General features: G+C 39.3%; 4 protein-coding genes and 1 long non-coding RNA gene across 15 annotated transcripts; 2 read left to right on the top strand and 3 right to left on the bottom strand.

Annotated features, from left to right (window-relative positions):
- Nucleotides 1–7,218: 7,218 nt before the first annotated feature.
- Nucleotides 7,219–7,980, top strand: LOC135792335 (uncharacterized). Its single transcript, XM_065302956.1, has 2 exons — nucleotides 7,219–7,330; nucleotides 7,388–7,980. The coding sequence occupies exon 2, from the start codon at nucleotides 7,388–7,390 to the stop codon at nucleotides 7,820–7,822; it is 435 nt and encodes a 144-aa protein (XP_065159028.1). The 5' UTR covers nucleotides 7,219–7,330; the 3' UTR covers nucleotides 7,823–7,980.
- A 13,347-nt stretch (nucleotides 7,981–21,327) lies between these two features.
- LOC135792368 (uncharacterized) lies at nucleotides 21,328–22,104 on the top strand. Its single transcript, XR_010548285.1, has 2 exons — nucleotides 21,328–21,617; nucleotides 21,734–22,104. It is a non-coding gene; the product is annotated as an uncharacterized lncRNA (long non-coding RNA).
- Nucleotides 22,105–46,041: 23,937 nt separating this feature from the next.
- On the bottom strand, nucleotides 46,042–69,465 carry LOC135792732 (UDP-glycosyltransferase UGT5-like). Of its 10 annotated transcripts, none has more exons than XM_065303430.1 (4): nucleotides 68,640–69,465; nucleotides 48,615–48,837; nucleotides 46,655–46,871; nucleotides 46,042–46,549 (listed from the first exon to the last, which is right to left on the bottom strand). In XM_065303430.1, exons 1-4 carry the CDS (start codon nucleotides 69,450–69,452, stop codon nucleotides 46,249–46,251), a joined length of 1,554 nt encoding a protein of 517 aa, XP_065159502.1. In that variant the 5' UTR covers nucleotides 69,453–69,465; the 3' UTR covers nucleotides 46,042–46,248. The 10 variants fall into 10 exon arrangements, with proteins under 10 accessions (XP_065159502.1, XP_065159501.1, XP_065159497.1 ...); XM_065303429.1 differs by lacking the exon at nucleotides 68,640–69,465 and adding an exon at nucleotides 67,370–68,206; XM_065303425.1 differs by lacking the exon at nucleotides 68,640–69,465 and adding an exon at nucleotides 66,423–67,274.
- Nucleotides 65,026–66,392, bottom strand: LOC135792734 (sideroflexin-3-like). Its single transcript, XM_065303431.1, has one exon. The coding sequence runs from the start codon at nucleotides 66,179–66,181 to the stop codon at nucleotides 65,123–65,125; it is 1,059 nt and encodes a 352-aa protein (XP_065159503.1). The 5' UTR covers nucleotides 66,182–66,392; the 3' UTR covers nucleotides 65,026–65,122.
- A 3,305-nt stretch (nucleotides 69,466–72,770) lies between the features above and the next one.
- Nucleotides 72,771–133,642, bottom strand: Tmtc2 (Transmembrane O-mannosyltransferase targeting cadherins 2). Of its 2 annotated transcripts, XM_065302989.1 has the most exons (11): nucleotides 133,310–133,642; nucleotides 131,260–131,646; nucleotides 127,640–128,477; nucleotides 122,904–123,780; nucleotides 121,420–121,534; nucleotides 104,480–104,565; nucleotides 91,056–91,300; nucleotides 87,047–87,187; nucleotides 82,692–82,776; nucleotides 76,289–76,467; nucleotides 72,771–74,309 (listed from the first exon to the last, which is right to left on the bottom strand). In XM_065302989.1, exons 2-11 carry the CDS (start codon nucleotides 131,343–131,345, stop codon nucleotides 74,157–74,159), a joined length of 2,805 nt encoding a protein of 934 aa, XP_065159061.1. In that variant the 5' UTR covers nucleotides 131,346–131,646; nucleotides 133,310–133,642; the 3' UTR covers nucleotides 72,771–74,156. The 2 variants fall into 2 exon arrangements, with proteins under 2 accessions (XP_065159061.1, XP_065159060.1); XM_065302988.1 differs by lacking the exon at nucleotides 133,310–133,642 and having other exon boundaries at nucleotides 131,260–132,432.
- Nucleotides 133,643–144,179: the final 10,537 nt, after the last annotated feature.

The following is a 144,179-nucleotide window of genomic DNA, read 5'->3' as shown; positions in this document are numbered from 1 at the left end:
AGAAAATATGAGGAACATCAAGGAACATTTAGATGAAGGCACAAGTAAAACTCTTAGATGTTAGAAATTGCGAAAAGGTGAGGCGTTGGGCGTTATTGTTTGCCATCTTGTTTGTTGTTTTCAACCCGCACAGAGGAGAGCAAAGAGAAATGTTGTTTAAACAAGTAGTGATAGTATAATAAAATAAAGTAAAACCTTCAAACAATCTGGTTTAATTTAATTTAGTTTCAAAAGAATTGTACAATTTTTTTTAAAATCAAGTTTTTTAGAAACAAAGCATCCTCAGTTTTGCTAACACAAAGTTATGACGCATTCAGGGTAATAAATAATCGCTGAAATTTGTGCGCTGCTTTGATTCACCCCTATTTCTGTTTCTCTGCGCGCTGTGCAGCGTTAAATTCAGGTGGGACTTTATTAGAGTACAAAAATTGAGCTGACAACACAGTCCTACTATGAAATATGCTTTTTTTTGTTTCAGAATTGAAAGAAATGTGAAGGGGTTAGCTCGGGGTACAAAGTAAAAAAAGTACCGTCTCATAATATTATACAGGTTAATAAAAAATGTTATGATGAAAATATTTTTTACTTTATTTACAAAATTAAACATTTTATTGTTTATGTAATAAAATATTGGTAGAATTTATTCAGTTAAATCTATAGAATAATATTAATAATAACTAAAACAGCATTTTCTTGTAGTTGTCATATTGTGGAAACCGGAGGCGCAGAAGCAGATTTGTTTTCATTTGTACGCCGCCGCCGAATGAAGAAAAAACACATCGGGAGCGACAAACGCCTAGAGACCGTGGCGGCGACGCGAGCGGAAAGTGAACGCTGTTGCCGTGTGTACGTAGCGAAATTGAAAATAATAGCTCAGGGCGACGAAACGGCATCGCAGAGGGCGGCGATGGTGGAGCACTACCGCCACCAGCGTCGAGAATCGAGTTAAAACAAACGTTGCGCTTGTGTGCCGCAACGAAAATAACTAACCTCATCGTAACAGTATCAATATTTTCGCTTTCAGCCGCTGTTCAGAGTTCTGCGTGTGACTCCCATGGAACTGGTAACAACTCCATTGGCTTCTTCAAAGTCTTTTGCGTTCGATTTTATTCAAACACAAAAAATAACATTAAAACCGAAAAAAACTGCTTCAGCTAAACTTTAATTTATTTATGTTCCTGATCCTTATTTTCAAGGGAAACAACCCCCCATGCGGACTGATATATTTTTTAATTAAAAGTAAATTAAAGAACGCGGAATGCAGAACATGGAACGCAACGCAATTAAGCAGCCGAAATTCAGATTATAATTTTCACTTGAAACATCCCACCTCGAATTACTCTCCTCAGACCCAAGCTTCTTCCCGTCCTTTCTCACACCCTTGCCTGTTCTAGTAATTTGTATAATTCTCGCCTGCGCTGACCTTTCGTTTTCGCATTTTTTGTTGCCCCGCGTGCTATTTTCGCATTTTTGCTCAACGTTATACATTATATTGTAGTAATGCTGTCATTGGATTTTTATTTATGATCGGCTTTCGGTTTGGACCTGCCTTTGCTTGGCTTTTGGGAATCCTACTTTTTATATAATATCGTTACATTTTTCGCCTCGCATCTCGACGCGCTTCTTTCCACTTTTTGCGCTGGTCTTTAACGTCTCGACTCGGCGGGCGAAAAACACGCTCGATTTTGTTATGATCACCGTGGAGTGAGGGGAGGAATGCTTGGATACGGATCAGGGAGTCAGTTTTTCCGCTTCCACTTCGTTTTTTTGCGCGTGTGCTGGTGATGTTTAAGCCGAAATCAATTTTCCTCCCTGTTTAGACACTTTCATATTCATTTTTAGTGCTTTTTGATGTCCGCCTCCACGCGTCTCAGGGATATATGATTTGTGGTGCGGAACGGGAAACGATCTTCGTCAAACATCAATACTGGGTGTTACAATAAATATTTGTTATAAATTTTGTTATTTAATGAGGATTTTTTGATGAATCATTATTGTAACGCAATTAATATCCGAGTAATTAATCAAAACAAACAAATTCTTTATTATTATATAATTTTTGATGGAAAGGACGTTCGATAAAGTCGTTTTTATTCTTTTATTTTTAGTTCTTCATGAAAAAGTACAAGAAATCGAGACACATGGAAGATTGAGCAGCTTTATCATAATTTTTGACGCGTAATAAAAAATCGCAACCAAAAAATTTAACAAAAACTGCGCATAGGTACATACAATACTTTAAGATTTATGTGGAAAAGTAGTTGGTGAGATGCAATCAAAAGATATGTTTTTGATATCATGGAGCTTTGTGATATCTTGAGGCTCACGCTGAGCAAATATTAAGGTAGAACAAATATTAATATCGCCGCTCTCGGCGGGGCATCTCGCCCCCGCGACGTACGTGCGCACGCCGATACATCATCCCCAAAGTCATTTATATTAGGTCCGCTGGAAATTATTGATGGTGACACGTATTAAGCGAAGCCGTCAGGCGAATTATTATTTTGTTGCCCGTTCTCTTCGTCTCGTTGTACGTTTTTTCTCTTGGCGGCGCTGCTTATTGTCGTTTGCTCCCGCATCCCGAGCGTTGTATTGGAATTTAATAACGCGGAAGGAAGCGGCGAGACAACAACGCACGATAATAGCGATCGTGAGGTTTTTTCCATGCAACTCTGCAAACATACAAACTTGATATGGAAACTATAGTTGCGTCGCTTTTATGAGATGTGAAAATAATACTCAAACAATACAGTTTTTTATTAATTACTAAAAAAGTTATTATTTTATCTTCAAAATTCTTTTAGGAAATAATAAAAGATTAATTTTAACATATAGTTTAAAATAATATATATTGGTAATTATATTTTCATAAAAGATACAGACAAATTTAAATGATACAAATCTTTTATTCAATTTTCAATCTAATTTGCATATAATTCATTATTTTAAATTCTGATATCTAAGATATTTTGCACATTGATTTAGAATTTTATTCTTTATATGTTTCCAAAGGAATTACACCAATATCACAAATAGTTCTCGAGTAAATTCCAAAAAACGACCACAAAGCAACTATAATTCTTGCGTCACGTAAGGACGCCGCAACTATACCCGATGAAAATGTTGCGAAGAAGAAGCAGAGGGAAGGTAAAAACGTCGAGCGCTGGCGTCGTAGATTAAACGTGTAATTGATTAATTGCACTCATCGATTTGTCGGTCGCGTGTCGCGGCGGGTCGACAGGCACAATGGTTAAACACAATGCGAGTGAAAAATGTCCGCCGGCGGTTTTAATGAAAACGTCAACGACAAAATTGCGCCCGCGCGTCGATACACGCGGACAAAGGCATAAATCCATGCGTGTCGTTTCGAAAAAATAAATAAATACTGCAGTCGCGTTGATTTACTCGTTTAATCGAATTCGTTTAATTTATTTCCTCTATCCAAAACTTTATATTTATAGAATTAGTATTCAATGAAAATACATTCAATAGAAACGTGTCTTACATTTAATTTGACGTTAAAAGACAATCGAACAATCAAAAACACCACCGGCATTATTTACCGACCGAGTCGAGGTTTTCTCGTCTTGTTTTTCTTTTCTTCCCTGCTAGTTGTATAAGAAGTTGTTGTTAATTCCGGGCATACGTCTTGTGCAAACCTCAGCGAGGTTGAGAACAAGTCGCGCGCTATTATTAGGTCATTGCATTGCTTTCGGAGTTGTTTTAGCCTAATTGCGCCATAAATTCGCTCGGGATGCGCGCCGCGTGGAAGAGGAATGTCCGTTTAAAGATTAAACTCGCTCACACAGATTTAAACCTGCAAACGTCGCGGCAATTGAAGGCAGATACAAGAGCGCATAGAGGAGACGCTGGCGCATCAAGGAAATTCAATTTTCAATCCGGTGCACAGAACAACGTGAGTGAACTGAATAGAATAGTATAGTACATGGCACAAGACACGACAAGACACGGCGTGGAAAAGTAATCAAGATAAAAACAGAATTACCAACCAAACAAACATTTTTTTCTCGCTAATTTTATTTAGTTGTTTGAATGAAACAAACTTGGTATTTTCAATTGTAAAGAATAAACTTTAATTATTTATGTCTGTAAGTATTTCGTTGGCCACAAATAACCTTCAGGAAACAGAGGCTTTGTGCATGTGCTTCATGCCAGCACGTGAATAAGAATGCCGTCTTGTCTTGCCTTCCGTTTTCGCTCTCCAAGGATACCAGCCAACATCCCAGCATCGTCGTCCCGCTTGTGATGTAGTTCTTTAATCGAATCCCCAAAGATTTGTTGGCTGTCTGGCTGCGGAAACGGATCGCGGCTTGTTTCCATTTAAGAAGATGCATCGGAGTGATCTAAATGTAATTGACAAAAACCCAAACGATTCGGCCCGAGTGCGTGCGGCCGAATGCGTATAATAAATTAAAAGAAAAACACGAGAAACACGAACGGCACGAATAGATGAGATGAGAGAGGCCAAGAATAGCAAATTTGTTCGCTTCTCGGAAACAGAGACGATTGCGTAATGTAAAAACAACGACCGTTTGATTTCACAATTGAAAAAAACGCCTTCAGTAATTATTATGTACAAAGAAAGGAGCTATATAAAGCTCAAATGTTTATTGGAATGTTTTATTTAAATTAAAAATACAAATATAACAAAAAATAATAAGTTTATTTTTGTTTATGATAATTTTTTTCATAAAACTTTTCATTATCTTGTATTCGTCAACTTTTCTTGATGAAAAGTAATATCACTTTCATTGCAATAATGAAACGAAAAACTTTTTCACTTTCCGCATAATCCGAATCCGGGGCCCGTCTTTCGACGCCGGGCAGTTAACTGCTCCTTTTCGTGATGGAGTTTTCGTGTTCTTTCGTACTTCCGATGCGGTTTTTTGTATTTTAGCTCCCACTTCGTTTGGACGGACGAAGATGATTTCCATTCATTAACAGATTAATTAAATTTGCATTCCGAAGGTGGTTTAACTTTCTTTTACTTTTCTTTTTCGAAATCTTTCCACCAAGTACGCAAAATATAAATTATTTACAAGGCATTTTATTTTATAAGTGAAAATAGTCGTAGATTGACATGGCCGAAAGCATCTTGTTTACATCCTTGCAACTTGACAGCTTAAATCCGTCCGGAGCGTCTTTAAATAATAAACATGCTTACTCTACTCCATCTTGAACCAAAGGGTTGACTGCAGACTTATGTTCGGAGAGTTGCCTCGACGTTTTCGCTCAGTATGATAGATACACCATAATATCGCATGTTTCTTACGCAAATATTTCAATTACTCACGAGTCGCCATCGAGTGCAACATTCAGCGCGCAGTGCAAGGTGCAAATGAGAATGGAAAATTTAATTACACTCGCGCGATGGGTGGGCGGTGTGCAAGTACAAGTAATGAAATGACGGCGCAACGTCGAGCGCACTCTGCCGCTTTAGTAGTTAAGCATAGGGTGGTGGTGATGATGGTGGTGGTGGCGACACTCTTTGCGCGATCCGCTCCCACCGTATGCAAACATTAAGCAAACATATCAAAGACACGCGCGAGTCGCATTCTGGATATTCGCCTTTATTGGAACGCCAACGCAGCCGCCGTATAAATCACGCGAGATATTTACATACTTGTGACACACGGAGGTGCTAATGCCTTCAAATTAGACATGTTTTATTCATGACACTTTAATTATGTCCTCTGCATGGCGCCGCGCGACGAGTGGCATTACCTGTGCGCTGCCGCCGCCGCAGCCGCCGTCGACGAGCTTTATTGGAAGTCGTTCAACGCCGACCGATGTGTGACGAGCGCGTGAACGAGCTTAAAAGCGCATATCCTCAATGTTAATACGCCACACAGGGTGATACATTCATCTTCATTCGTTGAAATATAAATAAGCCATGTCGGCAGTTTCAGAAGTAACAAATCGCTTATTAAACATTCATCAAATCATTATTATTCATCGATTCAAACTTTTGAAGTATCTCAATCATCGTTTGCATGTTCTCAAACTTAAATACTGACTCAATTTCAATTGGGGTGTTTTTTTTACAATAAAAATAAAACTTTTGCAATTTAAATCGTGTTTTTGTACAATTTATATGTAAAACTTATTATTGCTTGATTGAGTTTAATATTATGCTATTATATTGTAATTACTTTATTAATAGCTTGGAATTATAGCATTGTACCTCCCCGAACTATTAATAGTCGTGGAAAACATGTCAAATTTTGATAGTGATTACAGTCCAATGCATTTACTCCACCGATGCACCCCAAATATCAAAACAATAATATGACGTCATTGCAGTGATTCAGAATAAGTTGTTTGTTCATTGAATTTATATAAATACCGTAAGGTGGGAATATGATTTAAATTTGTTTGAGATTCTGCTGAGAGAACTTCGTTCTGCCAATGTAAGTAAATTGATAATCATACAGTTTTTGTTAAATAATTTAATTAAAAAATAATTTTAGATGAAAATTTTCGTCTTAATCATACTAACAATCCATGTTATGTCATTATCTTTCATACATGGTTCTCTAACATATGCAGACTGGAATGAACCTCAAAATTTTTGTGGCAAAGCAGATAAAATAAGTGAAATTTGTGATAGAACATATTACAATCCAAAAGTCGGAAAAAGATCAAATAATTATGACTTAATATTTCCGGAAGACACTTTCTTATATAAACCAGAATTGAAAAAAAATGATGCCTTGTATTTCCTACGTTTTAGTCGCAAAGTTCAAGAATTTACATTTAACCGCGAATGTTGTGAAAATCTTTGTGATGGTCGACACATTAAAAAACATTATTGTGGAAAAGTCTAATATTGAACAATGTCATGAGCAAAGAAAATATATTTATTGTATGTAATTTGTAAACAATAAATATTCAGCATCTTTTTTGTCTTTTTATTTGCGTTTAATATAAAAATTTTCTAAAAATTTTAATTTTTTAGGTATTGAATATGTGGCGTTATTGTCTTAATATGTAAATGTTAATATTAATAGCACAAAGTCATAAATATGCACATTATTAATGTGTTTGGTTGGATTGTCCTTTGTGGGCGTCATTGAAAGTGTCAAACGTTTAACACGAATTGGCGTTTCTTATAATAAGTCACAAAATAGTCCTGTCTGTTTATCATTAATGTGTGTAAACAGAATGTGCTGCTAAGATGTTTTGCGACCAAAGGATATTTCAAAAGGATATATAAACAGGTTATCTTGCAAAGGATTTCATTCCATCGACTAGCTTCTAAGAGATAACACACATAATCAACATAATCAAGAATTAATCACCCAAAAAGGCAAGTAAAGCACTTTTTAAATTAATTTAATAACATTTTAATAATATTTATTTGCAGATGAACAAACTACATTTTTTAGTTTTATTTTTGGTTGCAACTTCGGTACGTTGTAATGAAGATGGTGATTTTGAGACTTTAAGCCAAAATATTCAACAAGTATGCGGTATCCGGTTGGAAAAATTTGTGAGCAATGTTTGTAACGGAATGTACACGCGACCCGAGAAAAAATCCGGACACTTACAAGTTATGGACGAGGAATCAATGATGGACCGTTTCGAATCGCACGAATGCAAGAGTCTGAAAATGCTGGAACAGTTCAACAACGAAAACGAGCGTGAACAGAAAGCGCTAGGATTCAGACAATGGCAGGACGTGATTGGCAACGGTGGAAACATGGCGGCGTATTCTCGGCAAAGACGTGGCATCGTTGCTGAATGTTGCAGGCGTCCATGCACGTTGAAGCATATTCAGGAACACTACTGTGAGTTTTAAATTAACACATTTTATGCTTATGAATAGAATAGAATACTATGAACATATATTTATGTAGATAAATGTAATTAAAATATTAGAGAATTGAAAAAAAAAATCATATTTATATTGTTAGAATTTAAATAATATGCAACGCAAGAATAAAGATTAAAAGAAAATTGTTTTTGTTTGTTAAATCGATAAAGGAAACCAAATACGTTTTATTTTTCAGTTTTTATGTTTCCTAAAGGTTTCAAAAGCAAAAGAAGTATATCTGGTTGCCTACAGCGCTAAAGCTAACCTGATATGACCAAATAAAGTAAAAATTTCATAAAGTTACTGTTTTTTGCATTTGTTTTACTTATTTTAAGCATAAAAGTTGGTTTTAATAAGTTTTAATAAATTTTCTAACGTTGTTTGACGTTTCACGGTTTAATATAAGTTAAAACTCGTTCTATTCATGATAAATTTTCTAATTAAATTTCAATTTTACTTTTACTTTTACTTTTACTAATATCCTCGCCTATTCTTCATTGGTTTGCCGGAGATTGAATGACGTCCGGGAGTATAATGAATTGCAATTAGTTTTCATTGCACTTTATTATGAAATGATTAAAATGAAAATTTCATCGTCATCGTCATCTTGCGGGTGGTGCTGGTGCCTACCGCGTGCATTCAAATTTCAATATCTTTTGTAGTTTTATTCAATGCACAACGTCGCCGTCTAGATGGGCGTCGGTGTATAATCGTGTGAATGTGTGCGTGGGGGGCGGCAGCGTAAACTTTTAAAACTTTATTATTATATTCGCATTCATTTGCGCCGCTTCTTTGTGTTGATGGCTCGAGGAGCGTAAATTTATTATTTTTCGACCTCGTGGTGTTTGCTTATTGTTGGTTTTAATTAGAATCTGTTGTGTTTTGTGTTTTTTAGTTTGATAGGCGTTAAAGTAGGATTTAACGAACTAAATTCTACTAAAAGTTGAAATTTAAATGTTTTTTTTTTTTTTTTGGAGAGAAAATAATAAATTGGTATGAATTGTCGAATATCAATTAGAAAAAAAGATAACAACACATATTGAATATACTTGTAAAAATTATTGATATTTTATTGGTTTTAAAGTTATTAATCAATTTTATGATGATATAAAAATGTGGTTATAAAAAATATCTTTTTTGTGGATAAATGATACCAACGTTAAGCCCGTTGATGTGTATTGCGGTACGGATGCGGACAATGTTAATATTAAATTTTCATTAAAATCAGCGCCACGCAACGGGTGGCAGCGCCCGTCGGCCGGCTCAAATCGTAACTCGCAAAAGAGCAAAATTAAAATGCGATAAATGCGCGAACAAAGCGGCGGGCGAGCTCTGCAGGCGACTTTCATGCTTTCATACTTTCATGCGCACACGAAATGATGGAATACGAAATGTGCAGAACATGAAAAGAGTGTAAAGTTAATGTATGCGTAAGTGGTGTTCAGTTACACACAGGATGCACGCGCACGGCAAACACGCGGCGAGCATAATGCAAGTCAAAGCATATGTTATTAGTATTATATAATACTTATACAGCCCAAAGAGAACATTGTTAGTGTAGTAGTAACACAAGCAGCTAAAAGTAACGGAGACAGCTTGTATTGTACGAAGAGAACAAAAATGCGCGCAATGCGGATTAATTTCATGCGAGGATGTTAATCCTACAATTTTTTTTTTATATTTTAATTCCACTTTATACTCAACTGTTCAGCTGAGTGCATTGAGCATATACATATACCAAAAAATGCATATTTTTATTATTTGAGTGCGCAAAATTAATAATTAATTGTATAAACAGTTTTATGTTTCACACATTTTTTGATATATAATTCTGCAGCATATCACGATTTTTTTCTTATGTTTTTGCCGTGTGTTGCAGCCAGACGCGTCTGGGATACACCCATAAATAATAACTAATGCTTTCCACTCACGTAACTAATCTATGAGTGGAGGAAAGCGCCAATAACTGCCAAATCATCAGAACGCGAGCGCGTTACATATTAAAAACGCGCGCCCGGCGCCTCCAACGTCTTCATACGACCGCAGAATATCATACGAGCGCGTTTTTATTTTATATTTTTTATGCCGAAGCCGCACAATGCTACTTTCCATCCACGTACACACCGGCACGTCCACGTCCGCAACATCAACACAATTATACCAGCACAGGAGCATTTGTTGCGTTTTGCGCAAGGCGAAACGAAACGAAACGAAACGACTTTATGGTATTACGCCTCGAGAGAACTGGAATTACACAAAGATTTATTTATAGTAAAATAGCGAATAACTGTGTTAAAGAGAGATAGAATGGCCGAGGATGGGGCATGCTTTGCACTACTGCAGGACTGCTAATGCAATTCGAATTCGTTTCACATCTTCACAAAGAAAACATTTATTGAGTGTTTGGGAAATAATTTTAATTGCAATAATTTTAAGAAATATTATTATGTTTTTTAAATATATTTTAAACACTTGGTAATAAACAATTTTTCTTATATATTTTCATTGTTTGATGTTTATTTTATAGTTATAAGTCATTCTTCCAATTAAAACCAGACGTAGTAATATTTTATTCTTCAAAAGAAATTTTGTCAGTTTTTGTAATTCTGAAAATTATGAGCTAAAATTAGAAGCGTAATTAATACTAATACTTTAGCAATTTAATTTGACAGTAAATTTTCAATCATATATTAATTATTACCAATTTACATCCAAACCTTGTCAAAGCTTAAATTGTGTGGTACGATGGCAAATAAAGCTTTCTAATTAATTCGTCAAAGTTTGCAAAGTAGGCAATTTATTATTAATAAGAAATTTAAAAGTTCAATTTTCTTGCTGGTTTTCTTATGTACAGCATCCAACTGGTAATATTTGACTTTATCCTTCTCTGACTCTCAGCCGTCCTGGAAATCCTTTGATCCTTGCGATGAAAATATAAAGAATGTTATTGTAAAATTATAACTCGGCTCGCTCTAGGCTCTTTGAATTCAAAGAGCAATCATACTTGTTTGATATCCTTTACTCCTATCTAGGATATTAATAAATTCCTGTGAATTTGTTGAGAACTGGCTGAGAACTGAGATGAAAACGAAGATGAACAAAAGAAAGAAAATATTTCGTCAGAAAGCCGGGATAAAGCAAAATGATGAGGGAAAATCAAAAGATGAATAAGATGTGCATGGAAATGAATATCGGAATAGAAATGCATTTACACTCGAATAGACGCAAAAGCTCCTCGAGCTTTGGATTCATTGGCTGCGTCCAGTTATTGCTTTTTCGCCTATTATTCGGCATCAAAATATACACTGTGTTTAAAGATACATTAAAGTAAACAAAAAATAAATCGCAGTATTTATAATAAATAAGACATTTTTGTTGGTGGAAAAATATATATTCTAATAAATAAATATGTTTTTGTTTATTTGTAGGATACTATTGTTAACTTGAACACATCCTGTACAATTTCAAAAGGTTCTAAAGCCGGTGGGTTTTTGAAGATGGAGGTTAAGCTCTTTTTTCGGCGTTTGAAGCGGCAGCATACGGAAGCATGCGGACGTCTTAAAATATTACCCCTAGAAAAAGGACGCGCGAGGAGCAAATAATATATTATTTGGCAATACTCGCGGCATCTTGACGGGATAAATAACGCCAGCGGGCACTCCTCCTTTTGTGTCGCGCGAAAACCAGAGCATATTTGTTTTATACACATTTGTTTATTTCTCTATTAGTTTCAAATCAAAAATTAAATTAAATTCTTTATCACCCAAATATTTTCAAAACTTAAGACATGTATAAAATGTAAACAAAAATATGATTTATAAAGTTATTTAAAAAAACGAATATGGCAAAAATGATAGGTTTTCAAAGCATGTAAATTGCAAAATATAATTTTGAACACTGTTCATGTTTGCTAAAAAAACATGAGCATGTAATGGATGTTTACGTTGTTTTCGACACAATGGGTGCCTAGAAATTGCATGGAAATGCGGCAGCTGATACCGATTACATTTAAATAATTGCTCCACTATGTTGTTGGAGCTGCTGCTACCTTTTTTTCATAAAGTCGACCCAAAAATATTTCGCCAATAACGGTGCACCTAATATCTAGCAAAAATATAGACTATACACAATCCTTTATTAAAGTTTTGTTTAGCTTTTCGAAAAAGCAAAATTTATATACGGAATTTTAATAATTTTATATTTTTACAATGAAATAATCAAGTCATAGCTTTAAAAAAATGTTTCATTTTGCTAATTCTCAGCAGTCTTCATCGCTTGGTGGTGCAAATATATTTTCCGGTGGATGTAGAGCTTAATTCGGTTTGCCGCCGAATGATAATAACAAATTTGCATAAGAAATTAAGTCCGGAATAAATTTACGCTGCGGCAACGCCAACTTCATCATCTTCATCTCTTTGTCCTTGTATCTTCCTTCCAGATCAGCTGCGATGTTGCCTCTAGCAGACTTTGTTTTCAGTATTCGTTTTTGCTGCATGATTTACACGTACTGCAATATACCTTCCGAAATAAATTAATTGCAAGTAATATTATATTATAAGTACTTATATTATGATTTAATGTATGTTCGGATCTTTAAATCCAATTCAAGTCGTAAACATCGTTGAAATATTGACAGAAAAAATTATAGTGGTATTTCAGACACGTATTAAGCGTATTTACGAGCGTTGTGCCTGAAAATCTTCCACTTTACCACAATATAAAAAAAATGACAGGGAAAAAAATTGACACATAAAAACCACCGGCCGAAGCCACCGCATGCCACGTCGGGGACCAGGCTTAAGTGGATTTCGTCATGTAGAACTGATTTTTTCTTATGTAATAAAGTTAATGTGCATAACGGAAGTCCCGATAAGTGCGGTTAAAAAGTACATTATCCTCACCGACGTAGCTAGGCAATGCTCCGGTCATAGTTGTGATGGTTTGGTGGGCTACATACTCACACTTCAACATTGCGCAACGTTGCCAAAACGTAGACTACTTTTTCTTTCGTTATCTCATTTTTATCGATATTTCGGAATCTAAAAGCGATAGAGAAAAACGGATTGCAGATTTTGAACCTTCGGAAAATTCTCTATAAGATAAGTAATTTAAATCATAAATATTTGGTGGGTCAAAATTATTTCTAAAACAACAAATGCAAATGGGCGGTTTTCTCATTTTTCATGATTTTTTAATTGTGATTATTTCGTAAACTAAAAACGATTGAAAGGGACGGATTGAAGATTCTGAATCTTGAAGAAATTCTATATTATGTAAGCTAAAGACAAATTTTTATTTCTTTGTGTTTTCCACTCTCTTTCTCTTGCAGTTTGCGCACTATTTCTATCCGTGTGTGCGCAAGTTACATTTTCATCACACACATGCGAAGACGATGGCCGTGCTGGCGCACGATACTTTATCATCATTCTTCCTTCCAGTCCGTCATTTGTCACGGCGTTGTAAACGTGATGACAGCTACCAGGTGGTTAATGGATTTTATAATCCTAGATGGAACAACATAACTTTTGGCCAACACACGCGCAAAAAACAGATTGTTACGGGTGGCTGGCGCGGAATTTCGAGCGAGTGAGCTAAATTTGTCAAAGCTTATTTAATGATGATGTATGTTTAATTGTCACAACATTACTGCTCATCAAATTAACCATAATTTACACTTTCACAACCGAAATATTACAACAATTACATTTTTGATATTTTTTGATAAATGATGTGTTTATATTTTAAAATAGATCGTAAACAAACACGATGTAGTAATTTCCGTTATTATTTTTCCATTTTCGTGAATACTGAATACATCATCGCGTCGATTGCGCCGTCATTACGAATATAAACGTAGGATATATCAAAATGTTTGAAAATGTTTATGATGGCCACGGAAGCAAAGGTGAACATTTGCATGGCGACGCGCATCGACTGCTTCGACAGGCGCCACAATAGAGAATTTATTTTTGAAAAGAAAGCGCACCGCACTGCGCGATAACACAGCCACGGTGGTGAAATAAGAAGCAGGCGAGCGAGGCACACAATGCCTATACAAATTCGAGACGATCAATCATTCGCCAGCGAACTAAATCGGCGCATCGAGTCGATGAAAAGAATCTAGGTGTGCGCCTGCCTCCGGCAATAACAAAAAGTCATGCAAGAAGTCAGCAGGAGGAACATTAGTATACAATTCATAACCAAACATAAGTAAACATAAAATATTATTATGATCTACCTGATATAAGTCTGAAAAGCAATAAATTTTGAATTTTCATTGTACTGTTATTGCTTAAAGTTGTTTTAAGCGCTGTAACTGATATTGTTCATGCCTGACTTGGCATGTTTCAAATGTAAGCACATCCGTCTTGATATATCCACACGGTTTTCCTCTTGTTTTCGGTCGGCGAAGGCGGCGTGTATAAATGTCGGTGACAAATTCGCGCTCTTGACTTATGCTCTGGCGCGCGCGCGGCTGCCAACGACATGTGGGAATCGTCTTCGCGGCACGACGCGCTCGAGTATATTATTGGACCTGCTGTTTGTTGTTTGTTCAGGACTGATCCATCACGACACATCCTGCACATGGTCATGGCGTTTTGAATAAACAACCCTGAGCAAATCATCGTTCAAACTTTCTCAAACAAACACACAATTTTCCCGGAAAAATATATATTATCAAAACACCTTGTAGAATTTACATTAAATGTAAACAAAAAAAGTTGAAAAAGTACGCACACTATAAAATAGCCATCATTCAGGAAACGGCAGCGGAATAAAATAAACGACGCGAGTAAATGACGCTTTTGCAAATTCGTTTCTTTTGCGCATACGCAATAAAACAAAACAACGCGCAAAAGGAAACAAAAACAAAACATTTTATTACGACGCAATATTGCCAATCGTACAGAATTGACTTTCTCTGCCATCCTGCGCGACCGTCGCAAGAGATGACTCCGAGTTACCTACAGTAAAATTATATGACACAAAAATAAAAATAAAAAAGTTACTACTAGATGAGTTGTGGAGATGTGCATGGAGGCAAAGCGAATAAAACAAAAAGATTGCTAAGGAGAAAGTCGAATTATCCGGCATAAAAAATTTACTTCGCGCATTCGGCGAGAAATCGAATTTACTCGCGCGCTGGATCTCGATGTGGATCGGTGACTCAATGACACAATGACACAATGAAAAAGCGGCGCGTAGACGTTTCATCCTCATGGATGTCTGTGAGTGTGATTTCCTTCATGCCTACCTTTACTTCGATCGAGAGTCGACATAATGTCGCGTTCACCTTTTACGCCTTTTTCGCAATCTACGTCTAGAGTCGTCTGGAGAGACGGTGATAGTTTTGCCAAAGCGTGGGCGTACGAGAAGTACGAAGTCGAAATGCTTTCGGAGGTCGCGAGCCAATTTTTCCACTCCGATCCACCATTATTTCCGTTCGATATAAACGTTTCTTTTTGCTCGGTGTGGCAAACCTGCGCGGCATGTGTCACATTTACTATTCTTCTTGAATTCCACTGTGCTCGAGCCGTTCCAGCGCTTCTACTTCTCACATCAAGCATCATTTGAGCACGAGCAAAGAGGCGGCAAAAAGAACGCGCGCAGCTGATCGAAAAATGTTCCCATTTCGCATTTCCGGCGCGGCCATGTCAATTTTCGCCAGCACTCATGACTTCCATGAGCTATGCGAAGACATCAACTTACGCAAAATGTGGAAAAGTGCAAAAATTAGAAAGATATATTTTTAACTGCTGGTAAATTTTTGTTAATACATTGTAACAATGTCCAAATGGTAGTTAATGAAGTTTCACTAAAGATACGCTTTGTTTTTATGAATAAAAACATGGAAACATCGTATTGCTCAGTTTTAATGCCCGAAATTAGATAATAAAGGTACGCCTCGGTGGTTTTAATTAAAAATTTAATCGAATTAGTTGGTACGATGTTTGTTTCTACTAAACTCGTTAAAAATATACTGGACAAGTCAATAAAAATATTTAAATTCTTAGAAAATCTACAATATTGGATTATTTCTTTATTAAATTTGTTTATAAGTCTTTTAATTAACATTTAAACTTTTTTTGGTTTTTTTTTAACGAGCGAAAGTTATGTATTTGCTCAACATATTAGCCGCTTGACAGTTAAAAGTTGAAAACAAAAATGTTTGGTCGACAAGCCTGGCGGAATTAAACAGTTTGTATATTTCAGAAAACTCGGAATTAAATTTTTACAGGCGCTTCTTAATTCGCTCGCTAACAAGCAAAAACTGCCAACTGCCAACTGTCAGAGAAGCGTCCGCAAGTACAAGAACAACGGCCCAACAGCAATTCTATAAAAACAGCCACCAGCCACCCAAAGCGCTTTTAATTATGCACGGAGTAGTTGGAAAACATTTGTCCTTTTGGGAATAATTGTTTTTTATCGTTCTACAACATCTAAATGCTGAACCGAACAAAAATTATTTACGGATTAAATTTAACATTGTTTGCGCTTAGTTTGTTATTTTTAAAATGCCAGAACCAGACATAAACTACATCAAAATGAAATAAATTTATTTAAAAGTATAATTGATCAAATATTATTTTTATACATATAGAAAAACTACACAGAGTAAAATTTTAATTAAACTGTCAAAAATCTATTTCAACTTTTTGTGAGTTTTAATAAATTTTATGAGTTTTATATGTGAATTAATCTATGTATGTATTTACATAAAACGTAAGCAAGGAAAAAACGCCGATGAATGGATGAATATAAGAGAAATTACTTTTTTCATCGCTTCCTCACAGCGCTATTATATTCATTCCGTGAATTTCCACCCACCAGCATTCCTGCTCTTTGCGCACCGTTACACAACCCATACCTATATTTCAACGCAAGTAATAGCTCCTCGATGTGCGACGGCATGGGGAACGTCAACGTTTCTGAATGTTCAGGGAAGCGATGACGATGAGAATGCGGATGACGAGGAAGCGGTTCTCGCGCCATCGCCGCCACTGCCGCCACCGTCGAGATATTAAAAGACGCTAAGTAATTACACGCACCATTATTGTGCGCGAACGAAGGGGCCGCGTACAACGCAAGACGACTGCCTGTTGTGCCACTAGTGTTTGACGTGTCGGAAAGAAAACGTTTCTGCTTTTCACTGTCATTCATTCAATTCATGCAGAGCAAAAATGAAAGACGATTTTATTGTTGATCTTATATGCGGAATACACAAATTAGAAATTAACATTATACACCCGCATATATCTTGTTACTCCTTAATTTTCCTCCTGGAATTACATCAAGGTACTTTTATTAGTCTGTTATTGTGTTAGGTTTACGAGGCTCGGGTCTTCTACCTTCCACCTTACGCGTAAATTCGCCTTTCAGTTACTTTCCTTACTTCCTTGGTACCCTAGCACTCTACTGTAACATTTCTGAGGTGTACTTACTTATGTTCCTCCACTACTACTATTCCCGTTACGGATTATTAGATAATAGAAGTTTATGAATGGAAGGGAAGACGCAATATTTCAGCGGGAAGGTATGCTGCAAACTTGTACACTTTATGGTCATTGTTAGCCTCAGATTCTTGTGAATTCCATTCGGGATACAATAATAAATTATTATTTTCGGGAAAATTTAAAAAATATATATTTTGATATCTTATGTGAAGTAAATGAAAGAAAACATGTCTGAAAATTAAGTGAAAATAAACTTGAACTTTGTCGACGGTAATTTTCGTATTTTCTTTTGGGGTCTTGCCTTCCGGCTTTGTGGCCGTGGTGGGCGCTGTTGGCAAACTCCTACGTTTGATTAGAAACACTTTCTATATTAGATTTACAATGCTTTAACTTGAAGCGAAATTTAGTTGGCAACTTTCTGATGGAAGCGCGGCAGAGACCGGTTGTGTTATTTTAGTTTCGCCCACGCGCGCGAGACGTCAAAAGACGAGCGCTTTTTATCTCGCCTTTATACTTTACGTTACTTTTAGTTCAATTCCCATGGCTAACGCTTTGACTCGTCTTGACTGGAATGACTTTTTCCGCATCCCCGTCTCTGTCCACGTCCACGTCGTTTTCAACATCCAACCTTTCTACAGGTCTCTTCACATATAGTCACATTTTCGATGTTTCAATGTTCTCGGCGCACAAGCAGGAAGAAAAATAAAAAGAATATATTGTAGTAATAAAGATGCTGGAATTTCGTGACAACTCTCCGCTCCCTCTCGAGGAGAAATGGGCAGAAAGACGTAGATGCAGGTCTTGTGCGCCATTGTGCGCCATATGAAGACGTGCGGAAGAGGCGAAGAGCGTTGTAATCATGTAAGTGCTAAGAGGACCATCAATCAGAGAGTTCAGGTGACTCTGCCGAACCGGGCGGCGGTGGTGGCGGCGGCGCAATCAGGATAATGGCGGCAGGTGGCGGAATCGTTTGTCGGGGACGGCAGCCGCCGCCACCCGTCACGAGCTGTTGCCCGTGCGGCTCTCGTCTCTCAATGCCGCCTTCGACGGGGGAAAAGTACCCGAAAGTTGACGCGAGCACAAGTTTAACTCGCCAACTTCAAAAACCACAACCACCATCAAGATATACAGAGTGTATCCACCACACCAATAAAAAGAAGTTATTCTCACATTTTAATCGGAAATTATTAACGTGATCAAAAGTCTAAGTAAACTGGTGGTTACTTTTATATTCTCCATTCATAAATTTGATTTGCCAAGTAAGCGAGTTTGTAAAGTCAGTTTGGTTGCACCCCTGCTCTTTGCTACTGGAACTCGCCGACCGAAGAGTTATGCTCGAGGTCGTATTAAACAGACCAAGAATATAAAATCAGCGAGCGGCGCGCCGCCCCTAACTTTACCTATAACAATTACTGTTATTGTACACTTACCGCCGAATAAACTTGGGCGGCTGCATTATGCTAAGTTTGCTGCCGCCTCGAAACTTGCCTGCCGTTACATTACGCAGCTGACAAATGCAAGCGCTCGTCATAAACTCGCCGAACGAATGTTCCGAACTATACGCAAGCACTGACGGCAGCGCTTTCATTTCTTGTGCATTTTTCTCGTCGCCGCTTGAAATCTACGTGTTTTCCTGCGAAACTTGGCGCTAAACTAAAAAGGCCACACAAATTGCTAGTTGTCATCTTCATAATATACAAGGTGTCACAATAAACAATGAATTTTTAGTTTTTATTAAAATGCACATTGACAATACTTGAATGTGCAATAAAACAAATGGAATGCAATTTTGTGACATGCAGCAGTGCGAAACAAACGCACGCTCGCAACAATTTTCTCATATTGCACATTTCGATACTTTATTCGGTTTAAGTGTTTCCGGGCGATATTTATGTGCGAGCACAGCGTTCTGCGGCGCGATATAAACGTCAGGGGCATTCCCGGTGGAGGCCGAAAACTAGTCGAAGAAATACATGGCGCGTGCACGCGCGTCGTGGGGGCGTAAAAAGTTGAATCCAATTTTCTGCTTGGACGAACGCAAAAAAACTTTTTGTCAAGAAACTACTACTATCAGCTAAAAGTAACACACAACAACAAAGACAATGACTTTCTATACAATATCCACAACACAACAACAAAATATTTGCAAAATTAGATCACAGTAGAATAATAGCATGAAATTAAAATTAAAGTTTTGATTATTGATGAGCACAAACAAGACGTGAACCTAATGCCCTGGTATTCGTACATTAATTAATTAATTCTGCACATGCAGCAATGCGCATCGGGGATGACGAAATTAATTTTAATTAAACAATTCCGTTTCGCATTTCGATTGCGCTAATTTCCGCGCAATTTTCGCATTCCTTTGCTCGCTCGCCTGCCGCCGGCAAACGCTATAAACACTTAACGTTTTCATATTCCCGTTTTCCGGTTTCGCCAGTTGCAAAGTGGAAAATCGGCGCCATCACGCGCGCGACTAGCAAAAGTGCGACTAACTAAGTAACCGACTTAATTTTAAACATAGTGCACTTGTAATTTTATTTACAGACGAACGCACACGCCACCGACGGCGTCACGCTCGTTATTGCGTTATTTACGCGAGCGCGAGCGCCGCCGTTTTCTTAATTAGGCGAATTTAATTTTCCACTAGTTTTCCGCTAAACGACGCTGATCAACTGTGCCAATTTGCAAGCGATGCGCGCAAACCGAGCGATTAAGAAAGGACGCCAAGACGCGCACCAGACAATTGTCTTGGTGCTTTTGTTTGCTTTTGTTTTCGCTGCGTCTTGCGTCCGGGTCGTATCAAAACGCGCTGCGGAGAAAATTGCTACTTAGCAAGAATAAAGACGCGCATAAAAAGATAATAACAGCCCGGACGAAATGCAGACGATGTTTTCGGGTCGCGTTTCGGTTCGTTTTTTCGCCATTCATTGGCCGAAAAATGCGCTAATTAAATTAAACTGTTTACCAGTCGAAACGAAACAAAGCAGACTCAAGATATTGTATTGCATAACATAGTCACAGCTACGTTACGTGGTAACGAAGTGCTTACAGTATAAATAAAGTTTTTTGCAAATTACTCCAAAACTATTTGACTTAAATTTAAAATATTTGCAGAAATTTATTTTATAATAATTCAACGTCTCTTAGTATAAAAATGATGTAGATAAAATAATTAAATAAAAAGTTATAATGATTTAAAGTTCAATTAAACAAAAATCGGCAAAATTTACTGAAATATGGCTCTAGCTTTTGATTTAAAATTGATTTTCATAATTATTCTTTACAAACATGTAACGAATATAATACTAAATATATTTCTGCATAAATAAATTGAATAAGTTGATTGGTAATGAACTAATTAATAAATATCTATAATATTTGTTTTTCCGTTCCGCGACTATGAAACTTCATCCGCTTTGGAGACGAATTATGATGGCGGCGTAAATAACGAAAATAAAACGCTGCTTTTATTTCTGTTTTCCCGCTTGGACTTTTATTAGCGACGCACAGTTTTCCAAACTGTGCACTATGTTACAGATGCGAAGTTATGGGAGTGTAACGGCCGAGATAATATTTTTCGCATCAATTTCGCCGAGAGGACGAAATTGCGGTTTAATTTAGTTCGTTTAGCTGCCATCGCCGCGCCGCCGCCTACCATACATTTATATCTATCTATACATATAGTAAACACACACAGCAGATGTATATCTTGATAACAGCCTCAACTCCCGAGTCGAAATCGCATGAAAATGGACGTGTCGTGTATGCGGACGCACCGATTAGTTTTTTTTTCTCTTGCTATTTTTATATGCTCTCATCCTTCTATCTCTCCCATCGCCAGCTCATTCACGAGTGCGAGTGTGTTTGCATGTGCACTCGCGTTGTTTATTCAAGTAATTGCCTCCGAGCGTGTAAGTATACGCGATGACTGCGCAACGAGCGACCGCCGCCGTGGCGGTGATGGTGGGAGCTTTCCATTCCGAATGAAAAACGCTGTGTCGTTGAGTTATTTGCACATTTCCTCGTTAATCTTTTTCCGCTCTGCGCGAGAGCGCGCCCGCTGAATTTATATAAAGTGTGTAATTAAGTACGCACACCAGAAGAAAAAGGGTCGCGGAGATGAGGGGGGCGGTTGATGAGCGCGTCGGAATTAAAATTTTCGTATTGACTCAGATCTTTGCAGTGGGGGAAATTATTTGCGACGTGCATGTGGAAAGCCCTTGGCCGCTGTGGTAATTAACTTTTTTTGTATGACGGCATTTTTCTGAGAGTTGCAAAAGGATTTGAAATTTTAAATGAGCACGTACAAATTTGGACAGGTAAATTAAAAGGGAAATTTTATAACATATAAAAATGTTTTTGTTTGTTATATTTTATTTTATTAAAATAATATTTGTAAATTTAACAAAAAAAAATTCTGTGCATTATTTTGTAGGCATATGTTTTAATTTTTTATAAAGTGTACAACTTTTGTTGGTTATTGCGGTCGCCTGGCACCCGTTGTATAATTGAAGAGAGCGCAGAAGAATGAAAAGAAGTGGAGCAGTCGGAGGTGGGCCCGCAACAAACGCGAAAGTGTCGTAAAGGACAAAGCGAACGACCAGCAAACATCTGCAAAGGGTCTCTCGTTGGGCAATTAGCGGCGAGGCAAGCAGGAAAGGAAAGCGAGTCTCATGACATTGCATTCGTTTTCTGCTTTGAATGTCAGCGGGTTTCAGCGAGTTTTTATTTTTCCCAAACAAGTTCCTCACAAATGGCAACCTGTGTATGTTTGATGTTTGCATAAATTAAAAATATTTACCCGAACTACGCTGTTTTTATTTTAACGAAAAAAAAAAAGAAACAAATTAATATTAGCATAAGTATACATTAATTTTTTAATCTTATCAGAGTTTATTTAAATATTTTCATATCTTGTAATTTTATTTTATATCTTTCATAAATTTCACGGTTTGAGTACGATCCTGGTCATCGTGGGCACATGTGCGTGTCGCTATCGCATCAGCAAACATATGGTGGGACTACGGGGCCGGCGGCGCGGCGACAATTCCCCAAGTTGCCGTGTTCTGCCGCCTCCACGGCGTGTGTGCGGCCGTACGGTATGTTTTTATATTGCGGACACGGTGCGTTGCGTTGCTTACGTGCCACTGGCATACCGCTTGCAAGGATAAATTAGAACGGGGAATAGTCTGCCGCCTCAAAGTCAAGTCTAGACTGGTCTGAACACATCAAATAGCATCTAACTAGTTGTAACAAACTTTTGCGAATTTAATTCAAGTTGATTACTTTTTTAGACGTGTGTTTTCTTTTGTGCTATTAAAATAATTATATTTTTGTGTATTTTTCTGTTTTTACCTGTGAGTATATAAGATGAGCTAATTTAGCGTCTTGTACCATTTTGTTTTTAATTATTTTCGTGTTTATCTTATTTTATACGGTAGAATAATTGCACTACTCTATGTGTATCTGGATTTTTTGGGCAAATGTCACGTGAAACAACAAGAACAGCAACAGTGACAGTAGTCGAACGAGAATTCGTGTGAAAAGCGACGAAATGCACTGAAATGAATCAGAGCGCAACGCGGTCACTGAAAAACGCTGCGGATGCAACAAATTGCAGCGTCAGCAGGACGCCAGCGGACAAGTGAGAGAGCAAACGCTTTTAATTGGATTTATTGATAAATTTTATTAATTAATTGGATTTGTTATTTTTCAGCTATACTAGTTTTGTTTTTTTCCTAAAATTTATATAGAAATTTTAAAAATAATGTAAGAATTGATTGATTGATTGATAATAATTTCATTATTATCTTAAAAAAAAATTTCATATATCTTATTCACAAATATGATGACAATTGTGTTTTAACTATTTAATGCATTCAAATTTAATTAACTGCCGTTGTGTTGGCCGCCGCCGAACGGCAATCATAAATCACCGATCTTTCGACTTCTCATTTGCTCCCTTTGTATTAATAACCTCCCTTGTTCTGCATCCCGCTGAAAATACACGCTGGTCGACCACGCGGTCGTTGAGGGTGTTCTCGTATTCTCCTCTCGACGCGCATGTTCAATGTTCACACGCGGGCGGCAAAAACCTGTGAGTATTTCTTTATACACCACACCGGTTTTGGTCGGTCACACGGCTTCATTACAAACACCAAATTGTGAATCTGTGAATGCCGCACACAGAATGGCAAAGACTGCGCACCCAAATTACACACAATTGTCTCCTGGTTTTCGCCATCAAGCCCTTCGCTAGCCGAGAGAGGTGGGCGGTACGCAAAGAGGCGCGAAAAGCCCCCAGGCGCACGCGGTGGCCGCCGGCATGAATTCGTGATTTATGTCACATTGTGAAATTATTAAAGGCTTGCCCGAAACGGACTTGTATAGGAAATACAGCACAATGGGTTTACAAATAATTTCATTAGTTCATTAATTATGAGCTGCAGAGGGGCAGACATTACAGTAAAATTTTAAACGTAAACAAAAACATATCACAGTTTGATTAACTAAAATTTGCAATTTGAACTTTAAGAGATTCAATAAAATGTTGGTTGGCAATTATTTTGATTTGGGTCAACTGCTGTAGCGCACATTAAAACGATAACATGAGCGTGCCATTTCGGCACAATTCGACTTGGTTAGTTGCGGATTGCATTGTGTTGAATGCAGTTAAGTGGTTGATTTATAGATATTAACCGCTGCGGCAAGTGGCATGCGATATACAAGAGATATGCCTAGCAACGTCCTTTACACTGAGTGCTACCAGAAGTTTTGATGCTATTCATTTATGTGGTTGGCTGCAGAGCTTGATATTTCAATTTCAGCACAGTGCACCCCGATTACCAAGAACCAGTACCCCGACAACAGTTAAGCATTAACAGAAAAAGAAGTTTATGGTCCATAATGGCCCGTGGTCCGCATTCCGGTTATTAATGGCATCTGGATATTTTGTCGTCGCAGGGCGAACCGCTACGTTGTTGTTGTTCGATTCGCATATCGTGCTTTCGGGGCGCGGTATAAATTTCGTCAATGATGATGGCGGAGTCGCAAATAGGTTTTAACCACACATTTAACACTCGCTGGCTATTACGGTTTATGGGCTGGGGCGGCAAAAGGGCCGAGAAAAGAAGCCATAACGGGGGGCCAGGCTGGAGTTAGCGTTGACACGTGGTAATAAATGTGTGCGGGCGATAGTAATTGATGTATGGGCCTGCGGTTTGCGATTATTGGCTCGGATTCGGCGGAAAAACATGAATCAAACACAATGTGTCAGAAACAATGACATATCAACAAAAACTAATTAAAAACTGTTGGTTTTTATTAATTAAATTTGTAACAAAATCAATTTCAAAACCGAATCAATGAAATTAAAAAGATAAATTTTTGTTTCAAATTTAGAACAAATATGTTTTTTCCACGACACAAAAAGTAATAACCTGACAGAAAATAATCCACAAATGCAATTTTCCTTATATTGTTATTATTCCACATGCATTTTAGGCATCTACCAATTTTATTTAATGTTGCATGGTTGACTATAAGCATAAGCACTAAGAAGATTGTATTTTTCATAATTTGATTTTGAGCAAGGTCTACCAAGCTAAATATTGTGATATAATAATAAACTATTGGCCACAGCAAGGCATAAAAGGAAGATTACGCTCGTTACAGCGCGACTAGCAGCGATGAGAGAGCTTTTAGCCGAGGCGCAACATGCGCGTAACGAGCCCAAGCACACGCCGACAAACTAATAGGTAAAGTTTAATAAGTTCGTCTTTCTTACGTTTTTCTTTGCCGTCCAAAGTGCCTTACGCCATACTATTTCGTTTATGTTGATACACAACAAATTTTACAACTTATGAATCGCCAAAATATAAATTATGAATCTTTATATTTTCACTCTATTTGAGACGTAAATGCAATTTAAACAAGAAACACAAAAAATATTGCAATGTCAATCCGCGCATCGTCGTTGGGATAAAGTTAAGTAAAAGATATAAGTTGTCACGAACAGACGTGCGTCGGCAAATGTGTCGCCCAGCACAGGCCTTCAGTTTAGCTGGTGTGGTGCACGATGGTGAAGGCGCCGGGCTCAGAGCGGAAGCGCATTTCCAAGATTGAATGGCACGATTGATGTGTGTATTTACCAGTTTTATCGAATAGAGTACGCCAGTGTACGCGGCGCGTCTAGTCGTGCGTGCCACACGAAATTCATCCCCATGTGTGTGGGGGGGTTGTGACGAGGTGTTCTTTGCAGATAGTGGCAACGCGCAGAACTTTTCTTAGTCATCATGGAAAAGGATCGCCGAATCCAATTGAACGAAAGCTGCTTGTTTATTTATATACTATATGTTTTAAATTGTTATTAAAATATAAAAATTGTTATAAAAATAGAGTAAATAATCAATTATTTTAATTTTAAAATCAAAAATTTTAAAAATTTGTTTGGTGGTTTAAAGTTTTGGAAATATTTGGTATTAGGGGTGTGGTTTTACGATATGCTGCAAGGGGTGGTAGAGTAATCGTCGTTCGGCAGCCGGAGGCGACCGTCCGGAAAATTCGCAGCCGTTTTGCGGCTGAACGACTTGCCGCCGCCTCCGCCTGGCCGCACGGATTTATGATAAGCGGTCAATTCTTGAACTTTCTAATAAACCAGAATGCCTCACCCTTCGCTAACCGTCCATCTTCTAAATATCACAAATAAAAGCGTTCAAACGCATGAAATTCTCAAGCGAATAGCTTAGAATTCTAAACAATTTAATATTTATTTAATCCAATGAAAAAAGTGTGTAAATTTTAATTTTATACATTAACAACACCCTATATAATAGGACATGTTGATGTACAGCATATGAGCCTCCGTCACGCAGAGATAGAAAGTTAGCAGGCAGCTGAAAAAAGTTTCGCAAAAAGTGCGCGGTCGACGTTGGCCATAGGTAAAGCGGAGAAATTGCGAGATTAAATTTTAAATTAAATCAGTGCACGCGGTCTTGACGCGACGAGAGTGCGCCTCGCTGATACGCTGCCTCCGCCGCCGCCGCGTACTGTGTATCGGCCACGCCGAGTGCAAGCGCGAGTGCTTAGCAAATATATGCTGGTCTCCAAAAGTGTGTATTTTTTTTAATTCAAATGAAAATTTCATTTTAATTTAATTAAATTCGTTTACGTAAAACCGCGCGCGATAAGTGCAACGACAGAAAACTTTCATTAAATACGCGGTTTAATGAAAACTTTTTAGGGGTTATAAATTTGCGCAAAAAAACATTCTATATTTCATTTCAATAATTAAATACATATAAGTACATTAAAATGTTCTTTTTTAACTAACTAGCGGAATTTTCCGTTTTATTTTTAAAACTATAATTATCCTAATTAAAAATATAAAAATAAATCAACCAAAGTAAAAAGCAGTGACAGACTTTGTAAAAGCATTGAGAGTAATTATTAACTCGAGATTAGCAATCCCGTTGAAAGAATTGCGAAAAAAAGTAGTAAATCCAGGGGTGATTATCGAGAGTTCTCTCATTGATTCGGTGATTAATCCAGGGGCTGGCGACTTTTTTGCTGTCCTCAAACGCGAGTGCGGTCGCAGCTTATATTGCACATCGCGCGACATATCAAGATGAGCGAACGACAGCGCAAAGACGACGTCTTAGCCCCTGCGCGATGCTTGTCGAGGGATAAGTTTTTAAATCCCCGCACACGGCCATGGGATATAGATATACATCGAACTCATCTCGAGCACGTCGAGCACATCGTCTCGGGCGCGATTGAACGAATGAACGAACGTCTGGCCGGAATAAAAAAAAAACACGCTTGATAACGCCAAAGAAAAACCCGAAAAAACATTATCTCTTATCTACGGGGTGAAGTAGAGTCTATCTATACAGGAACGTACTTGTAATAAATTATTAACATAGACTTATGAAGCTATTATAACTTTAATAAGCATTTATTTTTGAGTTTTGAAAAGATTAAACAACTTTGATTGAATTTTTGGGTAATTTAATTTTAATTTATTTAAACAAATGTGGTTTTTAATAAAAGTTTTAGATGCTATCCTGTGTTATCGTTATGTGTCTGGCAAACAGCTTTTCTTTTCGACGCGCGTTCGAAAGATAGCGCGCGCCCTTCGGCTCCAATGGCGAGGGAACGGACGCGGGGATACTGAAAAACCGATTTCGACGATATCTCGAAGCTGTTTAACAAATTAACAACACCATTTGGTATCGAACGTGTCCGTAAAACTTTTCCAACGTTTTTTTTTCGCATTCACGCAGCACATCTAACAGCTACGACGCCTTTAGAAAAATGTTTAGCAGAGATTTCTTTTTTGCTCCACAAGAGGCAAATAATACTCAACATCAATGTTTACCACAAACATAAACATTATTTGCTATAATTATATTACTTTAAAAAAAAGGTAATACAAATTGTAAAAAAAAAAAAAACGAAAATCTCGGTTTTCCTCTATATCTCCGATCAGATTGCTGCCACTGAACAAATTTTGTGTTCCTCCATCGGCCACAATCCTCACCCTTTCAACCCACATCTGCTGCGGCGGCAACTGTGGCGGCATCGTCGATAGTCACTATCCGTAATCCAATAGCAATCGGCAGGACGCGCGCGGCCACCGCCGGACCGAGTCAATTATACAACCGTCTGTTTCAAACGTGCTTAATTGAATCAATTCAAATTTAGGGACACGCAGATAACCCGCGCCACCCCCGGACCGATTCGACCCGCCAAATCTAGATAGGCATCGAAATGTGCGTTGGCCGGTTGGGAGACAGCTGCGACAACAGGATGGGAATAGGACAAGCCGACAAAACCAAAGGGTTTGACGTTTGGGATCAGTTTTTGTGGCGATAATTAATAATTAATAATTCGATATTAATGGCTACCCTTAGGCTAATTAGACTAATTTAATTGTTATATATCAGAATTAGATTTGATTGTTTTTAATTCTATAGGACGTTAATTAATAGAATACTTGATTGTAGACCTGAGTGAGGTTACTTTTGTGTTCACTTTGATTCGAATGTAATAAGTGCGCTGCCCCCTTCTCCCAAAATGTAAAATTCACCACCGTCTCGTCTGGATTCGCATCGCACCGCGACCCTCTCTCGAATTCGCACAAATTATAAATTCAATTTAGTAAATTTGATTGTTGAACATCCTTTGTGCCCCAACGCTAATTAAAAACATACCGTCTGTTGGAATTTTAACGCTAGAGAAAACGTTATAATTTACAGTTATCTTGCAGAATAATGAAAACATCAGTCACTAGGATATTCTCTTTGAATTTTATAGAATTACAAAAGAATAAAAATGAATAAAACAAAAAGGCTACGATTATGATAACTTGATTAAATCGTCTGCTTCTTATCAGTGTCATTATGCCTTTGTTTCATTTATTTCAACGCTCTGTTTTTGTTTTTATAGCAGTTTGTGTGCGTTTCTTTCTTTTTCTTGTTCCGAGTCTATTGTGGTATTCTAGTAGCGTTTTTTATTCTTTTGCGGGGTGGTATAACGATGGAATTCTTCTTGGTCTGGCCGATAGCCGCCATTGGCTCGTTGGCTGACGCGGTGGTGGCTTGTGCGATTGCGAACTTTATCTAACAACGCCGCCGTTGCCGCGCGGTGGTTAGTTAACGTAATCACCCGAAAGGGTGGAAAACGTACGCATTCAGCAGATTGTCTCCAATCAAGCGATCCTTTCGGGCAAGCGGCCTGAACACGCCGAATACCTGCTGATAACGAAGATGAACGCAAACGCATTTTATGTTTCGTTCGTAATTATTACACAAGCGAACAATGTAATCTTGTGTTTTTTTTTTGTTAAATATCAATATAAATGAAGATATTCAAGTTATATATTTTTTTACTACAAATATAGAGATTAAATAACAGCCGCTGTGCAGATACCGTTTTATTGCTACCAAATTCGTCCGCAAATTCCAGTGAATGCAAATATTGAATTGCCGACTGTGGCACGCACTCGACGCAAATAAACGCTCTTTCGTACAGAAAAACAAATAGAACTAAATATAAAAGAGAACACGAGCGTAAAATGTGCCAAACGCGAATTGAAATTGAAAAGAAAAAAACTTTTTTGTGCGCATTTGAATACGCTTACAGTACCAACTTGAAATTTATAATTAATTAAATCAAAATTTAAAATGCTCGAAAAGTACATCCTATTTTAGTAAATCCCGTGTCGACTTTACGCTTCATAAAATTAATTGGTCTGCAGCTCAATGTACAAAGTTGAGGGTTGAGTTGCGGTTAAGCGCATTTAGTTGCATACATATAAACAGTTTGTTTTTTGAAATTATTAATGAACTAACTTTGAGGAAACGAAATGTTCATCTATATTAAATGCCAAAAATATTCCCATTGGTTTATCGTACTAACTTTTTACTCTGGTTACACAAATTTTAATGTTTTTCTGGTTTTCCACATGTCGATTGCGCCTGGCATGTGTGCTTGGAAAAATACAGTTTGAATATTTCGGGGAAAATGTCTGATGTTATTTCAACGCAAATGTTACATAGGTTTCTGATACTCTAAAGTTTTTCCAAGCATCCACATTTGACGTTTATTTAATTACAAGGTAAAATTTATTTTCGTCGTATAACATTTTTAACATTTTAATATTTCAATTAGGAAGGTTCAAACTGATTCTGAACTTAATTAAGGTCATCCGATTATGTAGGCATAATAATGTTTATGGTTTATACAAAAGTATACACAAAAATGTAAACATTGCATTGGTATTTGTAATTTTTGACAATTTTAAAACACTCTGTATATGGTTGTGGTAAAAATTGGATTGCGGCTTTCCGGTAAAGAGTGTACGGGTTTTAACCTTCTATATAGAGTTAGATGTAGCAGGTGCGCACGTTACGCCGTCGTAAAAGAAACTGGCCTGGCTTTGGAAGGATGCTGCGCCGCCATCGCGCCGCCCCCGACATCCCAGAGGAACGCATGAACACATCTGACCCCTTCATATTGCGGTCGTACGTTCGCCAGAGTCGAGGCTAACTTTATAAAGGAGTTTGCCTGCTGGGGAAGTGGTGTCTCGAGAAGAAGTTTGGAAAATGAACGAGAACGAATTCGAGGCGCAGCGAAAGAGTCTTCGAGTCCATTAACGAGTAACGACCAGCAAGTTAAGGAGTTGTAGAGTGAATACACTAGTATTGAGTATGTTGCTAAGAATTAGACAAGTTACAGAAAATAGTTACCAGCAATATCATTTTTTCGTACCAACTAAAGAAAAAAAATTGTGATTTATTTCGCAGATCTAATACTGAATCATTTCCATTAGGATGACGAACAGAAATTTTCTTGTTGATGCTGATGCTTCTTTGCTTTTACCGCGAAATGTGTTTCGCAGCAGTGCGCGTTGACGTCTCGAGGCTTCGAGGATCGTTTGTCCTCTCATTTACTGGCGGCAATGCGCGACGATGAGAAGAGCATTGGACACACAACACACAACAAAACGCTTTTTACGCCATCGCCGGCGTCCGCAAGATCCGTTTCCCTTTCATCTCTTCCCATTGACGCCATCCTTTCTGAGGTCCGTTTCTAAGCACTGCTTTTCTCTTCTCCCACGGCTCTCGCATGCTAGGTGCGCCATTGTTCAGTAACAATTTTTCTATTCTATTCCATTCCGCTCGGCGCGTTCACCACTTACGTCCACTTACGTGCGAAACCATTTAACTCGTACTGCACCGGCGACGCCTCTGTCTAACGTCCATTTGCACTTAAAGTTTTTCATTTTACATCGTCATACGCGCAGTGCAAGGACACATTCGACAAATGCATGAAAGAGGCCGTGAGTTGAAATTTCCGAGAGGAGATTTTCGTTCGTGCATGCTCGACCGGAGCGATGCGAAACAATGCGATTACTTAATTCGAACGATTTTCCTTTAAAAGTCCAATTTTCCATTGTTCTCGTGAGAGCGCTCGAGAATCCTTTTTTCTTGTAATCTCGAGGAATCGTGCGATTCGAGCGACGAGCGACGAGCGCGTCTGCCAGACGGACACTCGAAACACGAAATTGACTTCTTTTTGCTACACATTTTGCGCGCAACACTTGGACGAGAGCGATTGAAGAAGCCGAAGGTACTTGTAGCTTCATCCAAGTACAGGTTTTATTTTCTCCATTTGCTGCTAGACTTTTCTCCTAGTACCAAGATGTTACAAATGTAATTTTTTAAAAATGGATTGATCAAATATTCAATATTTAATGTTTAAGATTTACAATGTTTTCAAGATAAAGACAAATAATATTTGCAATAAAAATAAAACATTAAATAAAACAAATAGAAATTCTGGCAATATTTTTAAACTTTACTTTCAATAAAAGCAAAAGGTTTATTCGCATAAAATATTTTGCATTTGTGAATTTATTGTTGATCTAGATGTTTGTATTGAGTGTTGATTTAATGTGTTTGCGAATTGCGAGGTGTAAACCGCATCCAGCAAGCATGAAATATTTTACTCGCAATCCAACTTCAAACGCGATATATCAGCTGCTGTAAAATAAAAAAGTACGAGTTTTATTACCTTACGTCGACCTAGGAAGAAAGCTTTCAAACAACTTGCGCTAGTTCTTACGGAATACCTATAAATTTAAAGAAACAACTATAATAATAGTAATAATAATAATAATAATAATAATGAAATAAAAACAAGTCTTACAAAACCAAATTTTTATAAATCTAAGTTTATGCCTGCAATGAAAATTCTTGCCTAGAATAATCAAAGTGCAGGGCTTTCACACTCGTCTCAAAAACCGGAATTTACGATCATTCTTTTTCCCATTTGCGCGCTCGCTGATTCCAGCAATGCTAAAAACGTTCTGACGCTCGAACAACTCTTCCTTCTTTGCTTTCTGGGTAGTTTCGTCCTGTTTCGCCCGGGATCATCCTTGCTTTCTCGCGATTTGCTCGTGCCTTGCGCCGCGTGTAATATTCGCGTCGAAACTGGAAATAAAAAGTGTCTACGTATGTGTATGAATGGGATAAGCGATGCGCTGCAATACAACCGAGGTCGTTTTCTTCTACACGCCATAATCAAAGGATAATCCTGTAATATCGTGTTATGCGATATTCGTAGAACGCGACGTCTGTCGAAAACACACAAGCGTTCCTCCCACGACGCTTTCTTTTTCTCCGAAAGCGATTCAAAGCGGTTGACAGCGCGCATAAAGCAACAATGTGTTTCCGCCCGAATTGGCCAAATCATAACGCAGAATGTCGTAAAATTATTCGACGTTTTCTTTCGTGGGACGTTTTATTGATGGCGATATTTGATGCCGAAATTGCAGGATGAACTGACGCAGAAAACCCTACCACCAACATAAAACCTTAAACCATATCAAAACCGTGACGTAAATTTGTTTTTTGACATCAAATTTCAAAAGCAGCTATTTTGTTATTTAATACGATTAAAAAAGATTTGTGAAAAAGTTCTGATAACCCTTGAAACTTTGGGACTAGGTGTTGTAGCGCGTAGCACTTTGATGGAAGACAAAGTGGCAAGGTAGACGCGTCAAGAAGGACCCGCTCTGTTTACCATAGGAAAGTTTTAGTTCACTACTACCACACCACGAAAGACTAACTAGAATCTTGCTGGAGTTTACATGGTCGACGACTTCAAGAGATGCTTCCTCTCTTCTGTCTTTTGGTTAACAAGCTGCTTGAAACCGATTCCAAATGTTTGTACTGAGCAGGTGGGAAAGTGGGTTTAGGTAGCGGAAAATAAATCGCAAACACGTTAAGGACGCAGGATTAAGGATTACGTGACAACATCAAATGGACGCGAGAGTATATTTTGGGCTTTGTGTAAGTCTAAACCAAGATCAAAGTTAATTAAAATATTTATATAAACATTGTACAGTAGTCATTAATTTGTTATTCATGGTTATTACAAAACCGCATTTGGCAAAGTATTAATGTTGACTGAATTAGTATATTTATTAGCTTCTGTACAGTTGACTGTTGGTCATGCTAGGTTACAATAATGTGATCAACAAGTTTGAATTTTCGAGTTCTTCGTCGAGCTGCGTACACTCCGGAGCCGCATTGTGCTGAAACGAGCGTCGCACACATTGCGATTTTAATTCGAAAAGTTATGACACACCAGCTTGCATGCACTTCGTTTACACTAGGTAAATAAAGCCAATTAGTTTCAGCAGCGTATTAATGAGTTTAATGATAATTTTCTATCTACAGGGTGATAACGTAAAGTTTATTCTGCTTAAACTCGCACTAGTTTCTTACTATTTTTGTGTTTTGTTTATATTTACGTTTTTTTATTTTTCTTTTAAAAAATAATAAATATTTTTTGTTATTTTAAAATTATAGGTACCAACAGAATTGGCAATAACGTTTTCATTAAATAATTAATTAAATTTTAGCAGTGCTGGTGCAAATCAATAATTTATAACCTGTCGCCAATGCATTTATCCGCAATCGTTAAAACGAAAACACGGTAGTAGCGCAGAAATGGAAATTCAATAGTGCATTGTTTGATTTGTGTTTTACAAAAAAGATATTGGTTCGATTGTGCGCACTGAATGTTGAACATCGTGTCGCGCCGCTCGCAACGCGTTATTTATTTGCACAGTAATTATCGCAACCATGTGGTATGTCACATTAACGTGAAGCAACAATTCCACGCTCGCATTTTCGAACGCAAATTATGTTAATGGTCTTTGTTGTGCGCGTCATGTTTGCTCACGGCCGATTGCGAGCCTTCGAATTGGTTCGTCACACAAATTTACAAATAACATGTAATTGCGCTACGATACAATTTGTTTCAAACGTTATTTACCACCAAAGAACCATGTAGCGGAATGAACAATGTTCGTTGTGAAGCTGGAGAAACATGGCCGCTGGATCACATTATGAGGGCGAAGTCTTTCAGTTTAAGGACGTCTAGGGTTACATGAAGCGAGAAAACATAACATTTTCAAGTTACGCCCATGGAAGAGTTGGAAGAGTTGCGATCGCAAGCGGCGACCTATTGTAAATGTACACGACGCGTTTTATTACGACGTTCGCCGTGCGTTGGCGGCGTAATACGATACCAATTAAATTTTATTGGAAGACCTGCCTGCTTACCAGACGAAAAATAATAAATTACGCAAGCCAGTGGGTAACAAGCGACCGCAGTAAATGTTCGAAGAAAAATAACGCGCAAAACTTTGATTTTGATTTTAAAGTGCGATGTTGATTGATAATTTGTGTTGCGTAAAATTAACATGAAAGCAAATTTGTTTGCGTCCACGTTTGCGGTGCGATGCGTTTCGTGCAGGGCTCAACTGGAATGGAAACATCATCCTCGACTAAAAAAAAAGTGTACTTCCACTCGTCTTCACTCGTTGCCCACATAAAAAACACGCATTAAATTGACATTAGTACACGCACCATTGATTTTTGATTTTTCCATTTGACGACCCACCAAAGTTCGAAAACGTTAAATTCAAACACAAATTGAAGCAATTGGGTTGGATTGATGTTCTGTGTGTTTGCTTTATTTTTTAAATTCACGCATAACGACAAACGTAAAAAAGTGCGGATTGAAAAAGTTGTTCTTTATATTTTATGTCTTTTTTTTGTTCGGTTGAAAGTTGTTGATATACGCACAGATATCAAAGTAAATGATTTGTGTGCAGCATTTCAGGCACGACTAGCTGTGACATTACGTACGATTACGCCGACGCTCGTCTATGAGCCGTTCACGTAGAAAAAGAAAGCAAAAGGTAAACGCTGCGTGTCCCACCCCACGTCGAATAAAAAATATAAAGACACTACATACAAACGTGCCCACAAACGTAGCCTTTTCCCGCGTAGGGGTCATAAATCAAACAATTTGCTACGATTGCAACAAATTTTCGTTCTGCAAGTCAAAAAATCAAAAGCAAAGGAAACGTGCTTTTTCTAAATTGACAAATTGTGTGTGTGTTTTATGGTTTGGCACAATGTTAAACATCTTTAACAGGTAAACTAAAACTTCTTGTCGGAGCAATTCTAAGGAAATAATATTACGGGTGAGATTAAAAACGGAAGCTCACGTCTCCAAGGAGGCAGCGCAAGCGAGTCGCCGGTTGACAGGTGTCTGCTGGGGAATTACGTTTCCATTCACTCGCCCCGCACGCGTCGGTTTATTTATTTACGCAGGATGCGTGTGCACCGCGTCGGGATGATGGACGCACGAACGCGCCCGGCGCCTCCACACAAAGCCACACCATGTACAAGGCGGGCACGTCTTGGAAACTCCCGCGGGGATGTGTTTTCCAGGGTGATACATTTTTAGGCATTTTACGGGTTTTTAGGTTTTTCTATTTTTGAGCCATACTGAAAATCAATCAAGTCAAGTCAAATCTGATTCAAGTCGGATTCAATATACAGCTTCTATAAATATTTTTATTTGTATTTTGCGTTATTTTATTAAATGCAATTTAAGAAGTTTGTAATAATGATTGCATAAACAATTTTTGTGCACTGGTTTACAACATACTTCTACTCGTGGCGAATGTTAAATAATTTCGGCAGCACATATTTACTCGCGAATAACATTATTAAACAGCGCAAACAACGAAATTCGACGCGGATTACGTGCTTGCGTTCTCAACAAGCGGCGTACAATCGTGCGCACACATTGGAACCCGCGTACGCGTCTATGCTCGCCGAGCATATTTTATTTAGCATTACCTGTTGATTAGCCTTAATGGCTTTCGAACCGCCAATGCCGTTCGGGGCGCTTTGGTTGCGTGCGAATGGTGAGTCAAACAAAGCGAAACACACTTTGTGGTCGCACAAATTCGAAATTCGTGGAAATTTACAATATGTTGCACTCAATCCATCGTTTAATACATATTTATAGGTACATAAATGCATATTTAAATAAAATATTTTAAGTATTTTGTGATATTCGTTTCGATGTGAAAGTATTTTCTACAGTTTATTTCTGTTTTTGGCATATTGTTTGGTTTTGTGCGGTTAAATCAGATTTTTAGGTATTAATTCATATCATTTGGTATTATTATGCGTATGTTTATTTATTGCGTTCATTTTGTGCTTTTGTGGTTTGAATTAGAGGCTCAATAAAGTAATCGATATGAAAACTTGTAAAAGTAAACCAATTGCATTGGAAGTGAGTTTGTTGTTCTCTAAAGAAGAGAAAAATATAAATAATGGTGAAAATCCATTATCAATATTTACATTAATCCGTCTCTGGGTAGCAATAACAGGTGCCGTTAATATTTACTCAGTCGCTATTTATAATTACCATTCATTTATTGCCTTCCAGCGACAATGATCAATTTACTTTGTGTTTTTATTACTTTCACACAAAATCAAAAATAAGAAAACATGTATCAAAATGTTTTAAGCGATGTAACTTGAAAAGAATAGTGATGTATGATAACTATAAATGAAGATGTCAGCAACTAGATCCAAGAAAAAAGACGCTATAACTAACACAAACCAAGCTAAGCTAAGGCATAAAGCAGAAGTAAAGAAATTGCGTCTTTAGCAAAACCATGCAAGTCAAAAAGAAATAAAAAAGAGATAGAAACCTAAGGCCCGTGGGTTTTCTCGGGCGTAATATATTAATTAAAGATTAAGTTGTGCCTTGTCGGCTTTCCGAGTGATTGCGATAGCGTTCACGAATCAGCCACATACTCGTAGCCCACACGAAACGGAAAGAACACACGTTTCTCTGTTTCGTGTTTCCTATTTTATTTCTTGCCTTATGTTTCTCATGTATTTCACAAAACTGCATTTAATGTTATTTTATATAAATAAATAATAATATATATTGTACCTGTTAATATTTAACTCTTACGAGCAATAATTAGCTGCAGTTGGTGCAAAATAAGTTAAACTTTGTGTTGCATCATTGTTGATGCCCTGGCGCAGTTGGTCGGAAATCGCAGGAGACACAACATTGCGAAACTTGGCGCAACATATCTTCGGCCGTCTGAGCCATTACGGCGCTCGTCGCAGAAAGCAACGACATTAGTGAAAATTTCCCCAGCGACCCCCGTCCGTCGGTGGCGGCGGCGGAAAGAAATGGAGTGGCAACGCGTCGCCTACCCACCGCCCGCACACACGTGATAACCCGGCCGGAAAAGGGACGAGAAGCTACGAGGCCTGGATAGAACTCAATTTGATTCGCAATCGCAATCGGACTGTGTTTTACGTCTCCGGCCAGCTTGCGACTATTAGACGCTACGTCGGCGACGGCGAAGGCGGGCAGGGTGTAAATTGTTCGATGCCGACCAGCGATACGCATCGCATTTAGTCCCTCGGAATTGCCACTCGTCCTATCTATCCTTTCACACGTCTACACTGAAACTACTTTATAAATAACTATTTTACTCGAAATTCGAAATCAGAAATATTTGATTTACACAAAACAATGAAATAATTGTGGTATACATTCATAATATAAATTACTGCCTATTCAAATTCATCATTGTGTATTTATTACTCAGCGATAAAATCATTAATGACTTACGTCATTAACGATTGTTCTCTGTGTTTGCCAAATTTGCGATTACCATTAGCACACTTTCCACCATAATTGGTATAACTTCATTGTTGTCGCATTCTCGCCGCACTTCTAATCAAATCTATGCCGATGCTTTCAGAAAATGTTGGCACAAAACATACTGAATTCAAATTATTAGGATTTAATTACACAGTGAAAACGGAACCCACCTTCGTGGAGCAAACGAGGGCGCCATCGTCTTATTTGTATCGCACGTGCATCGCATTCCTCACTTGTTTCATTATGTTTCACACAATGGCAACGCCGCTAACAAATCCTGCGAATCCTCGGCGGGGATCCCAATGATTAGTCGATTTATTTTCGAAACACTAAGAACGGAAGCTTTGCGTCTTATACCCAAACACGTATTTAATCAAGGCTTAACACTTTAGAGAAAACTAAATAGCGGATGATTTATATTAGACATTTTTTTACTAATTGGGAAATAAGAACTAAGCAATAACAGCGAAAAGACAAAAATTATTGCTTTACCCTTTACTCGAAAGTTAATAAGTTATTGCGGCAATAAAGCTAGTAATGAATTGGTTGTAATTAGATTTTATTGCTTCCGGTTGAAGAATTATTGGTGCATTACACAGTCTTTGTGCAAGTATGCAACAAAACCATTAAAGTGGATATAATTTTTGCTGAACTCTGTACATATAGTTTAATTCTGTTCCCTGTATGCCAACACTGATATACATTAAAAACGTGTTGACGAAAGCGTGTTAAATGCAAGTTCTGCTCGAGAGTTTTTTATTGCTGCTGATTTCGTGGCGGCATCGACCTGCATGCTGTTGAGAGGCGGTGAAAGCGCGTGTCGCACCCTGTGATGAGTAGCTAGTATATCTGTACGAGGACCACAGCACAGAAGCGTATAAAAGTGGGCCTAAGCAAACACGAAACGACGAGTTGATTAAACAAGGATTGTATATTTTCTTCGGGTAAAAATGTGCCACATATGCGCGTTTTTTTTTGTTGAAACGACCGATGGAAAACACTTTTATCAACGTCAAACACCGAGGCTAATACACAGGTTGTTATTTTAAATGTAAAAATGCGAAAAGAAAACATTTTATAATTTAACGTCAAAATGTTACACACGGAATAAAAGTATTTGTTAAATAAACAAATGTAACGTACATTTAAACAAACGAAAATTTATATTTTGTGGTTTTCGTTGGTTGAACCACCCCGCACCTATCATAAAGCACCATAAAACAAAGCTGAAACGAAATAAAATAAACCCCATTATCATGCAAAACATGCGAATAAGCAAAAAATTATACACTGTCCTCTCCGCTAGCGCAAAACAAAATCGTAAATAATGCTCGGTTGCGCATGCAGCGGTGTAAAATTAGAAACGGCTGAAAACCTGAAGACTTTTATTAAAATTTGTTACGCGAATGTTCAACATCATCACATTTCGGCTGGCTTTATGATCAAATTTATGACTTTCTGCGCGGCGTGTAAAATTTTGAAAATATTAATTAGAAAGCTGATGAATCAGCCGCTGCCACAAATTTTCATTTATTACAAGCATTTTCCTTTTCAGCAGGTATCATCAAGAGCTTGCGAAAACTTTGATTCACCACGACTTTGATATTGGATACGTGAGCAATAATATCCCGGCATACTTTGAGGTTTCTAAGAAGGTGGCTTGTGTTAAATTGCGCGGCATTGAAGTGGCAGATGAGGTCTGAAATTTATAATGGCGTGGGAAATGAAAGATTTTCTTTGCGCAAATTGTCTTCGCCTTTATGTAATAATTTGGAAATTAAATACAACGGGAGGAATAAATCACTGCCGCAGCAAATCCCAGCCGCTTCGCGAAGTCTTTAAAGTTTCATACGAAGTCGAAGCCTGCAAGACTGCCGAGAGTTGGGGGCTATGGAAATGGGGATGAATAGCGATACGCAACGCATGCAATTCGCAGCCGCAAGGCGTTTAAATTTTCTCTCGTTCAAGAAACTCCCAAGTTTGTATCTAATATCTGCTTGGGCTAACTATTTTTCGACGGGAAACAAACCCAGCTTTAATAAATCATTCCTACAACAGTTTTGTTCTAAATTATAAATTACTGCATCAAAGTATTATGTTTACGTGGAAATATATATTTGAATAAATTTTATTTATTATTAGTGACCATATTAATATTCACTACCTGCCTACTAATAAATTAAACTGATTGCAATTTTCAAAGCGGCTGGTTTTCATTGTCCTGCGGCTTGGCATTGTATTGCGTTTGGTTCTGTCCAATTTTCTTCTATTTTCCACTCTGCTTGTGCGGTGAGCGCGTTCTCCGTGAAATGATAATTTGTTGTTTCATTATTTACATAGGCGGAATGCGCAGGCAAGCGCGTCCGCTTTGGAGGCGGTGGCGGCATTCAACTCGAGGCCGTCCGATTATTATGCTGATGTTGTTTGATATCGTTTAAGAATATTGCGTTATAAATATTAAAACGCGCTGTTATGCTTGTCGATCTTCATCCGCTTTTCTTGCACATACATCAAATTCACTCCTACAATTTATGCAAGTCACCTAGTTTTGTATCTTTTTGTAATTTAAGGAAAATATATAAATGATTAAGGATAGTAATTGTATCAATCATCTATTAATCATTTTAAATAAAGGCAATTTGCCAGACAAATTTATGTGGCAATACAATAGTCACCGTCTTAGTTTGTATCCACATTGTACCTATTCTTTGTCATTCTTTTTTCCCTGTTCACATTACATATTTAAAACAAACACGAAATGCATTCTTTGTTCGCACATTTCTTCGCGAGCATGTGGTACAGCCCCTCGTGCCCTCGGTAATAGCATTCGCCTCGACGGCGAGAAACGTGAGAGTTTTATTAGTATTGTATTTCGACCGTATTGCTGCCTCCATCCACGCTACTTTTGTACCGCACCAAACCTAACCGCCATTTCAAGTCGTCTCCTGCAGTCAGTATGACGACAATCGTTTGTTCACTGCTGTACGAACGTGCTGGGGCGGTTATGCGGGAGGTTGTGCTTGCGGTCGTTACGGTTCAGGTATGGCTCGCGCCACCACGATACACGATATGTCGAACGATAAATAATGATGTATATTTTATACTTGTTGTTTCTTCGACGCCGCGAAAGAGGAGAAACTTGGATCGGATGTTTATTTGCTCTCGGTTTACTTACTGCTTTTTGATACAGCGCAAACCGCCCGCGTCCTATCGCACAGGCGGTTACTCTTTGGATATACTTATTGTTATTGTTTTCTTCATGTTCGTGAAACACCGAGTAAACAAAAACTCGAGTGACAAGAGTGTCGAAATAAATTAAGGTGAGGTAAGCTAGTCAAAAATGTTGGATATAGCTACTAATTAAATATAGTCCTCGAAGTGCTTTTATACTATTTTTTAATATAAAAATTGGCAATTTTTTTTTATTTCTAGAATTAATATTTACGTTCCTGGTTACTGTGTTGAGAAAAAAAGAAAAATATTTAAATCAACATCATTTTTATGAGAAAAAGCAATTTTGTTTCTCATTTGGATAAAAGCTTCTTATAATTATTGTAATGCTTCTGCGCTCGTTTCTTGAACAATGTACCCAATGTAGAATGTATTACGTCAATTTGTCTTTGTGGATTACTCTGCAGAGTACTTTTTTCGAGTTTATAAAAATGCTTGTAAACAATTTGTCAAAACACTTATTACACTGAAATTAAGTTGGTAATATAATATCAAAATTCTAGATCAAGATAATTGAAGAGATTGGTATCGTTAACGCTTATCGCAAGTACTTGTTAGGTACATGTAACAAACTTTAAACACATGTTGGAAATACCGGATGTTGCGCCTCCACCATGACACGGCATGTTCAACTTCATAAAACATGTGTATTTAAATAATTTTAAATTCGACACACACCAAGTTTATTCCGTACATAAAATTTCAATAAAATTTCCATTATTTTCACTGATTATCACCTTGAAATACATGATGTTGGTGATAGGTACATTCAAAAGGGTTGAGGATATGTTAAAAATTGATTTATGTAAGATTTATGTTTTTCTTTCACGGTCCCGCCCATTTGTACAGACCTGCACGCGTGGTGTCGTGCAGGTTGTGTGTTTGCTCAAAGCTACACCCACCCCGGGCGAACAGTAGCGCCCTAAAACGGAAGAGCGGAACTGAAGGCTGCGACGCAATAATTACACACTTTGCGTTCGTGTTGATCGAGGACGAGGTTCTGTACATCCGCACTACACGATATTACACATATTATGTTGTACACGTCGGCAAACAAGCTCGAACCACCTGGAAAGTGAAAACTAGCAGACGCTATATTTAGAGTAAGTTAGGGAATGATTTGAAGTGATCCTGCTCGCATGTTCATCATAGTATCTTTAGTATATCTACATGTGGGTCTCAAGGGGTATGTTTAAGGATGATTCGTGGAACTTCCGAAGAGAGAATTCCATGCATTCAGACAAGATTCTACTGTCCCACAAAAGGGGTTAATAGGTATTCAAGTGGGCATTGAATTATGCGTGCGGCATACAATTTCGTATCCGGCGCGCAAACGAACGACGCTACATATTTCGTAATTAGATGTTTGCTTGTTTCGCTGCGGGGCGACTATCATTCCGGTGACGTCGCTTCCTGCGAGAAACACGAGAAGGTGGAGATGGAGAAGTGGTTTATTTTTGGTATCAACGCCCTACGATTTTATCATGATGTATATACGATCAACCAACTGACATTGGAGACTATCTAATAATATATAATTAACTTGTTATTTGTTTATTTACATGTGGTGCTGAAACATTAGTTATTTTTAGAGCTTACTCGCATCAGATTTTAGTTTCCATTGTGGTTCCATTGTTCAGTAGAACTCATTATCTTCTTGTCGCATTGTCATTGCAAGACTGATCTTCTATGCAGCAAATACACAAAACGTGCATCTGCTCATCATTCAACGCCAACGCTGTCTACTCGTCGATGTCTCTTCATAACATCATATCATTTCGTCGTCATGTACTCATGCTCCTCATCTCATGCTCTTCATGTCCTCACATCTCTGTGCGTTATACTGTTTTCATGTCATAATTGTAATTCCAGTATGAAGTCAATACTACGAGAGTGTTGGAGTAACGATGGAATGTCTCATACAGACCCGCTCCAAGCAAACGGCTTGAGGCAGAATCCTGCAGATTCACTAGTATCAACAGTCTCAACTATAATCAACCCGACCGCTAATGCGCTTCATATAGCGGCGAATCGACTAATAACTATCTGCTAACGACGACAAAGCCTGTCAAACGGGATGGGGTGTTGGTGTTGGGTTGTAAGTGTCAAATATGGTGGCATGGGTGATCCTATTTGCTGATTGTCAATACTACGGAGACGTTGTCATCAACGAGTGCATTTATGTATCCAAAGTCGGGATCCAATATCTCGCTACGACAGCGTCTCATCGAGTTCTCAACCAGACAACTTATTTCGAGCATTTCATGTCACACCAAGGTTGTATCCAGTAAATTTAAGGAGTAGGTATGATTTGCTGATTGTACTTGAACGAAACTTGACACAAACACATTCTTAAAGCATGTTTTGTTACGTCTGTTTGCTTCTATATAATTCCGAGTTATGTAAGGTGCTTGTTCGTTCGGGTTTAGAAGGTCGAAGGTCCCCATAGACGTCGAACCTATTTTGTGTTCATTTAGTTCAATCACGGCTCCCCAAAGTTGATGCCCCTGAGATATTAGCAGCATGCCACTCCGCAATCCCCGCTCGTGTTCCCAACGCTAGAGGGGCAGGAAGTGCGAGTGCATACACGCGTATTTCACTCTACGATCGATGGTTGTTTGCGTTTCTTTCGGGGCGTAGAGCAGCCCCCCTGCCCGGGAAACTCCTGCGAGAGAGGAGAGGACAGGCAGGTGCGGGAAAGCAAACAAGTGAAAAAGTGAAAAATGGTTTTCGAAATAACTTCATATTTGCTCACGTGCCGCACGCCAATGTTCGAACAAACAACCTGTCAAATGTTATTTTTATTAATAATACTTCTTCGAAAGTCAGGAACAAATTTAATACAATCATAAAGACATTTACCATACAAGACGGATGACAATAATTTAATCTAAGCATATAAAATTATGCTAATATTTTATTATGTAACTGAACATTTAATTCCCTTCTTTTATCTCGTTTGGAACGATAATAATTAGTAAAATTTTCCAATAGTTTGTGAAATTAATACGAAAACTTTGCGCAATTTGTAAATTAGTCGAAAAATTATGCAAGTACGAGTAAACTGTCTTATAATATCAAAAGAAAAATGCATTTGCATTTCCTTGCATATTCTTGAATCATTTTGCATTTTCATACATTTTATTCTTAACTTTTTTACAGTTTTATTACTTCTATAGGATTTCATAGTTTCGGCGCTTCGGCGTAGCGCAGATGAAAACTTTTGCTCCTCGGCGACCATTTTTCCCGGCTGGAAGCACACGAAATATAAAGTTTCTTTGTTATGAAGATAAAGGTTAGAGATCAAAGCGCATTATCTTGGTCGCGTCGCCTCCTATCTGGGCTAACTAAGTCTTCTTAAACTATGCATTTATACCATTTGGAAAGAGCATCATCAGATCCAAGAGATATAACTTATTGCGCAGTTTATAATTTGCTTCAGCGAATTGTTTCTGGATTTGCATTTTTATTTAACATTTTATATCTAAAAAAATAAGATTTACTTGAGATGAAACGGAATGATTTCTTTGAATGACAATGTATGACAATGCATGTGCTGATATAAATGCATTCATACCTCATTCTACATTCTATTCTTATTCCAATCGACTACATTTTTGATATTGCTCCATGCGTTATGCGCCCCGGTTCCTGCACTTCATCATCCATCCGGGCTGCTCTCTCGCTCCTCATAGGAGTCAAATAGAGAACCTTTCTATTCTATTCTAGTTTTCGATATTGCATATCGTCTACCGAGTGTACCAAACACACGTAACGTATTCATAACATAAAATTCTTGCAGAAAAACGCTAGTAAAAAAATGTCAACGTTTTCAAAACAACCAATGTATTTACTCTCCGGAGATTTCTGTGCACTCTGCATGGCGGCGCACACTAGGAACAATCACCATCCAATCGGCCATCAGCTTTTACAGCCGCCTTCCATTCTTTTCCCCAGTGCCGGCCCCCGACATGCCTGGCTATGTTGAAGAATGAACTGCATACTTTGCGCCCCGCGTTTCGCACGAGAAATATCAATTTTCCTTCCGCTGCATCGATCAAATGAAAAACAATACGTGCCGCTTCGACGCTGGAACCGGAGAGCTCTATGCCGAGGAAAAATACAAATTCGATCATATCGAGTTGAATTTATTGATTTCAATAATGCCGGCTGTAAAGTATGTAGGTATGTATGGAATATTTGATCATTTCATAAAAATTCAATCATTTGTCGAATGGAAGAAATATTTTCTATAAATGGACTATAAAAATAAAAACAAAATATGATGAGACAAAGAATATTTTAAAGTAAATGTTGCATATAAAAATAAATGCAAAAGTATCCGTTGTCTGCATTTTAATTATAGACGTGGTTGAAAAAAAGCTAACTCACAACAATTTTAGTTACGTTTATTATTATTTTTGTACTGCACACGTCGTAAAAATTAATTGTGCATGCAACATGTCATGATTATTGTGCTGCCAACTACAAAGAAGCGTTACAGTGTGTTTTTTTTTCTGTAAGTCCAGCAATTCCGAGTACATGTATCCTGCCATGCGTTTGTAATACTTTGAGTTATGCGCCCGCCGGCACAGCTCGTGCGATTATGAAAAAAATGCGTGAGCTCGTTATCATCAAACAAATATTTCACGAGCATTTTGCAGTCGCAGCGCCGCGTTCATTATTAATCTATCTTTGTGCATCTTTGTGCAGGCGCTGTCCTGCAAAAAACATTGCAAACAAAACACAACTACAATACGCGCCTGCGAAGCGGATGCCCGCTCGCAATTAGTAATTAATTTCCTTTTAATGTTGAATTTTAAATGAACGCGTTAATACGAACTTTGCGAGACGTGCCCGCTGATAATTGCAGCAATTTATAATAAGAACAATGCGCAATTGCTTGATATTTAGTAAAACAAATAAAAGTTTACAACATTTTATTAATAATGTAAAACCCCACTTTATTAACGTTAGATAAATCTCATTTTAATTACATTATACTTTAAATTTTACTATTAAAACTCCAAATATGTAAAAAATTAAGTTCCAAGCTAATAACACTTTTGGTATGATTATTATTGACGTCTTTTTTTTGTTTCTTAGACATGTATCTAATTATTGTGACTATTTGATGTAAAGTGATTAGTTTTTCTTCAGTTTCTTCTGCTTCTTATCACTCTTAGAGAACATGGACATGACCAAGCGGAAGAAAAGCTTGGTCACATAGATGCCAATAAACAGAATAGATAATGTGCACACGGCGAGAAAGCCGAAGACATCGAGCAGCAGGTATTGGTAAAGGGGCATGCCGACGGCAGCAGTGCGCATATGATGCGCACCCTTGTGGCGGGCCACGTACTCAATCCAATAAATGGCGGTGTCCATTGGCGACATTGGACGATCACGGAAACGAGCTGAGAGTTCTTTAGCTTTTTTGTTGAATCTAAAGGCACAAAAAAATAAATAAATATATCAAAGATTCGTGTTAAAATGGAGATGTGCGGGTATAATGTTTGCACAAAGTGAGATAATAGTGTAGAATACTTACTCCGGATCCAGGACAGTCTTGAGCGCGTTGTAAACCATCTCCTCGTCGGCTTCCCTAAAGTTGAGGACTACACCACCGCCGCCAGCTTCAAGTGCGCGGGCATTCGTGTGTTGATCGCCGAATTGTGGCATTACCACCACCGGTACACCACAGTGCACCGCTTCAGTGGTTCCTAAAAGTCCTCCATGAGCAATAAAAGCCTTCACATTAGGATGACCTGAAAAATACCAAAATTATCGTTTAAAATTCACTTGTTTCTGGAATAATGCAGTATGAGTGTGGTGGCGGTGGCATTACAAGAAAAGCGTCGGGCGTCAAGCGTTCTGTTCCACAATATCCCTCTGAATCCTCAAGCTCAGTGCGCTTGGATTCGAGAGCACAAAACAAACATCAACCCATTCATGCATTCACGCGCGACCATCAAGAAGCGTGGCTCCCCTTCGGGCGCATGCATCGCGCGACGAAAACTTAGCAACAACTAAAACTAAATTTCTATTTGCACTCCGTGTGCGCCCCATTGTGCGGCGATATTGTGCGATACATTGTCGCGCGACATTGTTCGTCGGGTGGCGATTCGGCGAAAAGATAACGCGCGGGGGCCAACAAAAGGCGACCGAGCGCGAATGGTCGCGCAGAGCGCAAGAACAATGCGCGTCAGGAACAAACCAGAATTACGGCCGCCGTCGCATTCACACAAAATCGCGGCGCGGACACGCAAATTTTAGTTTAACGCTTTTGATCGTCAAAGTTGAAGTCGAGAGTTCCACTCGGATCGGGGTTGCTAAAGTTTTCAGGGGTACTAGACCATCATGACTATTTTAGTTGTCTAATGTACAGTAAATTAAAGATATCGTCACGAATAATATTTAACTTTAATTGCAAATAAATAATAACGTTGTTACGAATAGAAGATTTACAATTAAAACAATTTCATCCATTCAGCCTCAAGTGATTTCCACGCCAGCGCGTTTACATTAAAACGTGATTACCCAGTACGCAAAACAAAACATTCCAATGTGATGGCAATTAAATTCATTTGCTCCATAAATGCCACTTGTGTAATATGTATGAATATATTTTCGGCAATGTTCACTCAAACGCGCTTTCGACAACGGCAACCAAACCGCAGGCCTAAAGTTGATTAATACCTGCATCAGTATTTTGCGAAATATGAACGCTAATAAAATAAATCAGGACGAGCGACGCGCGCGCATAATAAAAGTTCCTGAATTAATGTCGGAAAATAATAGCGCACCGCGTAATATAATTTATAATATCTACCCAGCAACGAGGAACAACACGAGGCGGAAAACCGCGTCGGGAACATTAAACGGTCTTACGTTTACGTACACATATATAACGCATATAAGTTTCGGGAGGGCGGTCGTTTTGCGTTTCGAACAACTCCTGAGTAAGCAGGCAACATAACACAAACCAACAGGGACAAACTTAAGATTTTTCCCCATCAAATTATAATTCAAAACAAATCACTTTAAATACCCATGAAAGAATTTTCTTCAAAATATTAAAATCAGTTAAATTTGTTTGAATTTTAAAAACTAGTCCGGCCCTGGAGAAAATTTTACTTATAAGCATATGTAGCATACCCGGGAGTATTATGGCACATTACGGCGTAATGGTTATATTTAAATAATAAAATCTTTATAACACAACGTATGCGTACGGAAAGTTTGCTGTCGTGTGTCGCGTTTTATGCGCGTCTTGCGCGAAGATGCGCTAACACATCTCATATATCGAGGGTTGGTTCGAGTGACGCAAAACAATCCGAAGCGCGCGTCTTATTTACATCCGCACATCCGGCGGAATTTAATAAGCTTCGCAAGACGTCATTAAATTTACATACATCGGGCACGCATCCACTTCGTATTGATCTACATTCCAATGTCGACCACAAATGTATCCGAAATTTATCTCAAAAATTGCATTTTTTCGAACTTACAAAGAATGTCATACTGCGGCATCCATTTCTGAATCATGACGTTATCGGGTTTGTCCGGCATAGTCTCGTTTTCCCATTTCCACAACACGCGCTGCTTGAGACGACCGAAAGCTTTGAGGAAAATCTTGCGTTTCTCCTCGGGGAAGGTGTGTCCTTTGATCATGGATCCCATGCTGAAGTAGATGACGCCGTCCTTGGATTCGTTTATCCATTTCTCGATGTTCTGCAAAAGCAAAAGCAAACGCGATCAGAAAATGGCACAAAACAAATACGCAAACACAATAAAACCTTCAAAGGCCTACAAACCACGGCCTACAAAAGTAGTCCGTCCAAGACGTAAATAAAAAGATAGGATAAATAATATTATCCGAAGATAAAACAAATATATTATATGATGGCAAACAATAGCATCAATGCAAATATTAAACGCAAACAGATGTCGGCCAAGCTTATTGTTTATTCTTCTATTGTCCTTTTTTTCTCTTGCTGAGTTGCCAATAGATATGCAGATGTGGTATACACTTCCATGTCCTTGAAAAGAACAATTTGTTCGTTCTGTTTATGCGGACATTGATATAGCAAACGTTGTTTGTTCAATGCTTCAATATTTTTCCGGAGTTATGATTATTTACATATGATAACACGGTCGATGCCGATGAGCGCCATGAAACACACATCAAGAGCAAATTTAATTTTGGCATAAAAATTCCATGCATAAAAATTATTATTCATCGAGTGGCGGCGTCTAATATGCTTGTGCGCGCGCCGCGATGAAGGCATTGAAAGTGCGTTTAAATCAAACGAATGCTTCGCTTCGCCATCGTTTACGATGGAAATGAGAGTCAGCGAGACGAAGCAAGAGAAAAAAATCAGTGATTTCCAATCGTGTTTTTGCTCTCAGAGCATATCAACGTAAAATGGTGGGCGATGCGACTTTTACGATGTCGATATCATGGAAATATTGAAAATAATTCATATTTATTGACATTTTCCTTGTTTCGCATTTAATTAATCAAACATTTGACATTTATACATTTCACGGATGTTATTTTTGGTTTTATTTCTAAAAATCGTGAAAATTCGCCATCTTGTGCATTTGCATAATGGAATGACGTATAATCGTATGTGTCGCGCTGTGTTAAAGATGACACGCGAAACAAATCGGATTCGCGGCTGCGTTGGCGGTCGGAAAAGAGCCGAATTTCCATAAATTTCGTTCGCGCCACGCGTCGTATCATGTGTTGAATATTTCGCGGCGCGCTGCGAAATTAAGTTAAGGTCCGCAGATGACGCGCACACGCGCGAGTGACAGCGCCCTCCTCGCTCTGACAGCTGTTGCGCGTTTGTCGGCGGCGGCGGTTGCGAGGGGCGGCGAGCGTAACGTCGACGGGATACATACGTGTTCGAGCGTTGCTAGCGGGGCGGCCCATAGACGCGATATTCTTTTATGTGTCACTCCCGAAGTCGGTACGGAAATATAATTTTTAATTTGATTACGACCTCCGCCGGCGGCTCCACCGGAGGCAGAGCCACTGCTGTCGCGAGTGTATTGCGGAAAATTCCGCGCATTTTGATGCCTATTATTATGTAAATTTGAACGAAACCTGCCAGCGTGGCGTGAAAGAATCGCGTTTTGCATCGGATCATGTCCGGACTTTACAATTAAACATTAATATGGATTATTTTCCTGCATGAAATTTGTAACAAGACATGCTTCTAGCATTGAACAACAAAATAATGCTTACCACTGGTAACATTTTAACATTGCCTATGTGTATACCGCCAACTTCAATTACGCCCGGAACTTTTGGTAACGCCCCGTTTATCGTAAAATGCGTATTCACCAACAAAATACTCGCATTCCTCGCCCAAGCTTCAACATCATCAATTCCGTCGTCAATAAATCGCCTCGCGTACACGTTGGCTGACCGCACACTCATGAATTGATAAAGCCAGCGGGAGGCCACCTGCACGAGGGTGTTTTCGACCCTTTGCAGGAAGCCCATCCGCGTGCCGTGATCCAGGAAGACGACCGGGGCGTAAGCCGGATTGTCTGGATTGCCCAAATGTGCGTTGGTCCATGGCAGAGCGTAACACGAACTCAAAGCAATTAACGGCGCATGTAGCCATTTCATAAGACCCAGAAAACAATCGGTATTAAAGAACTCAGCCAACACCAAATCATAATTATCTTTGGGTTGTGATTTAACACGGTTTAAAAACTTTTGAAAGCTTTCGGAAGCTAGTCCGTGATGGCACGCTTCATCAGCAAAGCCCGAGATTAAAGACGTGGCTAAATATTTATCCAAACGCGAATAGAACTTTGTACTAGTCCTATTTAATGGCACAATCTCACGAAGAAGTTTCACAGAACCGATGAGATTGATATGAGTTAGGTTAGGTCCATTAGCACTAGGCACAAAATGACTGATTAGTGTTATTTCATGTCCATGTTGGTGTAAGCGCGTCAATAGTGAATCAAATGTAGAGAAATGACTGTTTATTTGATTTGGAAATATTGCGAGAATTTTATAGCCCGTTATTAGGTTAACACTCAAAATTAAAATTAAAAATGCACGAAATTTAGTGTGCATTATGAAGAACTTATATCTTAATTGAATAACTTGTTGTTTTGGACTGAACATAAATTGCAAACCGTACTAAGAATAAAACAAGATATCCATATGTAATTAAAGATCTGATATCAGTTATCTTGTTACACTAGACGTGAAATGTATCCAATGACATAAATAGAAATAATTGACCTAATTTGTATGTGATATAAATACCTCGTTGAGCGGTTTAACTATTTTTGGTATGTGAAAACCACAGATTTGTATATGCCCCGGATTCAAAGCCCTTGGGGGCATTAAAGAAAAATGTGTATGTTCCAAAATAACACTAGCACCATGTGCTATTTTCTCTAATGGAGGTAGATCATCTCCAAATGCCCTTTTAACCAACTCATAATCTCTGGGTTGAAGCACATAGAAGTACATCATCCGCGCATAGACATCCACCAACATATTAACCATTCTCTCAAAAAAGTTCATTCTTCCAGTAGTACCCATCCAAATATTAGGATTGAATGCCGGATTAAAAGTCACTCCAAACCTACTATGAAACCACGTGAACATGGTTGTAGTGCTGAGTTGTAGAAAAGGTACTTTTAATCGATGGACCAAACCCAAAAAACAATCATTATTGAACGCTTGGATCAGAACCAAATCAAATCGATCCTGTCCGCTCCAGTGGTTTCGAATCAATTGGTGTATTTCCGGTTGGAAAATGCCATCCTCACAGGTATCTTTCGCTAGGTCATGCACGAGGTTAACTTCACGGATCATATTGTATTCCACCAGTGTTTCCAGATTCGTATACTTTGACAGCGTGACGTTCATTTTGTGATTGTCTTTTGCTCGTCGTGAGTGCAGAATGATTTCCCGGAAGTTGCTGCGGACTTCCGACTGAGCGGAGTAGCTAATTAACGTGACACTGTGGCCCCGATCGATGAGTTCGTTCATTAGCGAACTCATGAGTGCACTATGTGATTTGCTCTCGTGTGGGAGAATGCCCAGAATGTTGTAGGATTTTACCAAATGAAAAACATACACGAAAAGCACTAAACTCACACGCATCTTGAAATGTAATTGTTGACTCACTGCAACTTTTAGTTGTTTGATTCTGCAGTGCAAACATGCACAGTTGTTTTATCAGTTTTATTAATAATTATTTTAATCTAGACGAGCGCGTGACACGGATTCCAACATTGAACAACGATATTAATTGTTCGATTTCTGTGTGGTCTTGACGACTATTGCGCAAATATTTCGCAAAACGAGAAATAATGAATGTCGCAATATGTTTTTTGATTTATGCGAGGTGTAAAAATTAAACTGTTCGGAAAATTCAGTTACGATATAAAAGTTTATTGATCCACGCTGTAAAAATTCCCAATTCAATGTTAATTGGCGCTGATCAGTTTGTTCGCGTGCATTTGAGCGAAGAACAATGTTTAATGTTTAATGGAAACTAATTAATGCGTTAATAGTCAACGTATAATAGAAATTATCGATCCGGTGATCGGGATCGTGCACCTATTCGCTTCGCCATTAATTAGTACCATGATGCTCCCCGCCGCTGGGATGAATGCCGCCGGCATGCAATACATTAAATAATGCCGACGTTAAATTAATTAATTAATTTTACCTCGGGCGGTGGACGCGCTCGCATACTGTGCAAGTGAATTCCGGCGATTTCGACGATCCCAGGCACGAGCGGACGCGGTCGCGTCAGCGAAAAATGCGTATTGGCCAGCATCAGGCTCATGTTCCTTCCAATATCAGATAATTCTGGGAGATTCTCCCCAAAGGCCTTCTTCGCAATTTCGTAACTTGCCACGTCCACATAACGCCTGCCAACATCTTGGGTGAAAATATAAGCAAGGGTATTCATCACCCTTTCGGAAAAAGTCATGCGGTCAGAAAAGTGCATAAAATGATTCGGAATATATGCTGGATTATCAGGACTACCAAAGAAATGATTCGCCCATGGCATTAATACATGTGTAGTTATTCCTATATGTGGTGCATTAAAATACCATGAAAATCCCAGAAAACAATCACTGTTGAATTGTTCAATTAGTATCAAATCAAATTCTTCGTTTGTTTTGAGAAAATTCTGTATTGCACTGGAATTCAAATGTGCACAGGAACGTAAACCATTTTTTGCAATCAACAGCACTTTTTCTGGTTTTGTCAGTTTCATAAAACCATCAAAATCAAACCGTATTTTAATATCTGTATTGGGTACCAATGAAACATCTTTGAAGTTCTTGATCGGAGTAATTTGAGGAAAATGACTGAGCACTGTGATGTTATGACCCCGATATGCAAGTTGTTTCATCAAATCTTCAAAAATTATGTAGTGACTTTTTCCTTCAAAAGGAAAAATGCCGAGAATTTTGTAACCGCGCACTTTACACGACAATAACGTGAGAATTGATAAACAAATTCCCACTTGCAAGAAAAATTTCATAATGAAGAAGCTAAGTTAACACATGTCAAACTCGAATAGACAAATAAAGCAGCACAAATTTTCTACACGCCTGCAATGTAGGTATATCACATGAATACTTTAAAAAATTTAATTTTATGTCGTTGTAAATATTTCATAATACGTGAACGAAAATAAAATGGTTCAAGAATGTTGAAATGCCTAGGACTTTCATAATTATTAATGAATGGAAAATATTTCATAAAAAAAAAAACACAGATAAAACATGTGAAAGTAAAATACTGCAAATAATGAACTCATTAATTGCAAAACTTGATTTTGATGATATTTATTACCTTAGGCAACTTTTTAATCACTTTTTTCGCAAGATGAACACCTCCAACATTTATCACCGCTGGGACTGTAGGTTTACTCCTTTGTATAGTAAAATGTTCGTTTATGATGTACAAACTGACATTCATCGCAATATCTTCCAACCTAGGCAGATCATTTCCGAAAGCAGCTTTCGCGAATTCATAATCCCTCGGTGTAATATAATACTGATATAACAAATTGGTCCATATATGGTCCATTGTGTTTATCACCCTCGCCCCAAAACCCAACTTATCACTGAACCCCATAAACAGATTACTGATATAAGCAGGATTGTCTGGTTGCCCAAATCGGCTCGTAAACCATGGTAAACTAGTCGAAGAAGATATGTGTATAAACGGGGCCTTTAAACGATGCACCAACCCAAGATAGCAATCAGTGTTGAATGCTTCTATAATGATAAGATCAAACTTTTTCTTTGACTTAAGCAGCTCCCTTACTGGTTGTGATTTCAAACCAAATTCACATCCTTCCCGAGCAAGTTCATGCACTAAGAAAACCTCGAGGAACTGCCCTGGATAACCGGGCATTAACATGTCAAAGGCCAAAAGGCTATTGCCCGTATAAATGTCGCTTTCTAAAACGAGATCCTTGTATCCTGCGGCGGGTTGCGGGTGATAACTGAGGACGGTAACATCATGACCTCTTTCGGAAAGTTCCTGCATGATTGGTTGGAAGACATCGAAGTGAGACTTTCCGAAATGTGTGAATATTCCGAGAATACGTAGTGAGCTGACCCTGGCACTAGTCATCAACACGAGGAATGTCAAGATCATTAACTGTATAGTATTCATCGCGAAACTATAATTACTTAACTTAAGTCTATCACTAGGCAACCCACAGCACAGATAAAATTAATTTCCACTTTGACTAGGAAATCCACGAATAACAGTAGCTTTGCAATCGAAACTAAATTACGACTAACTCAAAACATAATGTTGAATAAGCTGATTATGATTTCGTGGTTTATAAATAACTTGCAAACTACAGACCAACGGTGTGCACCGATTTGAAACAGTCATGATTATTCTGGCTGAGCGTTTGACATCAGTACATTGGTCAGTAAATATAAACATTCGTTGTAATCTTAATATACATACGTACCACACACAACGAAAGTGAACGAGAGCATTAGTTACATGAGCATAATGATGTAGTAATTGCGATAACATTTGGCATAGCGACAACTAGATTGACATTTTAACACAAGTAATAGTGGCCATGTTTCAATGGTAAATATAGTCCGTGCATAAATCATTTAACTTAATACCCAACTTATGAACTATTAGACTTTAACCTTTGTCAAAATGTATTTATTTTGAAAATATTGTCTCCGAAAACAAAATTAATTGTACTAATACTCCGGATCAATAAATTGATTGTCTCTGAAAAAATAACTCGTGGTAAACAAAGTCATAAACACCAGATATATGTCAAGAACGATGCAATTAACATGAGTTTTCACTTTCCTTTATATCTCCTCATAAAATCAACTTGTAACAATAAAAAATAACTACAGTTATTACCTTTGGTAATGGTTTCAACTGGGTGTTATGCAAGTGCAATCCTCCGATCTCAATCATACTGGGTACCAAAGGACGTGGTCTTGTGATAGAAAAATGCGTATATGTCAACATCAAGCTGACATTCTTAGCAATATCATCCAAGTGTGGCAGGTCTTGCCCAAATTTAGCTTTGGCTGCTTCATTACCAGGTTCATCCACAATATAATGCTCCACAAGTTTACTACCAAAATACAGAATAGTATTGACTATTCTTTCTCGGTATGTCATTTTATCGGAATATCCGATGAAATGGTTAGGCACAAACGAAGGATTGTCAATGCTTGCAATACGAGTATTAGACCATGGCATAAGAATATGAGAAGTTATCCCAATGAAAGGTATGTCTAGGTGGTGGGCCAATGCTAGGAAACAATCTGTTACAAAGAATTCTATGAGCATCAGATCATATTTCTTCTTGAGTCCTTTAGTTTTTAGAAATTTGTCAAAATTAGGATGGTTTAGATTGTCACAGGTCTCTTTTCCAAGACTAGCAACAGCTTGGATCATGGACCAGGTACCCGCCGTGAGAACCCCTTCAAGGTCGACTACATTTTCGGAGAAACTCTCCTTAGCAGCAACTGATATGTCAGTGTAACCTTTCAAGGGCGTTTTTTGGGGATAGTGGGTAATAACTGTGACTTCATGACCACGTTTTGCTAATTCTTGTAGGATAGGTTGAAAGACATGGAAATGAGATTTGCCTGCATATGGGAAAACAGCCAGTATACTCGCACTGTCAACTTGTATCACAGCAAGTCCAAAAATAGTCAAAATGGTAACACACGAAAACTTCCACATTTTAAAATCCGTTAATGGTGAAAACTGCACAATCACTCGTTACTAATTAAAACCGAAGTGGAAAATGATTACATAGTCACTATTCACGCTGCGAGGCGCGATCAGACTGAATGCAAACCTGACTGTTTAATTGTGGTGAACAGAGGCCAGACGCGAGATAAAGCAGTCCGATTTGGTACAGTAATTATTTGCATCCACAATATCGTACTTTATACTTTATTCCGTGATAACTAAACCATAAATTAATTTTTAAGCTTTTAAAGCGCAGTGATTAACTAAGAAATATGTTGACTTAACACTAGGAAAGCTTAGACAGAACTACTGTATGCAATGCGCTTAGAACCGGTTGAAGTAGACTGCTAGTGCAACAGAAGGAATCAGAAAATCGTAAAAATCAAATGACCTCAAGCATAACACATCTAGCTGTGTTCCACGATGTGGAATTATTCTAAACATGCAGTGCGTTAACAACTAACGACACCGGCCGGCAAATAGAAGTTTATGCTTATTGATGTTGACCTTGTGGGTTGCAATGTACCGTGATCATTACAATAATGTTACGTGAGTGGAATGTAGTGTTGAATGCATTGTTTGCAGAAATTTGAAACTACGCTTTTACTTTCGCTCAATTATGTGCAATATCAGCTTGTAAATTATAAGCTACTGTAATCAGATGACTTCTGATTGTGTTATCACTAACATAATATTATTTATACGAAATTTAAACTTTAATTCTAAACAAGGATGTGAGATAGCTACATAAACATGATAATTTTATCTATAATTCACTTGAGTGAAGTGTTTAATGGGCATGAAAAGAGAACACGAGAAGATTTTAACTTTTATCAATTGATGACATGGCAATTAATAAGTTGAATAAGTTCATGTGCTGCCAGAGTGGCTTTTCGCTCCTCACTAAACAATTTTCCATCTCATGCATAAACAATGCGGTCTTTGGAACGAATTTATTCGTCGCGTATGAGCACAAAAGGCGTCGGCGGTGGCGACCGACGTTCACGCTTGCATTAATATTTAGCTCGTTTAAATGACAACTCGCGTTGAACAACCTTGACGATTTGTCCGTCAATTAACTATTCATTTGTTGAGACTAGTTATTACATACTACTACCATTGTACATATTTTGATGCGTAAATAAACAGTTTTTTAACCACGTTGATCTATAGAATTATGAAATTATTAATAACTTGTTTGTCTCGAATAAAAAGTGTTATATAACCATCTTTAATAGATAATAACACTTAAGTGGCAATGACGAATTCAATGATTCGACAAAAATCATATTTGGACTCACCTTTGGTACAGGCTTCGGTTCTCCTAAATGTATACCACCGACTTCGATAACTCCAGGAACATTGGGCCTAGCACCCACGTACGAAAAATGTGAATTTGTTAATAATACACTAACGTTGCTGATAATATCCCCGAAACTTGGAATGTCTTCCCCGAAAAACTTTTGCGCCAATTTAAAATTTTCTGGTTCTTGAATATAGTCGAAATAAAATATGTGCACGGAATCAATGATAGCGTTTTGCATTCTTTCCCAAAAGTTCATTTTTGGTGGAAAACCGGACATAATCGTTGGAATATACGAAGGATTCGTTGGTTGTCCTATTTTGGGTCGGTACCATGCAATAGGTGCTGATGCAGTCACCAAAACCAGTGGCACATTAAAGTGATGTGCAAATGGAGCAAAACAATCCGTATGGAATGCTTCACCAATCACTAGATCATAACTGCGTTTCTCCGCTTTGAATTGATACATTTTTGGCGAATGGAGCATGTAATCACAAGTGACGTTTGAAAAATACATAAAACCCATGACACTCATCACTTTCGTCGAAAAAGATCGCATTGAAATAGCATCAACATCGGTGAAACTTAATAGTTCCGTACTACCAACTTCAGTGGTTTCCAGTACTATATATTCCAAGTTTTTAATCGGTGTCTTTGGAGGAAATGGTGTGATGAATGTAACTTCATGGCCACGCGCGGCGAGGTTTTCTGATATCGCTTTGAACGGAAAATAATGGCTTCGACCGTGCAATGGCATAATTACTAGAATTTTAAGTGCATGGCAACTGGTCCATAGCGCAAGTAACGAGATTAGTATTAGAGCACGCATGTTGATGGACTGGATCGCGGCGAACGCACATGTACAACTGAATTAACTGACGTCTGAAATATCCTACCATCTCCAACAGAATTAAAAATTATGAGTGGTATCTAATACTTAACTCCTCCCTCTCTCGAATATTATCAGTTTATATACTAATGGTTATAGATGTTATTATGTCAACTCACCAGTGGTAAAGGTTGAACTTCTCCTAAATGTATTCCGCCAACTTCTACAATTCCAGGAATTGAAGCTTTTGCACCCACATATACGAAAAAGGTGTGTTTACTAATAATAAACTAACATTCCTAGTAATATCTCCGAGCTTTGGAATATTATTTCCGAAAAATTTCTGTGACATTGCAAAAGATTGCGGTTCGTGGATATATTCATAATACAGAACATGTGCCACATCAAAAATAGTATTTTGTAATCTTTGCCAGTCCATTTTATTCGAATATCCTAACATTACATTCGGAACATAAGCTGGGTTTGCAGATTGTGCAAAAATATAATTATACCATGGTATGGTATGGTATATAATAATGGTACATTAAAATGTATTGTAAACGGAGCAATGCAATCGGTATGGAAGCATTCTCAGATTGTAACTGCGTTTTTCGTTTTTGAATGTATGCATCTGTATGGTAAATTTAGAATATAATCACAAGTAAAATGTGCATAATATGTGAAAACAAACACGCTCATCAGACGTGCAGTAAAATCCTGCATTGTTTGGTTACCCAGCAATACTCCCAGTTCTTTAACTAAACTGTTCCGCAAAATGATAGTCGGAGATCTTCAGTGTAAAGTTTTTGATTTGATTTGTTGATGCAAACGGTGTGATGAAAGTAACTTCATGTCCGCGTTCAGCAAGTTTTTGCACAATTGCATAAAATAGTGACTTTTACTAGTTAATGGATATTTTAGCGCGAGGAGCGTTATTAAAACTGAAAACCGCATGTTAAACAAAATGACTGCGCACGCTGGTAACTCAAGTCAAAACTAAACGCGATTAATTGACTTTAATATAACATAATGTACGTGATAACACACACTACGATATGGTACCATTATAAATAGTTAAGAGATTACGTAATATAAACAAATTGAGGTTTAAACTGCTGACTCACTTTTGGTAAGGCTTTGTTTTCCGTTAAATGAATTCCTCCGATTTCAACCATTCCCGGCACACTTGCCCTTGGTCCCAAGACAGAAAAATGTGAATTCGTCAATAGAATACTTGCATTCCCTGCGATCTTCCACAATTCTGGTGTTTCTTCCCCAAAGAACTTCTTTGATAATTCATAGGTTAGTCATCAGCGTTCCATAACTCCGGGTATATATGAGTTAAAGTCTCCTAGGATGATAGTCGCTTCGTTCTTATGGCTGTCTAAAACATGTTGCAGTGAGTTAAAGAATTCTTCTCTTACGTCTTGGGGTCTGCAGTTTTCTGGAGCGTAAATACTTATAATGTTGGTGCGTTTCCTGTCTAGCAGCAGTTTTGCGTGTATTATTCTGGCTGAAACGTACGTGATGTCTATAATGTGATCTACTAACTTTTTGTGAAACATGATTGCGACTCCTTTTTTTGCTCGCTCGTTCCTCTCTACACCGCTGTATGCTAGTAGATAATCTCCAACTACTGCCTGACCTTTTCCCTTTTTCTTAGTTTCTTGAAGTGCGCAGATATCAATGTGGTGGTTTCTTAATTCTTGCTCCATTTCTTGGTCTCTTCTGTTGAGCGATTTTATGTTCCATGTGGCGATTTTAAGGTTATGTTTTTGTAATCTTCTCTTTGTCCGTGTACTTTGCTTGGGTTGTCGTCGTTGATCTGTCCGTAACCGAGGCCCTTGTCTGGTTCTATGAGCACTGATGTTTTTTACGTAGGGTAGGTCGCTGGCCTCACCCTACAACCCTCCTTCTTTGTCCGGGCTTGGGACCGGCGTCGGTGTGTGATGCAGCGACGGCGAAGTTGTTCTTGGATGTAATTAAAGTAATACACATGAAACGCCTCGAAAATAGTGTTTTGCATACTTTCCCAGAAAGTCATTGGAGCTGCGTAACCTGATTTACAATTTGGTACATATGAAGGGTTTGCAGGTTGAGCAAACCTGTATTGATACCAAGATATAGGTGCGGAAGCACTAAACAGAACCAATGGAGTATCATAAACCCACGCAAATGGGAAAAAGCAATCCGTAGTAAATGCTTCAGCAATAACCAGATCATAACTTCTTTTCTGGGCTTTGAAATCATGCATCACAGGGGAATTCAAATAGAAACTGCATGTGACATTCGAGAAGCGTTTGAATGCGAAAATACTCATAGTTTTAAACGAGAAGGTGTCCGTGCCTTTGCCTCCTAGTAAAGCATCCATTTCTTGAAAGCTCATCTGCTCACCACGTTCAACAGTGTCACCCAAATCCAAGGTGACATATTCTAAGTTTTTGATTGGTGACGGTGCTTCAAATGGAGAGATAAATGTGACCTGATGACCTCGTTGAGCTAAGTTTTCAATTACTCCTTTGAATGCAAAGTAGTGACTTCTGCCATAAGTTGGCATTATTGTTAAGATACGCAAGGAAGTGCAAGTATTCCATTGTAGAATTGTTAAAACACAGGTTAGTACAAAGACGCGTTGTAAAAACATCATTTATAGATGACTACACGCGTTATACTAAGTGTTTTATCAATACTTGTGTATCCGACAGACAAACATACTTCAACCTAATCTAATCGACAAGTAGTAGTTGCATTAAATTTATTTTCTAGAAATAGCAATGGAGTGTTTACTTATCATAATCAAATTGAATTACATAACTTTATCTCACTGAATTTTTAGATTTGGCGTTTACTCACCTTGGGTACAAGTTGAGGATGACCCAAATGCAAACCACCGACTTCAATTATTCCAGGAACATTAGGTCTTGCACCCACGTACGAAAAATGTGAATTTGTTAACAACACACTAACGTTTCTCATTATATCTCCAAAACTAGGAATATTATCACCAAAAAACTTTTGTGCCAGTTTAAAATTAACGGGTTCTTGAATGTAGTCAAAATATATCACATGCGCGATATTAATTATCATATTTTGCATTCTTTCCAAAAAAGTCATCTGCAATCCAAAACCTGACATCACAGAAGGAACATACGCCGGATTCGTAAACTGCCCAAATTTTGGTAGATACCATGCAAATGGTGCTGTTGGTGTAATCAAAACCAATGGCACATTAAAATGATGTGCAAATGGTGCAAAACAGTCTGTATGGAAAGCCTCACCAATCATTAAATCATAATTACGTTTCTCTGCTTTGAATCGATACATCTGCGGTGAATTTAACATAAAATCACAGGTAATATTAGAGTGACGCATTAATCTGAAAATTCTTATCACTTTTGACCAGAAATTATCGTCGGTTTTATTGCCAATCATTGAATCCAGCTCTTTAAAAGAGAAAATTTCTGAGAGTCCAAACTCTCCAGCGTCCAGTTGGATATATTCCAAGTTTTTGATTTCTGTTTTTGGTGAAAATGGTGTGATGAATGTCACTTCATGTCCACGCTCTGCAAGAGCTTCAACGATTGCTTTAAAAGTGTAATAATGACTCCTGGCGTAGAGTGGCATTATAGTTAGAATTCTAAACGAATTACAAGTAGTCCACAGCGCGAGAAATATTAATAACGCAAAGAAACGCATTTTTACGAACAGAGGCACAGTTTATGCACGTGTCAAACTGAAATTATTAACTACACTATTAATATTAACCCAAAAAAACAAGTAATTAATTTCATAATCATTTGATTAAATATTAATAATTTAACCCAAAAATAAAATATTTAAATTTTTATCAAACATCTTATCAACCTGTCTGAGTTACAAAGTCGTTGAACCAAAATTAAAAAATAAAATCAATTAATTAAATACTTCAGGCTTATCAATACGTGAGGATGCAATTGATAAATATAACTTTCGTAAACACTTCAATTGAGTTAAGTAATATTATGTAATATCTCACCTTGGGTACCGGTTTCGTAGGTCCAATGTGCACACCACCAATTTCCAAAACACTTGGTACAAGTGGTCTCGCTCCCATGATTGTAAAATGAGAATTTACCATAAACAACGTTGCATTGCTCACGGTAGTTTCAAAGTCTTGCAAATCATCACCGAAAAACTTCTTTGCGAGTTCATAATTAACCGGTTCTTGAATATTATCAAAATAATACGAATGCACGGTGTTGATAATCAAATTTTGAATTCTTTGAAGAAAATTCATTTTCACACCAAAGCCGGAATATAAATTTGGAATATATGAAGGGTTATACGGTAGACCAAATTGTGAATGATACCAAACTAAAGGTGCTGATGTTGTAAAAACTGCTAACGGGGCGTTGTATTTTTGTACAAAACCCAAAAAACAATTTGTATGGAACGCTTCTGCTAGGATTAAATCATAACTTCTATCTTCGGCGATAAACTGATGCATTTTTGGCGAATTTAGATAACTATCACAAGTTATTCGCGAATAATTCAAAAATCCAAAAACAGTGAATGTTTTAATATAAAATTCTCCCGATGCATGCTTACCAAACATATTATCAACATCTTTAAAACTAAATGAAGGTTTAAACTGCTCCACTTCATCAAATTTTCCTTTTGGTCCTTCGCTAGCGTTCAGCGTCAAAGTAACATATTCCAAATTTTTGATTGGGATTTTCGGCGTGAATGGTGAAATAAAAGTGACTTCATGATTACGTTCGGCTAGTTTTTCTATAAGAGGTTTGAATGTAAAATAGTGACTATTGCTATTCACTGGCATCAATATTAGTATTTTCAGCGAGGTCACGGTCGCGCAAATCACGCTAATTAAGAGTAATAACGTTAGCTGTTTCATGATTACCAGGAAACACAAATCACTTCACTTTTAGAATCCTGATGTAAAAAATTCTAGAATCGCGCAAATTGATTCGTAGGTCCGTTTGGAGTGACCATTTGATTAATACTGACCATGTGCGTCAGTTCCAATCATATAAAAGTTAAATCATCTCAAATTGCTTGTAATGCCATGACATGGCATTGGTTCCTTATATTAATACACACATCATTATATACGATAAGAGCAAGTAGCAAACATCTTTAAACTCAAATCACTTGAATTGTTTGCTTTGTCGGACCACTGAAGCAAAATATCTACTCGTAGATAAAAATATAATTATATAACATCTTACTGATGATGTAATATTGTTTTGTCTATTTAAGTTTTAAGCTATTAAAATGTCATTGACCTTCGATTTATGTTTCTTACCTGCGGTACTGGTTTCGGCCCTTTTGTCACATGAATACCTCCAACTTCAACGAGTCCCGGTACGAATGGTCGTGGTCCCAATAATGAATAATGTGTATTGATCAGAAGTAGTGAAGCATTATTGGCGATATCATGTCGATCTGGTTTGTTTGCACCAAAGAAGTTACTGGCATATTCGTCATTAGTCGGTTCTTGTATGTAGTCGAAGTAAAATTTGTGAAATTGATCGATAATCATATTTTGCAAGCGTTCATAGAAGCTCATCTTCATTGAGAAGCCAGTGAGCATATTAGGAATATAAGCCGGATTGCTTGGCTGACCGAATCTGTCGTTATACCACGGCATGGGCAACGAGGCCGTGAAATGTACAAGCGGCGCTTGATATTCGGCCGCGAACGGAAACCAGCAATCAGTGTGGAATGCTTCCGTTAGCACCAAGTCGAAATGCTGCTTACGCTTCTTGAACGCCTGTACAACATCGGAGCTGAGAAAATCATCACATGTGGTTTTCGATGCGTTTTTAAAGATGAAAACACCGAGCATTTTGAAGGAAAAGTCAGTAACACTATTCCCACCGAATATTTTACTGATTTCGTCAAAAGATAACATTTCTCCAGCAGGTAGACCCGTTTTGTCCAGTGTGACATAGTCCAAATTCTTTATTGGTGCCGCAGGTGAAAAGGGCGTGATGAAGGTCACTTGATGTCCCTTTTCGGCCAGACCTTGCATGAGAGCGGCGAATGGATAGTAGTGACTGCGGCCATGCAGTGGCATAATGCCCAAAATTTTTAAACCACTTGATAGGTCCACATGCGACGCGGCGATGCACAAGAGAACGAAAACCGGTAGGCACCTCATGGTCACAACAATTATACTGAATTATTTTAAGCTGGAGTCAAGTCAGTGAAGGTGAATCACCGAATAGCAGCTAATATTTGCTTTTATTACGCAAGTTATTTATAAATTCACACTAGCACTATTCACATCATCTATACATCTCACAGAAAACACATTAGAAACGTTCGTCGCTGATGTCGAACCACGACTGAATGATGCAACTTTGTGTTTGGTACGTGAAGTGATTATACCCTACCTAATAATTATATACCTGGTGTATCAAGAATCTAATAAAACTATATTTTTAAGATTAGATAAGCATGGATAAACCCAGATAAACGTATTAGATGTAAGTAAATAGAACACTCCAAAAATTGTGCTTTCTGTTTTATTAATGTGTTGCAAAATGTATTTTTAATTTATTATCTTCTTCATTCTTCATTCTTGAGCAGTTGTAGTTAATTAGTATTGTTAGCACTCACTCTTATAGTAAACAATAGGGGACACCTGATATTTCAGACGGGTTTCAACCCTATTTCGTATACATCTTTCAAGGTCACAATAGGACATCTCTCCGGGACACTTGAAAAGAGCTAACGCAAACGGAGTAGAAAACGCAAATAAACCACCAAGCGTTGAGAGCAATAGTAGTTTACGTAGGAACGGATACTTGCAGATCCAGTAATAGGTATCCCTCCGAAATGGGTGCATTACAAATGGTGTTACTAACAGAGGCAGGAAGTATGTTGCGTTTTTCACTATAACCCTTTCATGCACGTCATTCTGTGCTGCTAGAGGTGACGCACCCAGTCGTTTATGCAAATGGTCATAAACGGGTACACCATATTTTAAATCCTGGGCACGTAGTGCTGGTACTGCCAACATGTTACCCACCAATAATGCGGCTAGTGGAATCAATTTAGGAACGAAGAATGGAACGCACTTGAAGTACTTTGTAGTGACGTATCTCAGACCTACTGCAGTACCAATTGATCCTGCCGTTCCAATGATGTAGGAGTTTATCACTTGTCTGTCTGAGACGCACGACGGGACATTTCTATGATTCCAGGCAATGTATGCCTGATAGCTTTGGTTCGCCCACTGCCAGAGCGCCAAACCTGGGTAGGTTTTGCAGAATGTAAGCATACCAGCTGCAATTACAGTGTTGACCAACACTTGATGCGGCCATCTTGTCAACGGATGGTAGACTTCTCTTGTGTCCGGATGTGTATTGGCATAGGTCACATATCTGTGATGCCAGAGGTCTTTTTCAGTCACGCATTGTTTTAACCTTTTATGTCGAAAATTAAAAATCAAATCACTTGATCGTTCAATGTGATGTTTTGACTTGAAAGCCCCAGTTGGACAAGTCAAAGATAAGAAGTGTTTAAAGCGCCCACATAGTGAACACATATCATAGTATGGACTATCGATGCAAATATCTTTGATAGCTTCGTTGCATTGTGGTGGATTGCATTTTCGCTTGCAGTATGGCGATATTGCACAATACGGGGCTGTAGCAATGGTCATGATCTTGGTTTTACTTCATTTAAGCGGGTTAGAATTATGATCTTAAAATTGGTTGCGTTTTGAACTTAGATGGTTGGTTTTTTGATTTTGAAACGAAATTGAAGATTTTGCATGATTGCATGGTATGACACGCTGAAATCGAAATATGTACTGGACGAATTTTTGAAAGTCAATGACATCTTTCACTTTTTACCTAGCATAACAACCAAAACAAAAACAATCAGTAAATTTATAAACATACCTCTGGAACTGCTTTTAATTTTCCAATATGAATTCCACCAATGTCTACTTTAGCTGGAACATTGGGGAATGCTCCATTCAGTGGAAAATATGTATTGGTCAACATCAAACTGGTATCTTGAATCAATTTTCCGGAATCTATTGGTTTCCCATAAATATCCTTAACTTCAACGTCATTAAAACGCGCAATAAACACATATCTGAAGAACTGTTGCCACAAATGAACCATCACATTAACTACGCGTTCTTTAAACTTCATTTTACTTGGTACTCCGGACATGAGTGATGGTATGTACGCGGGATTGTCTGGTTGTCCAATGCTGTCATAATACCACGGCATTAACATTGACGTCGAAAACAGGACCAAAGAAGCATTGAATTCTTTCGCAATTGGTGCAAAACAATCCGTAACGAAGGCTTCCACAATCACGATATCAAATTTATTATCAGTATTGTTAATTGTGTTTAATACTGATTCCGTAGGTAAAACTGATCCGCACGTTTTCATCGCCATATTGTGAAATGCAAAAGCACTTAGAAAACCAGGCGCATGACTATCAGTATCACCGGCACCATGTGAACTTAGAATATCAAATGTTATACCATCAACATGATCTCCAGTTAGGGGTATGTGCTTCACATTTTTACTTTTTACTGATTTTGGTACAAGTGGGCTCATAAAGGTGATATTATGACCGCGATTTGATAATCCGGTAACTAACGCATCGAATGCATAAAAATGGCTAGGTCCAAATGTTGGAAGTATCACCAAAATATTAGAACAATGAGCTATGGTTATAATTGCACAAAATACAACAAAAACACGCGTTAGCCACATGTTTAGAATTCAAAGTACTGAGCAGAACTGAATTAGTTTTGACAGCTTTATACAAGTATTTGATCATAATATAGATAAGATATATTTTATTATCAAATTCAAATATTTACCTTTGGTAGATCTGTTTGCGGTGCAATGTGCACACCTCCAATTTCAATAATCTGTGGGACATTAGCAACGGCGCCATGCAAAGACCCATGAGTGTTAACCAACGCCAAACTGACATTTTGAATTGTATCATCATAACTTGGTAAGTTTTTATACACACTCCTAGCTGAAGTGTAATGGTGCGCCATGCCGATAAAATAGTAATACGCGTAAATCATACCGCCAGTCTGTAAGGTATTCTTCACTTTCTCCAAAAAATTCATACCGAATAACGGGGCATTCAAAAAGTTATTAACATGGCTTGGATTTATCACTTGACCGAAACGAGGTGAGAACCATGTGATCAATGGACTTGATGATACGTGAATCACCGGAGCACCAAAGTGGTGTCCCATTGGAACAAAACAGTCTCCAACAAATGCTTCAACGATAACCAAATCAAAATGACGGGATTTTTCATGGAGGACTTTATGTACCACTTTTGACTTCAAATCATTCACACATGAAGCATAAGCAAATTTAAAAATAACCACTGGGCCAAAGAAATCAGCACTATTATCAAAATTGATATCTAAGTGGTTAATTGGTGTGTCAAAGAGTAGTGTTTCAAAGTGATATTCGGGCGTTGAATGGTTAAAGTGGCTCAACGTAGTGATTTGATGTCCGCGGCTTGTCAATTCCCTTAGAATTGGATCAAACACGTCAGAGTGACTTTTTCCCGGATGTGTGTATACAGTGAGAATTTTTAACGCACTTGTGGCTGATGTGCATGATAATAACCCGAAATAGACGAGGAACACACCGAACGTCAACGTAGGCTGCATTTTGACACGAAACTGCGATTACGTTTTGATTGCACTGCGATAGTGACTGATTCCAGACTAATTCACAAACACATTTAAATGCCGACCTATCTAACGAGTTTAGAAAGCGTTACAAGGCAATTTTTCATAACTGTTTATCAATAACCTGATTGAATAATAACTATTATGATACATTAATTTTATTTATAAAAAATATTTATTTATTAAACATTATACGTGATTTTGGATTTACAATTTTATTTTTGAGTTGACATGTTTCGCCCAGAGGGTATCTTCATAAACTTCATAAACTTTTATGAAGATACCCTCTGGGCGAAACATGTCAACTCAAAAATAAAATTGTAAATCCAAAATCACGTATAATGTTTAATAAATAAATATTTTTTATAAATATACAACATGGATTACGTATTCACCAAAGAAAGTAATAAACATTAATTTTACTTACATTTGGTAATTTCTTTATTTTTCCTATGTGAATACCTCCAACTTCTATAACTTGTGGGACGTTAGGAACAGCCCCGTTCAAAGTAAAGTGTGTATTGATTAACATCAAACTAATGTTATTCACCATTGAATTATAACATGGAGCATCTGATCCAAAAACATCTTTGATGTATTGTTTTTGAGGTGCAGTCATTAAATACTCAAAAACTGGTGGTACACTGACAGTCATTAACGTATTTTGCAGCCGATGCCAGAAATTCATATTATATTTCGGTACATTCAGGAAATTATTGATATAACTAGGATTATTAGGTTGACCCAGTCGATCATTAAACATAGGAATCAATACACTTGAAGAAATTTGAATTACAGGTGCACCAAATCGATGACCCAATGAAATGAAACAATCTGATATGAATGCCTCTACTATAACCAAACCAAAATGTGCTTCACTTTTGATCAGATCAATTACAGTTTCGGATTTGAAATCATCACCACAGGATTCGTGTAGGAGGGTCATCAAACGACCAGGTCCAAAATAATCTTCAGCATCGGTAACTGGTATGCTTTCTATGGCTGGTGTGGAGTTAGTACTAAATTTAAGGTATTGTAGGTTTTTGGGTTCTGAAGGATTGTCAAAATGGCTGAGAATTGTAACTTTATGTCCGCGTTCCGCGAGTTTTAACATTATAGGTTCGAAAACGTCAAAATGCGATTTTCCATGGTGGGTAAAAGCACCAAGAATATTTAAGGCATTCGCGCACGTGCCCCATATTATTAAAATAACTAATATTATTGGGTAGGATTTGAACATGGCGAGAGTAGAGTACAAACTGTGATCAAAGTGTGATATACCATTACATGTTGCCACTTATCAATATCAAGTTATTAATCGAGATATAGATAATAATAGAACAATTCTAAGAGCTTATAATCATTGATAATGATTAAATGACAAAGCAATTTATTAGTTATGAAACATTGCTTACCTTAGATAAGATTTTCAGCTCTCCAATGTGCATACCACCAACTTCTATAACACTCGGTACAGAGGGCCTACCACCAGCAAGTGTAAAATGAGTATTGATTAGTAGCAAACTAGCTTCCATTGCTATTTCATCAAAAGGTCTCAACTCATCACCAAACACTTTCTTCGCTGCTTTATAATGTTCATCCATAAACAACCACTTATATTGTACAATATGATAATAATGCACGAGTGTATTTTCCAAACGTTCAAAAAAACTCATCTTTGATGGATTACCACTTATCAAAGATGGAATATACGCTGGATTATCAGGTTGACCAAACCGTTCATACAACATTGGGTAAATTCCAGCAGAACTAAACAACACAAATGGCACTTTGTATTTATCCACCAAACCCAGATAACAATCGGTGCAGAATGATTCGATTATCAACAAATCAAAAGTTTGATTAATATTTAGAAATCTTCGCATTGTAGAAGAGTTCAAATCATTGACACAAAAGTGTGTTGCCAGTTTATTGATCAACGATAATCCGTGGAAACGATTAAACGAATTGAACATATCCACGGTGAACATTTCTGATTCTGATGAGTGGTGTAACGAGTCACTTTTGGATAATATCACTTCAGTTAGATTCTCGTGCGGAGATAATGTTTTATGGAAGGTAATTGTTGTGACTTCATGGGAGTGGTTTAAGAGTCCTTGCATTAGGTGATTAAATGGGTAATAGTGACTTTTTATTGATGTGTGAAGCACTCCTAATATTTTTAAAGAGTTTGTAGAACTCGTGAAGACAATAATCACACTTAAAATTGCAGTTATTTTAGATATCAACATTTTTCTTGTTTATATTATAAGTGCATATAGCAGACTGTGCAAATATATTTAAAATGGTAAAATTAGAAATAGATTTATGCATTTCGACATTTTTTGTATTCAGTTCTTATCTTTAGACTTTATGGAAATTTTTATGCGCAATACATAAATTTAGTAATTTTCGATAAAAGTTTGGAAAGACTTACCTTTGGCAGTTTTTTAACAGCTCCAATATGAATTCCTCCAATTTCGATGATTCCTGGCACGTTGGGCCTTGCACCCATATGAGTAAAATGTGTATTTAACAACATTAAACTTGCCTCCGATGCGATTTGCCCAAAAGGTCTTAAATGATCACCGTACACTTGTTTTGCAATTTTAAAGTTTTCCGGCACAATCACCCGTTTATATCTTAATATATGCAACCAATGAATCATAGTATTTTGAACGCGTTTCCAAAAATGCATACGTCCCGAATATCCAGCAAGAATCGAAGAAATGTACGCTGAATTATCTGGTTGTCCAAAACGCTCGTGGAATATGGGCAAAATTGTCGATGAACTGTATTGTATCAACGGCGCTTTGAATTTGTCCACCAACCCAAGATAACAGTCAGTACTAAATGCTTCCAGAATAAGCAGATCATAAGATTTGTTTGAATGAAGAAAGTTTTGGAATGGTTTAGAGAACATATCATTGCAGGAAATATTTGCAAATTCACGCAACAATTTAAAACCTTTGTCATGACTTATGTTAGGACACTCGTTAAATTGGAACATTTCTTGAGAGCTTGTCTGTACCCCATCGGATGTTGCGCCAATTTTGCGTAGAATAATATCTTCAATGTTAGGGTGTGGTGTTTCACGTCCATAAAAACTAATTACAGTAACTTGATGCCCTTTGTCCGCAAGACCTTTGATTATGGTGTCGAAAGGGTAGAAATGACTTCTTGCAGGTGTGTTTAAAACTCCCAAAATTTTTAAACTATTCACTGTCATTTGTTCATTGAAGCACAAAACTAACACAAAAAGATTTAGCCACATTTTGATGAAGTTGTTCTGGATGTCACCGCTCGACTGTGGTAAAATATACAAGAAGTAATAAATAAGTAAAACCCAAATGATGATAATATTAAATCAATTGTTAAACAAACTTCCAAGGTTCAATAATACGCTGTAAAACTATTATTCTGATATGAAATAATCACATTCTTCATTCAATAAATATTGCTGACAGAATTGTTTTGTAAATTTGTGTATTCAAGCGTGTATTTACAAAACGACTCATTAAAAACGATTTAATGAAGTAGGCTTATCTCTTACAACTGCAAGTCATGGAAATATTATTCTTGAATTTACACTTTCGAAATAATAAATATGGGTCAAGTCAAGTCATCATTGCTAATGATTCTATTTAGAAAATTTTGCAGAAACATTGTTTGAGCCGTTTTGAAGAAGTAATGCTATATGCAGGAAAGCAGCGCTCGTGCAAATTTGTAACTTGATACATTGTACAACGCATCGCGTAATTAACAAACTTTCTGGCCCTTATCTAAAATACTTGTTAGGTAATTCTGCGGTCGGCGGCGAGGCATCTCGAAGCGGAGCAGCAACTTTGCCGCCGCAGCCGTGTCCACTACGTGCGCGGGCGGACGTCGAAACTTTTCCTCAGATTAAAATAGACGCGCTTTAATCTCCTTACACGGATATTAATTAATATATACGGCGGACTTTTTAACGAATAGCGTGCCCAACCGACGCCGACATTGGCCGCAGATGATGAGCGAGCTGAGCAAAGTTAAAGTTGTGCAAGTTTCAAGTTCTGCTGGTAAACTTCAAAACTTTTCGAAAATTACTTTTTACTGCTATAATTACAAAATTATAGCATTTCAGCTCAAACAAGCATATATTCCGCAGCAACTCATACATGTTATAGAAAAATCCATGATATTATCGGTTGAAGAAAATCGACGCCAATAACACTAAACAAAATTGCTGATATTATCTCAAGTGTCGTCATCGTCCATCGACTATCCACTTACATTAGCCGATTGAAGCTTGGAGCCACATGTATTTTTTGAGGATTTCTTGGATAAACTGCAACGTGTTGCTCGCAATCGCCGAACCCTACGACAATCAATTCCCATATCAATAGCGCGCAAGCAAATTCACGTTCTGAAATGTTCCGAAACGCGCTGAAAGCATTCAAAGGCTTTCGCAGTCTTTGAAATGAAGCCTGTGTAAGTGCAACAAGTTACACATAAAGACACCACATGAAATCGAAGAGAAATAAAGCAGATAAAGTAAAAAACAGAAAGAAAACACAGCTTTTGTACACAAAATAAGTTAAGCTTTATTTCATATATGTATCAATACATATTACAGGATACGTTCTTCCATTAAAAGCCAACAATATTAATATTTTATAATAATTCAATCGTACCTATTTAGTTTTCATCATCCAGTCAATATCGTCGTCATGAGTGTAGGTAATTCAAATGATCGTATTTCATAACATTGAAATTGTATCGGTTTGTGTGTTATTTATGATCCAAAACCATTTACGTAAGAAGCAATTTTGCGGTATATTTTGTTATATTTATCAATTATTATCTTTTAATTATATATTTTGTATGGTTGTGATAAACATTCGGAATCAATCAATCTCACTGATTGATTTCGACCGCCTGTTATTGTTGTTGAATATTTGTGCAATGAAATTATGAGAAATTTCTGATTGAAAAAAATCTGAATCAACCAAAACGATGTTGGTGGCAATATTTTACATTTTCTTGCTTTTTACAATCAATACTTAGTACTTAAATTCTCTTAGACGTTTTTTTTAGATATTATTTCATCATTATTCAGCACATCTCTTCTTGTGTAGCAATAATATTTACATTAATATCACTTTCAATTTGATTAAGAAATAACATTTACAGTTTATTTGTTTATTTGTTAATCCGTCGATAATCAATTTCATTACGCTTCATATAAATCATTCATAGTCGAAGTAATCGAATTATTTCATTCTGTATATATTTTATACAACATATTTGTTTGTATTTACAAAATTTGTTCAATTTGCTTTAAAAAATGATCATTCAGTTCCATGTTCATCTATTCACTAGATATTTTTGTTTGTACAATTGGCTGATCTAATTAAATCAAACAAAGCAATCGTATTCAACCAATAAACAATTATGTTGTTCATCGCTTGAATTTTATTGTTCATTTGAGTGTTGTGTGTGCATCTCTTCGGTCCTCGATAATCTTGCTACATATTTCATACTATGTCTCGTGTACTTGATGAAAAAATATCACTATGGATCGTCATTTACATATTGTCAATATCCCTCTTTACGTCTTCTTCATTGCCTCGTAATTTTCATATCTTACAACACATGTACAAGTAAAGTATTTACATTTTACAATATTATATGTTTTACGCATCAACCACATCATTCCGTCATCGGTAGTCGTGAAATTTTGGCCGATAGAATGTGCACAATGGTCCCAAAATCATCGGCGACATTTGATTTAATTAATTTCATCATAATTTAATAAACTATTTAACTGATTTGCCCAATTTAAATAATTCGTTGGTAGAAATGTTTCGATTCGATGCAACTGAATAGAATTTAACACGTGAGGTTACACTTCCAGGAAGGGTAATTAATTAATTTCGCGTAAGTTGGAAATTTTGATTTACCGTCAAGTCATGACCGTGTGCAAGCGATGCAGATTCGTCAAAGTCGTCACGTCGTTTGGCTGCAAACGCAGCGCTTCTCTGTAACTGTCTGCTGCTTCGCGATATTTTCCATTAAGATGAAGAATTGCTCCGAGATTCGTGTGTCCTCGTGCATCCTATAACAAAAGAATTATTCAATAATTAAAAAACTTTAACGCTTTACGCTTAACGCTTTAATGATGACGATATTTGTGTAAATTATTCGTTTCGCTGTTGTGTTTGATGTTCAAATTAAAAATAATTGAACGTAGAGGAAAATTGACGCAAACGTCATATCGATAGTTGGCAGATAGTCCTAATTAATTAGAGCCAGCGCACTGTGAATCAGGGAAATCCGATGTGCCCCTGGAAATAAATGTTTGCCGTCGACGATGCAACAACGATGCAGCGATGCAGTAAACCAGCGATAAAACGAACAAAATCAGCCCCACACGATTTTCACCGGATTTGCACGTGTCAGGAACGAATAATATCCTTGATTTATATTACATGCATAAACTCTTTTTAAATTTTACTCATATAATATTTACTGTTTGGTAAATGAAAGTTTAGTATTGTTTATAAAACTATGACATGTTTTTAGGAATTTTACTGAGTATAAAAAAATGATCATTAAAAGTTTTCATCCTCGTCATAGAGTTGTTCATAATAATCACTGACGGTGCTCATAGTAACTCGGCGTAAACATAACAATTCGCTGCGAGTCTCATTGAAATCCGCACAAAAGAAAATGAGCATAAATACGTTCGACAACAATGCAACTAACCTGCCCGCTGCGGCGCACATAACGACATTTGTTATTTTACCTTCTGCGCTTCGCGTACTGCATCACCGCTTTCGTACGCTTCGCCTCTTCAAGTTGTCCCCAATTTGAATATAGATTTTGCGTCTTACACACGCAATTCTACAAACAATCGATAAGGTAATTCAAGTGAGTAGTGCTGCAGGTTGAATGCGTTCAGGCGACGATTGAAAATCGATGCATTGCGTCAACTTTGTAAGTAGGTAGAGTTACAATTGGACAAAAGCAACTTGTTAGTTGTTTGCTACTTGTTACTTGCTACTGCAAGGAATATGGATGTTAGTCTTATGTTAGCCGCGGTTATCCGCTTTGGAAGTTCAACTGGCATCATCGATTTACCGTCATATATCACTTTACATTGTCTACATTGTTCAAAATGCATTCGAATTCAATTTTAACTGGAGCAGCGGAAAGCGGAAACAGATTTCTAATAAAAGCTATGTGTTTTCTTGAATTATTTTTGGCGAGTTTAGTGTTGATTCAGATAATTAAACATTGCTCTAAAAAAGGGTACGTTTTGAATGTGGGCAAAACATTGAATAAAATTAATTAAGCCCCATTACTAGACGTCGTGTTGAAGTAAATTCGCCACTTTCCGGAGCATTTTCTTCCGGTTTTTTGTTCATACAGCCCGTTTTATCCGTTGTGTTCGTTTTGCCCATTTGCTCACCAAAGGTATATGTGTAATCCATGAGAAAAAACAAAAAACCCTTCCCGTTCCTCGCTGCCCTCACTTTCCTTTCATTTCTACACTTAGACCCCGTCCCATTTTCAGCACCCTGCTTCTGTTTGAGGTTACAAATGAACGCGTCCAGCACGGAACGGAAAACGGAACAGCGAAAAAAAACTCCACTTTATAACAATTTCGCTTCCAGACGAAATAATTCTTTGCTTGCGGTGGCGCAGCTGACCTGCGGGTGGTTGTTAAAGCTAAAATGTTATTTATTTGGGCAACAAACAAATCGCCCGCTGCCGCCGCCGAGCGATATTAATCTCGTCGTTCGACGACGCCGGTCGTTTTATCACGCCCTCGACGCCTCGCGCTGCGTTATTGTGCGATGCCTTAATTAATATGCGCTGACCTTTTCAGCGCTGAACACCTACCAGGTAAACTAATAATCATCATGGTCGTGAACGCCTAACGAGTGCCCGGCAATTCCCACCAGGATTAATTAATTTTGCAGCAAATCATAATCAACTCGAGTGCGAACTTTGGTTAACTTATGACATTAGTGATTATGTTTGTATTTAAAGGTTATTCAAGCTTAAATTATTATTTTTATCGTCACCTACCGATGGTTTAATGATGACTGCTCTCCGATACCATCGTTCTGCATCTTGATGTCGTCCTGCTTGTCGCATGGCCGTTGCTGCCGCCACAGAAAGTTCAAAATCGTGTGGTCGTAATTCCGCTGCTCGCTCATAGAGCCCTGCTGCTTCTTTGTGCCGCCCCCTTGAGGCTAAAAATTCGCCTGGAACAATAAATGTATAAATTAATTTAAAAATCCGCATTTCTTTGTCTCAAAGAAGAAGACATTTTTTGGTTATCCAAACCAGAAATTAGACAATTAAAATGGCAATTGTCTACATTTTTGAAATCGTATTTCTTAAGTCCAAGCTTCAGAGAAAGCCTGGAAATAAATTGAAGGGGAATATAATTTAGGAACACGGCATGTAAGAAAATGACATCAGCAAACGAAATATCGTGCAACGGCCGGCGGGCACGCGTCTTTGAAGCAAAACGGAAAAGAGACGAAACGGGTCGCTCTCGATTTCGACTTGCTGGTATTGTTTTCCGCGAATATCGTTTGTTTTCCGCCCGTGCCGTGCCTGCGCCTTCCACTTTTTCCACGTATTATTATATCTTATATCGCGTATTGAGGAATGACGGCCGAGCACGGCTCGAGTCGTGTGGAAGACAGAACAAAACGAATTTGTGTTTGCAGTATATTTCACCATTTCCAGCCTGCCAGCGCTAGCGCGACGTTTTCCTTTCGATTTAGTCCCGACGGCACCAGCACCGCACCGTTGTGTTTTCCGCCCATCCTTGCTTTCGTTTTTTTGGGCAGTAGAAGTGGAAACGTATAGGTTGCACCTCTGCCTTTCTGGCCAAGTAAGTACATAGAATACACGTAGTGTTGGAAGAGTTTTCGGCGGTATGTGTGTGTATTGTATCGTTCCGTTCGACGGCCTGTTCGGAACAGCTGTGCCATCGTAAAGAATATTGATTTATAAAATCAATTTATACATCTTCCAAACTTGGCCATGTCGAAGCATATACGCAACGCGAAGGAATATTTTTTTAGGGGAAATATACGCACAAAAGGCGAAATAATGTGAAAAACAAAAGAAAGTGAAACGACACAAATGAATAATATATCATCTACAAAAATATTTGTCATATTTTCAATGTGTTTTTCTTCTAACGCTATTTTTATCACTGTATTTATTAAATTTTTTCTCATTGTTCTCTATACGTTTGGTTAGGCATTAATTAAAATACTGTAAGTCATTGCACAATGGAGTTACACTAATTGCAGCTTAGCCGTTGATATTTATAGAATAATAGCTGTTTCCCTCATATCTTCCTGGAAATCAAATGCCTTGCTGTTTTCATGCTTTTTATGTTTCCAGCAATATTTTTCTAACAAGGCAGCTTGTCAGCTTTGTGCCCTGATATCGCATTGCGCGTTTAAGTGCGCGATGTATATGGTAATAAGTCCTCGCTTCACTACGCTCCACCATGTGCGCTTTTCCTCCACCATTTGCCTTTTCCTCTTCCAGTACATCGCGAAGGCTCCATGCCCGTCGGAGGGTGCATATGATATTTTTAGATGAGGGATTAAAGCAATATACACACACAGTGCGACGCCTGACACGGCTTGAGTGGATGATACTTTTCTGGGATGCGCACGAGAACAAGGAATACGGGAACAATAGCTACACCTACACGCTCGGCGGAAGGACGAATGCGAATAACAGAATTCGGCGCAATACGCAATACACTCAACGAGCATACACGTGATTTAACACAATACAAACGGCGAGATACACATCATATGTGAGGGATGAAAAAAGTCAAGTCAGAATACCCATTGAAGGTATAGAATAAAATTTATTCATAAATTTTACGTTTTTCTTTGCTAAAAAAAGTAAATTGTGTTATTTTATAACAAACTACTTTTTGCACTTAAAAAATATTAAACAAGTGCTCAATGTGCGAGTTTTTCTTTTGTGAAATTGTTTCAGTATACGCTACTCTATATATCGACTAAGCAAAAACGTTTGGACTTTTGTTAGCAAACAAGAGAGCGTTGCAAATAAAAAAAAGTTGCTCTTTTCCAAAATATCATTGCTCGCATGGCAATCTTGAGAACGAAACGCTTCATGCGCGACATGACAATAAAAAGATTGCGCCTTTTTATACTTAAATTCTTTCCACCAACATGACTTTACGAGTATATAGCTCATACGAGTTGAATACAAGAAGCCTCCTGCTTCTATAGAAATGTCATTTTATCAGCACTTTTTCCTTCAGAATTTTTTTTGTTTGTGTCGCGTTTAATATCGAAGCAAATTTAAAGAACAAAAATCTACAAGCGAAAGAGGGTGTGCAGGAATCTGGCACCCCTTGTCGGCGTCCCGCCGTGTTATGTCATTACTTTATTTATCGCCGGCGTGCGAGAATTCCACGCGACGCCGTGATCCACGAATAAATGAAAAAAAATTATGTCGCTTTTACGCCTCGCCCACCCTCGGGAAGTGTGACAATAATAAAAACGAATAAAACATACAAACGTGTGGAATATGACAACATATATGAATCATGCCAATAAAAAAGATTTTCATTCATGAAAAATATTATTTTTAAAACAAAAAGGATTAAAACCTCATAACTTGTAACTTTTTATCAAACTCCTGCTTCCTGATACGTCTGCAGTTTGTGCGTTTGCCAAATATTCGGCTGTGCTAAGAGAAAGTCCTGGTGGAAAATTGTTCCTTAAAGGTCGAACACTCGCGCAGAACAGCAAACAGAACGATAAGATAAGAATTAATGTCGGCGGTAAAACCAGGGATGAGTTTAAAGAAGGATCAAATGGGCTATTCGGAATTTTATTTATCATCCGATAAAACGAATCCTTCCAAACGGCTACTACCACAACCAACAAACTACGTAGAGCGCCAAGGAGCACACGGTCGCCATCAAGCAGCCGCCAGCCACCGTCACGACTTTTCTTTGCATTAGTTCCAACTTATTACAATATATACTTCGGGGGAAGCGTGGCGCGCTCACGGAAACGAATCCAACCGGCGAACGAGCCAACCATCTCGGGATCTATAGTGGCTTTTAGTTCTTTATGACGTATAAAGTATAATATCACTTTTGGTTGCTACCCGTTTTCGTGCGCCTGCTTCACTTGGATTTAGTTATATTCGAGAATTTTATAACAATAATATAGTTTCAATGTTGCATTTTTCTGACCGATAAAAATTATGGTAAGTTTGGTACACAAAATGTCAAAAAATTCAAAACACTGAATAAAATATTGCAGATTTCAGTTTTGTGTTGTATTGTTCCATGAAACCTTTCGCAGTGATTTGAAATTCAATTTTTAAGATGAAGTAAAGGCACAAGGCACTAAAATCAATACAAATTTCTTTGAAATATTTATATAAACTTTGTTTTAAAAATTAAACATACTTTAAACAACTCGCGGAAGAGCAACAGTCAAAAATATGACTTTTTGCGTTTCTATTTTTTGCCATTTTTTGTAAGTATAGAAAAAGGGGAGAATTCCGTTGGGAAGAGGGTAGAAAAGTGGAATATAACTTGGGGCTAAAAGAAGTCCTCGTTTTATTCATGCGCCACCCGACAATTACACATTTTCAACGGCTCATTACGTTTGTCAGGTATTTGCATAATTGTTCCCCGCACTCGCAGCTTCAGCCAGGCGGCATGTAAAAGTATAAAAGCCGAATTAGAGACTGTCGGCGTAGGAAGACGCGCGCAGACAAAACAGAATTTTGCCGCTTCTCGTTATGGCAAATATTACGTGTGTATTTTCGCTTATAATATTACTGCGGCACGAACTCGAGTGTATGAAATGTTCTTTTGAGACTGCTAAATGCTTCAAGTACATTGCCGGTGTGCAAATGTTAAAAATAAGTAATATTAGCATTCATCCTATGTTAATTTGAATACAGATGGCGCTACATATAGCATTTTAAATATTAATTAAATGTTTGACGTGAAACTAACTTTTCTTTTGTGCGTTCTTTTCACATTCCTTTTTTGTCTATCAAAAGAACAATGTAACACATTAATAGACTTTCATGTTCCAACGGTTCTAGTTCCAGTTTTCAGCATGCTTCGTTCAATGTCGATGCAAAAACCAGCAGGAAGTTTTTTTTCGCCGCGTGGTACGCCCCGATGATTCACAATAACGGCTCAAACACGAAGCGAACTATTCTCGTCAATTCACTCCGGCCGCCGTCGATCGACGAGCGCGCGAGAGCGATCGCTTTAACTAAAAGAGAGTAATTGATTGAATTTTCATGTAGTTACCGCGCCACACTATGATGCCTTCTACAACATAAGTGTATGCGCGGTTTTCATCACTTCACACATAAACGTGGGCGTCGGTGAGGTCTGTTATTCAGCAAGTTTCGATCAAGGAGAATGTATTATGCGGAATTGCGCATTATAAGGAGCTGCGGCGAGGCAGACGGACGTGCGAAGCGAGGAAAATGAGGAAGGCGAGCAAAAGGGTAGAAAATGAGGCGAGCGAACAGGAAGAACGAGCCGGCGGAGGTCATAGTGCACTATTAGTGAAAGGTGTAGCTATGATGAATGATCCTCAGACACGTCCTTCCAAAGTTTCAACACTACGACGAGGCGAAGCACAACGCAACAAAAAATGCTAAAATATAATAATATCTGAATTTTGGGTGGCCACTTATATAAATTTTATGATCTATTGCACAACAGATGGCACCATGTGCATAAACCAGAAAATTATTACTTTTCTCGCGGGGATTTTCGAATAAAATTAATAATCGCTCTCTGGTGAAACTAAACTCGGGTGTGCAAAATACGAAAACTATTTCACATGTAATATGTATTAGATTCTCGCTGCCACACCGTATATTTTACTATTTTACTAGAGGGTGCGGAATAATTACGAGCGCGCCGGCCAAACAAACTTTCCTCATTAATAATTAGTGCGAAATTTCGCCACCAAACCCGAAAATTCCACGAGAGAAAGATGAGTCACTGTACCTCTGACATACATATACTAAATGTTTCAAAAATTATCAACAAATTTCCAATTTTTTAACATTTTTGAGTAAAAACTGTAAATTTGCTTTTAGGGTTGTCACGTCTGACGTATTTCATAAAGATTTCCGGTGCACGCATAAAAATATGCATCCCGGTGCGAAAAATATGAAACGCTATAAAAACCATTGCACTTTCCTCTTCCTTTATGTTTCCCTATTTCGCAGCAACACCCGACACCCCCGTTGAGAACATGCGGGCATTTGCAGTATTCATTTCGCCCGCGCACCTTCGCCACGGTTTTTTACGGGCTTCACGTTTATATTTACGTAGCTCCACGTGCGCAAGGGATGCTGCTGATGTTCGGCCCATCCGACCCGCCGAGACAGGACCATCAGGCAGGTACACCACGCTTTTGTTCCACGCACGGCATTCTAATTTCCGCCACGGCGAACGATGCACGGCGCGACGCATAAAATATTCATGAAATGTAAATATTTGTGTTCATTTTTATACGCACGCATCGCTAGGCTGAGTGATGCGCACCGAAAACGCCTACGCCTTTATCGTCTTTGAGGGTGAGGTGGCAGGTTTGGCTAAAGAGACCTTATTTCAATGTTTACCGCAGCGGCTCAAACTTGATGCGGTATCACAGGTTTGATCGATTTGGGAAAGCAATTTCTTTAATATTCTATTGGGGTACGTAAGAATTAATCGATAAATAATAATCACAAGAGAAAAATATAGAAAATTTTTCTTGAAACGAATTTTTCTCGACGGATTTCCGCTCGTTTGGTTTAACGTTTTTGATATTCGCAATTTGTACACACAATGAATGTTTGGTCTACGTGCAATCCTTTCGCTTGCGCCGGCGGAGCAACCAAGAGATTACAGATGATCGCTTTGCGCCCGAATGATTTCCAACCGAAGAGAGTTCTGCTGCGATGCTCGCCATATATGACATTCTCGGTGCACGGCTGGCATAAATTCCGCGGCGTATTTGCAAACTCTCCGAGACGAGAGCGATGAGAACGATGACGACGACGCGACGTGACGGAACGAATTCTCCGCCGTCGACGTGCGCGCACACACATCTTTAGAAACGCAAGCAAACTCCTCCGGCAGCGCCAAACGGTCGGACGCTTTATTCTTTGATTTCAAACTGTCTCCCGTCGTCTTGCATGTGGATGTTTGCGTTTGGCGTTTTCATACCGATGCTCGCTTGCACGATATTATTGTCTTCTTGGTGTTCTTTTGGTTTACGTAACGGAACGGAACGAGTTTTGTAAGATTCAAATATTGGGATGAATTCGTTGAAGATATTGTATTCTGTGTGACAGCACTGAGCGAGTGAGTTTTCAATAAAAGTTGCGCAATGTAAGTAATGTTTACAATGTAAGTACTTTATAAAATACTTACCATAATGATGGTAGACGCTGGGATCGTCTGGTGCTAAACGCTGTGCTCTTCTAAACCATTGTTCAGCTTCAGCTAGTCGACTCACCTATAACAAAAGTAAAACATTTACATACACAATGAAAGTGATTCTTTTTTCTGTCACGTCCCGAGTAAATTTCAGATATATCTAACTTTATATATGAGACAGGGCGAGAAATGAGCAAATTCAACGCTGGCTTTGTTAACATGCATGCGCTCGCTGCTCGCATTCGGCGATCGCTTTAATTTCCGGAATCAAACCGCGTGTGTGTTTCGTTTAGCACTGCATTACTTCATCACAACGTCAGCACACGTATAAACTTCTACATATTATGCAAAGCAAATATTGCACTTCCTCTTTTACGCTTCATTGCATTATTTATTCAATATATACACTTGTATGTTTCGTTTGTATTTTTGTCAATTTGTAAAATTGTGTAATAACTATGTTTGGATTGAGTGGCTTGCTAGTGTCTACAGGTTTTCTAAAATACTGTGTTGGTGAAGGCGACGGGCGTATGACCCTGTATACATTATTCATTTGCAATATTGTAAATGGAAACATTGGAAACGCGGTATGCCTCGACTATTGTTTGCACACGTAAGAAGCGCACACGACGATATGAGAGTGGCAGAGATTGCCGGAAGAAATGCGCGCTGCGGCGAAAGCGAGAAACGCATGGAATAGTAATAAGTAAATCTGAAAATCCACACGCGCCGCCCACGCCGCCGACCGCCATCGGCTTCGTCGTATACTTTGTGTTCAAAATGTTTGCTCAGCTCGTAAGGTTTAGATTTTTTAATGTGTTTACTTGACGCATTAAACGTATGAAATTGAATTTTCATCCTTGGAACATTAAATAAATATTGAATCCCTGTTTTTTCGGTTTTGATTAAATTTTAGGCATGGGTAGTTGGATCAAATGTATAGTGAAGAAAAAAAAATGAACAGATGGATAAATTTCCTCTACTTCTGATAAATATGGTAAGCATCCGGAAACATCCGGCATTTTGCCAATGTCAACCGTTCTATTATGGCGCGCTTGGATGCGAAATAGAAACCCCCGACGCGACCCTCAAATAATCCGCGTTATTAATCTACGCGAAGACCTAATGCATCTCCGGCCGACGCCGGCGACGCCGACGCATTCGAATATGGGACAAGCGGAGAGCGACAAAATCCGGAACGGAGCTGTGCGAAAACAGATGGGGAAATAAACGGACGTAAAAAAGTATTCGCTTTTATTATCGATTTTTCACGGCGAGCCGCAACCACAACGCATATCTTGCATTTTACCAGCGCGGACGCAGTGCAAAACACTAAAAAAGGTATGTGGATGAAATAACGCAAGAGGGGTTGGCATCCAAGTTCAAAGGCATTCGCGCAGATATGAAACGCTAAAGGAATTCCACGAAAACCGGCTGGAAATTCAACAAATTTCCAACGGAAAACCAAAAAGCGTACGATATATGTACCTGAAACCCGCCAAGTACAAAGGGCTGCAGTGTTGAACGATGCTTCAATTGCAGGTGCAACAATAATATTGATTTCTATTTCATCTTGCGCTTTACGCGTTCACAGCGTTTGATATTCACCTTTTGTAACATCATATTCTATTGTTTTGTATTGTTACAAGTCAGGTATGCGAAAGATATTTATTAATTTGCAAAATTTATACACAATTTATGACCGTCGTCCTTTGCGTCGATCCCTGGGCCCACGATGGTGGTATATGATTAATGCGGCTCTGAATTATGTGCTTAACCTGTTTGCTCGACCCGGCGACGACGCAGGCAGTGGCCATCATCCGTCTAGCTCATTTCGGCCGCATGCCGAAGACGTTCAATGCAAATATATGCGCTAGTTAGCGGTCCTCTATTAATATTTATCCAGAGTCCTAATTAAACCTTACCTTCTCATTAACAATGAATTATAGGGACGTGGACACAAAGGGAATTTTGGACCGCACTTTTTCCACACAAAGGAATACACGTTGGAACGTGTACCGTGGGGTTATTTCCGGAAATTTACATTCGTGAAGTTTTAGTCTTTCATTATGTCCCGCAAAGCAAACGGTACAAAGGTGAAACTTAAGCTAACAAAGAAGTATTAAAAAATCTGTTGAATTATAAAAAATCACAATTATTTTACTAAGAAATATATCAACATTTTATTCGTTTGAATGAAATTAAAATAAAATTTCCGATTTATACAAAAATTTGAGTAAAATTTTCGTGAATGAGTCGGAAAGTTTTGCAATCTGATTGAGAGCGGGCGTACGCGATTGATTGTGAGCACACGATAATCCGTAGTTAAATAGACTGGCTGCTAGACGAAAGTGCATCGCATGTCGATCGCTCGTTACTGATAAACCACCGTCGAGTGTTCTTCGGCTCGTAGATACTCGCGATCATAGGCTTCGAAGCAAACGCAGCCCCAAACACTCAAGCGAGTTGGCGATATCCTTCAATTGCCAATTTTCCTAATCACCAGATATCTATCCAACTCGTTACCATTCAATTTTATTGTTTCACCGTTGTTATCAAACTGTTTTTTTTTGTTGTTCTTTCAAAGTAGGTACTTTAAATGAGTTAAATTTAATTATTTATGCAACATGATTTTTACCTCGTTGGATTAGTAAACTTTAGAGTTGTGCCCTAATTGCTTACATTAGCAATAATTTTTTTATCCTTATTTACACATTTATGCGACTACCGCCGCAATTGTGCAAACGTGATATTCATGCCTGCCTGCATTGTTTGGCTTTGCTATTTTTGTTTCGTTTCTTTCCGTGTACGTTTTTTTGTGCTCTCTGCTAATTATTCCTAATGAGCGGTTCACCTTAGCTCAGTCGAGCGCAGGGGTGGTTCGCAATATTAATGTAATGGCGGCTTAGTTATGCGCGACCTGGTTACATACAAATCCGCGACACAAAGTCACCGGCTTGATTGTCCTGCAGACCGCAGAATTAAACTAATTATTTTTAAAAGAAAAATAAATTGCAAACATTTTTTTTGCAAAATTTGACATCAATAACGAAAAAAATTAAAATTTTCTTTAAAATTTACATCAAAATACAAGTTTAATTATCATAAAACTTTGTACAGCATTTGTTTCTACATCGGAAATCACGAAATCAAGTCAGCTAACACAACTTACACCTTTTCTTCTTATTACAATTGTAATACGTGCAAGTGCAAGCCGGAATTCTTGCGATTCACCTTTCACCTTTCGTCCTTAATGCGCTCGCTGTGTTTGCGTTTGTTATTGGTTGGTTTTATTCGCGCGTGCGACTGTTCACCACCCCGGCACTAAACAACAACTTAAGTTTAATACAGTTTATACAGTTTGTAAATCTCGGCAAGAAGTTTGATTGCAAACACTGTTGTAGTTATCCCTAGTTTCCTTCTCCCTTTGGTCTGCAATTTTCAATCGGGAGCTTAGCTAGGTAACAAGCATCGCGAATACCTCAGGCTTTCGTTTGCTTTCGAAAAGCGATTGACGTTTCGAAATAATAATGGCGCACTCGACTCAAAGTGCATGTAATAAGTGCATGACGTTGCAGTTTCAATTGCCTTTATATTTGTGAGAAAGCAAGCACTAGTAAATCTCAAAGTAAAGTTCCGCATGAGATTTTTATAATGATTACATTTATTATTTTGCTAAAGTGCAATCTTCGAAAACTTCACTTTACATTTTATTATTTCGTCGTTTTGTCGCTGTCAAATCACTAAAAAAATCACAAACGATGATTTATCTGCATTGGCGTTAATGCGCAACTGCATCAACAACGAAAACAACAATTTTGAATCATAAAAAATTACCTGCGAGGTATTTTGATGCAGTTGTTGTATTTTCTATGACAATTTTTTATCGGGCGTTTTTTGTTTGTTCGCCTTGGGCGCACATCGCTCACTTAAAAAAATACGAATTGATTGATGACGCGTCAGAATTAATTCCCACCTAGTATACAATCATATCAGCGCCGGTGCAGTCCTGCTCCTGCCACACGGGATGATGGCCAAAGTACGCGCGCAAGCGAGATTCCACCCTTCATTGCACAATCGATTGGCGATTGGCTATCTATATCTCTGCGCATTACAGGCAGTACCTACACACAACAGTGAGCTTTTATTTATGTGCGCGTGTTTGTGTGAGCACTGTCGTTTGGGCCGTGGTGTTATGTGCGATAACGTCAAATAACGCTCCACGCATTTGCTGGTTATTGATTGGTTATGTCTGAATATATTTTTTGCTTTCGACAGGACAAATTTAAATAAATTATCAAACGAGTGAAAAAATCATATAATAGAAAAAAAATAAAAACTTTACTTACATTTTTGGCTAATAATTTGCCGTAAGTGATGTGTGCTGGAACATGATCGGGCTGGGCATTTAAAGCAGCTTGATACCATCGTTCGGCTTCTTCATTTTGTTGTAATCTTGCCAAAGTCTCACCCAGAACATTGAAAACGCTCTGAAACAAGCAAAAAAATATAAAATTTATATAAGAAAAGTTTTGTTGTAAGTACATTATATAATGTTGTATTTTTTATGATTCTATTATTGTTTTATGTAACAACATTGGCAAGTTCAAACATTTGCGTTGTTTCAGTATGCAATCCTCGCGCGCTTTGCATCGCCCCCAGCATGCTAATTACGCAACGCGCACCCCAAGGCGCCGCCTGTGCATTCCGTATTCCGGAGTGCCGCAAACGGCAATAAAAGGGATTATGTCTCCGAAGACGCGCGCCGCCGCCCGGAAAATGTCCGAAACTAATGCCGGGCGCATATGGCCGCTTGCGTCTAAGACTCTGTCGGGAAATGCAGGGACTAAAAAACAACGCGCTGGAGACAACGGAAATCCCGCAAAGACTGCGAAGGCGACGGCTGGGAGGTCGACAAGAGACCAAAGACAACATTCCGGGCGTGTGTTCATTTGCAAAATGCACACATTGCATGTGCGCGCCAAAATGGCCGCCTAAGAAAGGGAATTCTCATCGGAGTTGAGTTTTATCGCTGCGCGGAGCGTCGGTGAGAGGAGAATAAAATTGAACTGCGCTCACATAGCACACATTCATTCAACGCAAACAAACTAAAAAAGAATACAAGTAAGTAAGAGTTAAGAAATGAGAGGTCATTGTGGCCGAACAAAGGTGAGAGAATTAAAGATAAAATTTGCTATTATTTGAAAATTGACTTTTATACAAATGTTAAACGTGCAGAATTTGCAAAAATGCAAAAACGTACACTGTGATAACAGTTTATTTGGTTAATTTGTGTCTACGACTCGTCGGTTCGTAGGTATGTGCGCTGTTTTTTTTTTCTCTTGTGCAGCATGTAAATTTTAATACCAACTCAGAATCCAATTCTCATGGGACGGTCTCGCATGTACTCCGAACATTTTCCGCAAATGCACACTGAGAGGGAGACCGACGGAAACAAAATGCACTCGCGCGCCAGGATTTCGCGTCGAATGCACGCAGGAAAAGTGCGCCGAGCCCCAAAGCCATCGTTCGCTCTATCGCGAGCACGGCGCAGGGAGTGATACATAAATTTATGCAAGTATATGATAATGGAATATACATGTAATCTCCATAAGCTTTCACAATGCGAAAACGCATCGCCATTTTAACCGGGCGCATAATCATGACAAACACGCCGACCAGCAAAAGAGATTTTAATATACCGACTGTTTAGAAACTTTTATATTTATTTTTTCTCCCGATGAAGGCGCCGAAAAAAGGTAAAGCAGAAGAAAATTTCACATTAAAATTCCAACAAGTAGTGGCGAACCAATTTGCAAAAATTTCCAAACGGACTTTTCTTTTAATACCCGCCGAAGCGCACACTGCGCCCATACATACCTAATGGCGGCGAGCGCTGATAGCACCCTCTCGGGATGCGCATGTTGATTGAAGCGCAACCGCGAAAGTAAAAAGTCTTCGCTTTGAAAACGACCACGTTGAGAACACCTCGCAGTGCCTACCGATGCGTAGAAAAAACTTTTCAAATTGCCAACCAAAAAACTCCTAAACGTGCTTGGCATCTATAATATTTACCACAAAAATTCGGTGCTATTTAAAATAGTTGTTAATGTTTCAGAATAAATTCTCTGTGGTGAATAATACGATTTAAAAAGCAATCAAAAACATTCTTGTATATATACGAAAGTTTTGCGCGTCGGCGGAATTATTAATGCGTAATTGACGTTCGACGAGATTTATACGCGGGATTTACAGCCGAGGCCGATCACAAATTCGACGCCATCAATTCCGTCTCGCAGATATGAAACGAAAGTGGACGTGATGGTGGATGCGCCGGGTTTCCGAGAAGTGAAAGCTGTGCGGCGCCGGCGGTGAACGCCGACGCCTGTTTGCGTATAATGAAGAAAATGAAGAATTTGTTAATTACGAAAAGGGAGTTTAATTTCAACGGTAATAACGCGAAAAGCAAATTAGAAACTTTTTAATTGTTTCCTAGTTGACGAGAGCGTCGTTGGCCGGAGAAGAGGAAAGCTCGGCGGCAAACGACGAACGCGACGACACGTATTTTATTACATCTACAGTATGTTTAAAATTTTAACCTAAACGCTTAGATAATATTTAAAATTATTAAAACTTTACAGCATTTTTTTATCAATTCGATGTTTAGGCAAAATATTTTTTTAAAATTGGGATTTATATATGCAGTATTGACTGAAAATATTTTTTGGACAGATGAGGAGCACAAAAACTTTATTTTTAATGTCATATTAAACTGAAGAGCGTGTCGCCGCTTGAAAACGAAGGATGGCCGTAAACTCTTTCTGGTGCGACCGACTTTAATAGTTTTATGAACTTACTTATCTCGCTAGCGGGCTAATGAAGCAAGTGCAAACTTAAATTGCCAAACAAAAACAAATAAAACTTGTTCTATCAACTCTATTTCACGAAATACAATAAATTAATAACTTTTTAATGATATTTATATAAAATATTAATTTCAGAATATTAGATTTTTCTCGATTCAAGAAAAATCAAAGTTTTAAATTAAAAGCTTAAAATTATCTCTTTTTCCTGAACCAATATTAAAATGAAAAGTTCTTCTGACTAGTAACTTAATCCTGTAATAAAATCCTATAATCTATAAAATCTCTATGTCATAATTGAGTTTAAAAGTAGGAACGTGGAATAATTATGGTATATTAGTGTCAATCAGCGTTTTTTGACGATTGCAATTCCGGGCAATCGATAAGTTTGAAAGTTATTGCAAATTGCACTCGTAATTTAATATCGCCCAGTATTTCAAGCTGGCGCACGCCGTAAATGTTCACTTTTATTACGCCCACGTTATTGATCCCTTATTAAACTCCTCGCGCAAGTCGCGTAAAAACAGAAAATACGCTTTCATTACGTTTATTTCATTCTTTGAGTGCTTTAATTATTGATTAATGGTAGCATTGGGAATTAGAAATACCATAAGAACGGTTAATTAACTTTTTCGTGTAAGTAAGTACAACTTTTTAAGGAATGATATATTATTGAAGGTGAAAATAAGAATAGACAGAAAAAAATATGTATATGTATATTGAGCTGCATTATTATTCTGGAATCATTCGACAATTTAACGTCTTTTTAAATCCCGTTGTTTGCAATATCAAATCCCCTGTCATCTTGCGTGCATCCACTCAAAATGATAAATTCGTGTTCAGTTAATTTCAGGTCCCCAGTGGAATGCGGACTGTATACACACACCGCCTCGTACTCGAACGTAGGTTATGTGACGAGCGACCATCTGGCGGCGGGTTTTGGCCCCGTTTTCGGGGCCAGCTGTGGCCCCCGCGTCGTTCTTCCACGCGCCTGATAAATGTCCCGCCCGCCGCCGCTGATAATCACGCTAAGTGCAGATACACACACCGCCCGCCGCCTCGCCGCCAACGATGACGACAACGACGACTACCCGCTTGCTATAATACACCGATTACACAGCATTACACACAAACCACCAACCAATTCGCATTCGAAACTGTTTCTCATATCTCAGACTGTCCGTAATAACCATTATTGCGTCGCCCGCGCTGGATTTTAATAACGCCGAGGATTGGGCATCATCCCGGAGAAGACTATCAACAAACCTGCGGCTGCGTTATTAGAATTTCGAGGTGAAACGGTAAAGTCAAGGAGATATTACACGCTTTACACCTGCAGACCTAATTTTAGGTAATGGCAATCAAAACTTCAAAATTGTTATTGCCCTAAATCTTGGAAGACCCCACATAATTGTGTTGGTTGTTTATTATACTAATTGTAAGTAATTATGTTCATTGAATGTCAACAACACAATACACTAAGTTATTGACTAACCTGAGGTGGATAGTGGTCAGGCAAGGAATGTGCCGCCTCCCTGTAGGTTGCCAAAGCACGTTGCAATCTACCTTGGTCCGAATATAGAGCTCCAAGTTGTAGTAATGCTGAAACTCTGGCTGCATCATGCTCCCGACGATCCTTCAAACCTGCACCATCCACACGTGCGCCTTGTCTGAGGATCGCCACTGCTTCCTGGCACCTTCCGGCAGATATCAATGCTGCGCCAAGATTCACATAGGCCACTATAACAAAAGAAATAAATTTATATAATATGCTGATATTTAAGTTATATATTGGAATCATTTGCTATCTAAACACACATTTCAGTTAATTTTATTATTTTTACAATGGTTGTAGTCGATGTTTATTGCTACTGAATTCCTGCGAGCTTACCAAGCAGAAAATGTTTGGTAAAACAAACGCCTGGAAAAAACACGCATGGATTGTGGTCCATCACCATCTAAAAGCAGGACTGGTGCAAAAGAGAATTGCAAAAAAATAAAATTTGATGGAAAAGTTTACGGACTGAATACGCGCATGCAAATACCATCCACAGCTGCACATGTATATAGAGTAACGCATAGAGTTACGGCCGAAGAAAAGTTTTTAATCAAAACGAGCTTTCCTGAATGTGGCGTTATTTTTATTTGGTTTAATCAACTTTTCCGTTGGGCATTAAATTAAAAAGTTGAAAAAAGTTAGCTCACTGACAACTGAGTAAATTTTAGAAACTCATTCCATTAAATATATTTCAAATATTTAAATGTTGTTTATGTTTGAATGCTAAAAATAACTAATTTTAAAAACGTGATTTGTTATCATCACAAAAACTGTTTACTTTTCTGGTCCCAAGAGAGCTGTTTTCAACAACTTTGTGCAAAATTGAAGTTTCTAATGCAGTAGGAGTGTTTCCCCTCCTGTTTGCAATGTCTTCGACTACTTCAATATAAAGTTTGCTACTCATAATTTCTCATATCTTGCCGCAGCGGTAATCTCGTCTTTGTGATATTGCGGTGCAGAGTCAACGGTTTCGAGACTTGGTTAATTTATGCAATACTCATAACGAACGCAACATCTTGCAGAGCGCGCACCAAAAAGCATCGAAAGGTGGATGCTGGCTTCTAAGGTACGCATTGTGGGCATGATACGAAATATAGAAAGGTATAGAGGAAAGCGATTTGCAAAACTTTGCTTGCGGTAGCTTTCAGAAGGCGTAAACACGACGAGAAGCTATGCGAGGAAATACTGAATTAGGGGCCGTTTGTTCGCGGGACGTATTTTATGCGGCATTTTCCAAGCGAGCGAGCGCCCAAGCGGGTTATTATAAATTCTAATGAAACGGCAAAATAATTCGGCGAAGAGGGTCGGCACTCGACGCACTTCGTCCGGAAAATCGCCCAAAAACCAAGACGTATACGCGGTTTCTTCGGACGCGACGTCGTTGGTGTTATGCCAGATTTGTAAAGTTTGTTATTCGAAGTAGTGTTATTAACATGCGATGCGCGCTGATAACACCAATTCATAACATTTTCTTTGTAGACACAATGGAATAATAAGAAAACACCAATGTACAACACGAGAAAGTGGTAGAAACAAACAAAAAACAAAAGCTGAAGAAAATACAACAAAAACTAGATTCAGTAACAATTTGAAGGTTTTTCTTAGTTATCCTTGAGGATATATCAACATATTTTTATGCAAAACATGTTTCGATACCGCAACACCATCAAGACTTAAAGGATTTTATTGCAGTTAGCATAATAAAGTTGTAATTAAAAAAAATGAAGTGGACTATTTTAGATTTGATGTCAAGGTGAACAAATTTGATTGCAGTGACAAACTCCTTCAAAGTTTCAAAATTTAAACTTCAAAGGTAACCTTTGTGGCCAAATCGGGCACGCAAGAGTGGACCGGATTTCCATTGTGCGGTTCCAATCACTTTGGGATCCTTTCCAGAGTATATCCGGCAGTAGTTTTTGTGCTCTGAAACTGGTCCCCAACAATACAATCCCAACAACACGGAAAATAGTTTGGGCAAAACGGAAAAACTTGACTCGAGTCCGACTGAATAACCCTGAATATCAAATGATAAAACCTAAAAGTCGCAAAATTGAATTTAAAATATTAAATATTTATTATAAGCCTTCATTGGGAGCACCTATAAAGGTAGATACCTAATGCAATAAATTTGAATATGAAATTCAGCATAATTCTATTCACTTTATAACGCTTTAGAATGCATAATCCTCGCAACCTGTGTCTGGATAATGTTGCAAGCATATATTGCGAGAAATTTGTTTATCCCATCTGAATAGCTAACGTGGCCTAACGACGAACACGGATAGCGGCCGTGCGCTGTTACACCGTCTCATAATTAATGTTATTGCTGGGAATTAGCGTTCATTAGTTACATAATTAATCTAGACTTGTACGTAATTGGTGATTCATTTCGCGCTCGCCGTTTCTATTTACGCGCGAGCCTCGCCGACGCCTGCCAACGCCCGGCGTTGCAGGCAACGTAACTCACACAGGACTCCACGTCCTGAATTTGGCGCATTGTTAAGCTCTTTGCATTGGTTACATTGCCAAAACGGACGTGCATCTGCATTTGTATAATAATGTGCATTAACTGTATCACTATACAAATATAATTTAACTTTTATTTAGGTAATATGACAAAACTTTTGTGATGTGTTAATGTTTGGAATTTGATGGTTTGGTAGTTTGTGGTTTGTCCTACATAGCACGTTGCAAAAGCGATCGGAAAGCAATAAAGCAGTGATATCGTGCGCACGTTAGCGTCGTTAGAGAATCATCGAAGAACGGGAGCACTCACGAGTGCACAGCGTCCGTTGTGCATGCACAGTCATGTCGAGTGTATCTCCATAACACTCCAAGCACCCACGACGAGCTTATCTTCGCCTCTCTCAGAGTTTGAGAGCGGCGTTAATGCAGAAGAATGATATGGGTACGAGCATTCAACAAACTCAAACTACTTAAAAGGCTTCAAATTCGCTGCAGTTCATTGAACAAACATAAACTTTTGTCAAATTTTTATAGATTGCGTAGGTAAATGTATTGTACTCATAATTAAATATAAATATAAATATGTTTCTATGAATTTCCTACATTGTAATATTTTTTTTCTGTGAACATGAAAGCCCAATGCGAGGATTCGCCCTCAACAAATAAATAATGCACGCATTTTGCATTCGCAATTCACGCGATTCACGCAACCTCCTTGTTGTATATATTTAGTACGTATACTAGACTTGTAAAGAATGCAGACGAGCATTCGCAGTGATGTGCGGCCATAGCACGTGTGCGATGTGGAGTTTGTCGAGCGGAAGTCGGATGGAATGCGTAAACCGGTAAGCGACAATAAAACATTTAAACGAGCATCGGAAAAAGCCAAGCAAAATATTATATTACCTTATACTACAATAATACTGAGTGAACATTTAAAACAATTACAAATAAAATGTTTTATACGTGCTGCAAACCAAACTTATTTTGTAAAATTTAGACATAAATAATTATATAAAATTAATTTGCAAAATGTCAACAAATAATTGAAGTTGTTATGCTTTATTAACATTTTTACAACACGAAATGAACGAAAATTAATTGCGCGTGATTGATCGACAATGCGCTAAAGCATATCGACATTTACAAGTAAAAGCTCTATTTTCAAACATAAAATTTCCTGTCACTACTGTCATAGGTGTGTATGATGTTTACAAAAGTTCAAAACAAGTTATTTCCCTAGTGAATGCGTTTTTTTCATGTTGATTGCACTTCAAACACAATATACACCAATTAAAAATTGAAAAATAATTACCAACTAACTAATTTTACAAGCAGGCGTCCGTCGTGTGTATTATTCATACATTTCGATGAATGCATGGGCTATAACAACGTCGCATAAATGTACAACGTGCATTAAACACAACTATTATAGTGTAATTAATCAAATTTAATGGAAACATCGATCGCGAGTAGTGCGTTCCCTCTCGGCACGTGGTGTCCGGCGCCTCCACCAACAACGCCATCCCCGCGTCAACGCCGCCCGGAATTTCGTAATACAAACCCGAGCATAGCTGTAATAATGTTACAATATTACTCAGGGGGTACGGACGACTAAACATTAATATTTCATTTCGATACCGGGCGATGCCAACACTGTAATTACATTCAAAATAACCAAATGACGTTTACGCGTCCTCATCACAAATATGTATTATAAGACCCGTCAAAATTTCATTTCGCTGCGATGATTAGACGACGAAGGTCAAATCGAACGCGCACCGCAAGTCTCAACCAGCGATGGTTGACTGCTAATTGGATTGTTTCGTAATACGTCTAATGTCGCTAATGCGTAGACCCTGCTGTCGCACGCGCTGCGACTAGTTTTACTATTCGATCGGATCAATCATGCGTCGGCGACGTACATCAACCTACCGACGAGAGTGACGTCGGATGGAATAATCTAGTTCCGAGTGCCTTGTTCGAATTCCGATGTGTCCCAGGCTTTAATGAAGTTATAACGGTCGATCGCATGATGTATGCGTGCGTAATAATGGATATTTCGGATGCTATTATTTATGATGGAATGATTATCAATAATGAGAAACTTTTCTGCCAAAATTGTGTCTTTTTTTTTACATTTTATACTATATAATATATTTGTGTATTTGAAGGAAAGCAGAGTTAAACTTTTTAATTATAAACTCTTTTCCGCTTATCCCTCGCGTACTCGACTCAATGTGCGTTTTGTTTTGCACTTGTTTGCGTCGGCGGGTCTTGCGCTTCCGCTTCGCGCACTCGATGCAGTTCCGAGTTGCTGTTCTTTGTGTTTTTTTTTTTGTAATATTGGCCTGGTTTACGCATACGATACCGCAGGCACCGATATCGCACCAACCCGCCCGACGCAATTCCATTATTTTCAACTTTACGGTCGCTTGTATAACAATAATAATTTTTATACGTGGCGCAGTGCTGGCACAAACAAAAGAAGTGTGGAAAATTCACAGAGGCGCACACCAATACTCACGAATAGGCAGACATGTAGAAAAGTGGAAAAATGTGTATTGCACCCTGGACGCTTATACGTGTTGATATCGTGCACGCGGGCAAGCATTCCAGTTAAATAGCTTTTTGAAATGCGTTAAGTAAGTTTTCAAAAAGTAATTATCCACTTGATATATTTTCATAGAATTCAACATGAGTGAATTGTCAGAAGTTTAAAACGTATTTTATGTATAATTTATTTAAAATTTGTTAAATTTAAATATTACACAACCATAAATTTATATTTTGTGAATTTAGCAAAAAATAAATTAATTAGCGAAGCAAATTGTCAGCATGTTTAATTTAAACTTCGTTTTCCCATATTGCGGCACGCACTTTACGCCGACCGAACCCATGTTGCTATTTAAAATATGCAAAATAAGCGAGTATGGTTAGCAAAGCATGTATAATCAAATAATAAATGTGTTGAATAGGCCCCCAACGGGCTGCGTACGTGCGCAGCGCAACGCACGAAACTTTTACATCCACTGAGAAAAGTATAGACGTGCGCATATTAGCTCACGTCCAATATTAATCCCCATGTCTACAAAGTGTTGTAATAAAAGCTCAACTTTATCATAAAACACGTCAATGATTTCGAAAAATACTCGTATTACTCGTGTTGTAATTTCAGCGAATTATAACTCATTAAAGCTTTCATAAAGTTTGATATTGTGTATAATAACATAGGTGGTATTAAATAGAGGTGTAAGTACATACATTCCATTAGTTAGCAGCTAATAGAATGTTTTACGTTTATGAGTAGGTATAGCGTATTGTTCTCAACATATTCTCTTTCCGTTGATATGATTGCAGTCCTAAAGCACATACGCGTCGAATGCCAAACGTGCGTTTTTCGGTAATAAAAGTTTTGCGGCGAAGTTCTGTGCGCGTTGTTATTTCGGAATAACGAACTTTATGACTATTGCGGCCGTAAACTAATGTCTGCCGGTAATGCATATTACGAGCTTGCGCTCGGATACTCGCATTCAATAAGCGCTCTCGTAACATGCCTTAATGTTATTAAAAAGGTACTAGGTAATCTTCTAATCAACTTTTGCAAAACCAGACAAAAGGGAAAGAAAATATACGTAGTAAAATGTGCGAGACACACTTGGTAATGATGAGTTAATGGACTTTGTTTAACACTAAAGTATACAAAGTGTTTTTGGTTAACAAAATTGTAAAAATATGTTTTTACACAAGTTGCACATAATTTGATTTGCTTTGAGAGTCTGAAATATTATTAGCACCACATTCACGTTTTCATTCCCCGTTAAAATGTTGCTTTCTCCCCCGTTGGCAGTCATAACTTTCCGACCAAAGTCGAATTTTTTGCTCAACTTGCAGAGACGAAACTTTCCACAGCGACATCCACTAATTATTTACTTTTTACCCGCGCGTTTCGCTACATCCCTCGATACATCCTAGTTACAGCCGGCCTTCGTGCGTCTCGCCGCCAACTTCCAACTTCATTGCGAGCGGCGGTCACGACCTCGCGACGCATTAATCTATATTAATTTCGTGCGCGCAGACGTTTTTCGTCCAGAGTCTATATTTATTATCTTCTTGCGTTTCGCTTCACGTCGCGTCATCATTACGCCTCTGTCTTGAGTTTTTACCTTCGCTTGAGTTTTCCTCGCCGGTAACCACCGCACGAAAGATAAATACTAACACGGCCAAAAGAGGGTGGAAACGTAAGCAAAAAGGTGTACAGTCTAGAAAGTTTTGTAATTTGAACAATTCAGTTTTTGATAAGTTTTCAGCCGCATGCTGAATAACATCGTTTAATTACGATGAAAAAAATTTCATAAAATTCTATAAAATATTTCATCAAAATATAAATAACGATAAAAATGTTAAATATTTTTATATTGAATTCAATTACATGTAATTTTAATTTCAATATATGTACATTTTTGTTAATAATATTAAAAAAAGCAATACAGATGTGAATAGACGCATAGAGTAATCTCTACATGAAATAATTACTGCATCAAAAGGTACACACATGTGAGCACGACCCAAATATAATTTTGTTCCGAGTAGGATATTAATATCAACAACGTGAGCTCAAATATGTGCACCCATATGCAAGTCGATGGTTGTTTGTGCAATGCAAACGTTTATGAACGTACTGGCAAAATATTAATTAATATTTGTCATTAATACGTAGCGTTGCATATTTTTCAGCGCGCAATGAACGCAATCTGCTTGCGCATTATGTATTCACGGAAATTTAAATTAAGCGTTTGTATGAAATTGTAATTTTTGCATGTTTCAGTTTATGTACTCGCAAATCCATGCATATTATTAATAAATTGCTTTCACAAATGACAAGCTTGTAAAATATGTTTAAAATTATTATTTATTATTACAATATATTTATTTTAAATTAATTCCTTTAAATTTGTACATATTGTTTTTATTTGCCCGGCGCCTCCACCATGAATGTTTCTTCACAATCTGAAGGTGTTAAAATGATTAAAGTTAACCGTATCCTAGCTGAAACTAAACATTCCTCTTACTAATATAAAAGTTAGTGCCAGTTACTGTCCTAGTTACTTATGTTACTTACTATTAGCGCTAGTTAGTTCGCTGTTAGCTCTTCGCCATATGAAACGCTTCCCGTTGCTGACAGAGTTGCTAGTCATGTTGGCACATATCGAAACGCACACATCCACCTCGTAAACGACGCGCCGCTGCATTATGTACCTACTTGCACGGCGCGGAAAAGTTTTCGCGTTTCCGAAGAAAGGTGAACGTAGCGATAAGTTTGGGAACGCGCGCGCGCGCGCTCCGGAAAAGTTTAATATCGGCGTGAGTTATGAAAACCGAGGGGGCGAACTCATCGCACACGAAAACAACCTAACGAAATTGGTGTCGGGACGCGCAACTTTGCCTTCACCGATTCCGGACGCTCGTAAAAAAGCTTGTTTATTAAGTTGTTTATTTCGCGTTAAGACGTGCGCAAATTTTATGTGTAAATATCGCTAACACGATATTGTGATACCAACATCTGATTTTTTAAACGAATTTTTTTATGACATAACTTTCTTTTTTAAACTTAAGTTCCACTTAAATTAACATTTTTATATTTTCACTGTTTATGATTGGAAATAGAGACTGGTAATATTTCAAATCATAAATTCTATGCTGTAAGAGCAAGAAACTTACCGTCGCGTGCGTTTTTGTTTTTGATAACGCGTTATTTATTATCTTCGCGAGCACACATTGCACCCGAGCGTGGGTGGCAATATTCCTTCCGATCAGAGTCTCGGCAGTCGCTATCTGCGCACTTGAAGCACGAACACGGCTACGAAACGCGGACCACAAACGAGAAAACGCTGCAGAGCTAATAAGACCAGCGCAAGATTTTCGCCCAAGCACGTACTGGCTGGCTCGTGCAATGTGCGAATTCTTTCTTCCGTTTTCTTTCCGTGTTTTTACTGTGTACATTATACACGCCCGAACTACATTGCAACAGTTATGTATAAAATTGTTTCATGTAACTTTTTATGAAATGAAAACGCGAATAAACATAAAACCATCTTGACATTATTTTTATTCCAGCATTTCAATAATAATTATCCTTTTACTAGCCTTAAAATAAAAATCCGGTATTTCGATGGGTGAAAGCGTAAGTTTTAACTAAACGGTCCTAAAAGTTTTCTTTTAGCACCCTTAAACCACGTGTGTTGGCTATAAAAGCATTTAAACATAAAACTCGGTGCGCGATCGTTTCTTCCAATTTTCCCACCTTCTACCGGTTTCATCGATACTTCCAACCAGGTGCCATCATTTGATTTCCTTTCAGGCGCTTCTTTACGGTTGACTCTCGGGGAGGTTTTGCGCACGAATGCCGACGACCACCGCCGGCAGGTATGCATCGTAAAACGGGCGGACGAGTCCCTCCTCATTCGATACCTCGTCGAACATCTTCCGCATCGACAACGTTTACGAGCGTCGCATTTCGAAACAGCCGGCACTCGGGCTTGCATTGTGGACACTCAAACTTAATCGTCCACGTAAATTTAATATTGTAGCTACACGCTACACGAGCCTATCGCGACGCACAGATAGGGGCGTTATGTATGGCGTTTAATAATGGAGAGATCCAACTGTAAACGTTGTACGGGCGCTGTTGAAACCGATTTTGGAAAACATTCAATTCGTAATGGTTTATTTCGATTACAGTGGAAAATTTAAATTTTACGCTAGAAAAACACAAAAATTAATCAATTTCTGTTTGGGAAGATTAGAGATTTAGCAATTTATGTAATTATAAGTTTGGATAATTATTACAGCAAACAAGTGATTTGTTTTTGGACTTCACAACTGCCTTTGCATCCCAGCGGAATATCAGCCAAAACTAATCTCATAAACGTCAAACTTCCGCGACGATATACGCGCGACCCGGTTATGCGCGATCGAGCAGTGCACACGTACACACGCGGCGCGCTCGTATGCAAAGTTGCCGTTAATTGTGAATTAATTTGCGAATTTAGCGCGGCAATTTGTTTGTTTTCGGGCGCATCAGTGTTGCCGTTGCGCTGCAGCAAATTATAATAATAATCGGCGGTGCGGCCTTAACTCGTGCGATGTTCTCGCATTAAGCTGGGCAAAACTTTGCGCTCGCCCGGGCGATGAATATGCATTCGATATTAATCAGCGTTCCACCATCGCATAATACGAGTAGCACAATTGTGTATGCCCAATGCTATTGTGCAAGGGAGTAAAAAGCAGATCAGCGCTGAACGGAGCCATTTTTAAATCGGATCGAATCGAATATCCATACGAAGCAGCTGCAAAAATTACGCTGGAAACGTACAGTGTGTCTATAGAGATTTAAAATAAATAAATAATTTACTATTTATAAATTTGTTAAAGTGATTGAACTTATGGTATATTGTTGAATACCCGGAATGTCAAAAAATAATAAAAACGTTAATTATGGCAATTATTTATGACAAAATGCACCGCAAAACCACAGCGAAATGTCAAATACTGAAATTTGGCGTCGATTCTATCTCATTTGCGGATAATTGATTTCAATTCACGAAATTTTAATTTTAATTTCATCCGCTTCATTAAATTTTCACAAATTTCGTTTATATATCTCCTAAAACTGAAATAACTCCCCCAAACAACAAGAGAGTTAATTCACAACAATGTGTCCAATGAAAGATTGAACAATGACTCAATGATAGTCGTTTAGATAGCGATCGGAAAGCTCCGGGCTTCCCTTCAGACCTGCGCCTGCAAATTTTCAAGACCTCCTGGAAAGCCCCGAGCTTTCTGGGCTTTGCGCTGCGGCGCGGAATAAAAAATCAAAAGAAGTGCAGTAAAAGGCAGTAGTTTATGAGCGCGCGAGCCGCGTCGCGCCGTTAGTTAGCCGAGTAATTCTAGCACGAGCAGGAGGCAGCTAGTGCGTCGTGTGTAATTATGTAAATCCCCGCCGTCGTATATCAAATGAAGATCTTTCGCGCGCTCGCCGCCGCCGCCACCGTTGTGTGTACACAGCGCGGGGAGACTACTTGACGTCCACGTACTTGCGCATTCTGATAGAGATAGTCAACGAGTACACGTAATCAAGATTTAGACAAAACTCACAACAAGATAAGCGACTTCTAAACATTCACAACCACGTGCTTCTAGGAGTTGAATGCAAAATTTAGCAAATATAGTCGTTTTGCAAAAATTGCAATTTTATTTGTTCATAACTTTTTATGCAAAAAATATTCTTTCTATGTAAGTTGATAGTTACTTATTTAAGTTTATTTACGCAACGTGAATTCCTGTGAAGTCAAATTAGCACTTTAATTCTATTGCGTGCCAAAGAGTAATTAAACTTGTTCGTGTCGCTGTTATTAGGTCATATTTTCATTAAAGAATGCCTGGAATGACGTGAACTTGAAGCTGGTATAAATAAATAAGTTCCCTGTTGATATCACCTCACGTAATTCTCCATCAAAAAACGATGCCCGGCGCCTCCACACTATCAAATCTCTAATTACGTAAAAACTAAAAATCAGTATTTCAATTTTATTGAATTATTATAAAGTTAAAATCCTAGTCTATTTAATAAATGCTTTATTCCGAGCATTTTGGAGTAACGCTTGTGCAGGGGAGCGTGTACGCTTTGTTTAAGCCGTTAAGTGCTTTAAAATCATTCGCATGTACCTCGCGGTGTGAAGCGTTGTTGCATTCGATGCGTACGCACGTCGATTAAAACAATCGCTCGATGTGCAAGTGTACACACACAAACGCATAGTTGAAAGGGGTGAATTGTACTCGTGAAAGCTGGCAGAATAGCAACACAGTGACTATGGGGCATGGTGGGTGTGCTTCGGCGTTAACGAGTTAATGTGAGCGCTAAACGTTGAATGTTGATTCCGCTGTTGGCGCTAAATATTTTAATGTCGATGTGATTTGCATTTTTTGCACTTGAGCGCTGTGCAATGCAATTGCCAGAAGCATTACGTCGGTGCACGTAAAGTTATTAAACTTAATAAAGCATTTTGCATCAAATTATAACCTCTATTATACTCGTACACCGAGAGCGATAATTAGAGTTAATGAAATAAAGGGAGAGTGTATAAATTACGAAGAAATAGTAATTTACGAATCAAATTACTAAAGTTGCAATTATAATTGTGGGTGTTAAAATTTTATATTTCTCAACACATTTTTTTGCAATCAAAAACACTCTGTATTTATTACTTTCAGAGTTTGTTGAGTTCTGAAGTGTAAAATCAATTTGACACAAGCATTAAAGCATAACTAGCCCGCAAAATGTTCGCTGACTGAACTTTTCATGAAATTAATTAGAAATGCACCTTTCCAATTTTAATTAACGCAGTTATGACACGCCGAGTTTGAAGCGATGAACTTTTAGGCTTTTGCGCATGAACATTGATTAAAACGACAGGCTCACATTGCATTTGAACGAAAATAAAAGCGCACTTGAGTGATAGGTGCACGAGTGTGTTTAAGTGCTTCGCAAACTGCATTCGTGAACTTAAGATACTGAACTTTACTTCAATATTTCAAGTTTGGCGTTGACGGTGCACCAGATGTTGATTAAATACACACATATAAACTTCGCACTTAAATCTGATTTCGTTCTAATGTAAATGTGAAGCAAAAACATATAAAATTAATCATGCATGTTCGAAAAAAGTTAATTACAATCATTTGTCTTTATTTTCATAATAAAAATATGTTTACTTCGTATTTTCTGAGACGCGGCAAAGCTCTATACGCTCATAAAATATTAGAAGCTTTAGAAAAAGCGAAGGCAAACTCGTGATGGTATTCCGGTGAGCACGCGGCAGGAAAGTGTAACAAAAACATAATTAATCTTAATCATTTCATCTTTTTATTACGCCACTCAACGCACTTGAAGCACGGACACGCTTGCTGCTTTTACTTTATATTTTATACTTAATATATACCCCTTTTAAAACGTTACAGGTTAAAAAATACAGAATTTTTGTTCAATTGTTACAATAATTCACATAATAACTACTGGTACTGTTTGTACAACTTGTAAAGCGTTTAATAATACATTGTAATTATTTTCATTCGCATTCTTGTTCATTTTAATCCTTTTTCCAGCTGACATCGCAATAAATTATTTGTTACTATTCCTGTTTTTGTAATTTTCCAAGCGCTCTCCGAGGACTCGGCCCAAATGGAATTTTTAATTTATATAATTGCTTGGCCGTTTGTTCGATGCAGTCGCACAGCTTGGCCAACTATCCTGCTAGTGCTAGTTGCTGTGGACTCCGCACATAAAAGTCATTAAAACGCGCGCATTGCTGCCCGGCGCCTTCGCAACATACACGCGCCTACTACGTGTTAATATCGGATACTGTCAGTGTGCAAGTGGACATGGCGCTCGGTAGATTGAAGGAATTTAAATGACCATAATAAGTTCAGACAAACAGCAATAATGAACGGGTTATTAATCAGTCGCCTTCGCATTTTGCCGCCGGCGCGCATTTAGTTTTCTCTTTGTGCACTGCAGCGGCCATCGCAGTAATGCCATGTAATGGTACGTAATAGCACGTAGAAATGGAATTACTGACATCATGTGGAAAGTGGAATTGTTACTGCGTTACTGGCCTCCGAATGCTCCGACCGTGAGTGGTTGTGAGCGCCTGCAACGTAATGCTTAATGTCGACGACATGGCGGACATGTGGACAATAAATGTAAAACATAAGGACGATTAAACTCAAGCTATTTTGTTTAAGCTTTTAGGCAGCTCTGCGGAAAAGCCTCACGAATTTAAGCCCGCTATTTGAAGAATTTGTGTATGAATGAGATTTAGTATTGTAGTACTTACGTGCTAATGATGGTCGAAAATGTATCGCACGTTGAAAACTTTCAATGGCATCTTTGAGTTGTTGTTTGCCTTGTAATAACACTCCACTGAAACAAGAAGAAATATTTCGTTAACGATGAATTAAATTGTTTTCGGCGTTAAATAACAAACCGGACTATAGACTGAGATGAAATAATAGTTAATGCTGTTATTTTCGCTGTGAAAAACGATCAATTCTCACCCCGAGCCATAACTTATCGGTTATGACTCCGACTTCCGTCATTTCCTTTTAGTTTCCCAGCTCGTTTTGTTTCCATCGATTTCGTGCGAAAAAAAAACACAAAACGCCACCACGATCACCGCCAGCGGGCTACCAAAACAAACAAAACGCAGCCACAGAAAATGTCAATAACTGTCTGCGAATTGTAACAGAAAAAACATACAACAGTCTCATTACCAATTCATAAATAAAACAATGCTGGAACATTTTAATGCGATAGCCGCAGAGCAATGTGCGCTATGAATATTTTGTTAGTTTGTAGAAAGTGGCAACGCACATAAAACATGAATTGTTAATTATAAAATTATAGTGGCAATCAAACACGCGGCTATAAATGAACTCTTTTAAAGCAATCAGTGGCCGTAAAAGTATATAAGTGACTTTTACGAAATTAATGCCGTGCAGCGTAAAAATAGCCGTTTTATTGCCGAACGCCATAAAAGCTCTCTCGTGAATATTCGGTTATTTAATCCTTTTCTTTAACATCGCCATTGTAAATTTTGTTGGCTCAACATGTTCATTTTCCCATTCGATTTTTCGTTTGCTAGGCATTCGTATTCGTTGTTATGTAAATTTTGTGAGATGAAATTGTACACGAAATCTCTTTTCTTCCTACCATGTTATCTAAATTTTTTATAATTTTCCCTACAGGTAAACAGGTATTATTTGCTATCAAATCGATTATTATTGCTTTTATTGGGTTCTTATAAAATTTGATTCATCCGAACATTAAGTCCTTTTTAAATAATAAATTACTGGAATTTTTTATTACCACGATGCTCGCCCAACGTTTATTTGCTAATCTTTTTACTTCCTGGTTTTGTTCGCGCTGGGGCTAGATATGCGCGACACGTTCGCGCGCTGATAAGATGCGGCGTTTAACGGCATTCGCAAATATTTGCATTGGCGCTGCGCTAATTTTGCTTTAAAATTCATTTAGTAATTTCAACAAAAACTTCGCCGGTTGTTCGGACTCGCTTCGCCTGACTCGCGGCATTAAAACAACCGAGTAGCGCGTTGGTTCTACGAGAAGGAAAATGTTTAAGGATTACACTCGCTCATTATCGCTCATAATTATGTTGCCTCTCATTTTGCGAGCCAGCGCGTCCGACAACGAACTTTTAATGTAATGTGTTTTTTTCTTCGATCTAAAGCAAGAGCATTGAACCGTAAAACAATGAAATTACTTGGAAAAAATCTGAGGTATTTGATAATGAATATTAATAATTACAATAAAAAAGTTCAATACAGGAAACTATAATTAAATTTGAATAAAATTTACACATTCTATATTAAAAATAAACATATTAATGGTCAAGTATACATTTTATGTTGTTTTATATATTCCAGTTATATTCAACATTATTGCATTTATCAACAAAAATGATCGGTTGCGGTTATCTCGTTAATAAAAAGCGATATCGACCAATGGATTGAATCTACGGGAAATTTTTTATATAAATTAAGCATAATAAAACATGTTTTAAAAATGTTCCAGTATGTTTTCGATGTTTTTCATCGTTAGCATGCTTTAGAAGTTTAGATCCACACAAAGTAGAAAGTAGTTGTATCCATCCTTGACATTTACTTCTCTCAAGTTTCGGTTTTACTTTGAAGCTTTGTAGCGACAAGAACAACACAAACGCGCACAAGAGGCGCAAAAACAACACCCTTTAACGTGCGCAACCAGAACCCTTCGCCTAACAAGAAACAGGAACGCGTAGACTGCATTACGGTGTGTGGCAACGAGCCACCCTCACTAAGAACTGGAGAGTATCCGTGATTCCCAGCTGCAGAAGGACAAAAGGTCCGTTGCTGGGCGAAAAACGAAGCGATTCGGATCACGTTTCTAGGCTTTACGTTTTCACATAAACCAGGTATTCCAAAAATAGAATATACGCCCAAATCTTATAATCCAATTTAGTTTATGATACTATATAGGTTGTGGCATTGTTACAAAAAAATCTATTCTTTTTAGTTAATTATGTATCACGTTATAAAATAAATTATTTTATTTTTAATTTATGTGATTGGTTATTGCAACATTCTGTTTACTTCACGTCGATAGGTTGATACATTCGGCTAATGGCTCTTTGACTCTAAGGGTAGTAATAGGACTAATCACTCTGTGTTGTTCAACTTGTTTTGTTTGACTATTCGTGTCTTGTTACTCGCGCCCTGATGTTTTGGTTTTTTGTCGGCACTTTGTTGCTCTTTCACTACCACTCCGGGGTGACTTTTCTGTTCGGATTCAGACCTTCGATGTTTTTCGTATTCCTCAAGGATACAACTTGGAACGAAGCAAATCTTAACATTTTTTATGTTTGCTTTTTTTTACAGAAAAATCACTTTTATTTTTATTTTCCTCGAACGAGAGAATTCAAATATAAAATATAAAAGAAAAACTCGAACAATGCGACAATTTCTTTTGTTGTATTATTCCATTTGCAGAATTGAAAATAATGAGTAGAATTTTTGCATTTTTAAAGTAGAACAACATGAGTAAGTCACTTTTGTGACCACGCACTCTGCGTGACACTTGTGCTCAAAGTCAACTAGGTCTCGACTACCCTTCGGCGTTAACTGCCGTCCCAATGGTGGTGACTCCTTCGCACGCGCTTTTATTTTTCAAGTGTTCTGCGTTTTGTTGCGTGCGAGCAATTACACTCGTGTCGTACGCATGAAGCACGTTCAAGAATGTACCAACTCACATACCTAACACATAAGGGGGGCGAGTTTGCTCTCGCCTTGAGCACCCTATCCGCGACGACCCTTTGCGTCACATCGCATGAATAAGCACCGAATGGTGAGAGTGAAAAGCCAAGGAAGACACGTTTTCACGTTTGTTTTCTTTCCTAGTGTTAAAAGTGAAAGACAACATTTGAGTTTTACAAATTTTATTTACCTAAATACAACAAATATAAAAGTAAACATTTCTACCTTGTCCTATATTTATATATTTTCTAAAACTCGTACTTTCTCCTCCAAAAAACAAATTAACATCAATTTCGAAGAAACTATGCTCCACCGTCTTCTATCTTACATTTCGCCACCGATTTTGTGCTCCTCCTGTAGTCGACACTCGGGAAAACGACCCGACCGCCACCAACACCGACGACATTCGTATTTCCATCGGTTTCACATACACACATTCACCGGCATCGCGTGTTTGTCGAGTATTTAATTAATTAAGGCCGTAATAATTCATTGTAGTGCTCGACGATGTCAAACGTCTTAATTCCGGGCGTCCCATTTCGCTTTTCCTAATTATTAACTCGTCCCCAAAGGCGCCGAGCGAGAATTCAACACTATCCTCGTACTTTGGAAAGGCGAACTTTGCCGCCGCCGCCGCCGCCGCCGACCGATAGAGGCTCAGCTCTTAACTCAAGCAGGCGCACCTTCGCTATGCGGCGTCGGCGGCGACGTAAACCCGCTTGGATCTCGACAACTTAACGCACACGATAAACATGAATAGACTATGGCTGCTGGTGCACGTGTCGTCTAGCGGATGACGATGACTACGTCCGGAAGACGACATCTTGAGTCTTCTTAGCGTCAACATGCCACGAGTACAAATGTTATTAAACACACAAAGTACCTTCCTCATCAACACGAAACCTTTGAATTATCTTTATCAGCTTGATATTAAGCTAAATATTAAATCAAGAATCTTCATAAATCTTCATTAATTTTCATAGAAGAATTGCGAATTGTGAAATGTGCAAACATCTGCTACGGATTTATTTTAATCGCGAAACGTTTCTGCTTGACGAGCATCTTTTGTTTGCGAATTTCGGTCGTAATCCAATTTAATTAATTCGTTCCATTAATTTATCAAGCTCGCAAAATGCGCAAACAAATTTTCAAGTATAATACGAATAGTTGCGTTATAATTTATGATTAAGATAAGAATGTACAAATAAATATATTCGACACACAACACAAGCAGCTCAATTTCAGAGCCAATAAAAAAATAAACATGTAACTTGTAACATGAGCTTATCACGACAAATTATTACACGATTCGATTTGTATTTGATTGTGGCGTGCGCATGTCCGACATCTATTTTGTCACGTCGTAACACTTTCTTTCGCATGCGAATGCTTTTTATTTATATTTATACGACGCGTGTTCTCCGGCTTTGGCGTGCACATTAATATTTCATAATGTTCCGTAACAGTCTCTAACTCGCCGACTTTGATGGGCCGTCTCTATGTGTACCAACTTCCAAATACTTTTGATTAATGAGAAAGTTATGCGATGTGCAGTGACGCCGCGACGCATATTTTGTCGGCTCAAACTGGGTCACGACTCGAGGATACATTGAATGAACCGGATGTAGAGAGCAAATATTTTTCTAGTTTTTTGGAAAAAGAAAATGTGGAAATGTTATTTTATGAAAGGTCAAAATTTATCAGCTTGCTTAAGACTTGTTTAGTGTACATAATATTCCCGGATTAACATGAAATAGGCAAATTACAACGAATACAATTTACCCCAACCGTTTCGAATGTCAACACGCGGGTGTTCACGCCGTGCGCGTTGCGCTTTCGGTTGCGCTCGTGTGTTTAGATTTACGTAGATTTCTGGATCCGGTTGGCATTAAATGTTTACATGTTATAAATATTCATGCCGCGCATGAAACGTATTCATGCGTTCGCATTCACAATTTACTCGGCTGTGCACGGAATATTATGAAATAGTAAAATACTTACATTTTGCAAAATATTAGTGTTGTGCATCATAAATACACTCAAAGATGCGCATGCGCAATTGATATATACATTATTTATAGGTACATTCACGGTGCCCTTTTTTTTAATTTGGATTTTTTTTCACCACATCGTCAAGTAATGTAAGGTTGCGTGAGATTTAAAAATTAATAATTTCGTTATGACACCCAACTTTTCTCATGCACACTCGTCGCACTCTTCGTCGCCTCACTCCAAACAATTTGTTTTCGTACAACACGTTCACGTTTCGTACACAATGCAACCGCCCCTTGAAACTAACGCGTGCACGTGTAATAGAACAACGTGCAAACAAACGAAAGCACCAAAGAAACACGGCAAGAAAAGAGAGCGCAGCAAGTTGCAGCGTGCGGCACGAAAACTTGGTGTTTTTAATAAGAAACTCTGTGTAGGCGACGGTGGCAGTGGTGGCATATTCATAAGAATGCCGACGAATGAATAATACAATGGAAAATTGTGTCTGACTGCACGCGCGCGCGCGTTTCGTTTTAATGTTTGCGAGTTTCGTTTCGTTCCGCTCTGTTCCGTGTTCGGACGTGTTAACAAATCGAAAAGTAAAGATGTTACACGCGGTCTTATAATATTTGCACGCTTCGTCGCCTTTGCAAACGTGCTGCTAGAGAATAATTATGAAAAATGGGGACAAATATGTTTTGTTTTAACTATTTTGTTTTATTTTCAAGTTATAAACTTATTTTGCTTACAGCTTATCTGATTTTCCTGAAATCTCAATAAAAACCGTGGCGTGTAAAAAATTGCACGTTGTGCTTCAAACGAACAAAATTAATTTTGCTCGATTATGTCTCTTTGCAAAATTCCACCCTTGCTCATCTCGCCCCTGATCGCGGCAGCCGTCGCCGCTCACGTCGACAAGTCGTCGTCGGCCTTCGAACATAAAAGCCGCCGACGAGGACACAACTTCGCGCGCGCTCACACACAAAAAAAAACAAAGAGAACTAAAATATGAAACGAGGCGCGCATAAAAACGAAAGAAACAGAAAGCGGCGACTGCGGAACGCTCACTCCTATAAAATATCTCCAACGGGAAAGAATAAAGAAGAAAGTATGAACACAAGAAAAAAAGTAAAAACGAAATGATGAATGGAGATTTCATCATAATTCCCCGGTGAAACGAAACTTTTCCACTGTTTACTCCTCGCACAGTATTTTTTTATGTTTCTTTCGCGAAGCGCCCCGGCGTTGCCTAACTAAGTATGGGCGAAAGGCGGCCACCAGCGTTAAAGCTAGTTCTTTCTTCAATCTTCCTGATCGCAGGTCGTTTCCTTTTCATTGCGCCAGCGCCTCCATTGCTGTGTGCGCAAAATATAATTTTAATGTAGCGCAGTGTGGAAAAATATACAATCGTTGCTTACTCAACTACGTAAAAATGAACGCGAGCAAAACGAACACGCGGTGAGAAACTCGGGCAGAAAAAATAAACATTTACTGCTGTTTCTTTCTTCTGCAAATTATAGAAAATAATAATACTCATTCTACTTAATTTATTTTTATGGAGCAAACAAAGCTTGCGATATGATATTTTATATATAAACATTTTTCTTAAATAAAATTCAAGTTTTTGGACAAATTAAATCAGCTGCAAATCGTCAATTTGTCTTGATTGCTTTCCGTCCAAATCGAAATTGTAATAACATCCGCAAGAGTCTGAAACGTCTCGGATGTTTAATTAATTTCCAAGTGCAAATCGTCTTCGACTCTTCAATTATTTCAAAATTAAACCAAAATTTCGATTAGAATCATATAAGAATTGAAATTTTTGAATTCAATTTTCAACATTCATGGAAGAATATCAATATTTTCTGCAGAAAATTATTTATTATTGCTACCCTGTGTTTTGGTAGACATAAACAAGAAAAAACAGAAACAAGCGAAGAAAACGCGCGCGCGCGGAAACAAAATATAAATTTTCAAGTGACGTATAATTAAGTCGATGAATTATTGCTCCAGAAACACACCCTATGGCGTGTGCTTCCTCGGAACACTTTAGGCGCCCGACTTGTTCAAAATTTTTAAGGAAACAGCGCTTGTAGGAGCAAATCATTGCAGTCACTGCTTTTGAACATTGAATCTGCACAATATTAACCAAAAAGCAAAAAAAGCAAAATTGGACGTTTCTTTACAATATTTGATAATTCAGATCAAATAATCGGTACGAAATCACTCCTAGTTGGTTTATTTCCAAATTTCAGCAATTGCGACATGTGAATGCCAAAATGTGAATGCGCCGGGCACACATGTATATCCTGTATGATTTCAAGAAGCCGAGGGAGTTCACTACCGCCAATTACAGCTTATGGCTTACGCGCCTATGCAAATATCTCAACTACAAATCAATTCGGTTGCAGCTGGCTCCAAGCCACCAATGGGCACAAAGAAACCGAATCTGCATAATTGAAACTAACACGCTATATTGCCACAATTTATATTAACTGCCTCGACAATAGGTCGTTATGTAGCCGATGCGGAATGGCATTGTGCGCCCGACACAATACTCGCGCATACAATGTGCAAATTATGCCCACGAAATCGTATTTTAGGCATCACAGTCAGCATTCGCCCAACCAACAATACAAAAAAAGTCAAAACATCTCCGTAATCAAAACAGGTAGATATTTCTAGGTCAAATTATATAAAGCTGTTTGTGTTGAGCAAATTAGACATTAATCTTGTTCATTGAGTTAGGTCAAATTTATAAAATAAAACGTTGGTTATGCCATACGGTCACGGCTAGCAGGTACCCGCAGCAACGAAAATAAAAGGTCCTTTGATAATCCCTTCTATCCTTTCGTCGACGATGTAATTTAGTTAGGCGGCACACTCTTAATTAAATTTATCTGTATAAAATATATAGGTGCGCGCGTCGCGTTAATGCCAGCCCGGAGCTTGTGCCCGGCGCCATCACCATCGCAGCGTAAATGTAGGTTTATTATTCTAATTGGTAATATACGTGATAACAAACCTTTGTTTTGCCCGCATCTCATCGCATGCGGCCTATCTCTGACCTTTATTTTATCCACTTCAACCCGCACACAGATGGTAAAGAATGGACCTTTCAACCTTTCAAACGGTCAACATTTTCAATAAAAACACAATTTTATTTGGTTTAGATAATTGAATCAAGCAAGCAAAATTTTGTAAAAATACGAAAAGAATTACGATTGTGAATGGCCAAATGTTCTTTTCTTTGGAGCGACGGCATGCTTCGTTGGTTCCTTTCGCGCGACCACAGAAGCCGGCGTCGCCGCCATCGAGCGAACGTGCGGAAAAGTTATACGGGTACGGGACGGATCGTCGAAATTGCAGCCCCAAAACCGGAAGCCGCCATATTCTAAACCCAAAAATACGACATTGTGCGACGTTGCCAAACGCATTCTGTTACATCAAAACGCTAAAAACCTAGCGCTCTAAGAAACTCCCTGCGTAAATTATGCAAGCGCATTCACAATCAATTGCTGTTTATTTCAACTCTGGGCAAACCAACGTCAATTTCCAGCGCACACACAAACAACAATCTCGTTTCAGCGGCGGTCGGAAATTTCGATCCAATTTGCATAGTGCGCCCAGGCTGCAGGTCCAAAGTGGACACGACCGGCGTGTCGTATGTGCGTCGAACGAACAGGACGTACGGGACGTACGATCCGATCCGCTGTCCTGACCATGCCTCTCCTCCCCAACGCTTCATCCGGCTCGACTATAACTATCCTACCCAACCTGATAGCAAAACGACTCGCCGCGGTTGAACGTATCTCCCTACATCGTTACAAAACTTTCTCTATCCTATTCTCGTCCTGAACTATGCGTGTCCTCGTTTACTCAGCGCGGACGAGCGTACATGTACAATTATCTAGGATATACTTCGGGTATTCATGCGGATAAAACTACAACAACGAGAACTGGTCGATCCTGGATGTGATAATAGCAGAGAGGAGTCGGAAGTAAAACAAGTTGCTTTATTAAAGGAATTATCTTAATTTTTTTCATTAAATACCCTGTATATGAAAACATTTCAAAATAAAATATAGTTTGCAATCAATTATCTGATAGGATCCATTCAAGTCCAACGCTGTCCGCGTCCAGGACTAATAGTATTTATTCAGCAGTTATTCCGGCCGTGTCCAGGTGCGGTCGTTTGAAATTGATAGCCATTCAATAAATGCGCCGCGCGACGCGATATAGATAGCCAGGATAGCAGCTCCGGGAGCGGTTTGCACACGCAGCGTGTAAGCTTTTACACCGCTCGGCCGGCGGCGGCGCAACACAAAAACCGATGACTGATTGATTGAGAGTGATTTCATGTTTCTTTGAGCCGACGAACGCCCCGCCGGCACGCAAACTCACACCAATCGCACTCGCACACCGACATCGAAGTGCTTCTTACAAGTGCTGTCCAGATAACACCCTCTTCGAGGCGGGCGAGCGGCTGGAAGCTCGCACTCTCGGCGCTATTGATTTTCGTTTAAACGTACTTAAGATAATTGAAAGAGATTTGGCCGAAGGACTTTCTCTAACAAGTCCGCCTGCCCGTCCTGTGCCTTTAAGTAATTGCCGTTTAGGATAATTTTACGGCCAATCCAAGGGAGGTAAACAAGTATTGCTTATTCACTATTGTCTCCAGGTATCAAAAACAGGGCCCTCCAGAATATACAAACCAAGGGAAGAATTTGTAAATATTTCTTGAGCAAACAGACGGTATATTACGCAAGGGCTTGTGCAACGTGAAGAGTAAAAGCTTAAAAGAGAGTTGTTTAACATGCACAATCGGATAACCCCGATTAGATTTCCGCCTTGGGGAAATTCGAATAATCGTTGTTTCAACTAGCGCATTCCCCGTTAAGGATTCCAACATGCAAGCCGGGGTTCCACCCTCGCCAATAAGGCTCATATCAATTAAGACCTCTTTGCTTTACTTTGCAACTTAAACATAATTGCTCATTTTAGATTCGAAGCATCAAACAGCAACGTTTAAAACCGGCGAGGAAAATAAAAATTTACTTCCTACTGATTATTTCCTCTCCTCTCCCGGGAGAAGTAGGGAGACTATAAACCCTCCAGAAGAAGATGAAGGACTGTGGCAAAAGCAGTAATTGAAATTACCACGAGATGGATCCCTTCCGGGCTCAGTTCTAATTAATCCGAGCAAATATAGCGGGACGCCTTCATGCATCACGAGAACACGAAATATCAGCTTCTTCTTTCCATCGCGCCATCGTTTCGCTGTTTTTACATGGCTCATCCAACGTTCTGGCGTCTCTCGCAACAATTCATTCCGCGCTCGCTTCCGCAGCGCGCGAAACGAAACTTTCACAATTTCCTTCATTAGGCGACGCTGGAATGAGGTCGCCACCATGAACAAGCGCCGCCTGCACGAGGAGAAGAGGAAGCAGACGCGCTGGAGAGCCACAGAGAGTTGAAGACGCTGAAGATTTATCCAGTCACTGGAGTGGCACCGAACTTCCTTCAGCGTAAACGCAGCACGTATGAAAGACAGAGAGAAAAAGCCGGGAAGAGAAGGATCTAGTTGTCAGCGCTGAGAAGCAGTTGCTCCTAATTAAAAATGCTTAAATATGTCACGTCAACCGCAGAGTTGTATCAAGTAGAGACAACAAGCAAAGACCGAAAGAGAAAATCTTAAGAGATCCGCCAAATGAAAACGATTTCAAGCAAACTCCACCAAAATCATATATATATATATATATATATATATATATATATATATATATATATATATATATATTAAATTATTTAGTAAATGTGGCAAAGTTTTTTTGTAGTTAAATGTGTTTCTCAGGTAGAATTGTGACACTTAGATGATTTTGAATGGAAAGTAAGCAGCAACCTATTCTTCACTTTAGTTCATGCTCAATTACCTTTCAAAGTTTGAGGAGAACCGCAAGAATCCCGCCAATGCAATTGGTCGTCATTGTCGTCTCTCGCTTGGGATCTCATCATCGTCATAATCCTAACGTGCGACACATTAGCGTATCGTGATTTCAGACTTTCCACGTTTTCGTATCTTTTGCAAAGCGGGCGCACAAAACCCTTCCGGGTATCTCTAGGAAAATGTGGCTCCCGCGTATATCAGACTCCTTTATCCTTATGCATATGACTTGGTCGTGAAGAAATTCGTGAAGGAAGATTTCATTCAAACAAATTCTTTACATTCTATGCTTGGATAGCTGCTTGTGGTTGTCGCGGGTAGAAAACGTTAACCGGCAACCAGTTGAGAGTCTGCGAATGCCGAGATCCAGCGCAACATCTCGAATAGAACAATGTGGAAGCGATTGTTGGAGTACTCGCAGCCGGGAACGCGTCGGAACGCGTCCTGTGCCCCGCCATGCTACCAGCGAGCGAAAATATCGATCCGGAAGAACGCTCGAAAGCGTTCGCTGCGCGCTGTTTTTATGTACAAGAGATATCCACGACGCGGGCGGCCCCACCAAAGTGGAGAGACGGAGGCGAACGACTCGTCGAACGAAATGACCCGGATTGCCTGATATCAACCGAAAACCGGCGCGGCAATTCGCGCGTCGTAAAAGTAAAAATTGCAGGTTATTTACCGAGCCCTGGTCGCGCCAAGCATTTTACGGCTGAATGCATATAATCCCCCCACTGCCACCCACGATCCGCCTCCAACCAGACTACCACGCTGCAACGCTCCACTTCAGGCATCCAACCGTGCGGTCATCAACTCATCGTCGTCGTCGTCGCTGCGCCGGTGGCCTGATTACAAAATATCAAAATATTTACACCAGAGTTCTGAGCTTGACGGCGTCATAAACTGAAGATAAACATTTTTGGCTGGCGCGGGATTTAAAATTGATGACGTTGGTTAAGTGAAAAAAATCCAGTTCCAACAGTTGGAAAGTTTCAGTCAATTCCGCACAACTCTCCAAGTTTCTTCATCTCTTTCAACTTGGGGGGCCCACCGAAAAGATTGCTCGAAACACCGGAGCAAGTGTGTGAACTCCGGCGAACCGAGATGTGTACACACGTCTCTTCCTAAACCCCGAGCTGGCATTCCTTGCCGCCTGTAGCCACAGTCAACATCTAATTTATACGTTTAGAGTTTGGAAGCAAAGGTGGAACTCTAATACACCGCGCACACTTTGAGACCTCTTCTTCACACAGACCGTATACACTGTTGCTGCGCGGAAACTTTATACTCTGTTTGATTTCTCTCCTCGGAAGCCCTCTACCGAGACGAGGGATGGGCGGGTAACAGACGAAAAGTCGTGGCACGGCGGCAGAAGACAAAGACCCACAAGCCCAAACCAACAAGTTCAAGCAAACAACACAGAACAACAAACACTAAACAGTGATCAGTGCCGCGGTAGTAGTGGAGCGCTCACTGCGAGGTAGAAGAGTCACTAACTGCGAGATCTCTCCATGCTGCGAGAGTTCTCCCGCATCGAAGTTGAAGGTAATTAGCGGCCGGGATTCACCGTGGCTGATAATGCAGCCGACTCCACTGGCATCTCGCTGAGATGAGAAACTGATGAGACTGCAGGGATTACGCCCGCCGAACGGATTACTACCGAGTAATACGTTCGACTCGCCGAAGTTTGCAGCGGGAAGGAAAGCTTCCCAAATAGAAATCAGTATCGAAGCTTCGACCCGACTTCGACGCAGATGCCTGAATCCACCCGTCCGCAAACACACAACAATCCACCGAGAGTGCAGCAACAACAAACTGTGAGGTAACTACCAAAGATTGGATTCGACTTAATCCGTCCAACGCTACATCAATAATCAATTAAATGCACGTTAATTGAATCTGGTCGAGACGCGGCGCTCAGCTACCCACATCAATTTATTGTTTTCTATTTGCGTATCAAGTAAGAAGTTATATCAATTCATAATTTGCAAAAGTGAAGTATATTTTGACGTCGTATAGAAATATAAATCAAACAAATGTGTCCGCTGTTCCGGCAGCAGTGTTTCAGTGATAGTCCGGGAAACAATAGTTGTGTTGCAGCCAGCAGCAACTGATAGCGAAACTAAATTTATTTATGCAGCAATAGCGATGGCAGGTTCCTGTTGTCTGCGGGATATTCCAGTGTATTTGTATATAAAATTACTGCCAAGTCCTCAAACAAGTACCATATGAACGCGCGATGTACTACAGCTGATATACCGCAGAAACTGACCTAGATTGCAACCCATTGTGCGCAGTGCGATACAGCTGCACACCTTCGACAACATGTAGTGCTGGTCATGTTGCGGTGGTTTTGACACAACTATTGGCTAATAGCATCACATGCAGCATAAATGAGCTCTTCTAAATGATTTAACTTTGCGTACTTTTGGCGCAGCCTGTTTGCTGATAGAGCTTCCGTCGAGAGAGAGAGAGGTAAATATCGGCTTGACCCGCTGTCTCTGATGACCGGGCCCGATAAATTCCGGGCGTTCAGGCGAGCGAACGGTGTGTGTATTGAGCTCTGCCGCACTCGCGTCGATTTGTTTGAACTACCTGATGTGGCAATTATTCAACGCAATCCATTGTGCGCGCCGTGCACATTTTGTGGTTGGCAACCGATGAAGGCTGCGGCTCCGCCGTCTCACTGAAATTCTATTCAAACGCTTTGAAATATGAACCTGCAGCCCAACTGGTGGTCCAAGTCCGAGCACACTTTTGAGTGTTTACTATTTCAGGGATCCCCCGGTAGAAAAGTGAGGGAGAACACGGGCTAAACCCATTACGTCTGTACAAATCATCCGGGATGAGAAGAGGATGCCGGGGGAGGAAGGATCCCGGGCTGGCTTTCCCGCAGAAGTCAATATCGTTTAACTATAACACCAGCGCGGCTGCGGCCGCGGCGCGCGTCCGTAATGATTTAGTTGCGGCCTGTTACGGCCAGACGCTCGCCGGATATCTCGCCTATTGATTATATATGAGGGGTCTTCCGTCGTCCTTCGTTGCAAGCGCCCCGACTCTGGCGGGTGGTAAATTCGCACATCCTCGCATAGGAATAAATCCCGCTGCGCCCCGGGAAGCGAGGAAAGATGAACTTAAACGCTACCGATTGGTTTTATTGCCGCCCGCAACTCTCGGCCCTAAACTTATCGATGCGAAGGCATTTCGCTCGGATTGTGAGGCTCGCGCGAGCGCGGCCATTTCGCTGACCGAATACTGATTTATAACTTTCCGAGAGACTTCAATTAATGTTACAACCCGCTCCACACGCGGAAGAGATACGCGCGCCAGCGATGGAGCATCCTGCATAGATTACGCTACGGCCGTCGACCGCCAAGAGAGGACATTCCAACTATCTGGGCTGAGATAAAGCCCACTCAACTATTCCGAAGGCAATCAAATAACAATCAAACTTGAAGCCGGCTGAACGGCTGCACCGGCGTAAAGATCGAAGGAGGGCCAGGCCACAACGTCTGATTTCATTGAAACCCCTTCTCACGCCGACCGCCCTGATTCACTGCTCTAACAATACGACAAATCTGTATAGGTGGGCCGATGTAGATTGTAAGAAGAAATAAACCGAAACAGCCCTAAACAAATTGGGTACGAATAAAGAAAGCTCCCTAGTCGACGGACGTCGAGGGGAGCCACACAATGGTACAAATTGCAAACTATTTCATGCAAATCACAAGAGGGGTCGCCTACTTAATCCGATAAATTGTCGATAATGAAGTTGATTCAATGCCACGCGAGTAGTTATAATTTATTGGGAATAGATTAGATTAGAAGATTTAAGAAAAGAACCTACTAATGCGCAAATTAATGGTGGGGGTTCCTGTGATTAGGGCAAGACCCGCGGATAGTTGCATGGAGGAAGTCCAGGGGTCTTCCACGATCACGATTGCTAATTTTATATTGCTATCCCTAAAAAAGCAAAACTTTTCAATTTTTTTTAGCAATAGCAATTTTTAACAGCAATTTGAGGCACAACTGAAGGGTTTAGATGACTACCCTTTTGATGTAATCCAAAAGGTCCTAGCTGACCACCACCCGGGCTGCCATGGGTAAATGTCTATATTATACACTTCAATTTGCCGCCATCGTGAGGTTTTGATGCTTCAGTCCGAACCCCAATGAGCAAGCGTTACCCGCACGGATATTGGTCCAAGAGCATCGGGGATATAACCCGGTCGAGGGCAGTAATAACACCGCACCCAGCAAAACGCACAAAACTCCCACATTCAGAAGTCAACATTTCATATTCATAGCGACTTTAATCGGGCCGCACACACGCCTTGATTCATTTCCATATTCAAAGCGAAGAAAGCACTGCAGTGGTATCACCCGCCCAGACCAAACGCCAGCGTCGTCGTCCAGATGCAGTCTTCCCAGTCCGGCACACGAGCAAAACTCAAATCAAATCTACTTTTATTACTCTATTACTATGCTATCCTCGCCGCTCGAATGTCGGCAATGGTTCGGTGCTCCACGCTTGCTCATTCTTGATCGTACCCGAGCAGGATTTCAGCAAAAGCATTAAGTTTTTGTTGGTTTTATGCTCACTTCAAGCAAAAAAACACTTTTCATTGAGAAGATGAACACGAAGGATCCTCGAGGCGTCTACTACACGTTGTGCTAGCAGTGAAAAAATATTATTAGAGGAAATATTTTGATTGATTATAATCTAATTACAAGACGCGCAAAAACGTCGAGTGTGGCACGCGAGGCGCCTAATCGCGCCGAAGAATTTTATTATGATATGCTCGACGACAAGACGGGGACGAGAAGGACGAGCTGCCCGAACACAAACTCTGGTCGGACGACGGGACGACGGCACCCAGCTATTAATCAAAACGCTATCATTGCTGGCACAATCAGAGAGAAGATAAGCGCTTAAGATATAAATACATATATGGCGGATGTGCGCGCCCGTCATAACTCATTCTGGTTAAATGATTTATGCTTCCAATAAAAAAAGAAAACGCAAGCAGACGCAAAACCGGGGAGGGCTTCAGTGCAGGATACTCGAAATGTACAACACATGTACTGGCAAACAAATGCGCAACTTGCAATGTTGCAACCCTTGTAAATGTCGGAAATGTCATAATTTACATAGAAAAAACTATCAATCTTCAAACATAATAAAAATTACAAAATATATGTTACGTCTGTTTTGATAAGACCCTGTATAAAATGTATTTCAATGCATTTGAGTGTATTTTGTGGCCTATTTTGTAAACAGTGTGCATCCAATGATTCCAATCAATGTTGTGTTAAACATGTGGAAACACAGCCGTACACGCATAAACGCTTTTTCGAATCGAATGCGCCGCCATTTCGCGCGACCTAGCCTCACCTAAGCTTTCGAGCTTTCGGTAGCGCGTTAAACCCGAACTATTCGCGCAACAGACATAAAACTTATCCCAGCCAAGCGCTGCATACATTTGCAGCTTCCTATTCCTACTACACGTGCACATACCGTACGTACACGTGTACAGCGTACTGATGTATTGGAGCGCATCGTGTACGTTCGCCCCGAGTCGAATAAATCGTTTTTATTTATCGCCTCCCTTTCGGCAACAGACGCAAAACGCCCGTGCGTCGTTCCTGGGCCACACAGCGATTTTCTCTCGCTTTTTTGTGCTTTTCGTGCTTGTGCAGCTGTCCCCATTATGGTCCGATGGTAATGGATTTATAATAAGCAGTATCATGCCCGAAGCCCGACTCCTGCTTGCACAAACACAAACAAACACAACTCAAACGCTCTTCCTTCCGTGCGTAGGTAGTAACTCTGTGTATGTCTAGTAGTTGGGGCTGGACGTGAATGCGCGGTTGGGTCCGAGAACCGTGCCGGCCACAGAAACCTTAATTATATCGAAATTAAGTGAAAACGAATGAATAGCGACCGCCACAACCCGCGGCTAAAATATGCGTCGTGTATGTGTGTACGTGTATACCTTTTTAGGTAAAATATATACAGTAAATAGGACTTACAGATTATAGTGGACGTCGGCCATGTTGGGTCGGTGCTCCAGAGCTTTTCGGTACGCCCATTGTGCTTCCGTTATCCTTCCTTGACTGTTCAACACACTGCCTAGGTTACCGTAAGCTAAAACATAAAGTGAAATAAATTAATACGAAAATTAATATTAATAAAGGATGGTATAGGTCAGGAGCAGTTGGCACTTTTATGAAAATATATCTATCATCCATATGAATTTACTTCAAAGCTTTCATTGTGCTTGGTTCGAACTCTTCACCAAATAAACCCGAGTATAAGAATAGAAGAACAGAATGGAAACCACAAAAGATGTTCAATAAGCAAGTACAGAACGTAATTTATCGTTAATTGAAATAGTTGCGTGTTGAGCTTTTGCGGACTTGCCGACCAAGCCAACATCAAAGGCAAGCGCAACCGGAATGCAAGTTAAAAGCTAAAAGTTAAAAGTTTATTTGCGTCCTGCGGCTGGAAATCCAACACAAACCACGAATTCAAATCTGAAATTATCCAATCGCACATTGACAATTAGGCGCATTGCCCACCCGGATTATCAAAGCAATGTTAAAAAAAATAACACACATTCTACTACCTAATAGTAATAACAGAGTATGACCAACATGCTGAAGAGAGAACAAATTAAAGCGAAAAACGGACACGGACGCACGAAATGTAACTACAGCCGGAATGCCAGGTCCCCGGGACGATGGCAAACAATGTTTAGTCATTACGTCAGCTTGCATTAGCGACGATTATATCAGAATGCAATTGCGGTCGAGTGGGGCAGCAGCATTGCGTTTTAGTTTTCATCGCCGCCATCGACAGAGCGTGCTCGGCGTAGTTATTTTTCGATACGTCGTGCATGTAATGACCCGCACCGCGCAATTTGCACAGATGGCATTGATCACGAATCGAAATTATATCAAATTATTATCCGCGTACCGGGATAATAAAAAACAATATTCATAAATCATCTAAAAATTACCTTCAATTGATGTTATTTTTTTGCTGCTTTCAAGGTAAACAATTGTATTTGTACGATACTATCTGCCATCAGTTTCTGACGCGTTTGCAGTAAGTCAAACAGATTCTGACATAGCGCGAGACTTGTAAATAGATTACGGCGCCGACACGCGATGTTGAAACGCCCAGCGGGTGCGAGATATATCCTTCAGAAATGAGTAATTGGATTAAGTAAAGTTGCGCTTTTCCTTCGTTTCTTCCATACGCGGTCGTCATTCATTCACACGTTCGTTTATTACCCGCCCACGCACACAAAATTACGCTTTTCGGAACCCACCCAGTTGATATTAAGAAGTCTACTCGAAATAATACGTAAAAAATCAATGATTCAAAACACCTTGAAAGTGTTTCTTTGTTTCACTGGTTTTATTTGGCGAAGTTGTGCTTGTGTGGGATTAGCAACATATGGCTGCAAAGTTGCTGCGTGGGTAAACCGCAAAAGTTGTTTGTCGCTTACCTTTGGGCGGATTAATGGGAATCGCCGAGCGGTAGAGAGCTTCCTCACTAGTCCAGTCGCGGTTACGAAGCACGGTGCGTGCGCCGAATGCGATCAGCGTAACGCAGAGACACGCCGCTAGCGGTAGGCGGTAGCGACGCCGCCGCCACAATCGAGACGCGCCGTATCCAAACAGTAGACACATCCCGGCGCTCGGCAGGTAAAGCACACGCTCGGCAACGACAAACCCAACGTAGAAGAAAAGGTTTGTCGCCGGCAGAAAAGGGAACGCGAGCAAACCGAGTGCTATCAGGAGCGTGCAAGCGCCGGAAGCGCGTGGAGACACCCCGACGAGAACTTCCGGTGATCGTGGCGCCGTCTGACGCCTAGCACTGCTCACTGCCAGGCAGGAGCATGTGGTAAGAGTATTGTTGTTGTTATTCGACGTGCGACACGCGACCGAATGGGACTCCGGTATATCCCTCAAGCAAGTGGAACAAGCCGAGGTTACCGGAGAGGTTTGTCGAGCTCTCGGGACTTTCACGCACTTTTGACCTAGGTGGTCATCTTTATACCTGCACCACGCACATACACTGTATTTCACGAGCAGCCCCAAGGCTGTGTAGAACACCAGCGAGTACAACACACGCGCATCACTCAGTCGCTTCACCCGCGGAACGGCGTCCATACCCCAATCAAAACTTAGACTTCCCGGGAATATTAACAATCCCGCGTTTAATACCGGGAGATATAGAAAGGTGAGTAGACGAGTCAACATCATAGGCTCCTTTGCGGTTGGGTTATCCGCGGTTGAAAACTGAGGCGTTGGTCCTTGCAGACGGGCAATCATCATAAGCCCAGCAGCTGTAACGATGACCAATCCACTCTTCCATTGTTTCTGAAATCAAACAACCTAAATTAGTTGGTTGCTCCAATTATGTGCACCCTAGTTAACTTATATTATCTTGAGTGACAGGTTGGGCGCATGAGCTCATGACATCATGGACCCGTGACATTATTGAGTCCATTGACTGATGACTCGGTTTGTATACTGATAGACCCAGACGAGTGTGTGCCTGTATCGAGACGAGGCGTTGATTATAATTAAGTTGGTGGCGGGTTCGGGCTGTGTGAAAGTGGCGGTCGCATTATCAATCTCCCGAGCGGCAGGGGGCGCGGACGCCCCAACCGCGTCGGTCCGGGCGGCGCGCAGTCAACACAAGTTAGACCCGCATCCGTCTCCGGTCTGCTGGCGCGCGAACACGAACACGCCATAGCGCCAATAAATCGCCTCTTGGCGAACCATGCCAACAACCCTCGCGCCTTCCAAAACAAAATGTACAGCGGCGATAAACATGTAAATACGTAGCACCGAAATCAAGAGTTAACTGCGAAAACCCAACCCAGTATAATATTATACTACTCCTTTGAAATTGAAGAAATTGAGCAGTTTAGGTAACGCTTGGTGTATTTGAGAGTTTCTAGGTTTAGTGAGTACCGACATTTGCAGACACTTCATATTTATGCCCGCATCAAATTACAATAATTCATTAGTCGAAAGGAAAGCGGGAGGAAATTCGATTTCTGACGGTATCAGATGTGTCTGTGAAATATGGCACCGGGTTCGGCGCACCGTATTTAAATCGAGGAGGTCAGAGCACGCGGAATCAATTCGGAGCTACGATACCGTGGGATGTGGGAGTGAACGCTTGTCGAGTCTCTCACACCTCCTTCAAGTCAGCTAGCATTAAGTGCAGATACGCGCCCGCGTCGCAAGGAGGCGAACGTGTCGAAATTGCCTCTCGAACTTCTGCCGCGACAAAGAGACGTCGCGTCGTCGCCGGCGCTCCCCCGAGGGCTTGCGGCGCGAAATTTTTACGAAGCGCGAGCGTATTGCCAATGAGCCACAGCCGCAGCAGGGAAGGAAGCGAGGAAATTCGATTCTTGATTAAAACAGCTCCAGAAACTGCTACCCGCCAAATAGCCGGGAGGTGACTGGGTATATCCTGCTGTGTTTCATATTGAGGCAGGTAATGTGTCAATAACTGATTGCGTTACAAAATAATAAAAAAATATATTTGGTGATGAAGCATGTTAGACCTATATACAACCCACATATTCTTGGTTACTTGCTTGCTGGAATTGAAGCTTTTCTCCCCCTCTCATGATGGTAAACGCGAGTTTAGTGCTTGTATAACACTCACTTTGGCGCACGATATGGCGTGCATCGTATCGCGCATAATCTTAATATTGGTAGATCGTTTAGCGGCGCGCGCGGAACGAACGATTCCCGAGCGCGCGCCCTTGCTCAAACGTCGTGATCGTAGCAACCGATGTTATTTATGCCGCCGCTCTGGATTAGAAACAGAAGCCCGAGGCGCGACTTCCAAATATTTCCGGAATATTGAGCTCCGCCCGTTGTAAAACATTCCTCTCTGTGTGTGAACCTCTAACAAAGACAAAAATGATGGAGCATAGTCGTAGTACGAAGGCGATGACGAAGAGGCCAACTCAGGGAGTTGGAGAAATCTCTTTGGTAAATATACGAGGTCATCTTAGTGCGCCAGTTCAAGAAAGAGAAGAAAAAACGAGTATTTCATCCGTCGTTTGGCGTTATTCCTCACAACCCTTTTTGATTTCCTTTGGCAGTGACTGCGAAGACACCATCGGGCACGAAAGAAATCAATTCGAAACTCACTTCCAGACCGTTCAAATTGCTTTTCTATTTTATTTCTTTTCGTTGCAATACGTCTTGCTTCTGTTCGAACAGTGTGTTTCATCCAGATCTGGGTCCTCCATATTGGAATTGTCTCTTAGGAAATGTCCTACAGTGTTGCAGAATAATTTGTTTATTGAATTTAGATTTTTTCTATTTTAGGGTAGTTAAACATTGGTGCTAAAGTGCTGGCTAGAAGTAAAGTTCTCATCACCTTGGTACGTTTCCAAGAATAAAATAAGAAGAGTGCGAGTATTTATGCGCCCGAGCATCTTGGTGTTGACTGAGCAATTTGTCGAGATCAGTAGCAGGCGACTGTATCAAATGTAAACACACATCTCATCCAGGCCCACAGCGTCGAAGCCATTGGCACGATGGAGCAAGAAGCAAAGCCAGAGAGGTATCAATAAACTATCATTAAATTAATTCCAGTGAAACGTTAAATCTTCACCGGGAGGAAATAAATTTTCTTCGTTTATTTCTTCGACCCGTGGAGTGTTCTCGGTGTTGGTAGTGTGCTCCTCGCATTTGCTCCATTTAGAGAGCGACTTGCAGGAGAGGAGATTTCCAATCTCCTCTATTTTTTACTCCACTTTTTCGCTCCTTCCTTCTTTCAATGCTATTTAAGCACAGGGCATCCAGAGAGTATCGATATGGAGTAGGACTTCCGATCCGCCTTTTTTCCTTTCAACGCCGAGAGTTGAATAGGCAGACGACAAGCAGTAGCCAGCGTGCCAAAAAGAATCCAAAGAAACTTTCCAATAGAATGGCACCGAAGGGTTTTCGCGTGGCAAAATGCATGGGACCAACCACCAGATTCATTACGTAAGAACCGTTACAACTTATACGCTGTTTTCTTGAAGCCAGCCGGCAACCAACCATGCAACTTTTCCAATCTTCGCTGCTGCAAGCAGGACGCGCGATAGCGACAGCTGAACGTGACGCATTAACACGTACCGCTCCCGCCCCGATGCGACGCGGTGGCGGTTTATTGCCCCATGCCCCAATACTACACCGAGCGACACCAAGATCAATGAGCGTTTCGTGAGCGAAATGGTTAAAAATTTAATACCGACCGAAGCCACCTTCAGCATACCCGACAACTCCCTAGATGTGATACGAACATCCCCGGCACCCTCATCCTACAATCTTGATGTCTTTGACTGCATGCGCATCATGTGATCTTGGTTGGGAGAACAGACCCAAGAATGCGATGACTTCTCTTCCCTCGAATATTAACGACAACAGATCAGCTGCATTCGCCCCTGCCGACTGGTGAAGAATGACATGAAGGCATGGGGGGAAAGTCGATGATGTTTTGAATTAGAAATTTGCGACGCGTAGCATTCAAATCGATCGGAAGCGAAGTGTGAGTGACCTAAATGCCGACGATGCACGTTGCCGGTGCTTTTCTCCCCAACACGCCGCGTTTTTTTTTCTTCCTCTCGTCGAGATTCTTATTCAACATTTTGAGGGATAATGGGTCGCATTACGTTCGGATCGTTGACTCAAGTAACCGAGTTTTTGTTCATTCGTGTAGCGACGGCCTGTGCGCCAGAGCTACATTATTCAATTGATTATGAAGGCAGAAAGTTGGGGTCAACCTCAAAATATTACCGAAAAAACAACGCGCAAATATTTTTATCTGCAACTCATTTAGACGCTTTGATCGTTAGAATTGTTTCCTTGTCATAAAGTATAGATACTCGGTGCGCAAACAAGTTTTATGCGAGCATGCGAAATTAATGCCTTTTAATCAGGCGTTCGGCAGGCAGACATAAATTGAAATGTACGATAAAACATGTAATAAACTAGATCGATAATAAATGATACCTATGCTCGTGCAGAGTGCGCATTCGAATGTTGGATATTAAACACATGATTCTCTTCCGACTCCGGGGCATCGTGAGGTATACTTTTTATGTGAAATTTTGATGTGATCAGACTTAATGGGATCATAAACAGAATCAAATCGTCCGTTGAGTTTTATAGATTCAGAACACAAACAAACAATATAATGATTCGCTTTAAAATCTCTTACCTTATTGATATTTGGTGAGTGCAACACATCAAATAGCACACAAAGTCCTAATACTGTAATACCAGTCTCCTTGCTCAACATGGCGGCACCCGAGAGAAGTATGCTGAGCGCAAGCATCGTATAACTTTTCACGCTCTTCAGCCAGCAACAGGCCTCAGCACCTCCGTCCGCCCAGTCCTTGCCGCCGGCGACCGCACATCCCTTTCGTTTGACCGCACCGATTTTGTTCAGTTCACTAAAACGCACCGTCAGCTCACGCGGGTGGTGCTTCACCAAACCGGAGCCACTCGTGCAGGCACCATTGACCTGGCTGCTGTTGCACGAAACATGACTCTGCTGGTTTTGTTGGTAGCTGGAGATATCGCTGCCGCAGCTGACAGACTCTTCAGTGTTTATCCGACATGATTCGCAATATTGCGTGTCTCTGTGTTTGATGTGAGCGATGTAGGCCAGAAACGAAAGTAGGTAGAGGTTACAAGCTGCTAGATCCGCACGGCCCACAACTCCAGCCACAGCTTCCGTGTGAATTGGATGCGCAGCAAAGAGAAGACCTGCTACCCCGGAACCGATGGAAGAGTGACGGGTTCGTGGGAGCACGTGGCGTGCTACTCGAATCAGCAGTACTGTTGCGAGACAATGAAGGAGAACGTTCACTAAATGGTAACCCCATGGTTGAAACCCTCCGAGGAGATAGTTCAACCGGAAGGAGAGTACGCATAAAGGTCGGTATGAACCGTGGGAGCCGCTGTCACTCAAAGGAGTTCCCCAGAAATCGTCCTGTAGTAATCTGTGCCATGGTGTCGTCGGTAACAGATCCGGATTGCTCAAAATTGCTCGCCTGGAAAAAACAAGATATAGATATAATCAATAATGTAATCAATTTAAAGTTACAAGAAAAAAAGATTTGTTATTGCATGGACTAGATAAAACCTTAAATCTAAACATAGTTTTTCTTGATTTGCCTGTCGTTAGTTACGCTTCGTCCATCAACTATTAATGGTAACGAGACACGAGTTGAAATTATTTATAAAAGATCCGATTGCAGTAGCTTGGTGCTCGGCGCGAGAGCCATACAATATGCATGAAATAAATTACATTATAATGGGGGCGACTTCATTAAATTATCGATTGCGCGCCGTTCCGGCCGGCAAACAGAAAGCCGCATTCATTCAATTCCCGCCGATGGTTCTTTCCGTCTTCCGGGTTTCCACCACGTTTGCGCGTGGCGGCCGGGGACGAGTATGCCAGAACTAATTTGAAGCAAGATTGAACACGATCAGTGGAAGCGACCGAAACAACAACAATAACAAGCCGAGACAACACACAATACGCGGCGGGTACAAGTAGGGCGCCTAGTGAAACGTAACGAAAACAAAAAGAAAATTAATATTTTCCGCTCGAGTAGAGCCGACTGCGCCGTTTAATTAATCAAACACGACACTGGAGACTCGTGCAGCTTGACTTTACCGCCCCCATGATAGATTTGTCCTTTATGTCAGCCAAAATTGATCAAATAATATTGAACATGCAGTCATTGATGACGTCATATCATTAGAAGTGTATTGAAGTCGAGAGGAGTCAAGGAAAGTCGACAAGTCAGAAGTATTATATCGCAGCCGCACGAGTGGAGTTCTGAATTGAAACCCGGCGTGTGCACAAGGGAAGGAGCAGCAGGAAAATAATTAGCCGGCGCAATGAATGAAATGAAAAGCTCAATTCATTCAGAAATCGTCAAAACCCAGCCGAGTGTACCCGTTCATTGCACGTCATGCGGAAAGTATTCCCAAGAGTTCAGTTATTGTATTATAGACTTCTATTTTTGGATCTTTTGCCTTCAAAAATTTCATAGTGCAGGTCATGCCCTGTAAAGTTAGGAGTATTCCGTACTCCCCTCCTGGTTAACTATTAATTTGAGCATGATAGTTTATAGTTGGTAAAGTGGCAAAAGATCAATTCCACAACGCCAGGTCCTACTCTTACCATCCTCCGTCCTTTGCCTGCTAAGGCATTAGTTTGCATTCATGTACTGTGTGCAGAAGCCGGTTTGTGTATAATGAGTGCTGAATGTGTTTTGTGGGGTTCGTTGACGGTTGGTTGTGCGGTAAAGTGGCGGTAGCGGCGAGCAGCCGCCTCAAACCACCTTCGTTTGCGCACCATGCGAGATATGCCCACTTTGAGAAAGGGCTTCTCAAAGGAGCAACGCGCCAACCGAGCAACTAACCAACCAACCAACCGACCGACCGAGCAAGGAAGCAAGCCTCCGGTGTAGCAAGCGGGGCAAGGAAGGACGCATGAGAAGATCTTTGAGACGTTCAGAAATGAGCGCTATATGAAAAGGGTGAACTGTCGTGGCAAGGCAATAACCTTATAGTTATCGCAATTATAACTCATGTAGGAGTTGAGGAGTGAACAATTGTCTGCTACTAATTTACACGCATATATGCGGGAGAATGCTGGATAAATTTAATTATACTTCAAGGCCATCAAGATGTAGTAAGCTTATTTTCATGTTACTTGTAATAAAACTCGCATTTCTAAGAATTTAATCAAATAATTATGTCGAGACGCTGGAATTAGAACTTGCGTTGGTGTAAACATTTCAAGGTCACCTTGCCATGACCCAAATAGGATTTCCAGGCGTTTAATATTCATTTTTCGTTTAAAATTTGCTCGACTTGCTTCCATGAATCATTACACGAATTTATACTTTGCCCGGCTTCTCGCGCTCCGCGCGCGCCTTCCTTCCACATTTAATCACCGTACTTAGAAAGTGCAAATTCGTGTACTTCTTCTCAAAACGTTTGCTCTTTATGCCGGCGTGCGACTACCGCACCGCCGCCATTTTACGCTAAAGATCCTCGATTTGTATGAGAGCGGGCGCACGCTCGCCCGCCTCCGAAAACGAAATTTGCATGCAAATTTTAAAGGCTTTGTTTAAGGAAACTACGGCGCGGCGCTGTGTTTAAAGTTTTCCCGTTTTGCCTTCATCCGTTTCATCCAAAGACAACGAACGTTGGTATATAAACCTTGCTGGTGTTTGCGCCCGGCGCCTCCACCGTATTTATTAACTAACTTGCGATGTGAATACGTCCCACACAGTATGATTATTTTTTAATAATATTTTTTATTCTGGTGGGCTAGTGAACTGTTGAAAGTAATGTGAATAGAGATGGGATAAAAACTTGTTTTGCGCTCTCGAGTGGCGAGTTTCCGCCGAGATTTTGCACTCCATCGTCGATGGCACGAACGAGCGATGGCAGCTCGAGATCGATTTGCGGTTTGCAGGTTAGGCGGACGCGATATGCACGCTTGCATGCACGCAGGCGGCGAGGCAAAAGTTCGGGGAATCAGGAAGAGGATGGGATGGCAATAAATCTGGCGGCGTTATCGTGTTGTAATATAGTGGGAGCTCGCTCTCGATGGGGTTTTAACGGATGGCCTGCTTGCTACCGCGCAGCATCTCCGCATCGTCGTCTTTGTGGTCCTGGTGCGAGTTATATAACGTAAACCAACCTAAACTAACTAATACCTGAGAAAAACTAAATAATATTAATGTGTGTTACTATAGGGAGTAAAATAAAAGAGATAAGGTTTATGGAAGTTGAGTTATGGTCACTCACCGATCGTCGTAGACGAAACCGGCGTCCAGCGTGTTGTAATACAGCAGAAACGCAACCAAACAGCACAACAGGCTGACGTAATCCATGCTGCGTCCTTGTGATGGTTGGGTGGTCAGCGCATAGTCTGCAAATGCGGAGGTGAGCACAGCGCCGTCTGACTTGTTGCTCAGTCGCCGCGCGCGACCCCCGATCGAACTGCAGCGTCTTGCAACGTTGCAGTATCAAGACGTGATTGCCCAACTGCTGTTGGTAACGGTGCTGGTGCCTTTAAGGGTGTTGAAATATGTTGGATCATTTACGGCTGGCGTCGTGCCGAGCGTGCACATTACATTTTTCTCGGCGTTAGACGCGCGTCGTGCGGAATACGAAAGTTCTCAGGTTTTCCGGCTGAAACGAGAGAGGGTTATAGGTGACCGGACCACCAAGGGTGCAAAATCCGTTTGCCTGTTTGCACTACCCGCACACACGCCACACGCACGTCACAGGTGAAACGCTACACCGGGATGGGATTTAAACGAGGAGAAAAAAATTATACGTTAGTGAGAGCTTGAAAAGACCGAGATTTCTATCTCAGCGAGGTTGGCGACGCAGCTCTCGTTGCTAATTCTGTTTTTCCAAAAAGTCGACCGTTTAAATGGCTAAAGCAAACTTTGCCCGACCGTCCGTGTGCTTTCTCCGTTTACTTCTTCGCCTCGTACGGTGCCCGTTTTTCTCGGACGGGGCCCGATTGAATGAAAAGTAAATTAATTAAGTCTCCGCTCGGGCAAGTCGCCTGATAGTTTTTTTTCTTCTTTTTTTATTTGCTCCTTCGTTCCACCACTTCGTTCCGGCTCGTACCAGCGCTTGTTTTTTGTCGAGGGGTTGAGAAAGGTATTAACTAATTTTCATTTGCGCTCTTGCTCGACTGGCGCTCATTATTTCGATAACTTCTCTCTGATGTCAAGAAGAACCAGGAAGATAAATGCAGGAAGTCAACAATGAGCCTGCTATATCGGCTGTCACGTCCAAAGCTACGAGCTCACACTGCTTGCACGGTGCAGTAATGATCTACCTCGTAGATTTCGAGTAGATTTTTACCTGTAGCGCGCACCTGCCTTCGCGGCGGCCGTCCAAATCGAGGACTGAGGCGATGTGCGTCGCGACGCCGCGTTTTATATGCACACGCCGAACATTTCGCGAACACTGGCCGGCGTTTCGGGTGCGCGCGATCGACCCTCTCGCGCGCGCCGCGACGCCCGCCCCACCATCGCCGACAAATGAGTGCGCGCGCGCGTTCCTCCGCCGCGATAGCCGCGACGCCCGCACAGGTGGTGGCGGTACACACACGCAGTGCTTCGGTCGGTGATGCAGGAAGACGACCCTCAATCCTTCATAATTCACATCCAATTATCACTTGTGACGCGTATGAAGAACAACGGCATAATATACTCATTATAATCAAGTATTTATGCAATTAATAAACCACTTATTCATCAATAATTTATCAACAAAATCAAACATAATATTCAAACCTTAAACAAGTGAAACTTTTAGGTTTTGCTTTCGTTTTGCAAAATATACTTACACAAACGCTTTGCTTTTTTTGTAAAGCATTCGGTATAGTTGCAACTCTGTCAACTCCAACGGCGCCGCCGGTGCCGAGTTGATACTCGCTAAATTTACAATTTCAGAAATGCACGAAACTGAATTCGTGTTGGAATGAAAAAAAAGCGTTTGTTTTACACGCCACCTCGCACTCTATTGTACGCGTTGGGGGCGCACATGCAAAGCGTAACATCGTCACAAAATAAAACAGGACGAAACAAACTCGCGTTGAAAAAAAAAACGCGGAAAAACACTCAACTCCGGCCGATTCCACAGAGCCGCGCGGCTATTGTCGCGCGAGTTGCAAAGGTGCAAAAGGGATTCGTGGGCAAATTTCCATGCGTTCACCGTGATGCCACGAAGCGACGAATACGAAACAAAATGCAACAAATAACCTACGTCAACACATTTGTACTTAAACAAAATATCTAAATTTAAAAACTAAGACTAATTTCAAATCACATACGTAAATTTAGCGACCATTCCAAAATTTACCACATAATGCCACAACCCAAACCTGATAGTTCCACTACGTCGTCCTTGATGCGTTCACTTGAACCGTGTTGAATTGTGTTTGGGTTGTGTTGCGTTTTGCATACACACTCGTCGTCCTTCCGACCCTTTTCAAGTCGCCATCGACCATCTAACCCTTCGCCTGGTCAACACTATTAATTCACCACCACTATACAACTCTGTTTACATTTCTTCTGATCGAAACAAGTCGCTCAACTGCCACACTGTATTTTTATATTTATATGTTATTTATAGGTTATACTTTAAGTGTCCACATTGCATGAATGCTTTGTGGGCAAGTGAAGCAAAACAACTGAAAGCACTCGAAGCAAATCGAGTCGAACCTAATTACGACTAATTTACCGTCGCGGTTGCAGCGGCGAGAAGGGCGACTTCCAATTACGCCTAATTGTGGTGTTATTTGAAGACAATAGGGTTTGACAAGTACTACCGGTCCTTTATTCAATTCTAACATGCATTTGTAGAGATTCACTCTGCAAATTAATATTATTCCAATTCAAGGCAGATATTAAGCGATTTTTAAATATATTACAATAGAATCGCAACAATTTGCATGCATAAAATTATATACAATTGAGGTTATGACTTTTTTGTGTGCATAACCATAAACATATTGTATATAATTATAAATTTATGATTTGTGCATTTGCTAGGAATTGGGTAATGTGAGTTTTTGGATTGCGCGAGCTGTTGTCTTATTCTTTAGCAGACGGACTGACGCACGGTCCCTCATTGTCGGACGAATTTAATTAAGAATCGTCGAGTGCATGCTGCGGCCGGCCGTTGTTTGTTCGAAGCAATTAAGTCGAACACGAGCAAACCGTAACGCAATTGTACAAGTGCACACAACTGCACAGCCGGACGTAATTGAATATTATCCAAGAACACGAGTAAATACCACTTAATTAAAATCAACTTTGTCATAAAATCATCTATTATATATTTTAATATTCAGTTGATTTTATGTGAGTATGTATATGTGTGAATGCTGATATCAATATGCTTTTGTAGTATCACCTATCCAGTACTCAGTTATTCATCGATGCATTCATCCATCTCATGTATATTTAATGGAAATTTGAGTATTTTTGATCATGTTAAGCTCAAGTCAGCCCCTCGGTCCCCTTTTGAAAGCGAGTGCATCCATCTTTGCTCTTTTACTCCCTTGTTAGTTGTCTCCCTAGTGTTTTGCTTCTGCTTGTGCACTCCAACGTCCCTATGTCATCTCTTTTTTCTCTGTCATTGCCTTCGATCCCTCGCCCTCTTTGCACGAAGGTGTCGCATGATATGGCAACACCGATGACGCTTCAACGCTTGACACAAGCACTCTGTTATATATTTTTTTAGATCCAATGATGAGAATAAGGATATCGACACCATCAAGTATTAAATATCACACACGATGTGTTATAATACGGCGTGAGTTTCCAAACACTCATTTATTTTTCCAGTTATAAACTTGGAGTGATAAATGATGATAGCTTGTTAAGTTTTAAAGTTTCGATTAGTTTGACAAATGCATGTAACTTTACTTTTAGTTGAGTCAACTTAACTAAACATCATACATCAATACTCGTACACTTGAATTCTGGACAATGACAATGGAAGCTTGTTGTCTGTATTTACAGAATAAATGACTAAATGAGCTGTATTAGTTCACTAATACAACGCCAGTGCTCATTAAGCTAAACGAAGCAATCGGCATTCGGGGCTGCGTGACGTTTTGATAAATCGTTCTAATAAAACAGAATATATTATGGATTACCAATTGGGAATATGGGAATATTATTGGAATCGCATTTGCAGCCCTGCCGAACACTCACCGCGCCGTGTGTGCACTCACTCATCCCCTACAACACACATAAATGTGACTTCATCCTATAATGAAGCACTGTGTCAATACTCGTCTTTATACACTTCTCTTTCTTTCTCACTTACACTCCGGAGTAAATATATTGATACCTAAATTCTTTTAAAAGCAATTTGATAGACCGACAAAACGTATTGGGCTGTGCGAAGGGTGGGTATGTTGGTTGTTGGATATTACTGGGAAATGAGGGAAACCGGCGATGCTTTTATTATAATGATAATACGTTATTGACTCAACGCCGGAGAGCTTTATTTTATGGCCCGCTAACAGAAATAACGTACGCGCAGGCACAGGCACACATCGCCGTTCCCGCCGCCGCCCTCGCGGGCGTATAATTCACATCCATTTGCGCGACGACGACGACGACACTGGGCAAGTGTGCGTGCGGCGGCGAGTAGATGAGCGATGAGCGAATGTGTGTTACGCGACGACGATGAAACAATTTCCATTATCCAAATATCCCATCTATATTTAATTTCGTTTCTGCGTTTTCCGGTTGCTGGCACGTCCCGACCCCAACCCTCGGGTATCTCATTACGGTTTGCCTTCAGTCAATACCTTCTACGCAATCATTTCTTATTTTATTAATTGATTTGTCGAAATTTAAGGTTGGGTTTATGACTTTTATGACATCCTGTATAAAAAACGTAAAAACATGACATTTTACCAGGGGTGTCTTCAACCCCGGTTTCATGTGAGTACAATATGTCGGTTTTGCCCTTAACAACACCACCATACCCCCCATATTCAGTGTGTTTCTATGTTTCGTTCCACCCTCTGCTATTCACATCCAAATCTTCTACTTCTACCCCTGTCCCGCTTTGTTTTAATGAGTATTTCTCTTTCTGTTTGCTTTCTTGTTCCACATGCAGCGTATAAAATATTACGCTGCCGTTGTCGTCATGTTGCACACTGCCGAAATGCCCCGCAGTCATCTAGACGGCGGCGGTCGGCAGGACTCCCGGGGTCCTTCCCGGGCGACGAACATGACGAACTTAATTAACTCCACCGCTACCCCTGCATTCATCCCGGTGCGCATTGGCATCAACTCGACACCATGGCGCGCGCGCGAGTGCTATTTTTGCGCTGGCCGTGTATTAAATTACTTATTTTCATGCTGACGATGGAGGTGGCGGTGGATGCGTCGAGATGCGGAACGGAACGCTATCCTCACCTTCCGCAGCGGCGTACGTTGCGGTCGTGCTATACATTTAACAAATTAATGCGGATACAAAGTTCATAAATGTATTTCCTTCAAAGAAAAAACATTTTTCAGGTATCTACGAAATAATTGCATTTTTGAAAGCTCAATACCATGTATCAAATGATTCTCGATCAATTTGTCGTTGGACGAATCCTAGCAATACATAAAACATCGAATTGGACGCTCGGCCAAATGTATTTGCGTAAGCAATGGGTTATGGTAATGGCACCGGATGTGGCGGCAGCAACGAATTGTGAACGTGCCGCCCGCGCGCATTAATACACGCTACTTTATTGCCGTTTATTGCGGGATTCATAAAATGCAAAATTATTACCCGCAACTACGCACCATACATCTCTGCAATGCGAGAATGAGATTTCACCAGAAATATTACACCCCGTCCAGGTGATTACCAATAACCAATAATTGGGTACGAAATTACCAGTTTATGACCACTCACTGATGCAAAACATTTTCATCATTTGTCACCGCTGCGTAATCATCTTTATATTCATTGCGAACCTTCCCGAAATTATGGTTGGTTATATTGGTCACATGTGCACCCTTATTATTATGCCTCAATTTATACCCACAGATTGGTCCTAAGAATTTGTTCTATATTCCACATTCCAAACAGTTGGTTCATTTGCTCCTTCCTTTCAGGCGAGATTGCTACATGTGGGACGACAATGAAACACACCCTTGTGACGTTTGCATTGGTGGATGTTCCCCAAGGGTTGTAAGTTATAACAATGAACGGACTAGACCTTTTCTTCTTCAATCATTATGCATGCAAGGTTACTCATACTTGGTTATATCTAAGTAAAAAAATCAAGGATAACATTGGCTTTATGTTAGGGTGACAGTCACACAAAGTTATTATTTATTGGAGATAGCGCGTGACATGTAACTATGACAGGGTGTGTTAATAATGTGCTTTTAATGCTGCCATAACTTTTTTAAATGAAATTAATGTTTGATTTATGTGGCTATAATGTCGCACGGTTAAACAATGCAAGGTTTTTGTGTAGTATACTTTTACTCCGTTAGATGGCGCTTTTAAGCAACTCAGTATAATTTAATACGTCAAATATAGGCCACACATAATTCATAATTTACCAAATTATTTTAAGAAATTTATTTTTATAACACCAAATACAAACAACAATACTACTCTTGTTTCCGTTGAAGAAAACAATACGAAATGTTTAGCATGTTATCACACTAATCTGTATAACATAAAAAACGCGTAATAGAATAATAGAAAAAGTTTCTCTCACTTTGACTTCCACTGAGGGGCAGCCGAGAATTTAATCACAGTTTTTATTACAAGATTACACACCGAAAAAAAAACCTAATTTTATTTGTGATTGCGTCGAGCACGCGCTCCGAAAGGGGTAATACGCAGCTATATCAAAGTCATGCACGTAATACGCACACATTAAATATTCTATTAATGCAATAGTCGTGTTCACGAAATTATTTCCACACTCGCCACACACTGGCGTAAGTATTACATGCCAACACTATTCCACACATCCATTAGCGAGTGTTTCGTGTAGGTGTAAGTGTAGCAAGTCAACTGCGAGGGGTGCAATTTCATCGGCGCAGCAGGCGAGCGATCGCCGCTCGTTTTCTCTGAAATTTCACGTATATGTATGTGGGTTGTGTGAGGGATAAGGGGGAGGCAATGCGTGTCTCGTGTGTCATTTACAAAAAGGCGCTATGTTATCCGGCGGCATATGGTCAGTGCTGGAAGTGTACTCGTGCGCATCGATGACACCAATTTTTTAAACGCCACGCAGTGCACTTTAGGGTCACTGAGCGTTGTGGATAGAATCAATAAACGCGACACGTTTTTGTAATTATTGAAATTGTAAAGATCTATTATCTAAAGTAATAGTTGTTGTTTTTTAGTAGATAAAACATTTGTATAGTTGTATAGTTGGTGGTTTAACTTAGCGTGCCTCAAAGCTATTTGCCGATAGATGGCGTTACTTAAAAGTGTCTGAGAATAGTACATTTGACCGGAAAGTAATAAATCATTAAATTATTATTCAAATGTAAATGTGCAGCTGAGGCAATGTTGATTTAGCTTCGAAAATTTTCAAATTTCAAACACGAAATGTCGTTTATTCAAATCCGGCGCGCCGATCGCTGAATGTATAATGTTGACATAACAATCCAAGGGTAGCTCTCCAGCCCAGCGTCCACTGTCCACATCATCATCATCATCGGGCGTCCGTAACGCGTCCGAAACGAAATATCACGCCGGTTTGGACTAATCGGATGTATGCGTGCGACGGCGGGCGGCATGATTAAACATTCCCTCCCCCAACTAGGGGCGCGCACGTCCGACGCGCGCGCATTATACGGCTTATAATTATTACGCACAGAAATCGTCGGGGATCGCAATCGAAGGGGAAAACGGCCGCGTCGAGTCGCGCCGGATGCGAGTGGACCTAATGTGATAACGGCGCGCCAGGTGCCAAGTCGATATCACGCTGGGGGCGCACACAGGCAGAGCGCGCATGCATACATGCATACAGCCCACCCCATCAGACGCATAATCATCCCAAATGGCGGTGGGCGAGGGACAGAGAAGCACGTATTGGGAGTTCGTCTAATATTTGCGTTTGTCGATCGTGTAATTTCCATTCGTATGCGTTCGTTTCGATTTCAGCATTTCCATTCCCAAAACGTGTGTAAACTTACAGAGTGATTAGGGAAATATAATATATTAGCAGTATTTAGTTTACACATTAGCGATGGATGGCAGCACTTAGAAATTAATAAAATATTGAAGGTTATTTTGTTTAAAATACAAAATATTAAAAAAAACTTGTAATTTGATTAGTTTTAAGCATTAAAAAGCTCTAAAATAAAATTTATTTCACTGATGTGGTAAATATCTACTACTTTAACATACCAAATTAATTTTTAAATGATTAAGTACTAACGCAAAAGCACTCCAACATTAAATTAATTTTTTTATGTGAATTACTGTGCTCAGCAATAAAAATTCCACCTCCCCTCCAATGGCTGGATGGAAAAAATAAAACGCTAATGGTAAAATATTAAATTACTCAGCAGCGACGACCATTAACGCGAGAAGACGCATTCGAATTGGAATAAATTACGAACCTCTTTTTGCCAACTTAGATTATCCTTCATTATCCTTATCGGGGCGCTCAAAACGCGGGTTGGCTTTCACTTTCTTTTTCATTTGCTGGCGCGGCCAAAAGCGATATATACCACATCCGACGTTTTGGACCCACTCTCCGCACGATATTAACTGCAAAAGCGGATTCAATTTTATCGTTCGTTTTTTCTGGCGTTTCTCGTCCCGCCAATCCAGCGATCCGTTGAGTGTGCATGTAATTTGTAATATTTACTTCGCCTGCTTCTTTTTTGAGCGCACGTTTAATGAAAACCCATCGGGTTGTGATGCAAAACGCTTATTACGTTTTTCCAAAAGTGCTTCGCATTTAATTTTCGTTTTCAATTAGGAGCGCGCCTTAGACGACGAAGACACTCATAACTTTCAATCTCGGCATATCCCTGCCGATGTTACATCGGTTTCAAGCCTTTTCAGGGATGATTTTAATATTCCAACATAATTTGATATTGCAAAAAGGTTGAAATAAAATTATTTTTTCTTATATTTCTCGTCGGTTACGAAAGTTAATAAACATCACATCATGTGTAGGTTGATATTACTTTCCTGAATAAACAATAATTAATATATAACTTGACTTTTCGTTGTCGCATTTTATTTGCCAAGTAGTAAAACGCTGTCGTCATTGCCGGGTGCGTGTTCGCGCATAAACTGACCTTCATAAAAGAATAATTAGTAATCAAGCGCACGACCTGCTTTTCCACCGCCCACTCTTGCAAGAGCCTATTTTTCTTCCTTTTTCTCATACTTTTTCAACGTTGCACTCGTCGCCTTTACGACTTTGAACATTTCACACAGTTAATTTAAAAATATAGGCAAAAAGATTTCCCTGATGATGGAATCGCTCGTGGTCACCCTTTTTTCACTCTCTTCGTCGTTGTCGTCGTCAGTAATTGCATCCAACGTAACACATAACGCGCTTCTTGCTTGCTCACTTCGCACTTTTTGCTGCATGCTTAATTCTTTTCTTGGCCAATTGAAATGAAAAGCAAAAGGTAGTTCCTTTTATGTGTCGTAAGAAATGTGCGTGTTTGTCGGACATAAATGAGCGGGTCGTTTACGAGCACATTTCTAGTGCAACAATAGGCCTGGGGTGAAATTGTGTGAACACAACATGAATTTGAAAAAGTGTTATATTAGACTCAACGTGCTTGAAAACACGTTACTATATCATATTATTTAGTTTGAAGAGAAAAAAATACATAATTCATTCTAGCGTTGACATAACTAATATTTTTAAATATGAAATAATTTCTAATTGAAATAAATAATATTATTACACATTTAATAACTGCTCACACATGTTAAAAAGTGAAATTTGCTGCGTTTTAAAAGTAAAAGGTGGTGTTTTTTGGCAGATAGAACATCAGAATGAATCAAAGCTATTTACCGGTAGATGGCGTTACTTAAAATGCTAGAAAACACGTTAAATAACAAATGATCAGTTTGCAAAGAAAAAAATGCATTCCTTATTCAAACATCAAAGTAACTAGCAATTTATAGACGAAAATAATTACAAATAAAAGTAACTAATATTACTACACGTTTAATATCCGGTAACACATGCTAAACATTGTTTGAGTAAATAATCCGAGTGTAATTTTATACGCGCACTTGGTATTGGAACACATTTCCATGTTTCGTTCTTCGTTTTGCAGGCAGGTATGCGTTGTCTAAACATTTAGAATTTTGCTAGGGTGGACGTGAGCGAGTGTGCGAAAGCACCGTGTACACTCCCCAAGTGTTGTTTTAATTAGCAAAGTTTCACCGCGCGTCATTGAGCGCCGTTGAACCGTGGCGAAATTCAGCCAGATGTAACCTATCAGACATCGGCACATCGAAGAGGATCGAAGATCGAAGCAGGCAAGTGACTTTGGAATTCTCGCATCGCATCACATGAACCAGGAAGAGGAAAATAACATAAAAGTTAATCTCGGAGTTTAAAATTTATACAGACATAGAGATAAACTCTAACCTATAAAGACAAGTTATGTTAGAGTATAAAGTATGTTAATATCAGTAGAAAATGCATTTATCTAAATAATAAACATGTTTAATGTGCTAGTTTTATTTGAGTTTTCCGGTTTCGCTTAATTTCTATATTTTAGTTTGGATTGTTGTCCGTTTATTTGTGTATTTTTTGCGTTGACTACATAAACGATACCTCATCAAGCAGCGTCATTAAGTAATACAAACACACATCAATGTTTTATCACGTTCTTTAGCTTGTTCTATTTTTCCATTTGGCTGGCGGTGCGCTCACACCGCGCTCATACTTATCATCGTTATGGCATACATCATAACTGTGTGTACATGTGCGTCTATATTTTATGGCGCTGTTCTTTTCCGTTTTCCGTTTTCCATCCCTTGTTGCCGAGCAAACATTCAATGCGTTGATGTTGGTGTTGGGTGGAAAGTGAAACGAATACGTGTGCTGAAGTTGTAGACGTATATATGGCTTTCATATCAAATTAGTGCCTAATGTTGTTTGTGATGCTATTTACTAAAAGTCCAGAGCTAATAAATTAGCTACCAGAGCTGGCCTCGAAGTACAAATACATTTAATATGACCTATACATTTTTTTGTCGATTGTTTTTAATTCATTTGCTGTAACTTTTGAAAGAAAACAAAATTATATTATTTTATGGCAACGACAGGTGTGTAATGTTATGTTTGTGTCTGGAATGTTGTTATAAAGTAAAACAGGTTGACCATTGACATAACAACACAACATAATAAAATCTATATTAAGTCAATAAACAAGCGTTCGCGTTGAGTATGCCCAAGTTTTGTAATTAACCTCAAAGTATGAAAGCGTTATTTACGACTCACTTAAGAGGTGCCTGCTATTAAATGTTTATAGCGACTGTTTAATGAATTTTAGCGCTACTATTCTACCAGATTGTAATTATTTATAAAAAAATATATAAGAATTTAATATCAGTTGGGTCAGTTATGAGTTAAGTACAGTGTCGATGATACTGGAAGTCATTAGTTTGCTTCTAATGGCGTCGTATATTGTTAATATGTTTAATATAGTGCAATATTGTGTTGTACTGTATCGTCATGCAGCAAAATACACATGTTGCGAAGCAAGCAAGGAAAACAATGGTGTTAGTAGTAGTGGTGCACTTTATGCAACCATACTTGTCGTAAAATGCAACGTGGGTTGCCCATGTAAAAGGAGTAGTATTAATCTGCGGATTCTAACGTACTGGTTAAAGAAATTTTAAATGTATAGTGAAATGAGTTTAAAAGTTTTAAATTTCTAAATACGCCATGTGCTCATTTTATGCCCATTGTTCATTGTTCAATGTTGACTCATGAATGTCTTCCCCGACCGCAATAGTTCATACCACGCAAGTAAAACTTGGCGAACGCAGGGGAGATTATAACGTTGCTCTGCGGTTCCCGAATGGCGAGAACGCGCGCATCTTGATCCATATATTATACGCGATTATATCATTTTAATTCAGCGCCCTCACCTCGCGCGAGGAATCAACACTCCGCCGCCGACGCCGACGCGTATTCTGCGAACGTTCGCACTTAAACGTTTACCTTTCATAACGAACGATATGTCGACGCGACCGCGGCAGCCAACCGCCCGTCGTGCCGCCTCTGCAACCGCCGTCGTGTGTTTGCACAGTTGGTCGCCGACTTTAAAGCTCGCGCATCAACAGCGCGTAAATTACGGCATCAGCATTGTTGTAAAATTATATAACTTTCAACGCAATGCTAATAAGATATAAACTTCCAGTTAAAATTAAAGCAAATTTTAATTTTGAAAATTAGGAAAACAAAGTGTGGGTATATAAGTAGATATAATAAATATGTACAGATACAGTATGGTAAATTTTGTAAAGATGCTTGTGGTTGTAGGGACGGTGGTAAAGTTTCGACCGATGCGCTCGATACCCACTGCTGGACCAATTTAATCAAGGTTTTAAGTGGACCCGCATTAACCGAGGTAATTTTACTTTATTCAGGATAATAACAAAGTGATTTTAACTGATTTCTACAGGGTGAATACAAAAATATCACAAAATATTATAGAAAAATTTGAATTTTTAAATAAATACCAAAAATATTTAGAATTAAAGAGAATTATTTATAAAAATTACAGCACTCAGTATATTTTGTGGTCATCTATAATAAAATATGTATTATACAGAAGAACATGTAGAGATGTAGGAAAGGCGGCGTAAAACCAAAACGCATTAAACTAATACCAAAAGTTTTCCAACAAGCTCAGACCCAGAAGCCGTTGCAACCTCAATCTCGCTTGCAATTTACACCAAATTTCGCAAATACGTTACATATACAACATAGAAATTCTTGAAGTCAAAATTAAATTAATATTGGTTGATAACACAAAATTTCCCCAAATTATACTTAAATATACTCAAAATTAGTCTTACCTAGAAGCAATTTTGCCCGATTAGACTTGGAAATGATCTCGTTGACTCCCGTGCCCGCCCTCTGCAGCCGCGGGGGCGGTTAATGCATAAACCGAAGTACTTATCTCCGTCGTAGCGGTAGTCGTCTCGCG

Source organism: Atheta coriaria, unplaced genomic scaffold (genome assembly GCF_025399875.1).
Source record: "Atheta coriaria isolate IRGN ID8LTWV9N9 unplaced genomic scaffold, Caltech_Dcor_3.1 hic_scaffold_5_pilon, whole genome shotgun sequence".
NCBI classification, from domain to species: Eukaryota; Metazoa; Arthropoda; class Insecta; order Coleoptera; family Staphylinidae; genus Dalotia; species Dalotia coriaria.
Note: the sequence above shows the minus strand (reverse complement) of the source record. Positions and strands in the feature narration are given on the sequence as shown.

Bases quoted from the DNA above. Each gene is read 5' to 3' on its own strand.
- Tmtc2 (XM_065302989.1), bottom strand. From the start codon at position 131,345: ATGGATTACGTCAGCCTGTTGTGCTGTTTGGTTGCGTTTCTGCTGTAT. The intron at 128,478-131,259 runs GTGAGTGACCAT...TGTTTTTTCCAG, and splicing joins GGTTTCGTCTACGACGATCG to GCGAGCAATTTTGAGCAATC. The intron at 121,535-122,903 runs GTAAGCGACAAA...TTTATGTTTTAG, and splicing joins TCCCATTAATCCGCCCAAAG to CTTACGGTAACCTAGGCAGT.
- LOC135792732 (XM_065303421.1), bottom strand. From the start codon at position 63,403: ATGAAACAGCTAACGTTATTACTCTTAATTAGCGTGATTTGCGCGACC. The intron at 48,838-62,524 runs GTGAGATATTAC...TTGCTTTTGCAG, and splicing joins CTACGAAACCGGTACCCAAG to AACATCGAGAAATGGATAAA. The intron at 46,872-48,614 runs GTAAGTTCGAAA...GGTATTTTTCAG, and splicing joins GCCGCAGTATGACATTCTTT to GTCATCCTAATGTGAAGGCT.
- LOC135792335 (XM_065302956.1), top strand. From the start codon at position 7,388: ATGAACAAACTACATTTTTTAGTTTTATTTTTGGTTGCAACTTCGGTA.
- LOC135792734 (XM_065303431.1), bottom strand. From the start codon at position 66,181: ATGACCATTGCTACAGCCCCGTATTGTGCAATATCGCCATACTGCAAG.